Below are 126,197 nucleotides of genomic sequence, written 5' to 3'. Positions count from 1 at the left end.
CAATTCTCAAATTTGCATTTCGTGACTTGAATATTAACCAAGTATTAGTGATATTGTTATAATAAGCGCTAACGCAGACAATTTATTTAAAGCGGCGACGTAATCACTTCCGTTTGTCCCTGTTTGCATCATGTGGAAAAACTACTGAGCATCATGGATGAAACCAGTCACCCTCTGTATACCGTTATCAGTAGCCAGAAGAGCCTGTTAAGTGCTAGGCTAGACTGTTTCATCCTAAGTGCATGACTAATAGACTCAAACTCTTTTGTCCCACACGCCATCAGACTGTACAACTTCTTTCTGGGGGGAGGGAAGTACTAGGATGACAGGTGATGCAAAAAGCTATGTACCCCCATTGTTTATTATTTACTTTTTAAATTATCTCAATTCAGTACACTGCTGCTAGAATTTTATTTTCCTAAGGGAACTCTCCTGAAGGAATCAATAAAGATCTATTTATCTATCTATCTATCTATCATTGAGGGGTCTGCCGTTTACTTGCTTCCCTGCTCCCTGTAAATTGAATGTAGATCATAAATCATGCATCACACCTGGAAGTTAAATGGCTGAGAATGATAAGTTGGTACACTTTGACAGGCATTTAGGCTAAATGGCAATGTATGAACATCTCAGCAGTCAGCATCCCAATGACAGCAGACCTTGCACAGTAAGTGATGTTTAGTGTTTGTTTGCTCTCATAGTGTGCAGTGAGCAGAAATCACTGATGAAGAAAAGTAAATAGCAAACATTGTGATATGTTATTGAAATTAATGCACCGCTTATGCTTGAAATTAGCAAAATACTTAAATGTTATTATAAATGTTCCTGTTACTACATTACATATATATATACTTACATCATGTATATAAAACCCTAATGGAGGTGGTTGAATGTTTTTTTCAGGGATCTATAGGCAGAACTAAAAGGCTCCCGTAGGCTCCATTGTAAACAGACTTTTGATTGAATGTATTTAATACTTAATATTGCCATCCATCCATCCATCATCTTCCGCTTATCCGAGGTTGGGTCGCGGGGGCAACAGCCTAAGCAGGGAAACCCAGACTTCCCTCTCCCCAGCCACTTCGTCTAGCTCTTCCCGGGGGATCCCGAGGCGTTCCCAGGCCAGCCAGGAGACACAGTCTTCCCAACGTGTCCTGGGTCTTCCCCGTGGCCTCCTACCGGTTGGACGTGCCCTAAACACCTCCCTAGGGAGGCTTTCGGGTGGCATCCTGACCAGATGCCCGAACCACCTCATCTGGCTCCTCTCGATGTAAAGGAGCAGCGGCTTTACTTTGAGTCCCTCCCGGATGGCAGAGCTTCTCACCCTATCTCTAAGGGAGAGCCCCGCCACACGGCGGAGGAAACTCATTTCGGCCGCTTGTACCCGTGATCTTATCCTTTCGGTCATGACCCAAAGCTCATGACCATAGGTGAGGATGGGAACGTAGATCGACCGGTAAATTGAGAGCTTAATATTGCATTAAAACCAAAAAATCAATCTACCATGTCATTCATAATGATTATGAGCTATGGTAACACTCCAAGAAAAGTGCAGTTCTCCTGATGTTTCCCATTTTCATACCAATATGGCATTAACGGTATTGTGGTCTCTCGTAGATGTTTTATTTTGTGTATTGACCAAAGGGAACACAGTTTATTAAGTAAAACTCCTTGTGTTTTAAACTTACTTGGCCAATTAATCTGACTCTGAGGAAGAAAAGGATGAGAACAATGTGGCTCATGACTGCAAGGGGACTGTGAAGGAGGTGAAGGAAAGAAATGATAGGAAGGAGATAGATTTTACAAATTTTATTTTTTCAAGTAGTTGTACAAAACCTTTGGCTCTGATTTAACTCTATACTAACTGCCTTGTGATGCCAGTTGTTATGACGATTACAGTGCTAGCTGGTGTTACCCAAAGTAGACCCAGATAATTTCTGTGTTTCGAGTTGTGTTGTTATGGTGGCGATAAGTGACCGTTTAAATGCACACACACTGTCTCCTTACTCAGAGTTGCCTTTTCCTTCGTTAGGTAGAGCTCATATCGAGGTGTTCAAAGCTAAGTCATCTGAAATAATACAACTAAAGCAAGTCAATGTACAATACAGATATAAAAGGTTTTCGTTTATTTTAAATATGTTAAAGTGCAAAAACAAAAAAACAGGAGTGAACCAAACTAAAGTCAACACTGTACTGTAATGTCTTCTAACATTCAAGTTGCCACATTTAGTGTCATCTCTGTTCTCTGCTGGTATGCACACCTTTTTTTAATCAGCATTTTTTGAAAATATTCAAACAAGTAGACATGAACTAAAATCTGTAAGTGGCTTTTGGGGGGAACACGGCAAAGCCGTTCTAAGTAAACTTCCTAATGAAGCGCAGTTTGAGGTAAGCAATGGTGAGGAAGCAGAAAGTCATGACGCCGAGGGCCAAATGGTTCTGCCAGAAGCCCCAATCGGAATAATCCACGCCCTGCTCGCTCAGAAAGTCCTCACCGCTGCAACTGAACACACAGCATCAACCAGCAAGCTGCTTCATTGTGGAATTAATCACACTGACTGAGCCCTCTATCTTGATCGATTCTTACATTGTTCCAGGCGGAATGATGATGCTGCTGTTTAAACCCCGACAGAAGTCCAACCCTTTGAACTCGATCACCTGCAGAGCCTGGGGAGCCAAATAAAGTTAGTTGAGTTGTGACAATGCACTCTTCTCAGGAGACAATACGCCATATTGGGTTCACTAGAAAAAGATGATTTTTAACATTAATTTTAAGCAGGGCCATCGAGTTGGAACAATTACAAAAAGTCCTACTAAATGGCAGGTACTTGCGCAAGGGGCTGCTTTTGAGAAAACAACGTAAGATCCTGGAGAAAGAAATACTTTTCAAGTTGGCTGGGCCACAAAACAATGCTGCATTCAGGCAGAAGGAAGATACAAAATATAAATGTAATACATTTTTTGAGAAGCTTTGTGGAGGTTTCATTCATCACTAATTTGGCTGTATTGTTTTATCTGCAGTGACATGCTTGCTGATGGGTGAAGCAATACATTATGTCTGGGGTGCTTTTAGGTCTAGATGTTTGCAGATCTTGGACATACATATTGCACGTTGGCGGTGGAACTCAAATAAAGCAGTGCGGTCCTGCATCTCCCCCACCAAAGGCAAAGGTAGGCTTTGTTTGCCAACTCTGGTTGTAGTGTGCGCAAAACACTTAGGGACTGATTTACTAAGACACAAACGCTACACAATAAACGGCGTGTGCATTCTATAAAATAGTGTGTACTACTTAATAGCCGTGCTGCGTGTGATCTGTGCAATTGTAAAGTGGTGCAAACCACCTTGTTTAAATGAGGAGTAAGTGGGTATTATACAAGGGCATCACCACAGAGACACTCATTTACTGCACATTCATGTTATTATGCTCCAAAGCATTTTGCTATGTTTTAAAACATGCAGGAGACACACACTAGTTTTAATGGGTATTTTAGAAGCAGTCATGCAGTGCATCTACATTGACACAACTTTTTTTTTCAATCTTTTTTTTCTTTTTTTTTTACAGCTAAAGGTGCGCTCATCGGTAAGAGGCTGCACATAACTCCGCTCAAGTTGCAAAAAATGAAAGTTTTTTTTTTTCATATGAGAAACATTTTAATATATATTCTATGTGGAAAAAACGAACATCATAAAAAAATACTAAGGATGAAAACGTATCAATTGAATTTGTTTTAATCAGCTCAATAAGTCCTCTAGCAGCTATTAAATTATAAAATGATGTTGCTGAATACACATTATGCCTAATATTTTTTGTTTCTGACAGTCTAAAATGTTGACACACACATAGAACGGAGGATTCTCGTTCTTCCATCGTCTTGTCTGTGCAGCGCGAGCACTGATTGTGCTGCCGTTTGTGGAAGTGTCAGTTTCCACGCCCTTCTCACAAGTGCTAAATAAAACGCAAAATAGTGCTCAAATGGTGATGAGTGTTGATAAATTACATTGGGTATGGTAAATAATTATATTTGTATTTTCTCCTCCCAAGTATTGTGGGGCTTTTGATGATCAGCATATATTCTCCATATAAATGAAGACATAGACGCAAAATGGATTGCATGCCTTATTCTGCTCACTTTACAGACACAATCCACTTTGCACACATTTAGTCAATCAGCTTTGGGTGTGCTAGAAAGTTTGCACATTTTTTAGTACACGCAAACTTTTAGTATATCAGGCCCTTTGTGTGCAGTTCCATTTCCTCGTGCACGGCCAGACAGACCTTAAAAAAAAACGAAAAAATAACCTGACTTCTGCCCGCTTGTCAACTTTTTTCTTAACAAGAAAAATCGTCACGTTTTATTCTCGCAAAATCTCGTGATACAAGATACGATAAATACCCTAAATGATAGACTTTTAAATGGTTGGCGCATAGTCTGACTGACTTACACTTAGGCCATAACGCGGTATGCTCAAGTATTTCAACCAAGCCAGCCAGCTGACAATGGAGGGAAGATTGACCAGCAAGCCTGCAAAGATCTAAGAGGACACATTCAAGGTATTGGCAATATTATCAACACATCAAGAATGGAATATATTCTATTAGCAAACCAATAGAGCAAAATAATGCTGAACAAATACAAACAAAATTCTGCTAATGTTAGTGTCACCATCATGAAAACGCAGGTAATGGTCATGAAGATGTTGGCGATGGCCACCACGGTCTGGTCAGCAGAGATGGCCAGGGCCATAGCAGTGCCCGTGTATGACACCAGAGTCACAGTAAACATGAAGAGGAAGAAGGCCTCCGCTGTCGGCTTCAGACCTGCAGGTGAGGAATTATTGGGCTGTTCAATACATTTAATACACTGTATTTTCAAACTTTTTACCGTACAACCAGTTCGGTTGTTGTAATTAAGGTTGCACGATTAATCAACATCGGAGTTTTATTAGTCTGGTATCCTAAAGGCAAGAGGCGCAGGTTTGTCACCGACGTTTGATTGACAGACATGTTCACCAATCAGAATTGTTGAACCTTGCGTATTTTGCTTCCTGTCCAATCAAAAGTGTCTCTCTCTTCAAACAGGGACAAAAACGTCTCACTTTGTGCATTGCTTTCAGTACCTCAGCGTGTTTACTTAACAGTAGAATGAACAGAACACATTTTCAGCCATTCACAATTTTTGTCTCGGGGGGCTGAGGATAAGGCGCCAACTTACATACAGAGGAAGCACAGAGATCCTTGGTACTCGCTAGTGAGAGAAGTGCCGCAAAGTAACACAACCTTACAAGGTTACAAGGAAAAATAAGATTATAAAGCCCAATGTCTGTTTGTGGGAATATTTCAGCTTCAACAAGATGGGCAACAAGAGCCCATCAACACGGAGGAACGAGTGAGAACTCAAAATAGCAATAGTATTTTCAACGGGGAAAAAAATGTACTTGGGTTGTTCAATATTTATTTAGGTAACATTTTTGCTTACAGAAAGTAAAGTCAAATGTTTTTGTTTGTTTATTGGAATCAGAATCATCTTTATTGGCCAAATATGTAACACACAAGGAATTTGAAATGGTACTGTGGTCTTTTTGCTATTCAGGATAACTAAAAGTTATTTTACCTTCAAATTACAGTACAATGAAAAAATTATCTACAGCAGGGGTGTCAAACTCATTTTAGATCGGGGGCCACATGGAGAAAAATCTACTCGTAAGTGGGCCGGAGGGGTAAAATCACGGCACGATAACCTAAAAATAAAGACGACTACAGAGAGTTTTCTTTATTAAAAATAGAACAAGCACAATCTGAAAATGTACAAATTATGTTTTTTTACACTTACATGTTACAGTTAATAGTATTCTGTCTTTATTTGTCGTTGTTTGTACTTTCTGAATAAATTACATGATAATGTTCATCAGTCAACTCATTGGTGTTAATTTTCAATCTATCAAGATAAAAAAATAATATCAAAATCAAATTACAGGATGTTATTTATGTATTTTGCAAATTTTCCTCGACTGGTGCACTAACATATTGTGGTTTATATTGTAGGATAATCTACAAAGATACAAATAATTTATATTGTGACATCTCGTGGACACATTTAGAAGTATTTATTTCATTCAAAAATTCTGGCTCATTTTTATACTTGGCATACTCTTCCGGCGGGTCGGATAAAACCTGTTCGGGGGCCTGATCCGGCCCGCGGGCCGTACGTTGACACCCCTGATCTACAGTAATGACAAATAAGTGCATAACCTTTCAAATGGTTACTTGCATTATAATATGATTGCATTACATTATAACACCATAGTTGTTATTATGTATTTAGTATAAGAGTGTGATCTGCATAAAGCCAAATATTTTTGAAAGTACATTATTGCGAATTGTTCTAATGTGTGGCACCCTGAGACAATATGTTGGTTGACAGTGTAAAAGGCAACATGTCTTTCTTCCCTCGTTATTTTCGCAGTTTTATGCATTTATATGTATAAAATATAAAAATCGCAATCATAATTCAGGACAAAAATCGCAATTAGGTTTTTTTCTAAAAATCATGCAGCACTGGTTGTATGCACGAGCAACACTTTATCTAATCATTGAAACACTTTGAACATACTGAAGGAGAACAATTTTTGGCCCACCGATCATGAAGTAAGCCACGCAGGTGAACACCATGGCGGGTATGGTCCTCAGCGTGAGGATGTCAGACAGGATCTTGGAGAAGAAGTAGACGGACAGCCGGTAGTAGCCACTGATAGACTCATGGCTGCAGAGACAACCGCTTCAGCTTGATGCCCAGCAGAAGAAACAGAAGCGTCCGTTTATATTCATTTATCACCTACATGAAGAGTTTCCTCTCCGCGATGAAAAGCTCGGCTGACGACAGGGAGCTGAAACACTGATTGACCACTATGAAAAAGAGCGCTCCGAATCTGAAAGTATCACATCGATCAGTCTACAATAGAGTGGAATGGTGCACTGAAGTAGAACAACCTGTTCTGGATCCCGCTCTGGTCCTCCTGGACGTTGAAGAAAATGGCTCCTACAACCAGAGCGAGGAACAAAGTAACTGCAAACTAAACAAAGACAACGTCAGTACTTTGGCTGAATTCACTCTAATTGCCTCGCAATTTGTGCTTCACAACTTCTTAGACCAAACACCTCTCACCTGAGCGATGGAAGTTTGCGGGTTGAGCAGAAGATTATGAAACGTCCTCTTGAGAACCCACCAAAACTGCGTCACAAAGCTGGTACTATAGGTGATGGTTCTGGTAGGAGTGTAGCTTCTCGTTGGCTTACCATGGACAATCTTTTCTTGAGGACAAAGAGACCATTTGTATTTTTACTTCTTCATCATGCCTCTGTCACTTCTCTATGCTTACCCAAGTCTGATTTGGTCTGCTTGAAGAAAGACGAGCTTCTGTATTCGTCCACCAGCTTGTCCTCGATTACTTGCCTGGACTTCAGCACTGTATCTGAGTCTGGGAGAAGGAGAAGAAGCAAATCAAATGTGAACCAAGCTCTAAAAACATCTCAGGACACCTTCTCGTTCTACGTTGCTGAGGGCCACTGCAGCGGAGTCTCCATTGATGACATCGAGGAAGAAGTCTGCAGGGTTGTTGTGAGGCTCACAGGTGTACCCTGGGAAATAATGTTTAGACATCAGACCTCACTTGAGGCTACCTGGCTGTGGATAAGAATGGTGTTCTTACAGTACCAATGTCGGAGAAGTAGCCAATAGCTCCCTGTGCTGGTCCATGGTATACCTGAGCAAGTTGTTTAAATGCAAGAGGTTATTAAGGCACATTGTAACACCGTGGTGGCGTGATGCCTTTTAGAAAATGACCTGTTTTCCGTTGACTAGCAGGGTGAGGTTGTCAAAGAGACGGTAGATGGAGTAGCGAGGCTGGTGGATTGACAGGATGATGGTGCGCCCGCTATTGGCCATCCTACAGAAAGGTAAAGAAATAAAAGTGACTTTTTAATGAGTTGTAACAAGAATATGTGTCTCTGGAGCCTGTTTATGAGCACCAACTTTCAGAAAAATCAATTTTGTACAGATGTAAATCAAAAACCAGTTTCTGTTTAAAACCGGTTCCGGGTGTATCAATTCCTTTGAAATTTCTTGCTTTTCTCAAACGATTCCTATGAGCGGGAATGACGTCATTACGCAACCTGCGTAGTGATTTCAGACAGCAACATGGTGTGTAAACACTCAAGTTTGGCTCTATTGTACAAGAAAATATTGCAACAGCGCTACTTGTAATAACTGCAAGGTTGACATTTCATCAAGAGGAGTAGCGTTTTTTGAACGGCACCAATCTCTTCCTAACAAGCAGTCATCTGGTGTAAATGCAAGGTGCTAACACCGCTCATCATGTAAGCGCCAATAGCCTTATTGTCAAAATAAGAATAAAAATAGGAACCGATAATGAACCGCATCGTACAGCAGAACTGAAAGTGCAATCGGCAACCGGAAAAATCTTATCAGTTTCCCACCCCTAATCCCTTGTTTGCTTTACCGCTGGGAGAAGAGGCGCTGAAACGCTCACTTTTGAAGTTGCATCTTTTCATGAATATCATAAAGAAAAAAAAATCATTTCTCAAGGACATGCTACCTAGCTAAATGACTTTCCCATGTAAAGCCAATTCATCCATCCATCCACTTTCTACTACTCATCCCTCTAGGTTACATTGTTAAAAAAAACAGGCTTTGCCACACATCTTAAAACGAACTGTTATATCTACAATTACATATCTGTATCGTTTACTTATATCATTAAAATTGATATGTAATGAACACAAGAAATGAACAAATGTATTAGTAGTCTGCTTCTTACTCTTCCTTTTAGGACAACTCTGTCCACCAATGTAACCTAGTATCCATGTTCGCAATAGACTAAAACCATTACCAGGAGATCTGCCAATTATCAGTCAATCTGCTACAGACGTGGAAGATGAAAGTTTCCTCAGCTGACCGGCTAACCTTGCACAATGGGACTTTTAGAATGTCATTGTAAGCATTGTAGCTCACATAGCCAGAGGCAGACAGGTTATTTTGAGTACCAGGATTTTCTGATCGGTGGACGGCCATTATTTGTCTATTTATTTTTTGTTGCACCTGTATATGATAAGTCTCCCAGTCCGGCCCAGTTTTTACAACTGCAGACACACGAGAGAACCAAAATGTGATAAATGACTGTGCACACTACGTGAGATTTTACAGCAAACCTATTCTAACGTATTTCATACTCTGTCACCCTGAAAAGAATATAAAGGCAAATTACACACTCCATCAGCGTATTGTGGTGCAGTGGTATGTGCTCCTGCTTTCTGAAGCACAGGGTGCCAAATCGATCCAAGCCAGGATTGTGTTAGAAAGCAGGCGAGGGGGACAAATCCCACTGTCACATTGTCATTTTTAATTATTTTGAATTTGTTTTAAGTTAATAGTCTACATCAGACAGTAGTACGCCAAAGAGTCACTTCATTAGAGTGCAGTGTTTTATTTCGCTATATTAGAACACAGTGTTACTGTTCAAACTTTGTGTAACGTTAAAGTTAAAATAATAAATATACTTGTTAAATAAAACATCTGCTTTTGTTTTTAACGAACACTTACTGCTACTGTATGTCAATGTTGGTCATTATGGTGGTACTTTGAGTTTTTTCTGAGGTGGTACCTGGTGAACAAAGTTTGAGAACCACTAGCCTGCATACCATCCATCTATCTATATTTCTACCGCTTGTCTCTCTCGGGATTGCAAGGGTGGCTGGAGCCTATTCCAGCTGCATTCAGGCGGAAGGCGGCAAACATGCCACCTCATTGTGTTTTGCTTAATTTCGTTATTTTGGACTAAAAATACATTATCAAACAATGTATTTATCATGTATTTGTATTACTGCGAAACATGTCAAAAATAAATTCTGGTTTGAATTAAATAGTACAAAAATTGGTGCTTTCTAGTGGGCCAATATGGACCAAAAAGTCCAGGGCCATATGTTTGCCCCAGTCCGCCCCTGCACATACTGTACCTATGTTAGGATAGGATAGGATAGGTCTTTATTGTCATCGCACAAGTACAACAAAACTTTGTTAAGATTGCTAATGTTAGTGTCCTTAATGTGACTGTTTGCGCACCTCTTGAGCAGCATTAGGACAAAGTTGGCCGTGCTGGCGTCCAGCCCTGTGGTGGGCTCATCCAGGAAGAGAACAGATGGGTTGATGATGAGCTCCATACCGATGTTGGTGCGCTTGCGCTCACCGCCAGAGATGCCACGAATCAGCTGGGTGCCCACCTGCATATGCACACATTAGGACAGTCCCTTTTCCTTCTCAGACCTTACCCACCCCGCCTTACCCGGGAGTCTGCCACACGGCCCAGCCCAAGTTCCTGGATCAGTTTGTCCACTTTCTGATCTTTTTCCGCCTGAGAGATGCTGGACGGAAGACGAAGCGCTGCAGAGAAGCTGAAATTCTCTCTGACTGTCAGGGTCCCCATCACAACGTCATCCTGGTAAGAAAGCAAACATTGGTTCCTGTTGCTCGTGGCCTGGAGGACTCCTCAATTTTTCAGAGTCTTTCTGTCAGTTTTCCGCAGTCAAATTCACCTGCACTACGTATCCCGACAGACATTTGAAGTTTGGCGGCTGAAGAGCCCCGTCGATGAGGACTTCACCCGACAATCCCGAAGGGTCTTTCCTGGCAGCCAAAACATCCAAAAATGATGACTTGCCACTTCCGGTTGCTCCCATGATGGCGTTAAGCCCCGGCTTCATGATTCCACTGCAAAGGCAAAAATCATGTTAGATTAAAAAGGTGATAAAGGATGATCAGCATGTGAGTTTCATGAGCTGTAAACAAAAAGAGACATCTGTGTCACATGTTCACTGGCCTTCACCTCCACCTTAGATTGGTCAATGATTACCCACAGTAAGCAGTAAAAAGTCTGAGATATACAAAGTCAGCACGCAAGCATGTACCTGAACTTTGACGGGTGAAGGCATGGATCCATGTGTGTTCAAAAAATTAGAAAATGAGGACTGGTCTTAAAATATGTTTTAGGGCGCTGACATTATGGAAGAAAATTAAAGCTTCTTTTGGACACATTCTGTGAGCTGGTTCAGCGTGTTTATTGCCTTTAGCCCGCTTCATTGTTGTGTGTATGCTGTAAGACACAAAGCACGCTTCCTTCCTGCTGTGTAATGCCTTGATGGAGTCACGTTTGCACCCCAGGCGGACTCAACTATGCATGTTCATTATGCTGCCATTGAAAAAAAAACATACAAAAGTTAGATTTTCGTACTTGAGGTCAATGAGGATGTCTTTGCAGGTGGTCTTCCTCCGGCACAAACATCCTCCTGCTTGCTTAATGTTGTAGTGCACGTTGTGGAAACTGACGGTGGCGCCTTCTCGCTGCAGACCTGCAGACTGGAAAACGCTTTTGTTCCATTTTAATCAAAACAGACTGATTGTGTGACATTGTTGGTACCTGGTCCTTTGAGGTGTCAATCTTAACTGCTTCCATCTTCACTTCTTCATTGAGCATCTACAAAATGCAAAATGTCACCTTTAGTATTACTTTCTAACATGTTACATCAAGATCCACCTTAACAAAATGTAGCTTCAAAAGTACCACCATTTTTAACAACTCTGCTTGCCATAATGGCTCATACTTGTAATCACAGGCGTTGAAGGTGCAAGAGGTGAGTTAAACATTCAATCTTAGAAAAGCATCAATATTTTATTTGAACTAAATTTAAGCAAATTATTTCTATTTTCACAATTATTTTATATATTCTAATAAAATTGAATGTCCTTTTTTTTTAATCTAGATAGTGGGTCTTTTTGGTATCAATCCAAAATAAGTTGGCAGACTTCCTGTTCTGTCTCCCTGTAACGTTTGTCTGATCTTGAATGGGATTGTGCTGAAAATCTTAATTTCCCCTTGGGGATTAATAATGTATTTCTGATTCTGATAGAGGGACAGTATTGCCAATACTTTCGACTTGGACATTTTTCGAGGTCATTGAGTGATTTTTGTTTCCCCCTGTAATTTGTAGACCTCGGTTATAATTAAAACACAAGACAAACGCACACAAATATGTAACAGTTATTTGTCAACATACGACAATGTAAAAATATTAACAAAACATTTCAATTATTTCCATGAGTAAAATGAAGTAAATAATGCAAAATTTAATACAAGCAAAAACAACTGTTTATTTTTTCAAATCATTTGGCTTGTTGCCCCCAAAGCCCAGAGCTTGTTAACAATAAAGAAATACTGTGTGAACAAAGAGACGAGAACTGAACTCTATAAAATATCGACCCAATACTATCCTGGTATCGATTATATTGATATTTGGGTCGACGTAATATACCAATTTGAGAAACAATGCCTAACAAAAGTTTTATGTACAAACCCCGTTTCCATATGAGTTGGGAAATTGTGTTAGGTGTAAATATAAACGGAATACAATGCTTTGCAAATCATTTTCAACCCATATTCAATTGAATGCTCTACAAAGACAAGATATTTGATGTTCAAACTCATAAACTTCATTATTTTTTTGCAGATAATAATTAACTTAGAATTTCATGGCTGCAACACGTGCCGAAGTAGTTGGGAAAGTGCATGTTCACCACTGTGTTACATCACCTTTTCTTTTGACAACACTCAATAAACGGTTGGGAACTGAGGAAACTAATTGTTGAAGCTTTGAAAGGGGAATTCTTTCCTATTCTTGTTTAATGTAGAGCTTCAGTCATTCATCAGTCTGAGTTCTCCGCTGTCGTATTTTACGCTTCATAATGCACCACACATTTTCAATGGGAGACAGGTCTGGACTGCAGGCGGGCCAGGAAAGTACCCACATTCTTTTTTTACGAAGCCACGCTGTTGTAACACTTGTCTTGCTGAAATAAGCAGGGGCGTCCATGATAACGTTGCTTGGATGACGACATATGTTGCTCCAAAACCTATATGGACCTTTCAGCATTAATGGTGCCTTCACAGATGTGTAAGTTACCCATGCCTTGTGCACTAATACACCCCACATACCATCACAGATGCTAGCTTTTGAACTTTGCGCCTATAACAATCCGGATGGTTATTTTCCTCTTTGTTCTGGAGGACACCACGTCCTCTGTTTCCAAATATAATTTGAAATGTGGACTCGTCAAGACCACAGAACCCCTTTCCACTTTGCATCAGTCCATCTAAGGTGAGCTTGGGCCCAGCCAAGCCGGCGGAGTTTCAGGATATTGTTGATAAATGGGTTTGGCTTTGCATAGTTGAGTTTTAACTTGCACTTACAGATGTAGCGACCAACTGTAGTTACTGACAGTGGTTTTATGAAGTGTTCCTGAGCCCATGTGGTGATATCCTATACACAATGATGTCGGTTTTTGATGCAGTACCACCTGAGGGATCAAAAGTCCGTAATATCATCGCTTACGTGCAGTTATTTTCTCCAGATTCTCTGAACTTTTTGATGATTTTACGGACCGTAGATGGTAAAATCACTAAATTCCTTGCAATAGCTCGTTGAGAAATGTTGTTCCAAAACTGTTCGACAATTTGCTTACAAAGTGGTGACCCTCACCCCATCCTTGTTTGTGAATTACTTAGCATTTCATGGAAGCTGCTTTTATCCCCAATCATGGCACCCACCTGTTCCCAATTAGCCTGCACACCTGTGGGATGTTCCATATAAGTGTTTGATGAGCATTCCTCAACTTTATCAGTATTTATTGCCACCTTTCCCAACTTCTTTGTCACGTGTTGCTGGCATCAAATTATAAAGCTAACTATTATTTGCAAAAAAAAAATGTTTATCAGTTTGAACATCAAATATGTTGTATTTGTAGCATATTCAACTGAATATGGGTTGAAAATGATTTGCAAATCATTGTATTCCATTTTTATTTACATCTAACACAATTTCCCAACTCATATGGAAACGGGGATTGTAGTATTACGTTAATCAATCAATATTTTAATAGATATAGGTTTGTGTATTCTGCGATGAGGTGGGGACTTGTCCAGGGTGTACCCCGCTTTCCCCCCGAATGCAGCTGAGATGCAGCGACTCCAAAAGGGACAAGCAGTAGAAAATGGATGGATGTTTGCGTATAATTAAATTAAAACCCTTTTTTTGCATTTGTTGTCTTGCTATTAAGAAAGAAAACTAAAAGAAGGCAACTGCTGAAACTTCTCCGGGTGAGTTTTATTTGTATTTCTTTTAAATTAAACAAGAACAACAACATGGTCGCTACTGCCTAGTTTCTCTTGTTATATTCTTATTTTACTGTTATATTTTTATTCCCACTGTTGCTTTTTATTTTTATTCTTATTTAATTTTTTTCTATTTTGTTTCCATTTATACCCCCATTATTTACTTTTTAAATTGATCTCAACTCTGTACACTGCTGCTGGAATTTTAATTTTCCTGAAGGAATCAAAAAAGTACTATCTATCTAAGAAGAGGAAAGTAGTGTGTTGCAAAACAGTCATTTAAGTGCTGATTTAGCATAATTATACTGAAACAAGTGTTTCCTTCCTGTTCTGACATTTTTGCCTGGACGGCAGACATAAAAATGTAGTTAATGTTTAATATCGTCGTCACTCGTATAAATTTAATTGGTTTTACCTTGACAACAGTTTTGTTTCTTTATTCTCTTTAAAGGTTGAGCGTGTCAACTTTGTCCCAGCGAGATCTGGACACACGTCCAAGTAAGGCTTTCAAAACAATGCTTCTTGACGAGTAATTCGATGAAATGTAAGAAGACGTGTCAGTTTCACGAGTGAGTAATGATGTTAGAAAACAAACACCTACACAGGACTGGATTGAAAACAAATTGAGGGTGCTCTGCCCACTTTAAGCCCATGCTTTCAATTCACTCCCAATGCTGATTCCAACTTTGAGTCTAAACATACATCTATTAGAATTGTAAATACTGAGTTCACTCACCTCTAGAAAACAGGACTTGTGGTTGAAAAGCAGTGCAGGACAGAGAAGGTGTGGGCTGCAAAGCAATGTGGCTCTTTGCAATTGTGACACTTGTTAAGCCCACTTTCATGACTGAAGGTGTGACCCTTGACTTATAAAGATAGGATGTGGCTAAGAATCATTTAAACCGATACAAATATCAGCCTATTGGTGGTAATTATTCTGAAATATTGACCATATACATATTTTTGTTGTTGGGTTTTCATTGTAGTTACTCCGTAAGGTGGAGCCACGTATGCTTTGATGGTGACGTCACAATTTGGAACTTTCACGCGTCGGAAAAAACTTCCTAGCACAATCCAATCCACTTTATTTATATAGCACATTTAAAAAACAATAATGTTTCCAAAGTGCTGCACAGCCATGTTAAAAACAATATTATACTCCACCAATGACTGAATAAAAACAAAAAATAAATAAATATAAAACAATATAAAAATGATTAAAAACAATTTTAAAAGGTAAAATCAATTAAAACAGTAAAAGAATAATAAAAATGTATTTTAAAAAAACACAGAGGACAACAGAGGACAGAGGACCATACAACTCACGTAGTGTTAAAAGCCAAAGAATAAAAGTGGGTCTTAAGACGAGACTTAAAACACTCCACTGTGGAAGCAGTTTGAACATGGAGGGGCAGAGTGTTCCAGAGCTTAGGGCCGACCACAGAGAAGGCCCTGTCTCCCCTGGTCTTAAGTCTGGTCTTGGGCACCACGAACTGGAACTGGCTCTCGGACCTCAGAGCGCGCGCAGGAGTGTAAATTTGGATGAGGTCCGAGATATACTGAGGTGCCAGTCCATGTAAAGATTTAAAAACAAACAGCAATGTTTTATAATCAATTTTAAAACGAACATGGAGCCAGTGCAAACTCTGAAGAATTGGGGTTATATGCTAGCGTTTCCTGGCCTCTGTTAAAAGTCGTGCTGCCGCGTTCTGGACTAACTGCAATCGGGAGAGAGTTTTTTGGCTAATGTCAGCATAAAGTGCATTAGCATTTTAACAATACAGGGGGAAATAACCTTAAAAAGAACATAATTACAAAATGCCTGAACTACTTCAAAACAATAAACCAGAAAAGTAAATTAAAATAGAAAAATCAAAATTAAAACAGTTTAAAAAACGGGTGGCACGCGGTTAGTGCGTGTGCTTCACAATAAGAATTACCGTATTTCCTTGAATTGCCGCAGGGAGTATAGTATGCGCCTGCCTTGAATTACTGCCGGGTCCAACTCGCTTCCCAAAATAATTAGCGCATGCTTAGTATTACCGCTTGGTCAAACTCGTGACGTCACAAGTGACACTTCCCCTGTCATCATTTTCAAAATGGAGGAGGCTGATTTTAATACCGGTAATTTGAAATCGCATAAAGGGAAGAAGATTAAGAGCTATTCAGTAGGGTTTAAGGTCCAAGCTTACATCACACTCAAATTTTTACTGCATACCTTTGGTAAGTGCCGGAGTGAGAAGAGGTTTTAAAATAATTAGCGCATGCTTACTTTTACCGCATGCCTTTGGTAAGCACAGGAGTGAGAAGAGGTTTTAAATTAATTAGCGCCCCGGCGGCAATTCAAGGAAATACGGTAATCTATTTTGGGGTCGTGGTGCTGGTGCCTATCTCAGCTACAATCTGGCCGAAGGCGGTTTACACCCTGGACAAGTCGCTAGCTCATCGCAGGGCCAACACAGATAGACAGACAACATTCACACTCACATTCACACACTAGGGCCAATTTAGTGTTGCCAATCAAATAAGCGGTAGAAATGGATGGGTATTTAGATGACAAATTAAATTGGAAACTGCACATAAATATACTCATGAGAAAGATGGCAAAAAATGTTGCTGTTACATAAAATTAAAAAACTTAACTCAGAAGGCTCTTAACATGTAATATACTTATTTCGTACTCCCACATCTCAATTATTGTGTATAAATCTGAGGTAACAATTACAAATCAACCATCGACACGATGTTCTTACTTCAAAAGAAAGCCATTAAAGAATTGTATATCATGCGGATTATAACCATACCAATGCTCATGTCTATTAAATTAAACCATGAACATACTCAAGACAAAGATGGCAAAAATTATTATGTTACATAAAATTAAAAACTCAATGAATCAAAAGGCACTTAACATTTTATATAATTATTTCATAGACCCACATCTCAATTATTGTGTTGAAAACTGGGGTAACAATTACAAATCAAACCTCAACTCTTATGTTGTTACTTCAAAAGAAAGCCATTCGATTTGTAATTATGCGGATTATGAAATCTGGGGTAACAATTACAAATCAAACATCAACTCCATGTTCTTACTTCAAAGGAAGGACATTAAAGAATTGTAAATCATGCGGATTATTATGACCATATGCTCATGTTTATTAAATTAAAACATAAATATACTCAAGACATAGATGGCAAAAACGATTGCTATGTAAATTATTGTAAATTATGGGGATTATTATGACTATACCAACTCTCTGTTTATGAAATTTAAAACATTAAAACTGCATGACTTTATTGACCTAAACGCTGCCATTGTGACGTACAAAGCTCATAAGCGCATGATGCCTGGGCATGTGCAGGAGATGTTCAAACCCAGGGAGAGTCCCTAGGACCTCAGAGGTTCATCTGTCTTTCAGAACGCAAACATAAGAACTATCTTAAAAAGTAGATGTGTTTGCGTCAGGGGGGTTCATCTTTGGAACAGCTTGGATAATTCTTTAAAATGTACCAGTTCCATTCACATATTAAAAAAAAAAACTTTAAAATCAAAGTCTTAAAAAATATATCACTCTTGAATCAACACCAGTAGTTACTACTGTGATCAATGTTAATTAAAAAACTAAATGTGGGATACCGTGAATGCGTGGGTTCCCTCCGGGTACTCCGGCTTCCTCCCACTTCCAAAGACATGCACCTGGGGATAGGTTGATTGGCAACACTAAAAAATTGGCCCTAGTGTGTGAATGTGAGTGTGAATGTTGTCTGTCTATCTGTGTTGGCCCTGCGATGAGGTGGCGACTTGTCCAGGGTGTACCCCGCCTTCCGCCCGATTGTAGCTGAGATAGGCGCCAGCGCCCCCCGCGACCCTGAATGGGAATAAGCGGCAGAAAATGGGTGGGGTGGGGGGGGGTAAATTGTGGGATATAAATACTAATGGAAGTATAAGTGTTTGTATATAGTATATTATTGGTATAAATGCTTAAGCAACATGTGTACAGGGATATTTCACATGTATTTTACTGTGTATATATTTGAACAGTGTTTATGATGTGTACAAGGTATATTTATGATATGTTGTGTAAAGGAAATTTCATATTTCTATGAAGTTCATCTTGTATTTGAGAGTGTTTATAAGGTAAGGTAAAATATCTGCTCATAATTTAGCCTAAATCCTTTGGTCTGAAAAATTGTCAATTTATAAATGTAAAACTGTTTTGTTTATTTTGTTGACCACTGACTGAAGAAATAATGAATTAAACTAAACTAAACTAAGAAGGCCCTGGGTTTGATCCCCAGGCTCGGGGTCTTTTAGTTTGGAGTTTGCGTGTTCTCCTTGTGACTGCGCGGGTTCCCTGCGGGTATTTCTTCCCACCTTTTGTCAGTGCTTTGTCCGCCAATCAAGTTGGCCATGTGGTTGGAAGTTGGTCAGGATTTTTAGTGTTTTGCCTTCTAGAGCAGGCGTCCCCAAACTATGGTCCGCAGACCGAGTACGGCCTGCCAGCGTCCAAAATCTGGCCTGTGGAAAGTCCCAAGTTAAGAAAAAATATATTTTTTATTTTGTACTTGTTATTTTTTTATTTGTCCTTTCTAGCCCATTCATCAATCCATTTTTTACTGCTTGTTACTCTTGGGGTCTCCTAGCAGCTCAGGCAAATCATATTGTCTAAAAATGCATTTTCGCATTGATAACGTGACGTCAATGGGTGCTATTTCAGTCAATAAGTGCGCGAGGAAAAATCCCAACAGGTGTTATTATGTTGTACAGGGCTTACACACCTCCTCTTTCTGCTGTAAAAATTGTGAATGATCCACTTGACACTCCTGTGGGGAAACTTTGCTTTGATCAAAAAAATAACAGAAAAATCCACAGCTTATTCCAAAATGATTGTGTGTCTGTCTCCTATGTAATTTCCTTATGGAATAATGTTGTAAATGACATCTGTTGGATCAAAACGTGGTCCCTTCCTAACAGGTATTTACTTACCAACAAAGTCAAAGAGATATAATTTAAAATCATCCATCGCTATTACCCTGTAAAGACTGTGATGGTTAGATAGAAGAAGGACATTGATGTTACCTGCACCTTTTGTAACATGCACCCAGAGACTGTTAACCACTTGTTTTGGACTTGTGAAAACACTCGATCACTATGGCAGGGCATCTGTCGCTTCATCCTGGACAATATTTATGACAAATTTGTGCTTTACTTTAAAGATGTGATTTTTGGTTTTACACTGTATGAACAAAAATTTGAAAAGGAATTCTACCTTTGCAACCTCATTAATTTATTGGCTAAGTTTTATATTCATAAATGTAAGTTTCTTAATACCTGTCCTATGTTTTGTGCCTTTAAAAAAGATTTGGAACTTTACATTAAAACGCTCTCTACCTCTAACAACAAAAAAGCTGTGAAAACGATGATGCTGTGTTCCAAACTTAAGTTGTTTGATGAATCTGAATAAGCCTACGGCTTTGCATTTTGTTTATTATATATATATATATATATATATATATATATATATATATATATATATATATATATATATATATATATATATTTTTTTTTTTTTTTTTGTATTCTATTTTTATTATTTTGAACTTACAACCCCCTGGCGCTGTTTTGTACTGTTTTCATAATGTTTTATAATGTTGTATATTGTTGTTTGTCTTACTGTTTGTAATTGTTGAAATTTATAAATAAACTTTTAATAAAATAAAAAATTTTTTAAAAAAAATAAAAAAATATAAAAAGTCAAAAAAAAAAGTGCGCGAGGAAAAAAAAGGCGAAATCGTAGGGGAAACGTAAAAACTTTTCTGAGTGTAGAGTTTTGACTTTTTGCAGTTTGTCTAATCTGCAAAGTGACAGTGACGGTGTTTAAACAGTATGTGTGTGAGCTTGCTGGGCAAAGTGAGAGGAGAAATGCTGGCTATTCTAAACCGTGAATTTGCTGCCCAGCTGTATAAGATGCTACGCCAAACACAGGCAAACCTGTCATCTGTTGGGGCCAGCTTCAAGTTAGCTAACTGTGGAAAGGCGTTTGCTGATGGGGAGTTTGTAAAGGAGTGTTTGAACGCTGTTGCGGAGAAGGTGTGACCGGACAAGAAATATTCTCTGAACGCGGTGAGTCTTTACGCATCTACAATTACAATTACCATATATAAATATACATATAAATATATATTGGTGTTGTCCCGATACCAATATTTTGGTGCCGGTACTAAAATTATTTCGATACATTTCGATACTTTCTAAATAAAGGGGACCACAAAAAATGGCATGATTGGCTTCATCTGAACAAAACAATCTTAGTGTACATTAAACATATGTTTATTATTGCAAGTTGGTCCTTAAATAAAATATTGAACATACTAAACAACTTGTTTTTTATTAGTAGGTAAGCAAACAAAGGCTCCTAATTAGTCTGCTGACCTACGCAGTAACAAATTGTGTCATTTTCCATTTAATTATTTTGTCAAAATTATTAGGGACAAGTGGTAGAAAATGGATTATTAATCTACTTGTTCATTTACTGTTAATATTTGCTTACGTTCTCTTTTAACATGTTCTATCTACACTTCTTTTAAAATGTAATATTCACTTATTCTTCCGTTTTTTTGATACTTTACATTAGTTTTGGATGATACCACAAACTTGGGTATCAATCCGAAACCAAGTTGTTAGAAGTCCTCATGTGTCCTTGGACATATTTCCTGAGTTTGTAAACATAATATAGATTAAATAAAAACAAAAGAAGATGTGATGCCAAAAAATATCGATGTAATTATAGTAGTATCGACTGGATACACTCTTGTACTTGGTATCATCACAGTAGATGTCAAGTGTAGATCCATCCACCCATGGGGTTTGTTTACATTGTGACACCGGTGAGCTACGGTGTGTAGCGAAGCCTGTTTAGCTATTCTTCATCCTGCAAGGATGATACTTGTAAGAAACGTACATCATTTTCTCACCATGGAGGCGAGATATAGTGATTTAGAAGTAAAATAAAATAGATAACTTAGATTTATATCGCGCTTTTCTAGACACTCAAAGCGCTCACAGAGAAGTGGGACTAAACATTCATTCACACCTGGTGGTGGTAAGCTACATCAGTAGCCACAGCTGCCCTGGGGTAGTACCTACAACACTGCTGTCTTTAGCTGCTGTCTCGCTAGCCATGTCTTAATGCAACTCTTCCTGAGGACGTTTCAATGTTATAACTTCGTCTTTATCGTTTGTTTTTAAGCCAATATGCGTCCATTCTCCTTTTTCTGTCCACACACACCACACACATTGTCTGCTTGTAAGTACTCTGTGATTGTGCACTACCGAACATGCTCGTCCGCTCGTATACCAGCAATGACACGACGTGATGAGGACAGGGGAGGTGTTGGACCGGTACTTTTCCGAGGCGGTATAGTACCGAATATGATTATTTAGTATCGCAGTACTATACGAATACCGGTATACCATACAACCCTAATAAATAAATAAATTAAATATAAAAATAATAAAAAATATATATATATTTATATATAGCCCGGCCACATTTTTTAACCCAATTCGGCCCCCGGGTCGAACATTTTTGGGGACCCCTGTTCTAGAGCAAGGTCAAGGTTTATTGCTGTTTTCTCTGATGATCAACTGCTGAATTTAGCTGCCAGTTTGATATGGACAAGTTTAGTTCAGTTCGGTTCAATTTATTCATTTATCTAGCACATTTAAAAACAACCCCAGTTGACCAAAGTGCTGTACAGACATAAGACATTTTTTTAAATACATGCAGTGTCACATTTACATTACAAGGTCAGTCTCCAGAGATCTCTTGCCATTGTAGGAGGGCAGTTTTGCCTTTCCTGGTGTCTGTGGCATTGTCGGCTTGTGTCGCTGTCCACACCGCTTGCCTTTAGAAGGCTTTCTTAAGGGCATCCTCTGCTGCTCCAATTGGCTGTGCTTGTCCTCCTTGACTGCATCTTCAAGCTCACAATCAAGTCCTTTGTCACTCTATTTTGCCACCCTATAATCCTACTTCTGACACTAATCTAACAGTCTTGAGCCAACAAAAGATTGGTGAAAGTTACTTCTGGTGGCTTGGTATGCCAAGATAGGAAAGTATAAAAGAGAATGCTCTTTGTTGCAGTAGCAACAAGAAATAATGACTAAGGAGCTCAAACAAAACAGACTAACTTTAACAGAATATCAACCACATTTATAGTGTCAAGAGGCATGATGGGAACAAAAGTGCCCCCCAGCAAGGTTACATTATTCTCCTGGAAATGAGTCAATAAGTGTTCATGTTGGCATTGCAGAAGTGTCCTAAAGAGTATCAAAGATCAATGTTGTTCAGATACGTAACTAGCAATGAAAGATAGGGGGGCTTTGCCCTTAAATGCAGGGTAGGTTTCTGATATTGGAACATGGATGGTTGCCCAGGTCAGTATCGTCAGGGTGCAACCTAGAAGTTTGACACATAACGGTAATGGAACAATGTTGTCCGTTGTATATGTGGTTCAGTCAGAAGTATTTGATAATACTTGTCAAATATGACAGTTCAGGACTAATTCAATATGAATGTTTCTGAATGACTGAAGGAACTCTCCTGACGGAATAAATAAAGTATTATCTAATCTAATCTAATATACTTGCTGGTTACTTCGTGTTAAAACTACTTTGGTACATGACTTCAAGTGAATACAACCTATACACTGTTCCCTTCTTTGCGGTTCACTTACCATGGTCTCAGTGCACCGCAGATTTTAAAGTACTATTGAGTGCACTGAGATTTGAGTACCCTTCACAAGTTTGCATGTTAAAATGACATAGGTTTTTCGAGTGTATGATCTGTGGAAGTTTAGTTCAGTTCCGTTCAGTTTCAGTTTATTTCGAACATGCATACAATGTAGTGCATCACACGTTTCCAGTTGTTTCATTACAGCAGGTCCGAAAAGGAGTCGGAAGAAGCAGAGCTTATTTAATCCTACCACTTTTCATACCTTAGCAATTTTATCCAATTTCGTTGTTCTCTGTTACAGAACAGTGAACAATTAAACAATAAATAAATAATATACCATAGTAAGCAAACAATATTGAATACACAAATAATCTTTGTCTCAATGAAAAAAAAAGAAAACGGTTCAAGATGTTCATCATAATTCTTGCTCTGTGTAGTTTGAACAGTCTCTTAAACTGAATCATATTAGTGCTGTGTTTGATTTCTTTGGTTAATCCATTCCATCATTTAATTCCACATACTGATATACTAAAGGTTTTAAGTGTTGTACGAGCATACAAATGTTTTTTAAATTAGATTTTCCTCTAGGGTGATATTTCTCCTATTTTGTTGAGAAGAATTGTGGTACGTTCTTGGGTAGCAAGTTATAGTTTGCTTTATACATCATTTTATCTGTTTGCAAATGCGCCAAATTATTGAATTTCAATAATTGTAATTTGATAAATGAAGGGTTTGTGTGTTTTCTGTATCCAATATGATGTATTATTCTAACTGAGCTTTTTTGTAACACAGTTAATGAATGAAGCTCGCATTTATAGTAGTTTCCCCATATTTCCACACAATAACTCAGATATGGTAACATTGTTTGATTGATTGATTGATTGATTGATTGATTGATTGATTGATTGATTGATTGATTGATTGATTTAAACTTTTATTAGTAGATTGCACAGTACAGTACATATTCCGTACAATTGAGCCCTAAATGGTGACACCCGAATAAGTTTTTCAACTTGTTTAAGTCGGGGTCCAAGTTAGTCAATTCATGGTAAGTGAGCAGTAGAGAATACAAAGTGATTTTTGGTCCAGAACATCCACCCATCCATCCATTTTCTACCACTTATTCCCTTTTTGGGGTCGCGGGGGGCGCTGGCGCCTATCTCAGCTACAATCGAGCGGACGGCGGGGTACACCCTGGACAAGTCGCCCCCTCATCGCAGGGCCAAGAACATGTTTAGCTTTATTCATTATTGACATGTTTCTTGCTATTTTATGTTATTCATTTTTTACGTGACATTTCCAATTGATTTTATCATCTATTATTACACCCAAAAATGTGTTTTATTTTACCCTTTCAATATCTACTCTGTCTATTTGTAATGTTGTTTGACTTTTTCTTTGACTGTTACCAAATAGCATTATTTTAGTGAAGTGAAGCCTGGAAGTATCGGAAGTGTGCGTGAGTGAAAGCTGTGTAGCGTGTGTGGTGGGCTTGTAAAGACTTTAAATGCATTTCATATTCATAAAACTCATAAACCAAATAGCGTCCTTACTTCACAGGAATTCACATACTCCGGGTGGGTTTGTAACATAACCCTCACGATAAACTAGGGAACACTGTAGGGAAACATAAAATAAATATATATTTTTACAAGCTGCTGTCAAACGAGTATTTTTATAAACCAGATTAATCACACTTTTAAATTTGGATTAATCATGATTAATTACAAGTTATTACTTGCTTGCATAATTTAAATAAAATTTTTAAAAATGCAATTGTATTGTCACAATGTCATCGAGGTACATTTTATAAGTGTTTTTTACTTGAGTGATGAATGTTTATTTGCTTATCTAAAAGCTTGGGGGTGTATATTTTGAAGCAAAATTTGAGCCCAACAGTCAGAGCCTCTTAACATTTCTTAACGCGTAACATGTCTTCACCTGCACTGCCTTGGTTTTAGCATATTTGATGGATAAAATGTATAAAAGTTTCCCTAATTGTTCTGCATGGGGCCCAGTTTGAAATACGTGGCACTCAGCATCAAGGGTTAGAATTGGGGGTTGGGGATTAAATCGCCAAATGATTCCCGGGCGCGGCCACCATGCTGCTCACTGCTCCCCTGTGGGTATGGGTCAAATGCAGTGGATAATTTCACCGCACTTAGTGTGTGTGACAATCATCGGCACTTTAACTTTAAAACCCCGATCTAATCTGTCTTTTTTTTTTTTTTTGCTCGGGCACTGTAGTCCTCCGTGTACCCTAAAGTGCAGACTGAATAAAACATAGCTGCTGGATTCTGTTGTTGACACCAGCGTGATTTTTTAATGTTTTTAAATAATTCAGCGTGGTGCGGGACGAAGAGGAGGTGGTGATAAAAATGGTGGATGAGTGCTCTCCGAATTTTGAAGTTGTGTTCATGGCGGGTATATTTTGTCTTAAAGATGTGAGGTGAGTGAAACACTGACAAAATAGTTACTACAGATCATTCTTGCTGATAGAATTGATTTGTGTTTTCTGCACTGAACTTTTCCTGGATGGTTCAGTGACATTTTCTCCCAAAAAAGGAAGTGGCTGAAATATTTAGCACCAGTGAAAACGTTTTTATCACACTTCAGTAAACTAACAATTTACATTGCATGCATTTTACTTTTTTTGCACATACACGTTGTGCACTACTACAAGAGTAAGTGGAAGTATAATTTTTTTGTTAGCATGCTTGGCGATCATGATGAGTTCCTTCCATGGATGCCTGAATTCCTGGTCAATCCTGCACCAAAGGAGCTGTGCAGCAGCACCTCAGCGTCCTCCCTACCCTCTTTCTCTTCTTCTTCTTGCTTTTCTGTTTCTTTCTCCAGTTGTGCTTCCTGATAAACCTCCTCAGAGACCGGATATGTTTTGCCTGCTTCTGGATTTTGGACTCAAGGTGGGACTGGATGGCTGTGGACTGAGACTCTAGGTTTACTGAGGCGCCATACACCTCCCACGTCATTCCCTGCTCGTCTTTTGCCACCTCCCGCGGCGTAGCTCCCACTTCCTCTCCCGCTTGCACCCTCACATTCTTCACTTCTTCATCGCCTCCCTTTATGCTGTTCGCATTTCCTTCTTTGAATTGGCTGCACAGCTCAATATCAATCTTACAGACATGCTTTCGAAGAGGCTGCACAGCCGGCACACAACACAGTGACACAGTTGGTGAGGTCAAGCTGTATGATTGACAGCTGGGAGAACCAATCAGGGAGAAGGAGGGAGCTCCTCTTAGCAGGCTTGGACTGGTGGATACCGAGTGCTCCGTCACACGCACCTCCGCCTGGACCCCCACCTCTCTCCTCTCTGATGCCCGAGGACGAGGCATCTCACTGAAGTTTAGCCTCTCTGGATGAGCAGAAGGAGATTGGAAGGGTTGTGACAGTAGGATGTTGACATTATCGTCTCTCAGTTGACCCACTTTGTGCTGAGGTGGCCTCCCATTACTTCCCGGGGACCCCCCAGCCTCAACCAACCACTGCTTGGCGTCCTGTGATGGCACAGTTCCTCCGGCCACTGTCGCCTTCCATTGTCCTTTCTTCAGAGCAACACCCCTTTTCAGTGATGACATGTCCACCATGTCAAAGGTAAGAAGACCTTTAGTCAAGTTTGCCACATATTCAGGCTCTTGTGGGCATTCTCCGTGTGTAGTCACGGCAACACAGGCTCTGGTTTTTGGACTGGAAGCGGCCAGAGGAACTAGATGGAGTGAAACCAAAGCAACAAATTAACTTGGTGAAATTGGTTGTTAAAAGAAAATACTTGTAAGCTCTTACCTGGAGTAGAACATGGACTATTACACCTAGAGGCTAAAACTGGACTGGGCAAGACCATTATAGATGGGGGGCTAGTCGGTTCAGTTTTAAAAGAATCCGAATTGGGTTCCGGACCTGGACTAGATTTTAAACTTGAATTTTCTTTGGCTAACATGTCACAGCTTACACTGTCAGTTTTGCAGTCCAGACTTTTTCTGGATCCACTCTTAGGGTAAACATTGGAACGCATCTTGAAGCTGTAGCCCGTTTTCTGCGCGGAACTTCCCTTTGATCCACAACTGTTTTTCGGTGCCCTTTTTGATTCGAGGCTGACTTTGGGCGCTATTGTGATTTCAGAGTTGAGTGTAAGTTGGAATAGTTTGGGATTATTGTTACCAACAAGGATTGATTGCATCTTCTCCATTTGTGGCTTTGGGTTTACAGAAGTGGATGAAACTGTGTGGCTAGCTGGTTCTGCTTCTTCAATGTCTGGAACAGTTTTACCCAGATGATACCCAGAATCTTCTCTGTGATCTTGAACCATTGGATCTTGCTTCTTAATGCTTTGCATTTTAAGGCTCGGTGTATAATGGCTGGTCGTCCTCACTGGAGTTTCACTTTGGGGTGTGGGCTTTAAGGCGCCTGATGCGTCCACTCTCAATGTTCGTGTTTTGTCCCTCTCTCTGGGGCTGCGAACAAATTTTTGCACTCTGTGTGATTCAGATTCCTTCATGTTCATCAAGGAGACTTTGGGCTTCCGGCCTTCCTGACTTCGCCTTGCTGCAAGTTTCCCATCATCCTTCTGAGAGCGGGGATCGTTCAATGAGGTCACGCTGAGGTTTAGGTTGAAGTTAGGCTCCTCTCCCGTCTGGGCATTAGCATCATTTTGGCCAAGGGAATTCACAAACCCTGCTTGCCCTGTAGTCTGTTGTTGGGATTTAACAATATCCTTCCTGCGCTCGGAGTTGTATGAGGTTTCCATGGTAGCAAACGCTTGACAGTTGTTTTGTTTTAGGGCATGGAAAGCAAAACATGCAAGTTTAATTTGTGCATTAGTTTTATAATTTTAAAACTTAATCAAATTTATTGTATCAAAACTTTTTGGCATAACCTACATTGACATATACATCGTAGGAATACAGTATTACCATTAACAAAACCACATTGATTGTAGTGTTAAGAATAAGTCCTCTTACCACACTTGGATGTCGGCTTCCACTCACGCAATGTGCCGCCTTGCCGATGCCTCCTCACCGACTAAAGACATCGAATCTCCGCCGCCTCACAGGAGGCACGTATGAATAAATAAGAAGGAGGCAAGGCAGACATCTACATGCATTTACCCCTGCCATCTTTTGGGATCCTTAATAAAGACACATAAGCATGTACGTTTCTGTTGTCATTGTTGGGTCTTTGTAGTGTGTGCATTTTCAAATGACATTTTGTTGAGTCGTCTTCTGCTGGTTACTTGGATACTGACTGTCACCGACACCTGAGTGCTGTGTGCATGTTTAGTGCGTGTGTTTGTGCCTGCGTGCGTGCGAGAGACCATTTATGATTCAATGTTTACAATTTTAAATCATATACAGTCGGTTTATGTATTTTTATATATCTTATCTGTATGTTTGTTTAAGTGACTGACCTTTGATGTAATAATTACAAAGCCGTTCTACATGTGGTCTAAACTAGTACAACAGAAACATTTAATGCTGTTTATTCACTTTGAACTGAGTGTTTCAAATTGACTGTACTATAAATGGCCGTGTTGCATATGATCCACTAAGACTGTATGTGCAATAGATAACAAGAGCAAAAGTGGTAAAGACTGTCCTATTTAAATGAGGATTTTGCATGAACTACAATTCTCAGTTCCCTCCACATTCATGTTATCATGGGCCTCCTACCTGTGGCGGTTTGCTCTTTTTTTTTAAATATCAAGTAGATTTGTACTACTTTTTCTGGGAATTTTAAAAACAGTCCTGCAGTGTGGTCATAATGGAACCACTAAACCGCTAAATCACCAAGAATGATTCCCGGGCGAGACCAGTGCTGCTGCTCACTGCTTGCCTCACCTCCGGGGGGTGAACAAGGGAATGGGTCAAATGCAGAGGACAAATATCACCACACCCTGTGTGTGTGTGTGTGTGTGTGTGCGTGTGTGTGTGTGTGTGTGTGTGTGTGTGTGTGTGTGTGTGTGTGTGTGTGTGTGTGTGTGTGTGTGTGTGTGTGTGTGTGTGTGTGTGTGTGTGTGTGTGTGTGTGTGTGTGTGTGTGTGTCAATCATTGGTACTTTAACTTTATTAACCCACTTTTTAATGTCCTAAAGGTGTCACTAATATGTTGGTGCACTAAAATGATACAGACTTAAAAAAAAAAAATAAATAAAAAAGATTGAAAAAGAAGTTGTTTTCATTGCCAGCAAAGACCAGAACACAATAAATAAATTGGTTTTCATCAGCCCCTTACCATGAATTGATTAACGTGGACCCCAACTTAAACAAGTTGAAAAACGTATTCGGGTGTTGCCATTTAGTGGTTAATTGTACGGAATATGTACTGTACTGTGCTATCTACTAATAAAAGTTTCAATCAATCAATTAATCAATCAATCAAAAAAAAAACCTTAAAGGGGAACTGCACTTTTTCGTTCCCAATCATTATGAAAGACGTGACGACGGGGAAAAAATGTTGTAATGTATTCTAAATAGTAAATGAATGCGATGAAAAGTCTGCTTATAATGGAGCCTATGGGAGCCGCTCTATTATGCCTACGAAACCCCTAAAAAGACATCCAAACACCTCTCTTAAGGTTTTATATAGATGTAAGTACATATGTAATGTAGTAACAGTCACATTTATATTTAATATTACTGCAGACTTTATGAGAGCCAACAAACTTAACAAAACATCACTTACTGTACAAGGCCTGCTGTCATTAGGATGCCGTCTGCTAGGAGGTTCAAATATTCCCGCATAGATGAAGAATGACTCATAATCCTCACAAAGAAAAGGAGGGTGAAACCAAGCGTCTTTTTGTGTCACTCTTGCCATTCCCGGGTCTAAATTGGTTGTTGAAGTGTCCCAACTTGTCGGAAGAAGTCCTATCCATGTAAGAGGCATGATTTACTGTATGGTCTAGAATAAAGTTTGAGGAGCAAAAAATCAGCTAATGAGTCGTTCATGTCAACATTGGCACACAAGCTTGTGATCCTGGCGCTGCTATACATTGTCTGTGTGTGTTAGCGCTTATAACAACAATATCACTAATACTTGGTTAATATTCAAGTCACGAAATGTAAATGGAGTATTGTTGGCCGTTTTTGGATGGTTATTTATTAGGTTTTATGGGTGGAATAGAGGAAATCCCATTGACTCCGCAGTAAGCGGACTTTTGTTTAGGTTTGTCTACGAATTAGAATACGTCTATTGTTTATAATTATTTCTGACCGCCCAAATATGTTGACTTAGGATGGAGGATTCCTTGTCTATCATATATCTTTGCAGCACAATCACCTCCTTTATCACAGCCATTTGTGTGTAACTGCAAGTTTGCACATAGACATACTTGCCAACCTTGAGACCTCCGATTTTGGGAGGTGGGGGGTGGAGTGGGGTGGGCGCGTGGTTGGGGGTGGGGCAGGGGCGTGGTTAAGAGGGGAGGAGTATACAGCTAGAATTCACCAAGTCAAGTATTTCATATATATATATATATATATATATATATATATATATATATATATATATATATATATATATATATATATATACATACATATATATATACAGATTTCACATATATATATATATATATATATATATATATATATATATATGAAATCTGCGATGAGATAGCGACTTGTCCAGGGTGTACTGCGCCTTCCGCCCAATTGTAGCTGAGATAGGCACCAGCGCTCCACGCCACCTCAAAGGGAATTAGCGGTAGGAAATGGATGGATGGATATATAAGAAATACTTGACTTTACGTGAATTTTAGTTATATATATATATATATATATATATATATATTTATATATATATATATATATATATATATATATATATATATATATATATATATATATATAAGAAAAATACTTGAATTTTTAGTGTTCATTTATTTACACGTATACACACACATAACACTCATCTACTCATTGTTGAGTTAATGGTTGAATTGTTCATCCTTGTTCTATTCACTGCCACTATTTTTCTAACCATGCTGAACACCCTCTCTGATGATGCATTGCTGGGTGGCACGCACAAAAGTGCTTTAATCAAATGCACTAGAGCAGTGGTTCTCAAATGGAGGTACGCGAACCCCCTGGGGGTACTTGAAGGTATGCCAAGGGGTACGTGAGATTTAAAAAATATATATTCTAAAAATAGCAGCAATTCTAAAATCCTTTATAAATATATTTATTGAATAATACTTCAAGAAAATATGAATGTAAGTTCATAAACTGTGAAAAGAAATGCATCAATGCAATATTCAGGGTTGACAGCTAGAGATTTTTTGGTGGACATGTTCCATAAATATTGATGTTAAAGATTATTTTTTTTTGTGAAGAAATGTTAAGAATTAAGTTCTTGAATCCAGATGGATCTCTATTACAATCCCCAAAGAGGGTAGTTTGAGTTGATGATTACTTCTATGTGTAGAAATCTTTATTTATAATTTAATCACTTGTTTATTTTTCAACAAGTTTTTAGTTGTTTTTTAAATATTTTTTCCAAATAGTTCAATAAAGACCACTACAAATGAGCAATATTTTGCACTGTCATACAATTTAATCAATCCGAAACTGATGACATAGTGCCGTATTTTACTTCTTTATCTCTTTTTTTCAACCAAAAATACTTTGCTCTGATTAGGGGGTACTTCAATCAAAATAATGTTCACAGGGGGTACATCACTGAAAAAAGGTTGAGAAACACTGCACTAGAGTCTGGAATCTTCCATCTCTCCTTAGCATGGCCCAAAACCGGTCAATCTTTGCTTCCTGAGGAAGAGCTTCACTGCCAAGCAATTGGTAGTCCCCTACTTCTTCCCGGAGGCTATCCAGGTCCAATCGCAGCTGCGGCTTGGAACTTACAAGCGTATTTCTTCAACTTACTCGTCTTTGGCGTCGCCATGGCTGTATCTTCCTCGTTCTTCTGCACTCTCTAAAAGCCGTAGATGTTATTGTCACATATGCATGCACAGTAGATGGCAGTATTGTCCTGTTTAAGAGTGTCACAACATTGCTGTTTACAGCAGACGAACTGCATTACGGTTGACGAAAACGTGACTGCTGTTGTTGTGTGTTGTTACCGCACTGGGAGGACGTTAATGAAACTGCTTAACAATAAACCCACATAAGAAACCAAAAACTCGCCCTCGATCATTCTACAGCTATAAAGTCATTGGGCAGGCTCGCTGTTTATATTGTGGCAAAGCGGACGTGAAAACAGGCTGTAGACATGTCACTCAGGTCCGCATGGAGCTGGAGGGGACGTGGCCTCCAGCTCCGCCTGAATTTCGGGAGATTTTCAGTAGAAAATTTTGTCCCGGGAGGTTTTCGGGAGAGGCGCTGAATTTCGGGAGTCTCCCGGAAAATCCGGGAGGGTTGGCATATATGCACATAGATTCCAAACGCGCAATCTGTACAGCAGATATGGGCATCCATCCATCCATTTTTCTACCACTTGTCCCTTTTGGGGTGGCGGTGGGTGCTGGAGCCTATCTCAGCTGCATCCAGGCGGAAGGCGGGGTACACCCTGGAAAAGTCGCCACCTCATCGCAGGGCCAACACAGATAGACAGACAACATTCACATTCACATTATTCTACATCAAAAATACAATTTGCCTGAGTGGCTGGACAGGACATGCTGAATATACAGTAGATGCAAAACAGCGACCACAGAACAGTCTTGGTATTAGTACTCAGTATTGAGAAATCCCATTGTGTGCGCTGAATGATTATATTTGCACATGTTCCGCCCAGTATTGTGGGTATTCAAATAATCAGAATATATTCTGCATCTACATCAGGGGTGTCAAACTCATTTTAGATCGGGGGCCACATGGAGAAAAATCTACTCCCAAGTGGGCCGGACTGGTGAAATCACGGCACGATAACCTAAAAATAAAGACAACTTCAGAATGTTTTCTTTGTTTAAAAATAGAACAAGCCAATTCCGAAAATGTACACATCACAATGTTGTTGGGGGTTTTTAACACACACATGTTGCGGTTACTAGTATTCTATCTTTATTTGTCGTTATTTATAGTTTCTGAATAAATTATCTGATAATGTTTATCAGTCAATTCATTGGTGTTCATCGTCAATCCATAAAGATAAAAAATAATAATATCAAAATTAAAATATAGTATGTTATTTATGTAGTTTGCTATTTTTTCTCAACTGATGTACTAACATCATGTGGTTGATTTTGCACATATGTAGCATCATCTACAAATATACAAATAATTACTATTGTGACATCTAGTGGACACATTTACAACCGCAGTTTCTTTTATTCAAAAATTTTGGCTCATTTTTATACTTAGCAAACTCATTCCACGAGCGGGATGAAACCTGTTCGCGGGCCGTACGTTCGACACCCCTGGTCTATATGAAGACAGGCACTCTAAATGGATTGCGCTCTCTATTTTGCACATTTAAGAGACTCCTGTGCAAGAGCTTAGTAGATCAGCTTTGCGTGCGCTATTTAGTTTGCACGTGTTTTAATACACGCAAACCTTTAGTACATCAAGCCCTGAGTTTGGACAGTGTCACTCTCCTAGCCCACTTCTAAGGGGTCGGCCAATAGGACGCGGCCGCCGAAATACTCCCTGACAACGCCAGCTGACTCTTTATTGTCCTTCAAGGTGTCAGCCAACGCTGCTTATTCGGTCCAGGGATGTGAAAGAAGGCGTCTAGATGTTGACGGAAAGAGACGTTTGAGGAAAACGCCTTCCCTTTCCATCAGCACGTACACGCCGGATCCAAGACTACAACCGCTTGGGAGCAAACATGTGGGAGGAGAACTTTGATACGGAGCAGTAAGTTACCTTTCCAAAACATCTGTGAGTGTTGTGGCACTGAAGGAACAAAACAAACCTGGCTGATAAATTAGCATTAGCTGCCTTGTTTACCCGGTATCTGTCAGTCGAGCCTCAGCTATTTTAGTGGCATTCTAACTGTAAATATCATTCTTGTGACGTGAATATACAGTGTGTGTTTCCTTGTGCCCGCATGTCGACCAGTGAAGTCGGCCAGAAACTGGACTACTCGCCCGTACCGTGGCAAGAGTACTTCGATCAGATGGAGGACGTAAACGTGGGCCAGGCCGACAGCCGAGACATCTTCCGGGTTTACAAAGCGGGACACGAGGGGCCCCTGCTCGTTCTTCTGCATGGGGGAGGACACTCGGCCCTTTCCTGGGCAGTCTTCACTGTGAGTGCTCCCAACAAAGCGTACAAATGAAGACATCAGGCCAGATCTCATGCTTTGCCTTGTTTTCGTGTGTTGCAGACCGCCATCGCCGCCAGAGTGTGCTGCCGGGTGCTTGCCATGGACCTCAGGGGTCACGGTGAGGGAACCAAGCATCCCTTGTTTCATTTTAATAGCAATTACAAAAGAGTTTTTATTGCGGATTTTGTGCTTCATCCAGGTGACACTCTGGTCCGCCAATCAGATGACTTCTCCACTCAAACCATGTCCAGGTAACCATGTCTTGTGTCATCTGGACTATTGTTCTACAGCAATGGTTCCCAAACTTTTGCAGGCTGGCGCCCCCTTGGCTCCCCAGTGAATTCCTAGCGCCCCCCCAACCACCCCCCCACAGACACATATGGAAACAAACATCTCTTTCTTGATATTTGGTATGCTGCAATTTGAAAAGAGAAAGGTTAAACACAAATATGTATTTCACAAATAAAACCCAATTTAGTAAACCAATTTATTTTTTAGCAGTTTTAACTGTTTCAGCAACATAGAATGGTAAATAAACATTCCACCAGTAACCTTCATTGTCTCACACTTAATATTAAAGGGATGGATGTGCTTGGTGCAGGGACATAAGCTTCTCAACATCAGGCTGGAACTCACTATGAAGAAGTCGTAGATCCCCGCGGTCAGTAATTTTCAGTCGGTTTCTTTGCTTGGAAAGAAGCAAGGCGACTGCACTGAAACCCCGTTCTACTAAATATGATGTTGGGAAGGCAATAAAGTACATCTTGACCTTGTTCCACAGCACTTGATTGCAGTCAGAGATTTTTTTTTGTAACCAAAAATCTTGATATGACTTTTTGAACTTTGGCCTTAGCTCAATGTCATTTTGAATATATATATATATCAGTGAATGCACCACCCTAACCAGCTCAACACAACACAACACGGCGCATTCTGGCGAGTCCCCAATTTCATGTTGACTTGAACTCAAGATGATGTTGACCGCCAGAATGCGGTTTTTATTATAAGATACAATTCTGATCATTACAAGCTTGAAATTACAAACCTGAGCTTTTGATTTTGTAGTCCATGCTGTCGGATCTGACTGGGCCAGAGCGGCGTGTGGTAACCGGACCCTGATGCGTCGTCCACTGACTCGTCCTGCTGCACGTGTTGTGTACAAATCGTCTAACAAACGTTCGAACTTCTGACTTCGACTTCGGACTGCCGCCCCCCTACCGCCCCCTTCTTCCTCACCGCCCCCCCAGATCTTTCCACAGCCCCCAGGGGGGCGGTACCGCCCACTTTGGGAACCACTATTCTACAGTCTAGGCGTCTGCTGCAAGTGGTGAGATCAGTAAACTCCAGATTGTCCAGAATAGGGCAGCGAGGCTGGTTCTGGGTTGTTCACTAAGAACCAAGGTGGACCAAATGCATGCTTCTCTTTCCTGGCTAACAGTGCAAAACAGGTTGTCAGGTAATACTATTTTATTGTTCAAATCAGTAACCGGTAGTAAAACTCCTGCTTTTCTCGTGGCCCAAATAGTTCACAGTAGCACTATGCATAATCATAATACCAGGGTGTCTATTGAGGGGCATTTTGTACTCCCTCGTCCCAGGAAGAATGCTGTGCGGAAATCTTTTATTTATAGATCTGTATCGCTCTGGCATAACCTGCCTCAAATTCTCACCAGCATTGAAAGTAAACAGATTTTTAAAAGGAAAGTAATATTTTACCCTATTTTTCGGACTATAATTCCCAGTTTTTTCCATAGTTTGGGTGCGACTTATACTCAGGAGCGACTTATGTGTGAAATTATTACACGTTACCGTAAAATATCAAATTATATTATTTAGCTCATTCACGTAAGAGACTAGACGCATAAGATTTCATGGGATTTAGCGATTAAGAGTGACAAATTGTTTGGTAAACGTATAGCATGTTCTATATGTTATAGTTATTTGAATGACTCTTACCATAATATGTTACGTTAACATACCAGGCACGTTCTTAGTTGGTTATTTATGCATCATATTACGTACACTTATTCAGCCTGTTGTTCACTATTCTTTATTTATTTTAAATTGCCTTTCAAATGTTACATTTCCCCCCAAAAATGCGACTTATATTCCGGTGCGACTTATATATATTTTTTCCCTTCTTTATTATGCATTTTCAGCAGGTGCGACGTATACTCCGAAAAATATGGTAGTTTGCTTGTTGATGATTTTATTTGGTTTTGTATTGTGTAGTTATATTTATGTGGTAATTATTATTCTTTGACTGTAAATTGTTTGCTTGTTTTCTTCTTGATGCTTTTATTTTTTTCTGTATGGTGCAGTTATAATTATATGCTTTTACTTGTAATTGTATTCAGTTTGTGAACCCCACGAAGACTAGTGGTTTGTTGTGGCAACCAGCTAATGGGGATCCTTACTAAAAAAAATTAGAAATAGAAATGTCTTGGATGACAACAACAACGAGGAGTCACGACTTCTCGGGAAATAACGCTAATAATGCTACTCCTCCATTTGCAGCGACATTGCCAACGTGATCAGAGCATGCTACGGCGAGACTCCTCCCCCCATTGTCCTGATTGGCCACGGGGTCGGCGGGGCGATTGCAGTGCACACATCCGGCAATGAGCTGTTGCCAACCATTGTGGGACTGGTGGCCATCGATGTTGTCGAGGGTGAGGAGGGTTTTTTTGTAGTTCTGCTCAGTTTATACTCATTCTTCACCACTCCGATATGGTGATTTCCCAAACGTGGATGGCAGGAAGTGCAATGGAGGCCCTTCACAGCATACAGAATTTCCTGAAAGGAAGACCCAAGTCCTTCAAGTCTATGGACCACGCCATCGAGTGGAGGTGAGCTTTCATCACCACAGTTTAGTATTGTTTAATACTTTGTTATAGCTGCATACAATATGAAAACTGCCCACGTTAGTGTCAAGAGCGGGCAAATCCGGAATCTGGAATCTGCTAGAGTGTCGATGGCTGGTCAAATCAAAAGGTAGGCTGGTGTTGATTGGTCAGTAGAGGTGACTGACTTCATCCACCGTCCCTCCTCTGTGTTAGGTGTGAGGTGGAGGAGACTGACTCTCTGGAGCAGGCCAGCCCAGTTAGCGATGTGGTGGTGGAACGCAACGAGGAGTTCTACGACAAAAGCTATGATAAAGACGACGCCGCCACAGAGTTGAGCCTCAGCAAAGGCCAGGTACGGAAAACACACTCGGGCCTCAATGTGACACACATCCCTTTGTAAACATCCTCACAGCCACCATTTGGCACTGGAAATGACGAGAGAATGTGCACGTTGTGGTATGCCAGAGTGTCTACAGATGGCGCATAGACCTGTCAAAGTCGGAGAAATACTGGGATGGCTGGTTTCGGGGAACGTCCAACCTCTTTTTGTCCTGCAACCTGCCAAAGCTTCTCCTCCTGGCCGGTAAGCACATAATGATATAAATGGGTTGTACTTGTATAGCGCTTTTCTACCTTCAAGGTACTCAAAGCGCTTTGACACTACTTCCACATTTACCCATTCACACACACATTCACACCAAGGGAGCTGCCATGCAAGGCGCCAACCAGCACCCATCAGGAGCAAGGGTGAAGTGTCTTGCTCAGGACACAACGGACGTGACGAGGTTGGTACTAGGTGGGATTTGAACCAGGGACGCTCGGGTTGCGCTCGGCCACTCTACCCACTGCGCCATGCCGTCCCATATCTGTTTTACCTTTTTACCAGCTTGCCTAAAGCTTATATTTAACTCTCATTTGTTGGCAGGAATCGACCGGCTTGACCGTGACCTGACCATAGGCCAGATGCAAGGTAAGCCATGCCCCCTTGTTCACATAGTAGCCATGCATTTTAGGGAAAAGAATGCTAGTTGGAATAGTTGCAAAATTTTTTATACATTGTGTGTGCATCTTTGAATGTGAGGGTGAATGTTGTCTATCTGTGTTGGCCCTGCGATGAGGTGGCGACTTGTCCAGGGTGTACCCCGCCTTCCGCCCGATTGTAGCTGAGATAGGCGCCAGCGCCCCCCGCGACCCCGAAAGGGAATAAGCGGTAGAAAATGGATGGATGGATGGATGTGTATCTTTGCTGAGGTCTCCATGGAGATAGCACCTGGTGCTGCCAGTCAGCGGCGAAGCTGAGATTGACATCCCGGCCGTGTGTGTCTGTGTGTGTGTGTGTGTGTGTGTGTGTGTGTGTGTGTGTGTGTGCGTGTGCGTGCGCGTGTGTGCACGTGTGTGTGTGTGTGTGTTCTTGTATTTATACCCTTCTTGAGGCATCAATAAGGAAAAGTACCTTCCATATGTGGACCAGTGAACAAGTTAGGACATAAATCATGGTCCCAATACAGAAAACCGTTGCATCTAATAGAGAATGACTCATTCGCACCCCTGGTGGTGAAATCTATCAAAATTAGGGTGGTCTTAAAAAGGAGGGATTTTTCAAATTGACTGTGTTTCGGTTTTAAAAGTGCTACCTCTCTGGCCAACATATGAAATAACAAGTGTGTGTAAAAAATTTAAGTGCTCACCTTCTGGCCATTCATGTGTGTAAGCAAATGAAATGCATCCCCTTCGGCCAAAATTGATCAAATAAATATTTATTTAGAGACATACTGTGATAACTTGAAATAAATAACGAAGATTAAAAACCGATTACAAACCAAAATTTTTTTTATCAAAAATTAACTTAAAGCAGTCTTTTTCTCACAATGTGTCAACTTTTTTCTTATAAAATTATTGCAATATTTTCTCGTAAAATTATTACTTTTTTATATAATATGTTTACTTTTTAATGCAACATGGTGACATTTGTCATATAAAATTCAGACTTTTATCACAATATAGCCAGTTATTTTTGGTTGTCCTTGTAAAACAGTGACATTTTTTAAGTGAAACTATGACTTTTGTCATCATTTTGCCAAGTAAAATTCTGATTTTTATTATAATATTGCCAACATTTTTTAAATTTTCTTATAAAATTGTGACTTTTGTCGAGTAAAATCGAGACTCTTTTCATAAATTGCCAAAATGTTGAGCTTTTATTGTAAAATTCCAACTTTTATCATAATATTGCACAAATGTTCAGTTTCTCTTGTAAAGATTTTGACTAGCCTTGAGTAAAATGATGACTTTTATTGTAATACTTCCAAAATTCCAAGTTTTTTTTGTGAAATTGTGAAATTTTTCTTGTGAAATTCCAACTCATTTTTCACAACAAGCTTTTTTTATATTTGTATAGTATGTATAGGCTGCAGCACCCCCCGGGGGCAACACCAAAGGGAATAAGCAGTAGAAAATGGATGGATGGATGGATGATGTAAATACACATCTTTATATATTTAGAAAGGGTGGCATTTTTCGGGTGTCCCAAGAAAGTAACAAATACACACACACACACACACTCACAAATGTGTGTGTGTGGGCGTGGGCGTGTGATAAGATGACAATTACAGTGCGTCTATCTGCCTGCAGGTAAATTCATGATGCAGGTGCTGCCCCCCTGTGGTCATGCAGTGCAAGAAGACAAACCAGATAAAGTAAGAACGCGTCATATTAATTAGTGTTGGTCCAGTTACATCAAATTAAAGTGTGTGTTATTGTGTGCGTGTGTTTGAAGGTTGCTGACGCCGTGGCCTCCTTCCTGTTACGGCACAAGTTTGCAGAGGCCAGAAGAGAAATTAGGTAAAAGTGTAAAACTGCTTCTCATCATACTGTCATTTTGATCTTCAAGCTCACGCAAAAGCCATATTTATTGTTTGTATTGCCTCTACAGCTCAAACTCTTTTACGGAATGAGGTCCACATGTAAGTTATCTTTTGTCATATGTAAAGATGTGATGTTCATATGAAACCAAAGCAATGGGAATAGTGTGTAGATTGTTATAGGGTCAGTGATCAGGTAAATGCACACCTGAGTTAGGGGACTCGACTCCCTGAAATGTCCATCCATCCATTTCCTACCGCTTATTCCCTTTTGGGGTCGCGGGGGGGCGCTGGTGCCTATGTCAGCTACAATCGGGCGGAAGGCGGGGTACACCCTGGACAAGTCGCCCCCTCATCGCAGGGCCAACACAGATAGACAGACAACATTCACACTCACATTCACACACTAGGGCCAATTTAGTGTTGCCAATCAACCTATCCCCAGGTGCATGTCCTTGGAAGTGGGAGGAAGCCGGAGTACCCGGAGGGAACCCACGCATTCACGGGGAGAACATGCAAACTCCACACAGAAAGATCCCGAGCCTGGATTTGAACCCAGGACTGCAGGACCTTTGTATTGTGAGGCAGACGCACTAACCCCTCTGCCACCGTGAAGCCCCTCCCTGAAATGTTTAATTTAAAAATACACCCAGGTAGGATTACCGGGTGTGGAGCCAATAAATGGCATTCATTTCAGTACAATGTTTAATAATAAGTGTTTTTTAATTCTTACAATAAAATAGCATTTGTGTCAAAATATTGGGGTCTTTTTGGGGTAAATTAAAATGTATGAAAGCAAGTAATTTACTGTGATTAATCATAATTAATTCAAATTCAAAAGTGTGATTAACCTGAGTAAAAACACCTTTCAAGTAACTGTCCATCCGCTGTGAAGAACAATTACTTGGGCTGTGTGATTAATTTAGGTTCATACTTTTTACTTTTTTTAAGATTAAACGCTATGCGTTAGCCCTTTTAACTATGACATTACTGTATATAATTAAAATGTTTTACATGCAGTACAGGCTAAATGTTTGGACACACCTCATTTCAATGTGTTTTCTTTCTTTTCATGACTATTTACATTGTAGATTGTCACTGAAGGCATCAAAACGAGGACACCTGTGAAGTGAAAACCATTTCAGGTGACTACCTCTTGAAGCTCATCGAGAGAATGCCAAGAGTGTGCGAAAAAGTAATCAGAGCAAAGGGTGGCTATTTTGAAGAAACTAGAATATAAAACAAGTTTTCAGTTATTTCACCTTTTTTTTGTTAAGCACATGAGTTTATTCATAGTTTTGATGCCTTCAGTGACAATATACAATGTAAATAGTCATTAAAATAAAGAAAACGCATTGATTGAGAAGGTGTGTCCAAACTGTTGGCCTGTACTGTATGTTAATCTGATTAAATGTATTAATGCAACCCATCTTTAGCAGAAAATGATTTAAAATCCCGGAAATGTCTCTGGCAACGCATTTCCGGCAGTTTGTCCAAGTAGCATTGCCATCCTGCTTTATACGCAAATGCAGGTCAAACTGACCGCAGAACCAAAAAAGTAAATATGGAAGATGTCACTCAGCATGTTGGCCCTCTTAATGGGACATTTGAATACCAAGAAAAATATGAGGGAACAGTGGACTGACATTGTGTTATGCACACCCCATCGAAAGGAGTTTTCTTGTCTTTAAAGCACTTTTATCTTGAAATACAACCATAACACAAAATAAGTGACAGGTCAACATCAATGTGAACATCTTTGTTTAAAAGGAAATAGCTTTTGTTCATTAACATGAACATGATGCTATAGGTGTTTAATAAATATGCTACAAGCTTATATTGTATATTCTCATCTTTGTTGAGCCTATTTGCAAATACAAAACTAAACATGATTAATATACATTAAAAATTAATAATCGTGATTAATTGAATTCAATCCACAGCAACCCTGTGATTAATCTGATAAATTGAATTTGTGTTTATCTGGAACATGCATGCATACAACATGATAAATCACAATTTCCAGTTTCTCTGTTCAACATGTTCAAAAAGGAGTAGGAAGAAGCCAAGCTTATTTAATCATACCCATTTTCCTTTACATAGCAGTTGCTAAAACCTTTGTTCACTTCTTGTTCTCAATGTATTCACAATATACTCTAAAAGTAATACTTTTAAAAAATAAATGAGTGAAGTAAGTTATATTTCATACGGTGAGATAAATCAATCAATCAATCAATGTTTATTTATATAGCCCCAAATCACAAATGTCTCAAAGGACTGCACAAATCATTACGACTACAACATCCTCGGAAGAACCCACAAAAGGGCAAGGAAAACTCACACCCAGTGGGCAGGGAGAATTCACATCCAGTGGGACGCCAGTGACAATGCTGACTATGAGAAACCTTGGAGAGGACCTCAGATGTGGGCAACCCCCCCCCCTCTAGGGGACCGAAAGCAATGGATGTCGAGCGGGTCTACCATGATACTGTGAAAGATCAATCCATAGTGGCTCCAACACAGCCGCGAGAGTTCAAAATAAGATTATCTAGAAAATGAATGGATGGACGACATAAATTCAGGATGTTTACCATGGTTCTTCTTCTTTGTACTTTTTAAACACTTGAAGAGTTTCTTGAAGTGGATCATATTAGTGCATTGTTTGATTTCGTTGCTTAATCCATTCCATAATTTAATTCCACATACTGATATACGGACGGTTTTACGTGTTGTACGTGCGTACAAATGTTTTCAAATAAATTTTTAGCTTGCACATTAATATATAGATACGTATAAACATATATTTATTCATACATAAATATGTATTAAAGTATACATTCTCTTTCAGAATAGCAAAAAGAAGATCCTGATCTGATCCACATGCTTCAAACAACACAAACCTCCAATATTGCTCCATTTTTATGGCTGATTTATTGCTGTAGTTCTAAGCTTTTAACAATAAAATTGACAGTTAACGGTCAAGTCTGCTGTATTTGTATTTTTCCGTGTGGTAAAATATGACTTTCATTTCTGTCACACTTGTTCCCTCCCTAATCTCCAACTGAATGAGAAATAATAGAAAACAAGAAAATCTTACAACACAACAGACAGGTTTAATTAAAACACCATTCACAAAAGCAGCAATGACAGTGCATCGTCATTATCACATACTGTTACAGTGCTAAAATAAAATATATAGGGTACACCATTGACTCACCACTGAGATGGTGAAGTGAAAGCTTGCAAGCATTTTTAAGAACTTTGAATTTTAAAGGGAGGGTTTTACAACAGAAAAAAGCAAATGTTGTAGCTCACAGCTCCCCATAAAACAGTTCATTTGACCCAAGTATGTGAGGAAGAACATTTATTTCCTCAAAGCGTAAAATTTAAAGTCTACATTTCACACAACCGATGGTGGTTATTTTTTATTTATTTTAGATGCAATTTCAGTCCAGGACATGTGAAATAATCAACATTTAAAAGAATTCAAACAAGACAGCCAGGCAACACATTTAGCGGGTCACATCTCCGTCCCAGAAATTATCAACCAACCCCCTATCAACAAGGTCCGCTTCAAGCAGTTTAATATTTACAACAAGAACACGTCAGCACCGTGCTGAGGACCAGCATGGCTGTACATTGGGAGAAGGAATGGGGTCAGGCGGGGGTCAGTCAGTCTTGGTTGCTGAGTGTGAGCGTTACAAAAATAAACATTTCTTCTGGTATCAAAATAGATGACAATCTTTATCCGTCTCAGCGGCAGCGCCACAACAGGCTTTCATATTCACACGCCGCCCCTCTGCCGTCTCTTTTTAATGGCGTCACTGTGAATTTTGAGGAAAAGATCTAAAAAGTATTTGCCAGACGGGACAAAATGTGATAAAGGATTAAAAAATTGATTGTCAAGAGACGGGACAAATGTAGGTTGTTTTTAAAAAAGGCAGCATGAGATTATGGTACACTGCTTTATACCTCAGGCAGAATCTATGAGGTCCACATCTTCAGTTTCCTTGTTTCATTTCTTGACATCACCAGCCTTTTTTTTTCTTTTTTTTTTGGTGGGGGGGTCCTGATGACGACCGAGGACGGAGAACCTCTGAAATTGAACGCAATCTGCAACAGTTGTACACACAGGCAGAAAAAAGGGGGAGCTAAAAAGTGAGTTGAATACTGTGAGCTGTAATACTGCCAAGTCAACATAAAAGTTCAGCATATGACATCACTTGGCAGAGTGAACTTAGCCCACAAAATAACTGGAGCTGGATTTTGGAGCACGACAGGGTCTGTGTGGAAAGGCTCAGGTAATAGAACATTCCAGAGAACATTTTCCTTATCAAATGTTTCTTTTAAGATTCAGGAAGTCTAGTGTGAGTCCAGACAAGGCAGGATTAGAGATTTCAGTGACTACAGATACTTTTATCGGACTGGAACATACTGAGAAGAAGAATAACAGATCCAAACTGGGCCAGTTCTTTGGGTGTTTAGGGCCATTACGGTCTAGACTCAAACCATGCATCAGTTTTTGAATACCTCCAGTGCAGACTCCGGTGCTGGTTGGAACCAATCCAAACCGGAACCAGCTTCTGTTCCATGCTGCGATTCTTAGTTTGCTGGGTTTTGGATTTATTGGGGCTCCTTCAAGACTCGTTCCACGGCCGCCTCCTCATCTAAAAGACCAGTTTCCACAGCGATGACCAGGGAAGCCACAGAAGCGCTACTCGCAATCGGCTGGAGCTCACCTGTAGGAGGAAAAGGGTGTCAAGACAAGAGACGTTCCAAACAGAGTTGCATGCTGCAGATACCGATCATCGATGAGTGAGTGAGAAAGACCAATACCTATCATATGTTTATTAACTGTGATAATTTTTCAATCCATTTACTGTTCTTGACAAAACTATCACAATATTTAAACCAGCCCCTTATCCTCTTTTATTACATACAAGTGTGTGAGCAAAACACAATAATTAAACAAAACCAAACATTACTATCTACTACTCATTTAAATCCTTTGGTTTTTGCACTGAAAGTCATCCTGTGTCTAAACAATTATTTATTGAGTTTTCAATCATGAACAAGAACAAAAAATAAAAGTAAAAATAGCAACCTAATATTTCTAGTATTGATCATATACTGCAGGGGTCTGGGACCTTTTTGGCTGAGCGAGCCACAAAAGCCAAATATTTTAAAATGGGTTTCTTTGAGAGCCAAATATTTTTTAACACTGAATACCACTAAATGTGTGCATTTTTAAGTAAGACTAACATTTTATGATATGAGTATGATAAGTCTCTTATTTGTTTTAATAACGTTATTCTGAAGCTTACCAATAAAAATTAAAATACTTCATACCATTAATGAAACTTCTTGAACAGGTGTGGTAGAAAAAGCACGGATGTGATAAAACGCATGAGAACGTTTTATATTTTGAACGTTATTTTTAACACTGTGATTACCAGCGGAATTATTCCTTACCTATCGTGTTAAGCAATGTCAACTAAGATTTATCTGAGAGCCAGATGCAGCCATCAAAAGAGCCACATCTGGCCCCAGAGTAATAGGTTCCCTACCCCTGATATACTGATTTTTTTTTGACTATTAATGGATCAATCAGCCCTCCTCTTACTTGTGTACTGACTGTGACAATGCTGACACACCCGCAGTTTTATCATCCTTTCTCTAGTCAAGACTTTTGTTAATTTACTTGTTAATTTCCTGTTAATAACTGCTTACTTTCTGCTGTAACGCGGTACCATCTCCACTTCTTAAACTTTACCAAGCACTTATTTCTTAGTGTTGTTCACAAGCGAGCACAGCTTAGCTATCAACATGCCTGCTCCTGGCTTGCTCTCGGTGTGTAACATGTTAAGCCTCATCCTCCAGTGTCCTTAAGATACTAAGAGATTCGGTTTTTTGCCATTAAGGAGATGATGATTATTAGATTAGGGGAGCGTCTCCACACTGCGTATGGAGACACACAATGAGCCGCTAGAAGCTTTTCAGTAGGGGGACTAAAAATAGTGGCGTTTGTCAATTACATTTTTACGGAATTGGCCAATACTGATCGGCACACCCCGAGTCGAAACACTTTTAAGCACAAGGAGTAGCTAGTAACACCGATGTTCACCTGTGTGCGTGTCGGTAGTGGCCGTCACAGGACTGTCCCTTAGGGTGTCGGGGTCCTGGTAATCCTGCGGCAGTCCCACCCGTCGCACCCCAGGGTCCAACACCACAGAGGAGCCTCCCTCGCTTAGCGTGCCATCGCTGGACGCCCCAGAAACTACGGCCTCCAGGGCCAAGGCCCCCACTCCACCCATGCCGACACCCGCTACGCCGCCCAGAGCCAGGTCATAGTCCAACGTCAAGTCATCCAGGCAGTCCGCATTCAGCTGTACAAAAGACGAACAGAGGTGCATTAATAAGAAGCAATTACATTCTCGTGCTGCCATACTCACAGCAATGCCGAGCGCCTTCAAGATGTTCATTTTGCACATAGGACACGTGCGATGGTCCAACAGCCACGGGTCCACACAGGTCTTGTGGAACAAATGTCTTCAATGGCGGAGACAAGTGGAGTCAGGCCCAACAACAGGAAGTGGCATACTCAGAGTGCACAGTGTCTACCTGCAGGGCAGGATGCGGACCACGTCGTTGGCCTTGTAACCTTCGATACACACGGCGCAGTTGTCAAAGTCAGCCTCGGTCTCTTGGTCGCCCTTCCTGATGGTCCGCACCTGCAGCTTGCTGATCGCCTTTTTGGCTGCGTCACCAAGGCGACGCTGGAGGAGACAGGAAGTTCTAATTAGGACTGGCCTAAACCAGTGTTTTTCAACCACCGTGTGAGATATTGTTTGATGTCCCGTTGAAAATTATGCAATTTCACCTAATTGGTCGGAAAAATATTTTTTTGCAAACCAATAATTATAATCTGCAAACAATGTGCCGTTGTAGAGTGTCTGTTTTGTCTGGAAATCAGCAGAGTGACCATGTAATACTCTTCTGTACCAGTAGGTGGCAGCATTGCTTTGTAAACTTACTTTGACACAAGAGAATTAATGATGGTGATGGTTTGAAGTCATATCAAACAATTGCATCAGGTATTTGATGAGAACGACTTTCTATTGTCAATCTAGAATATTGATTTTCTTTTTTAACATTTTCCACTGGTGGTGTCTGTCATTTATTGGTTACTCGGGTCACAGGACAATACCGGAACAATACCGGAACACTTGTAAGGAGAACTTAAGGGCGGGGACACAGGATATGATGACATGTGTTGTGTGTTGGACACCTGGAAGTGGAAAAAGTAAGAGCTGGAATAAAGGGCAGAAAAAGACAAGCAATCTTTTGGTGTATTGTTAAGCTTAGATTGCTAATAAGTGAACTAATAAGTGACAAGTTTGGCAAACAAAAATGGCGACGAGGATGGAATAATGTCCCCCTGGATTTTTTTCAATGAAAAGAAATGTGCCTCGGCTCAAAAAAGGTTGAAAAACACTGGCTTAAACAAGCCTTCACTGTTCTGTGTCTGTTTATTTTCTATTTGTCCTACCTGGTTGCGGTCCCGTGCATTTGCGTATCGAAACCTCTGGATGTAGTAGAAGACCAGCCAGGCCAGTGAGATGATCATCAGCACGATGAAGGAGATGGACACGAACACAACCGAAGTCCTGCTCACGTATTTCTGCAGGTTCCTCGTTCCAATGGTGATCGTCATGGTGACTGTTACGTTGCGCTCCAGCAGCGCGACTACTTCTCGACCTTTGAGCTCCGGGATCATGATCGCCACCACTTCGCCTGTGCCTGAGGAGAGGAGAATGGTGAGGCCATAGAGGTGATACGAGGTATTCGCCTCCACACTCATATACATAGGCCTCAGATGTTCAAGTGTCTTGTTTTGGAGGGAGAGGTGCAGTATCTGCAGTAATTACCTGAATTCAAAGTTCTCAAATTACTAGCCAATATAAATTACCTATCCTCAAGCTCGGACAGGATGACTGGGCTCACCCTTAAAGACAGGGTGAGGAGTCAGTTGGGTAGAGCTGCTTCTACACCACATCGAGAGAAGCCAGTTGAGGTGGCTCGAGCATGTCCAAATAGCAAAAGGGGTTCTTGGTAGACCTAGGACACGTCGGAAAGACTTTTGTCTCACAGCTGGCCTAAGAACGTTGAAGTCTTCTACGTGGAACTGAAGGAATTGGCTGGGAAATGGGCTTCCCAATAAGCAGAAGAAAATGGATGAGTAGACGAGACCAGGGGTGTCAATCATACGGCCTGGGGCCGGAGCAGGACCACAAAGAGGTTTTATACAGCCTGGGATATGAGTTTGCTAAGTATAAAAATTAGCCGAAATTTTGGAATGAAAGAAACTGCTGTTCTACATGTGTCCACTAGATGTTGCAATACCAATTATTTGTATCTTTGTAGATGATGCTACATATGTAAAAAAAAAAAAAAATAAACCACATGATGTTAGTGCACCAGTCGAGAAAAATGAGCAAACTACATAAATATCATACTGTAATTTGATTTCGATATTATTTTTTTATCTTGATAGGTTGAAAATTAAGACCAACGAGTTGAATGATGAACATTATCACATTATTCAGAAAGTATAAATAACGACAAATAAAGATAGAATACTAGTAACCGCAACATGTAAGTGTAAAAAAGAAAAAAAAAATTATGATTTGTACATTTTCAGAATGTGCTTGTTCTATTTTTAAAAAAAGAAAACAATCTGAAGTTGTCGTCATTTTTAAGTTATCATGCCGTCATTTTACAAGTCTGGCCCACTTGGGAGTAGACTTTACTCCATGTGGCCCCCGGTATAAAATGAGTTTGACACCCCTGGACTAGACTCTTACAGAGCAGAGACCATCCATCCATCAATTTTTTTTCTACCGCTTGTCCCATTCGGGGTCGCGGGGGGTGCTGGAGCCTATCTCAGCTACATTCGGGCGTAAGGCGAGGAGGTACAACTTGGAAAAATCTCCACCTTATCGCAGGGCCAACACAGATAGACAGACAACATTCAAACAGTAGGGATCATTTAGTGTTGCCAATCAACCTATCCCCAGGTGCATGTCTTTGGAGGTGGGAGGAAGCCGGAGTACTCGGAGGGAACCCATGCAGTCACAGGGAGAACATGCCAACTCGACACAGAAAGATCCCGAGCCCAGGATTGAACCCAGGACTTTCGTATTGTGCGGCAGCACGGTGGAACTGGTGTAGTGAGTGTGCCTCAGAGCAGAGACCCTCAGCAGTAAATTCCTTTAAGACCACTCCTGTATGAACACCTGGATTCCACGCTCCCCATTCCACAACCTACTTTTAGTTACTACTACTGACAGCTTGACTTGTCATCACTTGCCAGGAATTTAAGTCCTTATTTCGGAACCAAAAACCGTAACGCATTAATACTTCTATATTTATGGGACGGCGTCGCGCAGTTGGGAGAGTGGCCCGTGCCAGCAACCTGAGGGTTCGATCCCCATCTTCTACCAACCTAGTCACGTCCGTTGTGTCCTTGAGCAAGACACTTCACCCTTGCTCTTGATGGGTTGTGGTTAGGGCCTTGCATGGCAGCTCCCGCCATCAGTGTGTGTGAATGTGTGTGTGAATGTGTGTGTGAATGGGTGAATGTGGAAATAGTGTTGAAGTGTATTAATCAACTCATGTTCTACATATGGTGAATGCTCATATTCATTTTGGAGAAAGCAAACCTTCAAGTCTGAGTACACAGTGGTATTTCAGTTTGAGCACATGATAAGATAAGGCCCCTTAGTTTAATATTCGCAGGTGAATTGGATCACTTCTTGTAGGAAGGAGGCCCTAATTGGGATTTAGGAATGCAAAACCTGCTCAGTGGCCTTGTGGTAGGACGGGGCGATATATCGATATATAGCGGGTTTGTCTCTGCGATATAGAAAATGACTATATCGTAATACTCGAGTATACATTCTCACCCAGGACTTTTAGCTGCTGGCGTACACTTCAGGCTCTCCTCGTTCTTTGCTGTCTCTCATTCTCACAGACAAGCAGGCGCACATTCTTACATAAGTCACAAACTGTCACGTCACATACACGCCCTCGCACGGCAGAGAGGTAGCGGCATGGCTAACGTTAGCTGCTAACGTAGCCATACGAGAGAAAGATGGTGCGGATCTGTTAACAAATGAAGACTTAATTCCTAATAAAAACAGCAGGGTTTCCATCGTCTGGCGGTGGTTCAGCTTCAAGTGGGAATATGTCGAACAGACAACCGTAATTTGTCAAGTGTGGGGGGGGGAAGCGTTGCTATAAAAAGTAACATTACTGCTAATATGTAGCATCATTTGTAAAGTCACACGCTACAGAATGAAGATAATTTCATAACCTTAGTAACATACCACATAGTGAAGGACGAATACTATTTGATTTCCTATTATGCAGCTCATTTTTATTTGACACTTAAAATGTCTCTGACAATCTTGCAATTTTTGTTTTGGAAATAACTTGAATGTTTGTGCCATTGCTTAATAACTTTAAGAAATACACTTTTGGTCAATTGACTTAGTTGTGATTTCCCTCTCTGCATGAAAGCTTAAAAGTAGCATATATGAATGCAGTATGAAAAAGAATGTTTGAATGTAGACACAGAATCATCATACTGCTGTGATTATATGTATCAAGTGTTCATTCAAGGCCAAGGTAAAATATCGTAATATATATCGTATATCGTGATATGGCCTAAAAATATCGCGATATTAAAAAAAGGCAATATCGCCCAGCCCTACCTTGTGGTTAGGGGGTTCGCCCTGAGATCAGTAGGTTGTGACTTCAAACCCCCGGCCGAGTCATACCTAAGACTATAAAAATGGGACCCATTACCTCCCTGCTTGAAATGCAACATTAAAGGCTGGAATTGGGGGTAAAATCACCGAATGATCACCGGGCGCAGCCACTGCTGCTGCTCACTAGGGGGTGATCAAGGGTGATGGGTCAAAAGCAGAGGATAATTAGTGTGTGTGTGACAATCATTGGTACTCTAACTTTAACAAAATAGCCATATCCTTGAGAGGAAACTACCCGTCTAGTTCAAACCCCAACCTTTAAGTTATGACTTAAAGCAGTTGTTTTCCAAACACTTACACACGAACATCTCCTTTTATGGTCAGGTGGTGCTGTTAAGACTTAGCAAACACCCTGACAAACAAAGAAGGAATATATAAACTGATGGTTTGGCTTCTCCAAGGCAGGAATCCTCAATTTTTGACTTGAGATTCCTCCGGGTACTGCAGACCTGTTTAAATGACGCTCGCTTGTAATATAGCAACTTTTGGTTTGGAGACGGGACATCTATTTTGATCCAGCCACACTCCCGTGTTACCCTTCTGTCCGGACGAGGATGACAAGACCAGAAATACACTACTGTGTCAAAGCGCTTGGAGTACCTTGAAGGGAGAAAAGCGCTATACAAGTATAACCCATTTACCATTTAGCCCAGTGGTTCTTAACCTTGTTGGAGGCAGCGAACCCCACCAGTTTCATATGCGCATTCACCGAACCCTTCTTTAGTGAAAAATAAAATTTTGTTTTTTTTCAAATTCAAAACAAAGTTGATGTTTTTGGTAACACTATAGTATAGGGGAACATATTCTAAGTAACAAAGACTTAATTTAGAGTTATTTGGACATTAGGGGAACATATTCTAAGTAATAAAGACTTACTTTACAGTTATTTGGTTAGGGTCAGGGTTAGAGGGTTATAATAAGGCCATGCCGAAAAAGGCATTAATTAGTACTTAATGACTAGTTAAGAACCAATATGTTACTAATTTGTATGTTAATAAGCAACTAATTAATGGTGAATATGTTTGTAGCTGAGATAGGTGCCAGCGCCCCCCGCGACCCCAAAAGGGAATAAGCGGTAGAAAATGGATGGATGGATGTTCCCCATACTAAAGTGTTACCATATTTTTTTAACTGGTGCACAAAATCAGCCGTGCATGAACATCATCACCTTGTTCAAACAACAAAACTAAGACAGTGCATAAACTCACAACAAATTACACACCTGCAAATCAGTCAGCTGTTGCCGTATCTGTAATATGCCAACAGGGAGAAGTTTGTATTTACACGAAGAGTCGTGTGTGTTTTGATCTCCTCCGAACCCGTGAGGTCGACTCACCGAACCCCTAGGGTTTGATCGTACCCTGGTTAAGAACCACTGATTTAGACTGTATTAGTTTATTTGGTAACACTTTAGTATGGGGAACACATATTCACCATTATTTAGTTGCTTATTAACATGTAAATTACTAACATATTGTCTCTTAATTAGTTATATTAAGTACTTATTATTGCCCCATTCTGCATGGCATTATTATGCAACCAGTAAGCCATTAACTAAGAGTCTTCCCTCATTAACCTCAGAATTATTGCTTATTAACCCTAAACCTAGTATGTTCTCCTAGTGTCCAAATACCTCTAAATTACCTATGTGTTGCTTTAATAAGCAATTAATTAATGGTGAATACGTTCCCTATGCTGATGTGTTACCGTTTATTCTAATTAGACCATGACTCCAAAGTGAGTGGGTTTACCTGGATGAGGCATAGTGATGGTGTCGTTGGCAATAGCCGAGCCCACATTAAAGATGACCACGGCCGAAGCGTTGTGCTCGGCGGCGTGCCGGATCTTGTCCTTGTAGGTGCAGTTGCCCCGCGCGATCAGAGCCACCCAGGCCCCGGCGTGGGCCGGTGCCGGAAACGGCGTGCTGGGGTCGCAGGCCTGGCGGTCGTGCGGGGCGGCGGGCAGGACCACCACCCCCTTGGCGTCGCGCTTGGGCGAGTGCTCTCCGTAGCGGCCGCACTCGGTCTTGTCGGTGCGGACCGCCTTGGTGGCGGGCTCCACGTAAGTTATGTTGACGAAGGCCGTGTACCATTCCTCCCGCTCGGCCACGGTGAAGTCGAGACACAGTAGGTGGACGAAGCAGAAGGACAGCAGCCACGTTGAGAGGGCCAAGCTGCGACAGGCCGCCACCACGGAGCACGGAGCCATGACTGGACTTAAAACTCCTATTCCACCATGGCAACCAGTCGTCCTTCTTTATGGCAGCTCCCCCTTTTTCGCGCTTGGACGTGCAAGGCGCCTTCAGCCGCTCCCCTGCAGCAGGCTACGTATCCCCAGTCGCTGGCTAGCCGTCTCCATCTCCGGGCGAACTAAAATATCCGCGGGTTAAACACGAACACTGACAGGGAAGAAAAACACGGCGGCAGGCGAATTAGACTTCCCCCCAAAAACAGCACCAGTCGGGAATGAAGAGCTGGGCGGCGGCTGTTCGTTAATATTGTTAAATAGTAAACGCCATTTGAGCTGCTTTGTTTTGACTGGGCCTGGGCGTTCCAGTATAAAGCGACAGCTCGTAAGGAAAGCTATTTCCGGTTATGTGCTTAAAGCGTAGCGACTACAACTAAAACCATCGATATTATAGCTACCAACTTGTGATGGCTTATTTACCATATATATATATATATATATATATGTATATATATATATATATATATATATATATATATATATATATATATATATATATATATATATATGTATATATATGTATATGTATAGATATATATATATATATATATACATATATATGCATGGTCTAGTATCAGTTTATCCCTTAAAATAGGCTTTCCAAACACAAAAACGACCGAGGTATTCTTTTATTTTGAAATACATATCATGTGTACGTCCGGTCTGAGTTTGTCTTCCTCAGTTCCGCATCAAGTAGCTGTGTGGTGCAGCATTACCAAGGTGCACCACCAAGCGGCCTGGCATAAAAAGTAAAATCATTTAACCTGGCATAAAAAAAAAAAACCTGATTTCTATATTTCAACAATTGTTCTTTATACAAGATGGCGAGTCAGCAGGTTCGAACTCATGAGTACAGCTGCAATCGGCATTATAGCTGCAAAGTGGAGTTTGCATCTTAATATACATGTACATATTTAGTTCAGTTGTTTCTCTTTACATTGGCACTTTAAACACAAAAACAATAATTGTATTCATTTATTTTGAAGTATACATCTTGCACACACGCACACACACATACATATATATATATATATATATATATATATATATATATATATATATAATACATTAATACATATACAAATCCCAAAATCAGTGAAGTTGGCACCTCGTGTAAATAGTAATTAAAAACAGAATACAATAATTTGCCAATGCTTTTCAACCTATATTCAATTAAATGGACAGCAAAGACAAGATGCTTAATATTCGAACTGGTAAACTTTGTTATTTTTTGCAAATATTGGCTCATTTAGAATTTGATGCCTGCAACCTGTTTCAAAAAAGCTGGAACAAGTGGCAAAAAAGAATTAGAAAGTTGCGGAATGCTCATCAAACACTTATTTGTAACATCCCACAGGTGAGCAGGCTTATTCGGAACAGGTGGGTGCCAAGATTGGGTATTAAAGCAGACCCCATGAAATGCTCAGTCACAATAATAATAATATATTTTATTTGTAAAAAAAGCACTTCACGTTTAGCAAACAACCTCAAAGTGCCACAGTGTAAAAAAAAATGTTTTTTTTAATTGTAATAATAATAATAGTTAAAAGATAATAAAAACAAATAAAATATAAAACTAGAAACAGCCCAATAGCTAGAACCAGCATGCATGTCTATAAAAAGGCTTTTTATAAAATATGTTTTTTTAAGCCTTTTTTAAAAGCATCCACAGTCTGATGTGCCCTCAGGTGGTCAGGGAGAGCGTTTCACAGACTGGTAGCAGCGGAGCAGAAATCCCGGTCTACCATTGTTCGTAGCTTTGTCCGTGGAAGTTGGAGTAGGTTAGCCTGTATGGAGCGGAGGTGTCGTGTGGAGGATTTGGGGGTGAGCAGTTCTTTGTGGTAGGTAGGTCTTTATTGTCATTGCATCAAGTACAACAAAACTTTGTTTTCAGCACAAGAGGGGGGTATTTCCATAGAGACACTGGTGAGTTAATAGGGAGATTTTGAATACAATCCTGTGTGGAACAGGAAGCCAGTGAAGGGATTTGAGAGTTGGTGTGATGTGATCATGTTTCCGCACTCTCATCAGGATCCTCGCAGCACTATTTTGTATGTACTGCAGCTTCTGAATGTTCTTGCTGGGAATCCTGACAAGAAGTGCGTTGCAGTAGTCGAGCCTGGAGGAGACAAAGGCGTGGACGAGCCTCTCGGCATCAGAGAAAGTGAGTGAGGGGCAGAGTTTCGCAATGTTCCTGAGGTGGTAGAAGGAGGTCTTGCACAGTTGTTTGATTTGAGCCTCAAAGGTCAGGTGAGGGTCCATTTTAACACCCAGATTAGTGACTGAGGATGAGAGGTGAATGTTGTGGCCAGAGAAGGTGATGCTGGTGATGGTGTACGACTGAGTCTGATGTTGGGTGCCGACTAGAATGGGTTCAGTTTTGGAGCTGTTTGGTTGAAGAAAATTGTCTTTCATCCACGCCTTAATCTCCTCCAGGCAGTTGGTGAGTGTGGATGATGGCAGGGCTGCAGAGGGGGTTGGGCTTGTTTTCAGGTAGAGTTGAGTGTCATCAGCATAGCAGTGGAATGATACTCCGTGCTGGCTGATGACACGGCCAAGAAGGAGCATGTAGAGTGTGAAAAGGGTAGGGCCGAAGATTGATCTTTGAGGGACACCACAGGTGACAGGGAGTGGGTCCGATTTTGCCTCTCCTAGAGAGGCGAACTCTGTCCTATTGGTGAGGTAGGACGTGATTCACGTCCTACCGTCATTCACAAACAAGGATGGGACGAGGGTCACCACTTTGTGAACAAGTGCGGGAGCAAATTGTCAAACAGTTTAGGAACAGCATTTCTCAATGAGCTATTGCACGGAATTGAGGGATTTCACCATCTACGGTCGGTAATATCGAAATGTTCAGAAAATCTGGAGAAATCACTGCACGTAAGCGGGAAGGCCGAAAAGCAACATTGAATGTCCGTGACCTTCGATCTCTCAGGCGATACTTTATCAAAAAGTGACATCAGTGTGTAAAGGATATCAACACATGGGTTCAGGAACACTTCAGAAAACCACTGTCAGTGACTACAGTTTGTCGCTACATCTGTAAGTGCAAGTTAAAAATCTACTATGCAAAGCGAAAGCCATTTATCCACAACATCCAGAAACGCCGCCGCCTTCGCTGGGCCTGAGCTCATCTAAGATGGACTGATGCAAAGTGGAAAAGTCTTCTGTGGTCAGGAGAGTGCACATTTCAAATTGTTTTTAGAAACTCTAGATGTTGTGTCCTCCGAGCCAAAGAGTAAAATAACCATCCAGACTGTTATAGACGCAAAGTTCAAAAGCCAGCATCTGTGATAGTATGCGGGTGTATTAGTGCCCTTGGCATGGGTAACTTACACATCTGTGAAGGCACCATTAATGCTAAAAGGTACATACAGGTTTTGGAGAAACATATGTTGCCTCCTAAGAAATGTCTTTTTCATGGACACCCCTGCTTATTTCAGCAAGACAATGCCAAGCCACATTCTGCACGTGTTACAAAAGTGTGGCTTCGTAGTGAAAGATAGTGTGGGTACTAGACTGGCCTGCCTGTTGTCCGGACCTGTCTCCCATTGAAAATGTGTGGCGCATTATGAAGCGTAAAATACGACAACAGAGACCCCAGACTGTTGAACAACTTAAGCTGTACATCAAGCAAGAATGGGAAATGATCCCACCTGAAAAGCTTAAAAAAAAATGGTCTCCTGAGTTATCATAGGTTTATTGAGTGTTGTTAAAAGGAAATGCCATGTAACATGTGTGGCTGCCATTAAATTCTAAGTTAATAATTATTTGCAAAAAAACATTTTTGTTTCTTAGTTCAAACATTCAATATCTGGCCTTTCAATCGAATATAAGTTGAAAATGATTAGTTATGTATTGTATTCTGTTTTTATTTACGCTTTACACAATGTGCCAACTTCACTGGTTTTGAGTTTTGTAAATACACACACATAAATGTATATATACATATACATATACATAATTATGTATATATATATATATATATATATATATATATATATAAGTATATATATACTGTGTATATATATGTATAAATATATACATATATACACATAAATAGATTTATATAAATCATATTATATAGAATAAAAAAAATAATTTATTTTAACATGATTGCTACAATTTAGCAGTTTATCTTAATATGCAATATGCCTTTTTCTAAACAGTTTAACTCTTTGTTTTGACAAAAACAAAATTACACGATTCATTATTCAACGTTATGCACAAAACAAAACAAAAACATAAGATGTGTACTATCCATAGCTGCCATCTGGAGGTCTGTAAAGTTTTGGGAAGGTAAGGAGCTGGACACGGCTGAAGGCAAACTTCCTACTTCCGATGTTTTTCTGAACGTTCTCCATTCGGCAGCCCTCCCTGCACACAAACAGTCATCTCCTTTTTACGTTTTATCATCAACTGTTTAGTAGGGCTGATCATAGATTGTCATGCTTTTTTTTGTCTTTCACAGCCTGTGTGGCTCTACTCATACTTGGCCACTAGCACAAGCAGGCTGAGAATGAGCCAGAGAACCAGAAGGTGAGAAGTCACCAACAGGAAAGCCACAGGATACAAGTGTGGTCTTGTGCCTTTTGGGGCAAAACACCGCGGGAAGTTGGACTTCTGTTGGTCCGATGGCTTCTCCCCAGACTCTAACCCAATCAGTGTTAGACCCGATTTGGCATAACAGCCCAACATCTGCCCCCAGGACAGACGACACCTGCAGGTGTGTGTTGACGAGTGTACCAAAAGAATGGTTTGAGAAAGAATGAAGAGGAAATTGAGAAAGAATGGAAGTAATGGGAAACATTTTTGGATCAAATGAAGAAGTCAGTCATCAAGCTCATGCAGGAGGAACCGTAGAGATTTGTACCTCCTCATTTGGTCCAGCGCAGTGCAAAAGTGGTGTTGGCTGAGAGCATGTTTGTCCCTGAGCAGCATGCACTGCTCCAGTGTCACTGACATTGCCGTGCGGTCCTTGGCGCTCTTACAGCTGGTTAGACGCACCCCGCTCACTTGACGACAGACCTTGACAGATAGAGAGTCTATAATCTCCTTCCCAAACTCAAACTGATGCACTTAATTACCGAGGCAGCCAGCCAAAGCACCTCCACATTTTTCCTCCTCTGAGCTTCCACGCTCCGACTCAAAGATCCTAACAGGTCCCACAGAGATTGCACACCAGCTGGAAAGTAAGAGAGTGTTTTAATCGTAAAAATAGCCATTCCTGGTTGGGTGTGTGGGGTTAAAAGGTGGGATTGTGGACCGACCAAAGTCAGGAAGGTGATCTCTCAGCGTGTTACAGTAAACGTTCAGTTGCTCGCAGCTCTGCTGATTCAGCCTTTCCTGCAGGGAGTTGTTGCCAAACCTCTCAGCCACAGTCTGCTGCTGGTTGATGCCAATGTTGAAGAGAACAGGGTGAATGGGAATCAAACATCCTGCTCTCAGCTCACCGGGCAGTGTCATGAAGGCTGACGTAGGCAGTGGGACGATGACAACAATGGAACCCCTGAAAAGACACCCAGAAGCCACTTTATTAGACATGATGTGATGGCTGTTGGCGTGATCACAGGATGCACGGAAGGTAAACAAAGTGCAAGCAGAAGGTACTTTTATTATAAGGTACCAGGCAGAGTAAAAGTAACTGAGGTCTATAGCAACAGAACACTGAACCAGATATTGAAGGAAGGAACAAGGTGGAACTAAGGAGGGAACAAGGTGGAACTAAATAGAACTAATTAACATGAGGTAAGACAATGAATACAAAATACATAGATAAAAATATCAAACAGGAAATACTACCAAAACAAGAGGACAGAACAGGAAAATAATACCAAACACAGGAAAATAGAGAACAAAGTCTTAACTGTTATGTGGGATCATGACACTGGGTAAGGGTGTGCAAACGCTGAAGGTCACACTGATGAGGCCATCAGTAACACATCAGCAGCAGATCAAAAACAAGCTCCTAAAGCCCCCAAACTGAACACCCTCAATGCCATGGCTGCGCCTAAAAATGTCTTACAATGTTCCTCTGAGGGTCGGCTGAAGGTCTTCGGGTTGTTCCGTTTTTGCTTCAGTTAGGGAAAATGTGACTCCCCCCAGGTCGGCCACCCCCACCATCATATCCTCCAGCATCCCCACTTCATCACCTGATACACACAGCACACACATAAGGACGTTGTGACTGTGTACTGTACGCATATGCATTTCTACCATAAGTGCTGAGCAGGCCTTCAAACTGAACCAGGATTCCGACAGCATGAAGCTGCTGCAGGAACTTTGAATCTCCCAGACCGTTGTAGAGCCTCAACAGGAAACCGCATGTGGTCGCTGAGAGCTGAAAGACAGGTAAGTGTAATCTGTGACCGGACATATTTTTTAATTACATCTTTAAAAGTATGTGGATATTCAACTAAATTGTTTTGAGGGCCACATTTCCAGAAAGCTAAAAACCAGGGGGCTGGACTTTTCCCTTCAGTATTGGTTTTATTTCGTATATTCCAAAGAGCCAGCGTTCGCTACAGTTGACATTTGATTTTGGTCTAAATATTGTGTCACAGTTAGAGCATTCTGTTGTTTTTAAGGACCTTCTGCAAAAAAGCTGGTCAAAAATAGCACTCTAAATAGTTGTTTTTAAGAATGTAGGTCTCTCACAAGTTTTATAACTGAACTTGCCGGCCACCAGTTGAAAAGTTCAAATAATGAAAAGGAGAGGACCTAAAATGGAACTTTGAAGATCACTACTGGTACAACTACAGAAGTTGAACAAATGACTATAACTGCATCTGAAGTAAACAAAGCCTTATTTACATGAATCACGTTACAAAAACATGTGAAACTGCCAAAAAGAACAGGACTTGAATGTGTGGCTTGAGGAACACCTCTGTTATGAAAAATACAAGTTTGGACCCCAGTTTTCTATGTTTGCTGGCAAGGTTAAAACGTCAATGCAAGGATCTGCCAATGTGTTTACAGTTGTCCAACGTCCTCTTCAGGAGCACTGTTGTCTTTTTAGGAATTTCCTGCAAAAATGTTTGTTCCCCAAATTATGAACTGAATTCAGGGGCCGGTATTATGTCATTCCCGGGTCATTCCTGCTAGTTGAATGGCACAGCCATTCTCCCTCCCTTTTGAATGAAGCGGTGCTCAAAAAAACTTAATTTTTGAAGTATGTCTTTGAATGTTCTCATTCATCCAGGTCTTTGTCATCTCAGGGCATTCAATCGATCACAACTGGACTGCTTGGTTTGACAGATCTAGTCCCTGTCGACCAATCTAAGTCTATGAGCATGAAATGATGAAGTCTACACAGATGAGCAGCGAAACGTCTTCCAAGACAAGACAAGCAGTCCAGTTCCAATCGATTGAATTTCCTTAGTTTTGAAGTTGTGGGTTTTTATGACCTGATGAAGGACAAACTTTCCGCATGGACATGATATATCCTGACCTGCCCCGTGTATGTGCCCACTACTCTACAGAAGACAGATTAGACAAAACAGGCATCATTATACACATCATAAAATAAAGCATTACGTTAGGGGTGTCAAACACATTTTAAATCGGGGGCCACATGGAGAAATATCTACTACCAAGTGGGCCGGACTGGTAAAATCATGGGACGATAACTTAAGAATAAAGACAACTTCAGATAGTTTTTCTTTGTTTAAAAATAGAACAAGCACATCCTGAAATTGTACAAATCATAATGTTGTTCGGGGTTTTTTACACTTACATCATGCGGTTAATAGTATTTTATCTTTATTTGTTGTTAAATAAATTATGTGATAATGTTCATCAGTCAACTCATTGGTGTTAATTTTCAATGTATCAAGATAAAAAAAAAATATCAAAATCAAATTGCAGTATGTTATTTATGTAGTTTGATCATTTTGCTCGACTGGTGCACCAACATAATGTGGTTTATTTTGTACATATGTAGCATCATCTACAAGGATACAAAGAATTACTATTGCAACATCGAGTGGACACATTTACAACAGCATTGTCTTTCATTAAAAAATTTCAGGTTGATTTTTATACTTAGCAATCTCATCCCGCGGGCAGGATAAAACCTGTTTGCGGGCCTGATTCGGCCCTCGGGCTGTACGTTTGACACCCCTGCCTTACCCTCTGCTAACTATCCCTCAGTCAGCTACATACATGTGAGGTGTACATTTAATTATATTGTTTTTTTCCTCAGTGTTGTTTATATGTGACACATGTTAGCAAGGTAGCTCATCGGTGCTAACGTTTGACTCGTTCCTCACTCCCCAATGTCACATTGTTGTGTCTCACCGCCTGGCTGAAGACGGCGTGTCGTCTTAGAGTAAGATTGGCGGCGCCGTTCACGACGGTAGCAGAGGCCGCCGCCTGCAAGACCACAAAGGTCATGGCAGCCTGAGCCCTCTGGACCGCCTCACGTACGCAATCCCTGAGAGTGATCACCAGAGGGAGCAGCTGCTCCTGCCAACAGCCTGGGGGGCGGACAAGGTCATGAGTGTATAAAAGTGCACATACAGAGTTGGTAGTAAACATACCACAGTCGTTTGGATTGCCGTCTTGCTGCACATGGAGTCGGTCCACCATGACGATGATGCAGCTCAGGCTGTTTGTGACGTTTGCCCACACTCTGTCCTGTGCACACAACATAAGTTCACACATGGCGGAGATATGTAACACTAGCCCAGTCCAACTTGCCCACTCCTCGTCATGTTGCTGGTCGTCAGGTGAAGCGTCACGGAGGCCGCCGTCTTTGTCGTGACAGCGTTTGTGTTGAATGTCACCCAACGAGCTTCTCACAAGCTCGTCTTTAAGAGCGTGAACAAACTTTTCCGTCTGAAGAAAAAGGAAGCGCCGCCACGGGAGATTGTCAATCGGGGTAAAGGGTTGTCGGGGAGATATCATGAATTGATTAACGTGGACTCCGACTTAAACAAGTTGAAAAACTTATTCTGGCGTTACCATTTAGTGGTCAATTGTAATGAATATTTACTGAACTGTGCAATCTACTAACAAAAGTTTCAATCAATCAATCAAACCGCTCACCTGTCGGGCTAAGTCGTCTGCAGCCCGCTGCAGCCGGGGACCGCTGCGCTCCAGAGAGACGGACAGCAGCTCCTCAGCGAGGCCGAAGAGGAGCGGCTGCAGCTGAGCCAGGCTAACCAACACCGCCTGGGCCCTGGAGCTCTCCTCCTGGGAGTACTGGGAGTAGCACACGTAGCTGTAGGGTGACCATGTTAAGTAATTACCACACCACTACTCACAACTTAATGGACAATTTTAGTATTGTTTCTGTTTTATTTGAAGTAAATGGAACAAAAAGTACTAATTTTCCTGCTTTAAGGTAGTGACGCTCACCTGTGCATGTGGTCAGCGTGCTTGGCCAGCAGCCTCCTTAGACCGCCATGTTTGAAGGCCTGGTAGTGGTCGGCCGGAGCACCAAAGGTGATCACATGGTACCACACACCTAGAAAGGGACACCCACTTCTGTCAATCTCATGAGAATCTTATTTCTTATTCTTTTAACAGATAGATCACCTGGGCTGTCCTGACAGGTGACTTCCATCCGCTGAGCATGCAGGTTGGTGGGGACAAACTGAAGGTGCTTTTCCCACTTGGAGCCACTCGACTTAAAGCAGGACAATCCTGTTTGAATGAAAAATATTATAAATGCAATACATAATATAGTGTAACATTCAACATACAAATATTGTTTTGAAAACAATATGGTTTTTATTTATAAAGAAAACAAAATAATGACTGTAAATGAATGTTTGGTGGTGGTCTGAGAGGCTGTTGGTGTATGTTGTCTGCCAGATTTCCGTTAGTCGACCACAGGGCAGCTGTGACAACAAATAACTTACAACTATTTAAATACAGAGAATTAATAATAGCTTCTCAATGTAACACCAGAAAAAAGCACTGTATAAATCGGATCCATTATTATTATTATTAATTGTATTCTTTGTTTATTATCCCTCACAATTTTGGGGCACTTTCACTTTAAATGCTAAAAGTTCCGCCCACAATTTATGAATAAAAACAAAACAGTCACAGACAACCCATACGGATACAACATTTTCAACATCAATGGCATTATTTGAAATAACGGAAGAGATTACCAATGTAGTAGATAGCAAATAATGTGCTGCTGCATTGTTCATGGATCTAACAAACAGATTGACACAATCAATCATAGCATCTTAACAAACAAATTAGAAAGGTATGGAATTGGTCTTGAAATGGGTTAGAAGCTAGTTAACCAACAGGAAGCAATATGTGAAGATAAGCGAACACATGTTGACAGAGCTGAAAATATCTTTTGGCGTACCTTAAGGATCAATACTGGGACTAAAATTGTTCAATCTCTATAGATACATTATTGGTAAATTTACAAAGTTGGTATTATTTGCAGATGACACAACTGTGTTTTGTTCAGGAGAGAACAGACAAAAGCTTATACAAATAATGACAAAAGAAATGAATAAATTAAAAAGATTGTTTGACAAAAACAGACTATCATTGAATCGCAGTAAAACTGAAATAATGTTATTCTGTAAAAGTAGAAGGGAAAGTCAAACACAAATACAAATAGACAAACTAGACATTGAAAGGGTAAAACAAAACACACTTTGGGTGTAAAAATAGATGATAATAATGAACTGGAAATCTCATGTTAAACATATACAACATACAGTAAATTAGCAAGAAACACGTCAATGAATAAAGCAAAATATGTTCTTGACCAAAAATCACTTCATTTACTCTACTGCTCGCATGGAAAATAAGTGTTACCATATCTGAGTTATTGTGTAGAAATATGGGGAAACAACTACAAACGTGCGCTTCACGGTGTTACAAAAAGGTCAACTAGAATAATACATAATGATTGATATGGAGAACATACAAACCCTTTATTTACTGAATCGCAAATATTGAAATTCAACGACTTGGTGCATTTACAAACAGCTAAAATGATGTACAAAGCAAACTATAACCTGCCACCCAAGAATGTCCAACAATTTTTCAAACAAAGCACTAATATGATTCAGTTTGAGAGACCGTTCAAACTGCAAGTGTTCACAAAGTACAAAGAAGAACAATTATGATAAACATCTTGAACCTTTTAAAAACATGAGATAATGAATATTTATGTATTGAATTTGTGTTTATTTATATAGGGTATACTTATTTATTATTCATTCACTGTTCTGTCACAGCAAACAAAGAAATGGGATAAAACTGCTATGATACTGTGAGGAGGCGTGGCCTGCAGCCCTGCAGTGAGGCGGCGTAGATAGGCGACAGGTGCGTAGATAGCCCACCTGGGCGCAGTTGTCTTATCACCTGTCACTTTATAAAAGGGCAGCAGCCGAGAAGGACGAGGTTGGTGAAGTGGGAGTTGATGAGAGAGAGAGAACCGAGAACAAACCCGAGCACAAGTGAAAGCGAGAGTGAGACGGAGACGCGGAAGGCTGAAAAGCGACCAAAAGAGTGAGGCAGGCAGAAGAGCCGGGGTGTGTCCGTTCTCCCTTTTGTCTGCACACCTTGTGTGGTTGTGGGTGCGCCGTGGTTGTGCGCTACCGATCCTGCTTCCCTCTTCTTCCGCTAGGCTTTCCTGCTCTTCTTCTTCTTCTCGTTTTCTCAGCCCGTCTTCGTCCTTTTTCACCTTTTCTTCATTCCTCCTTTTTTCTTCTTTTTCTATTTCTTGTTCTATTCTTCTTCTTCTTCTTCTTCTTTTTCTTCTTCTTTGTTCCTTTTTCTTTCTTCTCTCCTCTTTCTTCTTCTTTTTGTTAGATTTTCAGCACACACCTCTTCCGGTCGCTTTTCAGCTTTTTTGCGTCTCCGTCTCCGTCTCGGTTTCGCTCGTGCTCGGGTTCCTTCTCGGGTTCTCTCTCTCATCAACTCCAACTTCACCAACCTCGTCCTTCTCTGCCGTTTTGTAGAGTGACAGATGATCAGACAACTGCGCCCAGGGGGGCCATGTACGCATCTGTCGCCAATCCCGCCTCGCTGCAGGGCTGCAGGCCACGCCTCCTCACAGATACAAAAAGGAGTGGGCTTAAACAAGCTCTGCTTTTTCTTGCTCCTTTTTGGACGTGCTGTAATGAAACAACTGGTAATATGAGATGCATTACATGGCATGTTCGAAATTAACTGAAAATCAAGTGAACAACCGCCAACACTTGATGAATGCTGGATGAAGAAGACACTCTAGGGCGCATGTTGTGAGCAGGAAGTAAAACGTGCTACTCACCTGAAAGTGTGTGCAGCTTTTCAAGCGCCTCTTCGTAGGAGCCAATCAGGTAGCTGCAGTGGCTGAGGACATCACATCGGAGGCCATCCCAGTGGGGTGAAAGGTCGCTATGCTTCTCCACTTCCTGCCGACTGAGACGGAGAGGTCCAGTTAGATGTGTAAATATGTACACGTCAAAATATGTTGACAACATGCGTGTACATGTTAGTGAACTGGCTCGTGAGCATCCTCAGTAGCTGTTTGGGTAAAGAGAAGGACAAAAGCGTTTCGGACATTTGCTCCTGGACCAGCAGCCATCTGTCGTCCTCCGTCTGAAAGCGGTACACCTTACACACCTGCGCACACAACACTGAACCCACACACAGAAGTAAGAAAGGCGTCGCCACGATGATGATGATGCTAAATGCTCACCTGCTCTCACGAGTGGGCTGCAGCGGTGCATGCGGCTATGCAGAAGCTCACACAGGGTTGGGCTCTGAAGAGAGGAAATGTAAGCCAGGTCCAAACTAACCAGGACTCCAATTATACCTCTTCTGCAGAAGAAGAAGTGTCTTCCTCCGCGTGTGGCTGGGACATGTGCACCTCCCTGATGTTGACTTCATCGGTCATGCTGGGCATGGACAACACAACATGCACAGTTTGGTTTTTGGACACTTACAACGTCAAAGTACATGTTAGAATTCCTCTTTCCCTCATTGAACCGCAACTCCCCAAAGCTGGAAGCACTTGTGCAGCCCCAGACCGTTCCACTAGACTGTAGACATAACAAGATTATCCATCAAATTACTTGTGTTGCTAACTATTTAACCAAAAGTTCAGCGGGTCTTAAATCTATACCGCTAAACATTTCACGGCCCGGGTACATGCCAATGCGCATTAGTCAATGAGCCCCGCGGAGCGCACCTCGGGACACGCCCACGGCCGCTCATCTCCTGCACGTGTCACTGCGGCGGCAGCAAGCAGCTGCTTTCTATCAGCACTTAACGCACCTGGCGCTAATGAGAGGTCCTGCCTTCATAAGCCAGCTCAACCTGCTATCCGGTGCCAGAACGTAACCATCTGTTCGCGTACAATAAGCCACGTCAAGCTCTACGCGCATTTTTCTCTCTCTGTGTTTTCTTTCCCGTGTTGATTGTCTTGTGTCCTCTTTGTCGCTCCAATCTGCGGATCTCTGTTCCCGCGTTGATGAGCTGTGTGTCTCGTCATTCTTTGTTCCTCTGCATCCTGGACTGCCTCTTGGATCTCGACCCCCCGCTTAGACACGGACCTCCTACGCCCCGCTATAGCCCCCGACTTCCTGCTTGTTTCACGGATTTTTGAGCCTGCCCTGTCCCCTTTTGGACTTGCCTCTCACTCAACATTTACGGTAACACTCAACAGTTAATTCATACACTCTCTTGGATTTTACATTGTTTATTATTATTATTGTTTGTTATATATATATATATATATATGTATGAAATAAATCATACAGCCAAACTATGCCCCCTTGTGTCTGTGCCGTCCACTCCTCCCACACGCAACAATAAAAGCTGCACATGGACTACTTTAAAGTATATCCAAGTCAGGTGTCCACACTATTGTCCCTTGATGACATATATTGTAAATGTTACTTGCCTAAGGCTCAGTGAGATGCGAGGCTTCTTTGAGGACCTGAGCAGATCTGGCAGGGAGAAACCAAAGAAGCTCCTCTAAGCGGCAGACAAGAGGCAACAGGTCATGTGACGTCATCATCATTCAATAAAATCGGACCTCCTAATTGACCATTGGTTACAACAAACAATACATGTGTCTGTGGGAAGGACATTAAGCCAAAGGAAGCGGCATCCTCCCTACCTGGCCACCAGAGCCGATCCCCACCTCTGGGTCCAAACACTTCACCATCATGGCTCGTCGCATTATTTCCCAGCAGCAATATAAAGCTTCCTCTCGTGTCTACTTCCCGTTAACTTCCTGACACAAACTGGCTGGAAAACACGCTTTTTTAAACAAAACATTATCAGCTTCCAACTCTTCCAGTTTGCTGCCCCTTTTTGCAAGACTCACAGTTTCCAATTGTCTATATTCCCTGTTTTGAGATGTAAAGTTTGTCAAACTAAACAAAAAGATGGGAATTAATCCAACACAGCATTCCATTTAAACTTCCTAGTCTTCTGATCTCCTTAGAAATGACACACACATAGAACAAAATGTCTCTGCTGGTCGAGCATCATCCTCTTCTGTTATCATCATCATCATGGCCGACAGGATTAAAGGGCCATGGTAAATGTGCAGATTAAAAGGCTGGAGCTCTTGGTTGGGCAAATTGCAGAATTGCAAGGAAACGGAAATTGAATGTGTATTTGTGTACGTGTGTATCAGATTAACTGAGTTCAGAGAGAATTCAAATGTGTGTGTTGCAAAGCCACCATTACCCACACAATAATCTTCTTAGCATGCACAATTTACACACAAACTGCAGCGGCATGAGTTGTCGCCTCTTGCTCAGTAATACAGCGACTTCTCTGCTCTTAACGGGATCGCCACGGAAAGAAGCCACATTGTCATTGGATCTGTTGAGGAAACACACACAAGTCATAGTCTATCTGTGTGTTTCCTATCTAGGCAACACAGTGCTTCCTGGATGTGTGTGTGTGTGCGTGTGTGTGTGTGTTTGTGTGTGAGTGTGTGTGTGTGTGTGTGCGTGTGTGTGTGTGTGTGTGTGTGTGTGTGTGTGTGTACTTGTATATCTACTCTTCTTGAGACATCAACAACAAAAACTACCTTCCATATAAGGACTTGTGAACAAGTTAGGACATAAATCATGGTCCCAATACGGAAAACCATTGCATCTAATAGAAAATGTCTCATTTGCACCCCTGGTGGTGAAATCCATCAAAATAAGGGCGTTCCCAAAAAGGAGAGATTTTTCAAATGGACTGTGTGTCGATTTCAAAAGTGCTACCCCTCTGGCCAACATATGAAATAACAAGTGTGTGTAAAAATTTGAAGTGCTCCCCCTCTGGCTAACATATGTAATAACAAGTGTGTGTAAGAAATTGAAACGCGCCCCTTAAGGCCAAAATTAATTTTAAAAAATAAAATACATACGTAAATATAGAGACATACTGTAATAACTTGAAGTAAATAATGAATAATAAAAACAAATTACAAAAAAATAAAAGCAGTCTTTTTCTCACAATGCGTTGACTTTTTTTTATAAAAATGGGAACAATTTCTCATAATTTTTCTGTTTCTGTATTATTGCAATATTTTTTCGTAAAATTATTACTTTTTTATGTAAAATGATTACTTTTTTATGCAAAATGGTGATATTTGTCATATAAAATTCGGACTTATATCACAATACTAACATTTTTTTTGTTGTTCTTGTAAAATAGTGACATTTTTTTCGTAAAATTATGACTTTTGTCATCAGAATCAGAACCAGAAATACTCTTCTAATCCCTGGGGGAAATTATTATTATTATTATTTTTGTCATAATTTTGCCAAGTAAAATTCTGACTATTATAATAATATTGCCAACATTTTCAAATTTTCTTGTAAAATTGTGATTTTTTTTTTTTCAAAAAATTACCAAGATTTTCTATTTTTCTTGTAAAATTTAAACTGTTATTGGGTGAAATTCCAACTTTTCTCATAATATTGCACACATTTTCAAGGTTTTTCTTGTAAAATTTGACTTGCATTGAGTAAAATTATGACTTTTATAATACAGCCCAAGTTTTTCTTGTGATATTCACAACCAGCGTCTTTATATTTGCATAGTATGTCTATAATATTAATGTTTTAAATACAAATCTATATATATTTACCTTTACATTATATACATTTTTTGGAAGTCTCAACAAGGCAATAAATACAAGAATGTGTGTGTGTGTGTGCGTGCGTGCGTCCGTGCGTGTGTGTGTGTGTGGGGTGGACTTTGGAAAGCGCCAAGAAGATGTCAGTGTGCGTGCGCACCAAAGGTACAAAGGTGCACCACAGACACTTTGGCGCCATCTTGTGGTTGTACTATAACATAACATCAACACGAAGTCTAAATTACGACAGCACAGTGTGAAGGTTAAGCACATTGTGTGCAATAAAGTGGTGTTAGTTATTTTAAAAACAAACATCTACGTTAAATGATGAAACATATATCGTTTGTTTTTTTTAGTTTTTTCGGTACAAATGTCACTCAGATCCGTACGTAGATATGAATAGGTAGACGGAATACGCCCCACTTTAGCCGCCTGCATTGAGGCAAAGTGTCAAGAAATGAACAAGTTATGATTGTTTTCAATGTACAGTCCATTCCTTTACATGGGGAACTTGGCCCCGACCGAGGTAGCCGCCACGTAGGCACATAGCAAGCACAATTGCGACAGCCCGCTGATGTATCTAGTCTTCTGCATACCTGATTATCTATGGAGCCGTTGTTGTCACCGCCTTTACGGCTAACACGGTGATTGAAAAGAAGCACCTACAGGAAGACAAGGTAGGGGAACACTTCCGGGTGCGTTTGAGATTTTCTTTGCTTTAAACTTCACTTTTATATGGGAGTTTTAAACATGTCACTTTAAACGAAGAATGTCCCAAAGAGGAATTTTTTTCTTGAACTTTACATATTAGGGTAAGTGTTGATTGTGTTTACCTGAGACGATAGAGAATGTTGTACTTCCTACTAAACTTTAAACTATAACGATAATCTAGCTACTATTTTATTAAGTAAGGGTGGTATTTCATTATAAACACTTTGTTCATTATTGCTTTTTAATTAAATGTAAACACATTCTGTTTGGAGACCCACCTTAGGAGTAAGCAGAGGTTTGTCTGACGTCCATTAAACAGAAGTCTAATGTATTGTCGAATTTGAAATGTTTAAAGAAAGTACGTATTTCCGAATGCAAATTTTAGTTTTGAAGCCGCCCGATTAACTTAGTTGTAAATATAAGATGATACTTTGACTTTTTACTTTGGCCTCGACTGGAGACTATGACTACATTGTTTTACTGTCTTATCTATCATGTGACCTTTCATCGGCTTGCACTTGTATTTTATGTGAAGTATTATCTTACTAAATAAAAGTGAACTTGGCACAGAGTCTCTATGATGTGCTGAAATTAAAACGTGACTCATTCATTGGTGTCTTCACTTTGCAACGATGCGGTGATGATGGGCGCACTACCGTGTGTAACCACCAGGTGGCGACACATCGCGGCAAAGAGCTAAAGCCCAAGATGGCTGTAGGCAACCAACCTATATCTTCTCACCATTGTTTTTTTTTGTTTTTTTTAAACAAACCCACGTTTTTTCCTGACTCCTCGTTCTCTTTAGATTGCAATGGAAACCCTCGACACCCATTTTCTCAAAAAGTATCTGAATTTATCTTTTGAAAATGTACACTGTTTGATTATATATCTTGAAGACGATCATTACTGCTATTTTTTTCCAGACACGGTCGAAAATAAACTTCATAAATATTATTTACAATATTAGGTACAACTTGCCATGTAAGACAAAAAAATAATAGTAAAAAATATTAACTTTGCAACATTTACAGGTCAAAATATCTAAACAAATATCATACATTTTCTCATTTATTTTCAGCTGTTTAAATGTACGCTTGTAAATTAGGATGAGTTTCATTCCAATCAAATCAAATCCACTATATTTATGTAGCACATTTAAACAACAAAAATGTTTACAAAGTGCTGCACAAAAATATTTAAAAGAAGAATTCAAATACTATCCTTAGATCCACCAATGACTGAATAAAAACTAAATAAATACATATAAAACAATATAAAAATAAATGTATAACCATTTTAAAGGGTGAAACCAATTAAAACAATAAATAGAAATACAAATTTAAAAACACACGGGACCACACAAGTTACGTAATGTTAAAAGCCAGGAGAATAGATAAATTCCAGTGCAGTACACTACTTTTTCACCTGTGTGCTAATAAGAAAATGTGATTAAAAATAGCTACTGCTTTCAAACTCATGCATTAACTTGGACAACAAGTCAATTTAATGTTATTACTACCAGATTACTTTTCTTTCTAAAGGAAAAAAAATGTTCATATTCACCATAAGCATGCCTTAAAACTTTCGATTCCAGTCGAGGAAAGAAAGAAAACTTTTTTCTGTCTGCAGTTACCGTTGTGAATTGCAGTATCAGGGCTCCGTCCACATTGTTACTGTGGTCATGCACAGAATTCATTTACAGCATAGTCAGAGTTGAATTAGGTCATTTAGATCTGTTTTTCGGTAGTTAAAAAACATTTTAGTTTCCAATCTTAGAGTAAGTCAACTCAGAGTTTAGGATTGACTCACAGTTAGTTGAACCTTGAATCTGGTCTTTTTCTCTGCAGCTTTTTCACAGGAGAAGAGGAGCATGATGATGACGGAGGTGATAGAGCCAACACCAGGTGTCGTCGGCATAATAGAGGAGAAGATGGAGAATGTAAATGTTTTTTTAAAATTTTTTTTACAATATTTTTTTTGTGTGTGTGTGCTACCTGCCTAAAACTGCCTGTTTAAATGTGAACATATCCTGTGACCCTCGCATGTCTGCCTGTCTCTTTGAGTCACCTAAAAGACCGAAGCCACCTACCCCCAGGTCTAATCACTTTTGACCTTACCCTTTACAACAAGGAGTCATCGTCAGCCCTTTTGATCCAGATTCTGATTGGCTTCTGAAAAGCTGTGGTTTCCATGGCAATGCGTGCCGCACTTCTGAAACCCTTACTGCCAGTTACTGCTGTTATGCTGCATTTAAAGCCTGTAGAAAATCTAACACTGTAGTTTCTTTTTGTGTTTTTACAGGAAGTAAACAGCCACTGTGACCACACCACCAGTAATGACATCACTTCCTGTATGGACAAAGCCACCACAAAAGTCACAATGGAAACAGAACAGAGCTGTGGTAAACTAGTTGTATGATTGAACAATTAATTTGGTTTGTTAAAAATACAATAATATGCACTTTTTTCCCAAGATGTGTTGTAAAGCCTTTTTATATAATGAGTGTATCCATGTGGCAGGTTCATCTAACAAGGAGCAGGTCAGAGGCAGTATTGTGTTCTCGGGAGAAGGACACTTTTAAGGCAGAGATGCAATTATTAACTGGTTTTAACCCTGATTTTATACATCACTGTTATTGGGTTTCAGTCCTCCTCACTCGCTATAAACTAGTGCTTCTCAAATATTTTCTGTTACGCCCCCACAAGGACTGTGACTATAAATAGTATAATTTGTCTATAAAATTGTTGTAATTATATTTAATAATAATAATAATAATAGATTTTATTTGTAAAAAACACTTTACATTGAGCAAACAACCTCAAAGTGCTACAGTGTATTAAGAAAAATATAATATTAATAATAATAATAATAAAAATAAAAACTAGAACAGCCTAACAGCTAGAACTAGTATGCATATATCTATAAAAAGGCATTTTTTTTAAAGAAGGGTTTTGCATAACATTGTAACTCTTCCCTTGTCACCCACTGTGGTTACAGTGAAACCAAGTGCTACATACACTTCTTTATATTCTGGTATGGCAAAAAAAAAAAGCATGTTTTGCCGCACTATTTGAGAAGGACTGCTATAATCCAACATTATGCTGGTACGTTATTTTCAGTACACCCTGCACCTATCGGGAGACGTGCTAGTATTCTACATGAGCTTAAAATGGCAGCAGGACAATGCAGCAAACTTTTCCCTTTCAAAAAAAAAAAAAAGCTGAAATTAGTGTGGGAACATTTTAAGTACTCGAACGTTTCGGGTACTTAAAATGACCAGGAAGTCATTGTAGACGACGGATTACACATTTGCAAAATTTGGCGGAAGAAAGTTGCGGCAAAATGGTCCAATACGTCCATTATGGTGCAGCTTTACGCGCTAATGTAAAGGGAAGATATAATAACCGAGTTAAACGATGTTAGTGGCGAGTTACTTCATGAATAATTAAGTTAAATATAAAGTTGTCACTTACAATCAGTGTGAATCAGTTCAGTGTAAACAAAAATCAACAGGTACTCCTTATAAGGGATTCTTCATTCAGTGACCATTTAATGTTGGATTGCTTCTTCCTGTCTGTTTTGAAAAAACTATAGGCATTAGAAGTTCATATAGCAAGTGTTAAACACTAACATACCATTAGGAGCATGTAGAATAACAGGGCTATACCACGGGACCTACATATTTGCATTCTGGATATTATTAACACAGCATAAACTATACGATTAAACATTAAGAAATAGGCATGAAAGACAGTTGATGAAAATAATACAAGTTTATTACCCGCATGAGTAACATTTTAAAGTTGATCTTATCCCAGATTTTGATTGGATGAGTAATGGCAGCAAAACGCCGCAGTCAAGACGATTTCCGTTTTCATTCAAGTCGTCGTGTCGGTCTCCACTCCCATGGAGTTGCCGTTCTGCATATATGCAGAGTTTCTATTTTTGCCAGTCACCGCAACACAGCAGCTCAATTTAGTTCAAATCTGCTTGAATTGGACAGGAAGTCATGCACAAACAGAAAATACATTTACTTTCAGAATAAAAAACTGTTTTTAAGGGGATCGTATATAAACTTTGAAATGTCCTAATTGGACAGACCTGGAGTCAACTTATTAATGGTTTTTAGATGTAATTTCGCTTCTTTGACACAAATACTGATTCTGTAAATCCAGTACAGGTATATTCCGTCACGTGACTTTCGAACGGAAGTAAACAAAGTAGTGGACCACCAAACCAACGTGGCTAGTGTGCAGAAAACAGTGCGAACTATCTGAGTATGCAAAGGGCTTAGATCTTACCATTAAAAGCAGATACAAGCAAATAATCAAACTATGCAAAGGAATAGATCCCTATACTCTCTAAAAAAATAAGATTAAAAAAAAGATTGGTCGAGTGATCCTAAGGATTCTTCGTCGGTCGCGTACAAAGACATGTCGAACTATCTTGTGCTCCAGACATCATTCTACACAACTAAACCGATGAAAGGTTGGAAAAGTTTGAAGGTCTACAAGTTCTTTGTGTGTCTGAGTCAAGGAAATTTGTATCAAGACTCTCCCGGATAAATATGCATTATTTTTGCCCTTGGAAGATTGCATTTCATGATTGAAATTTGCGTCGACAGCTATGTTTGTTGCCTTTTTGTTTGTCAAGCAAACTTTTAACAAAGTGATCACTGGAAACTTTTGCGTTCTTCGACTGAGCTCCCTTTGTCTGGAGTGTGTGACACTGTTCTCGTCGTTTTTCCTAAAATCTTTCACTCTTTCGCCCTTCTTGATTACCTCTTGAGGAACTCTGAAGAAACTTTTATCATTTTCGCATGTTGAATGATTATAACAGCCTAAAACAACGCAGGCATAGGGCATTTTTCTTTGGGAAAGGCAAAATGCTGCCCAGAACGTTATGAAAGACGCTCGCTGGCCCATCACTTTGAATCTCACATATTTTATGAGCCGTACGTGACGTCAGGTGAACACAACCTGTAGGGATATGTGGTCCTGTGTCAAATACCAACCGGGGAAGCAGATGTGTGTGTGTAGAACGCTTGCCAGGGGTGATGTTACTATTGTAACAAAAATAAAGTTGTCGTTCTGCAAGGTAAAAACTGTCGTCTTTTCCGGCATAGCTCGGTTGGTAGAGTGGCCGTGCCAGCAACTTGAGGGTTGCAGGTTCGATTCCCGCTTGTACCATCCTAGTTACTGCCGTTGTGTCCTTGGGCAAGACACTTTACCCACCTGCTCCCAGTGCCACCCACACTGGTTTAAATGTAACTTAGATATTGGGTGTCACTATGTAAAGCGCTTTGAGTCACTTGAGAAAAGCGCTATATAAATGTAATGCACTTCACTTCACTTCACTTCACATAAGTTAAATCATGTCAGTGCCGTCATAGACGCCTGCCTGTGAGTACAGATGAACGGTAGCGCTCAAGACGTTCGACGGTGTTGCCGTTCAGCCGCCGTTACGTAAATATCTCAAATGGCATGACCGAGTTTATTTGCTTCTGCTCCTCTGGAAGGACGGAATGAACTATTTGTGGTTTGCTTTACTGCAACTCTCCTTAGCACGTCATTGCAGGCGAATTTGCGAGATCTCGTACAATTCTGCGCTGTTTCGCTGCACAGCAGAACGGCAGGACGGCAGATGGCGGCAACGTTTAACTGCCATAACACATCCAGTGGAAATTCGGGTTTAGTCTCATATTAATTATACAATGATTAATTTATTGTGGGTAACACCTTTGTGTGTTTATGTATTATTTGGTACTGTTGTTATAATGTAACTATTTGATAATAGATAACATCAAAATCTCGAAGGAATGTCTGTAATTCTCTACATTTTTGTTGTGAAATTAATCATTGCATGATAATGGTGATACATTGACTTTTACTCAGACTGTAATTGCAACATACAGGGAATTTCAAAGAGAATAATCCTAAATTTTCACTCAATATTTCAAAAATGAAAAACAATAGAATACCTAGCTTGAACACATGTGTTGTACATAACTTTAAGTATTTATGTCATGCTTTACCTGGCTCAGTATGGCCACCACCAAATTCTGTTCTAAAAGCACGCTGCACCGTGACAATGGCATTTTTATTTTTTTTTTCAAACTTAAGCACACAAAACGCCTTCTGTTGAGAAGTTGCCATTTTGACAGTAAATAAAGACATGGGGGCAGCACAGTGAAAGAGAGGTTAGTGCGTCTGCCTCACAATACGAAGGTCCTGAGTTGTCCTGGGTTCAATCCCGGGCTCGGGATCTTTCTGTGTGGAGTTTGCATGTTCTCCCCATGACTGCGTGGGTTCCCTCCGGGTATTCCGGTTTCCTCCCACCTCCAAAGACATGCACCTGGGGATAGGTTGATTGGCAACACTAAATTGGCCCTAGTGTGTGAATGTTGTCTGTCTATCTATGTTGGCCCTGCGATGAGGTGGCGACTCGTCCAGGGTTTACCCCGCCTTCCGCCCGATTGTAGCTGAGATAGGCACCAGCGCCCTCTGCGACCCCAAAGGGAATAAGCGGTAGAAAATGAATGAATGGATGGATGGATAAACACGTGGTCTTCTTACAATTAAATGGCGATGAACGATTTACATGACCACACCAGTGAAATTGTAACACAATAAAACGTGAATAACTCCTGTATCAAAAGACTATGGATTCAGTCTATTACAGGGGTGTCAAACTAATTTTAGCTCAGGGGCCGCATGGAGGAAAGTCTATTCCCACGTGGGCCATAATGATAAAACATGGCATGATAACTTAAAAATAAAGACAACTTCAGGTTGTTTTCTTTGTTTTACTTTGGCCAAAAATACAACAAGCACATTATGAAAACGTACAAATCACAAATAATCCTCGGGACAAAACACTTCAAGTTTGTCGAAAATTCTGAGGAAATTGGTGCAGCTTCAAAAACACAATTAAAACACAAAGCCAGGATTAAACTTTAAATCACAGTCTTTCTGGGATTGAAAAAAAAATACAGCATGTAAACTCTTCTAGGTGTCAAATACCTCCTTTGTCATGTCCACGTATCAATCCAGTGCTAACTCAACAAACCGTAAGAAACGGAGGTAAAAACTATTCAAAAGGGTTAAGTTCACTTTTCTCGTGTTTGACAGAGACATTTTGGGGCAACAAGGGTGCCAAATAACGACATGTTTGAAGCATCAGACATAAAACGGCAAGTTTTAAGTTTCATGTGTGTCAAGGAGGAGGAGCCTCAGTCCCCCTTTACTGTGTACCTCTTGCTTGGCCCCGTTTTAAACTGTTTGCTTGCCTAACAGAATTGTTATTGTGACATCCAGTGGACACATTTAAAACAGCAGTTTCCTTATTTGAAAAAAAAAAGCAGCTCATTTTAATACTAGGCAAACTCATCACGCGGGCCGGAAAATACCTTTTCGGGGCCGTTTGTTTGACACCCCTGGTCTATTACAATGCTTTGGAACTGAATAAATGCGTGATGATTTTGGTGTATTCTTTTTTAATCACTCTGTATAATCGTTGCATCCCATTAATTTCTAGGGACACACTTTACCGATAGAACATCATCAAAAAGTCAGTTTTACAATGTGAATAATGGCATCATCATGACCTCACAGCAAATCCGGAGGAGAGCACAAGTGTGGTTGTCTACAGCAACAACAGGAACTCGGCCAGTGAAAAGCTGCAGATGGTCCGCAGGTGGAGCATCAACACCTATAAGGTCAGGCCCCTTTCTTAAGAAGTGGATAATCAATGAGTCACATGACATGATCAATAAGTATCCTTGTCCGCAGTGCACCAGGCAGGCTCTGTCGGAGAAACTGGGCCGAGGATCTCACACTGTGGACCTGGGCCTGAATCCCCGCTTGGAGCTGCTCAAAGACGACCGTCAGCGCTACAATCACGTCACCCAGCTGGCGCAGACTCTGGCCAGTCAGCTGGCTCAGCTCACCACCACCCAGAAGACGTTGGGGAACGCATTCGCTGAACTGAGCCTCAAAACGCCCTCACTACATGTGAGTCCAATCGCTGACGGGATGAGGCAAACGTCTGTCGACAAATGTTGTTCTACGATTCTGCTGTCAGGTGGAGTTTGGCATCAATGCAGAGGCTCAGAAGTTCCTGTCCAAAGACGGCGAGACTCTGGTGGCCGCTTTCAACTCCTTCACATCCAACATGAATACGCTGGTCAACAAGACCATCGAGGACACCATGAGAAATGCCAAGCAGTACGAGGCCATCAGGTAGGTGGAGCTCTTCATAGTCACTTCCTGTTACCTATCTTGGATGTGATAATGTTTGCTGTATGAGCATGAATTATGAAAGTTAATTGTGTGAATGCTCCAAATCATTCACACACATGGTTTCTACACCAAAATTCATCTATTTATTATTCAACGTATTATTATTCTTCTTCAGGTTTTGACGCGCTCTACCTTCCACACTGTTCAGCCTAGTCGGGAATTGCGGGCTTTCCCTTGACAAATTCCAAAAATTCCCGCATATCCCAGAAATCCAGATTTTCCGGGACATTTTTCCCATTCAAAATAAATTGGCCATTTTTCCACATTTTTCAACCGATTCAAACCATTCCACCTTCAACACATTCCACTCATCCTGGAAATTTAAAGTACTTTTTTCCCAAGTTCCAAAAAATTCCAAGATTTTTTCATAATTCCTGGTTTTCCAAAGCCCTATTTCCACCTTTTTTTCTGGCGACTACTCCCACACTTTTCAACCCACTTCAACCGTTTTACCGTCAAAACATTCCTCTTAAGTCGCACAACAAACTAAGTTGTTTTTTGAACTAGAAAAATTCCCGGTTTTCCCAAAATTCCAGAAATTCCGTAATACAATTTGTCAATTCAACATGTTGCTACTTCAACATTTCTCAACGGATTTTGCCAATTCCATAACCATTGGTATGGACCATTCAAGTTTTTTAACATTTTCAAAATAATTTCCGCTTCTCCCAAAATTGCCCAATTTTTTGTAAATGTTCCATTGAAATCAATGGGACATTTTTCAAAGTTCCACAACTCACACATTTTTTATCTGATTCAATCATCTGTTCCAACTTCAAATTATTTAGCCTGTTCAGGAATTGTGTACTCTACTTCCACAATTCTAAAAAAATTCCAGCATTTCAGGTAAACTTCCGCATTGGAGCATTTACATGCAATTCCTTCTGGAATTCGCTCATCTAGTTGTGATATGACATAGTATTTCACACCCTCACAGAGATGTTTTGTACTTGTTATAGGTAACTAAAAATCTTTTTTTTTCCCACCCACAGGATCCAGTATGACGCGCACCGGGTAGACCTCGAGGAGCTCAACCTTGGCCCACGTGACACCTCAACCCTTCCCAAACTGGAAAAGGCCCAGAAGGACTTCCAGAGCCAGAGGGAGCGCTACGAGCAGATCAGGGACGACCTGACCGTCAAGCTTAAGCTGCTGGATGAAAACAAGGTAAAGCGTCGGCCTTATTGGAATTGAATCGGATTCAAAGGCAACAAAGTGTGTTTTACGTGCGCAGGTGAAAGTGTTGCACAACAACTTGTGGCTGCTCCACAGCGCCGTGGCTGCTCACGCTTCGTTGTGTGACAAATTCCTGCAGCAAAACATACAGCAGGCCAGCGAGAGTCTCGCCAACCCCAGCGTGGACGCCCCCTCCTGGCTGGAGGAGTCCTGACACGCTGCTTGGAGCGGTTGATCCGCAGTTAGTTGGGTAGGATGTAATGTTTATTTATAGCTGACTGAATTTACAGTACCTGTTGTGGAAACTTCTGCCAAAGTAATTGAGAAAATGGAAGATATGTTGATTTTGTTGTCATCACGGTACCAGAGTGAAGTGTGTTACCGTATAGGGTCTAATTATAGCCACTGTGCCTTTTTTTTACCCAAAGTGCAAAAGGATGGGGTGTTAATTGGAAGCAGGCGATGGAGGGAAAGGCTGCTTGAAAACTACTTTTATACGTAACAAGTTTGTTTTTGTACATTAAAAAATTATTTGGAGTGCATGAGAAAGGGAAATGTTGCTCTGTTAGACCACAAGGTCATTTCATGATCAAGTATATTGATTGCACTTTACAGCAGCAACGGAAGCCATTTTGTGGAAGCGGTGAGGAGAGAACTGCTAAGTTAGCATTAATAGCACTGATGAGTTCATTAAAAAGTGTGCAACAGAATACTTTCACACTGACATTTGAAAGCACATGCAGAGATAGATAAAGCTGTTGGATTCTGACCACAAATAATACTTGAAAAGAAGCAAGTACCCTGCGATGAAGTGGCGACTTGTCCAGGGTGTATACCGCCTTCCGCCCGAATGCAGCTGAGATAGGCTCCGCCATCCCCTGCGATCCAAAAGGGACAAGTGTTATAAAATGGATGGATCGAAGAAGCAAGCACCATTTTGTGGAGTTGATATTAAAAAAAATACAGTAAAAAGTAGCCTACAGCCACTGCTGTTAATGCCAATATTACTTTATTTATTTATTTTTTAACCTATTTAAATATTGATTGGGGTTACTTGCTTTTTTAGCCCACACACCCGGTGACTATTGGGAGACTTGCCGTTTAATTTGACAGCAGCATTTAGGGTGTGTGAATACTATTAATTATAATTAATTATATAAGTTCTATGGGATCACATGGTCATTATATTGTGTTCTTCTGCTTTTAAATGAACTTGATTTGTGCCTCCCCTCACTCCTTGAAGCGTTACAGAGGTCTCCAACACATATGTCTTCATTGGCAAGAGGCAATAAACCATCTTTGTGTGCAATAATGTCCCCATGAAATATAGTTTAAGGGAACTAATCTAACATTCCAACTTTAAATTATGACCAAAACAATTATGTTCTTCTTTTCCTTTTTTTTTTTTTTTTTTTTACTGGACAAATTGTTTTACTTCTTTGTGTTTGTTGTTTCCCATTTTACACTGCTGCCAAGAGAACATGCTTTGTGTTTTAATGCCATATTTGACTTTTGAAGGATTTCTTACTGTAAAAGTATGTTTAATGTTTAAAAGACTGAACGTCCTTTACTGTTAAACATTTAGGAGGTTTAGTGAAGTCCTCGCAGGCTGGCTGCTCTTTAACTATTTGAATGTGTCTTTACGGGAGGTGATGAAATGGAGTTTGCTGTTGTTGGTATATTTTAAAATTAAAGAAACCATGGTAGAATAAACAGACAAACATTATTTGTGTGTTGCCCTGCACCTTTGTACGCATTGAGTACATCTGAAGGCGTGAACACCAAATTTTAATGTGTTTGTGTCTTTGCTTTTGGCCCTTTCCAAACAAAAGCGATTACTTGCCAGGCAACACAACCCACAGACACACACGCATACACAACTTATTTGTCTTGTTGGTGCATGTCCCAGTGGACCAGACTGGAGACCAGCCAATTAAAGATACATTCTGCACACAATTGTTGAAAGCTTGTATAAATCTTGGCAAGATGAACATGTCATGTAAAAGTACAGAAAGTGTGCTTGAGTTTGTAGTTGCAGGCTGTGGGTGGGGCTCGCCCCAGTCTTATCTTCCCCCCCACACACACATTTTTCAAGAGTTAATTTGGTAAACCAGTTTTACATATGTTGTACAGTAAGTGTGTGTGTGCGTGCTCTACCTGAGCGATCACGCATGCGCAGTAGTGCCAGTCGTGCTGCTGGCCTGTGAGCTGCGAAGATGCACTAAAAAGCTACTGAGTCCTCTACGTTTTTGCAGAGGAATTGGTCCCCTTTTTCTTCGGAGTTCTGCGTGAAGCGTGTCACGCCCGTGGATCCAGTCGCAGTGGTGAGTTGCGTTCCTTTCACCGCATGTTCTTGTCCGTGTGAGTTCTTTAGAGGCGGCTTCCTCCTTTTTTTTAGCGCGTTTCAGCGGAGCCGCATTGAGTTGTCTTGGCGGACTTAACAGGCGGCTGAACGCGGACACCAGACTGCGTTCACATTTGGACGTTTTTTTTAACTCGCTAATTAATGTGCGTCCAATAACATTCACGTAAGTGTACACTACACGGGCTATAACCCCTCTAAACATCGACTACGTTATCCGACAATTTTCTGCAAATAATGAGTGAGCTGCATATGAGTCGAGAGGTGTGTACTTGTTCTGTTATTAATGCTGTTGTCACGTTTGTTGTTTTTCTTGGGTATACTAATATATTTTTAAGTGCAAATTATCATCAGTCATAATAATTTTCATCGATACAATTGCATTGGAAATGTGTCTTTTTTAAAAACTGACATTTGTATCTATTTAATGCTGCATATGTTTGTTTTAATGCATAACGTTTTCCGGTTTGAAAAATGCAATAAAAAAAATTAAATAAAACAATGTAGGGCCACCTCACTGTGTTCACCTCTGACCTGTTTCGAGATTGACATGTTATGTTAGACCACGGGTGTCAAACTCGTTTTAATTGAGTGAAGTGAAGTGAATTATATTTATTTAGCGCTTTTCTTTGGGGATTCAAAGTACCGTATTTCCTTGAACTGCCGCCAGGCATGTAATATGCACCTGCTTAGAATTACTGCCGGGTCAAACTCGCTCCCCAAATTTATTAGCGCATGCTTACTTTTACCGCCGGGTCAAATTTGTGACATCACAAGTGACACTTCCCCTGTCATCTTTTTCAAAATGGTGAAGGAGTTTTTTTTTATGCTTTTACTATGTGTAAACCAGGGGTCTTGTTCCACAGCCGTACAGATCACACTGATGGTTGTGATATAAAACAACTTTAACACTATTACTAATATGCGCCACACTCTGTGAACCCACACCAAACAAGAATGACAAACACATTTCGGGAGAACATCGGCTCTGTAACACATTATAAATGCAACATAACACTTACCCAGAATGCCATGCATCCATGACTCTTGGCTATATTATACACCCCGCAAGCACCAAACCCCGCCCCCCTCTCCGTGCGTCGGTTGAGGTGGGCGGGGTTGGGGGTGCGTGTATAATATAGCCAAGAGTCATGGATGCATGGCATTTTGGGTAATTTTTATGTTGCGTTTATAATGTGTTACAGAGCGATGTTCTCCAGAAATGTGTTTGGTGTGGGTTTACAGAGTGTGGCACATTTTAGTAAGAGTGTTCAAGTTGTTTATATCAGTGGTCCCCAACTACCGGGCCGCAGAATAATTTTTTATTCATTTTTATTTAAAAAGATATATATTTTATTTGATTTTTTTATTTTTATTAAATCAACATAAAAAACACAATATACACTTACAATTAGTGCACCAACCACAAAAACCTCCCTTTTTCATGACAAAAATGTCCCTTTTTCATAACAAAGAAAAAAAAAAATGATTCCATCCATTTTCTACCTCTTGTCCCTATAATTTTAAAAATTAAAAGATTAAAGTACCAATGATTGCCACACACAAACTAGGAGGGGTGAAATTATCCTATGCATTTGACCCATCACCCCTGATCACCTCCTGGTAGGTGAGGGGAGCAGTGAGCAGCAGCAGTGGCCACGCCCAGGAATCATTTTTGTGATTTAAGCCCAATTCCAACCCTTGATGCTGAGTGCCAAGCAGGGAGGTAATGAATCCCATTTTTATTGTCTTTGGTATGACTCGGCCGGAGTTTGAACTCACGACCTCAGGGCGGACACTCTAACCACAAGTCCACTGAGTTTTTTAGGTCCACTAAAAAGATCTGTAGATTTTACAGCAAAAAAAAACTAACAGCTCCGTTGTCAACATTTTACCGTTAAATTTGCAATGTTTCTTGTTACAGTATATATATGGAAAACCGTAGCACTGTACTATGAGTTGTTGTTCTTAACGGCGTATTACTGTAAATGGAAAAAACGTACCACTGTTTTGTTTTTAGTTAAAGTAAAAATTTTGCGACTGACCTACCATTTTTATTTACCATAAAAAATGTTTTACAGTGCACAATTTGATGGATAACTTTCTTTAAAATCATGAACCTAGCCAATATTTAAGTACTGTACTTATTTTGATTTTAACAAAAGTGAAATGTTTCGGAAGTAATATTAGAACAAGTTTAAAATGAATTACATTTCTGGCAGAACATATTCTTCTGTCAAAATAGAAAGTTGAATGCATTTAGTCAGAAAGGACACAAATTAGTCCCAGGCTTTTGCAGGGCACTTAAAACCATGTGGTGGGCCCGATCTGGCCCTCTGGGCCTCGAGTTTGACACCTGTGAGTTCAACAATTGTCTGCCCATACACTAACTTGTTATGTGCTTTTTATTTCATTCACAAAATCTGGTGTCCACATGAAAAATAAATAGTGGTACTGTAAAAGGCCATGTTCTGGAAAGAGACGTCTGTCCTTGTTGCCATGGTAACCGCAGAGACAAGCCAGAATCCAGACTCAAAAGGCCAGCTGTGTCACAACGCATTTCATCGTAAAATTCTTGGGTTTGGTGTTGTTGCTTTTACTGTTGTTGGAGTTTTACCACTGTTGCCATGTCGACAGCTTCAAACATTCTATCTCCGCAAATGTACTGGCTTGCCTGCTTTATATAACAGTGATTATGACAACAATAATGATAGTAAAATGTTTAGAGAAGTCTCCTGCACCCCGCCTGCCGCCGACTTCTCCTTTTTCAGCGCTTCCTCTGCCACCTTACAGGTGTGATGCTGGGAATTGGTGTTGATAATATTAACAGCTGCTCGCCCCGATGTGTTGCTTTTAACACACTGTCACATGTTTTTTCTTTTTAGGAGTGGGGTGGGGTGGGGGGGTTACTTAAAGATTACTAGCTAATTATATACCAGAAGTGGGACCCTTCTTTTTCAACACCTAAACCAGGGGTGTCAAACGTACGGCCGAGGGCCGCGAGATGAGTTTGCTAAGTCGAAAAATCAACCTGAATTTTTTTAATGAAAGGGACAGCTGTTCTAAATGTGTCCACTGGATGTTGCACAAGTAATTCTTTGTAGATAATGCTACATATGTACAAAATAAACCACATGATGTTAGTGCGTCAGTCGAGGAAAACATAATAGGGATGTGGGAAAAAATCGATTCGAATACAAATCGAATCGTTTACATTGTGCGATTCAGAATCGATTCTCATTTTTTAAAAAGCGATTTTTTAATTTATAATTTTTTAAATTTTTAAATTTTTTATTTTTTTTAATCAATCCAACAAACCACTACACAGCAATACCATAACAATGCAATCCAATTCCAAAACCAAACCTGACCCTGCAACACTCAGAACTGCAATAAACAGAGCAATTGAGAGAAGACACAAACATGACACAGAACAAACCAAAAGTAATGAAACAAGAATGAATATTATCAACAACAATATCAATATTAGTTATAATTTCAGCATAGCAGTGATTAAAAATCCCTCAATGACATTATCATTAGACATTTATAAAAATAATAAAAAAGAACAATAGTGTCACAGTGGCTTACACTTGCATTGCATCTCATACGCTTGACAACACACCGTGTCCAATATTTTCACAAAGATAAAATAAGTCATATTTTTGGTTCGTTTAATAGTTAAAACAAATTTACATTATTGCAATCAGTTGATAAAACATTGTCCTTTACAATTATAAAAGTTTTTTTTTTAAATCTACTCTGCTTGCATGTCAGCAGACTGGGGTAGATCCTGCTGAAATCCTATGTATTGAATGAATACAGAATCGTTTTGAATCGAGAATCGTATCGAATCGGAAAAAAATCGATATATTATCGAGTCGTGACACCAAGAATCGATATTGAATCGAATCGTGGGACACCCAAAGATTCACAGCCCTAATAAATAATCCTGTAATTTGATTTTGATATAATTTTTTTAATCTTGATGGATTGAAAATGAACACCAATGAGTTGACTGATGAACATTATCACATAGTTTATTCAGAAAGTGTAAATAACGACAAATAAAGATAGAATGCGATTAACCGGCACATTTACGTTTAAAAAAAATACCAACAACGTTATGATTTGTACATTTTCAGAATTGTGCTTGTTCTATTTTTAAACAAAGAAAACAATCGGAAGTTGTCTTTATTTTTAAGTTATCGTGCCGGGATTTTACCATTCTGGCCCACTTGGGAGTAGATTTTTCTCCATGTGGCCCCCGATCTAAAATGAGTTTGACACCCCTGTCCTAAACAAATGCGGACAAAAAAGTGAACATTAGTAGATACCGATACTTTGTTGATCCCAAAGGAAATTCAAGTGCACCCAGCCCAACTTTGTTCTGATCAGAATATTATATGCTACTGATTCCAATACCAATCCTCCACGTGTGAATTTGTTCCGATCAGAGTTAAATGCTGCCGATCCCTGCCCTGCTGGCTCCCTGGACCTCTTTCAGAGATTTGTGAAAATGGAAAAAGATGAAAAAATATACATGTTTTTTGTTTTAATATGGTTCCTGTAGGAGAACAAACATGACACAAACCTTTCCAATTGTTAGAAACCCCACTGTTTAATATAAACATACTTCACTGACGAGTATTTGACGAGCACCGCTTCAGCGATCCTTGAACTCATCATAATTTGTTTGCATGCACAACTTTTTCTGAAGCTGCCACAGAAAAACGTGTTTCACGCCGTTCCCTTTTGTCTTGTTTTTCCACCAAATGTTTTATGCTGTGCGTGAATGCACAAAGGTGAGCTTAGTTGATATTATTGACTTGTTATGGCGTACTAATCAGGCATATTTGGTCAGTGCATGACTGCAAGATAATTGATGCTATTTAAGTTAGCTGTATGTACATATTGCATCATTATGCCTCGTTTGTAGGTATATTTGATCATGTCAAATATACGTCTCATGACACACATTCTGTATGTAATATTGGCAGCATTTCTCATAGTTTTTTGTGTGCCATGTTGTCCCAGACCACAGCAAAGGTTGTAATAAATTCTTTAGAAGAAGACAGCCTGCCATTTCCTTTATCTTAGACACACAAATCTATACCTTTGGCCATTGTAAGCCAGTAATTTCCACGAGTTATCTCATTCTGTGAGAAGCCTCCATATTACTAGTGATTTCCAATGTTGCAAAAATGTGTAGAATAAAAATTAAAATACAACATTTCTGTCTAAAAAGATTTGCATCAGCCTTTGGGGCTGACTGAACTCGCTGAGTTACATCGATATCAATACCGGTCACATGCTTCAACAGTAAAATGTCCAATTTATTTATGGTGAGTGCCATTGACAGTTAAACTATATCAAGACAATATTTAAACTAGTTTTTTGTTTCTCGATTATCACGTTTTGTTTGCATGAAACAAAATCAATAGAAGACAAACTAAGCAAAAGCAAAAACTATATTTATTACTCACTGAAATCCTTTTTGCCATCAAAGTATTCCTGCGTCCAAGGAATGAAGGGTTGGAATTGGGGGGGTATATCACCAAAATGATTACCGGGCGTGGCCACCGCTGGTGCTCACTACTCCCCTCACCACCGAGGGGGTGATCAAGCGTGATGGGTCAAATGCAGAGGATAATTTCACCACACCTACTGTGTGTGTGACAATCATTGGTACTTTAACTTTAAACATTAACAAAAATATAAAAATAAAATATTTTGAGAGAATAAAAATATCTATTTGATCACACTAGTATCAATCATATCAATCAATCAAAGTTTACTTATATAGCCCTTAATCACGATTGTCTCAAAGGGCTTCATAAGCCACAACGAAATCCTCGGCTCAGATCCCACATCAGGGCAAGAAAAAACTCAACGCAATGGGATAGAATGACAACCCTCGAAGGGGACCGCAGATGTTTGATCCACACTGCAAGTTAATTTATTTATATATATATATATATATACATATATATAAGGGCTGGGCAATATATCGATATATAGCGGGTTTGTCTCTGCGATATAGAAAATGACTATATCGTAATACTCGAGTATACGTTCTCATGCAGGACTTTTAGCTGCTGGCGTACACTTCAGGTTCTCCTCGTTCTTTCCTGTCTCTCCTTCTCGCAGACAAGCAGGCGCACATTCTTACAGACGTCACAAACTGTAACGTCACATACACGCCCTCGCAGAGCAGAGAGGATAGCGGCGTGGCAAACGTTAGCTGCTAACGTAGCCATACGAAAGAAAGATGGTGCGGATCTGGTAACAAAGGAAGGAATACTTAATTCCCAATAAAAACAGCAGGGTTTCCATCGTCTGGCGGTGGTTCGGCTTCAAGTGGGAATATGTCGAACAGACAACCGTAATTTGTCAAGTGTGGGGGGAAAAATCGTTGCTATAAAAAGTAGCATTACTGCTAATATGTAGCATCATTTGTAAAGTCACTCGCTAGAGAATGAAGACAATTTCATAACCTTAGTAACATACCACATAGTGAAGGACAAATACTATTTGATTTCCTATTATGCAGCTCATTTTAATTTGACACTTAAAATGTCTCTGACAATCTTGCGATTTATGTTTTGTAAATTACTTGAATTTTTGTGCCATTGCTTATTAACTTTAATAAATACACTTTTGGTCAATTGACTTAGTTGTGATTTCCCTCTCTGCATGAAAGTTTAAAAAGTAGCATATATTAATGCAGTATGAAGAAGAATGTTTTAATGTGGGGCAAAAAGTGGGGCAAAAAGTATTTAGTCAACCACCGATTGTGCAAGTTCTCCCACTTAAAATGATGACAGAGGTCTGTAATTTTCATCATAGGTACACTTCAACTGTGGGAGACAGAATGTGAAAAAAAATCCTGGAATTCACATTGTAGGAATTTTAAATAATTTATTTGTAAATTATGGTGGAAAATAAGTATTTGGTCAACCATTCAAAGCTCTCACTGATGGAAGGAGGTTTTGTCTCAAAATTTCACGATAATTGCCCCCATTCATTCTTTCCTTAACACGGATCAATCGTCCTGTCCCCTTAGCAGAAAACAGTAGGTATTGTGTTCTTGGGATGCAACTCGGTATTCTTCTTCCTCCAAACACGACAAGTTGAGTTTATACCAAAATGGATACATGGATGATACAGCAGAAGATTGGGAGAATGTCATGTGGTCAGATGAAACCAAAATAGAACTTTTTGGTATGAACTCAACTCAACAAAGATGAGTATTTAGGATTCATAACCCTTTTTTTTTCAACCTGAATGTATGGAGGAAGAACTGCTGCTTCTAGAAGCTAGCACAAAGAAGAGGGTGAAACGCTGGAGCAGACGGAAGCTGATAGAGTGAGGTGAGAGCGATTCCAAGCTGCAAATGTGGAGTTTGGAGATAAGCTATCTCGACATAAATGGATTTCTTACCCAAAATAACCAGAAAAACTTCCAAATGAACAACTGTCCATCGAGTGAGTCACACTTAATATTGATCATGATACACGCAACACGTCATGTGTGTTACAGCACATACGCTCTCTGACTAGCTGTGTAAAAACAAAGCATGAAGTAAAACTTTACAGATACCGTAACATGATTTTTCATGTTTTTCAGTCAGTACAAACTGGTGTCTTATCGCAGTGTTGTGCATTACTATCTCAAAACATGTTTTGTGTTGTTGTAGAAGCTATCTTAGCTCTTGCCGTAGTTAGCTTTTACAGCTAATACCGAAGCATGCCTGTGTTAATACGTTAAAAAAAAGAGTTACTCTGTGTTCGCTCTTACAACAACAAACAATCCGATTTTTACTGTTAGAACACAAGAAAATATTGTCTCTGTCATAATAATCTTGAACAATAGGCAAAATTCCAAAAAAGTGTAGTTCCCCTTTAAAAAACATTATCCGGCAATGGTGATTACATACTTTTTCATTAAAATTGGCTGATACTGCTCAGTGGCTGGTCGAGCAGCACATCCTTAAATAATTAGACCATATGGTGGTGCGTTTAATTCACTCCAATATGTTAAATTGACTTGAAATTTCCCACACAGCTCAATGTACTGAACTTTAGTGTGTTTTGTCAAATCCCCCCAACAATTGATTAAAAAAAACATGGCCAACTTAAAGCAAAATTTTATAGCTAGGGTTGTCCCAAATCAACTTTTTCACTTTCGATATGATACCTATAATCGATATTGATGTTAATCTGATACGATTTAATTAGCAATCAAAGTGCATAATTTTTACCTTTTTTTGTGGAATTTAAAAAAAGGTTTTATCAAGTAAAATTAGTCAAACAAAAACAATGGTAGGTAAGAAAAACACCAACCTTATGGTATAAAAGTACATACATTCATTATTTTGTAGTGTGGAATGTTGGAAAATGTTTAATTAAGTGAAATTACTCCGAGAACAATGGTAGGTATTGAGAACACTAAACTTTTCTAATGTATAGTGCGGAGACGTTTGTTACTAGATACTGAAAAATGTGATGCTCTGCTCTGAGTCCAAAGCCGAGGCCTTAAGGTCAGCTTCCAAAGGGACGGTTAATATTTACACAAAATATTAATCTTGCCCAGTCTGCTTTCTGTACTGAAGCAACAACGGACTGGAATACGCTAGCCACACAACTGGAAAAAGATTACAAATCACAATAGTCTTCATTTTCTTGCAAAAGATTGGTTGTTGAGCAACCAATGTTGCCCACATTGACCCATAGATAGTCTTTTAATGCAACATACAGTATGCAGCGTGGTGAGTTTGGCAATGGAAGACTAGTATTTTACCTGAGAATCATTGGACTGTTTTTAAATGATAAATGGGTTGTACTTGTATAGCGCTTTTCTACCTTCAAGGTACTCAAAGCGCTTTGACACTACTTCCACATTTACCCATTCACACACACATTTACACACTGATGGAGGGAGCTGCCATGCAAGGCGCTAACCAGCACCCTTCAGGAGCAAGGGTGAAGTGTCTTGCTCAGGACACAATGGACGGGACGAGGTTGGTACTAGGTGGGGATTGAACCAGGGAGCCTCGGGTTGCGCACGGCCACTCTTCCACTGCACCACGCCACCCGTTTTTGGTTTATCTTTTAAATGTATGCATTAATTTACTCACTGAATAAATTATAGGTTTTGTGCTTGTTTTATTAACCGTAAATCGGTGCAAATTTTAAAGTGTGTTTTATTTATTTATTTGTGTATTTTTTTATTTATATTCTAACCCTAATCTCAGTTATTTATTTATGCAATGTATGTTTTATTTAATTTTATGTTATTTTATTTTATGAATCGCAGGCCTCTTTCAACAGGCACTTTATGACTTATACTTTCCGTTAAATGCATTTGTGAATGAACACTTCTATAGATCTTCTTTTGAATACGGGTGGATTGCGAGAGGTGGTGTGTATATACTGTATGATAGGGCTCATGAGTAATGTGCTTGTTGTATATGTTGCTGTTTTTTGTGGTATATCTTTTCTATGTGAGTAGATGCCATTTTATAAGTCGTCCTTTTATTGTTTGTGGTGGTTGTGTCATTTGTTTTCAGCCATTTATACTGCATGTGAAATGGTGTCAAATTAAGGACTACAGGTGGAAATTGGCTGTTGGCAAAATCGCGTGCACCTATTGGTTCCTTGTGAGTAATAATAAAATAATAAATGACTAATAAAAAAAATAAATACACTTTAACGTTGAGTCCTCATTAAGAATGAAGAAAACAAAAACGAAAGAAACATAGTTCAACTTACAACAGAGTAACATAATAACATTGATTTTAGTCTGCAACAAAAAAGAAAAGTGTATCAAATTTTTGGACCGATGAACCATTTGATACTGACAAATAAATGTAACTTAATTCAATAAAATATAATACATTTAAATGTATCAGCAATATTAACATTGGAGTACAATATGTAAAACACTTAGACCTACAAAACTAAAATGTTAAGTACGGCGGGGGAAGGAGAAGACACCACGGCAGAGATCAGTTCAATAGGTTTAATAAACTGGCTGCTGATGAAGTGGTGGGGTGTGTATGCTACTAAACATGAATGGTGCAAGACGATGTGTAGAATTAACATTGTAAATGTTACCAGTGGTTGTTGTAAGTGCGTGTTGGGTGAATCCTTCGTCAGACCAAAGGGGCTAGGCGAAAAGGCAGTCCGTGGGCAAGCAAGAGGTCGGGGGCTTGAGAGAAGTAACAAGGTCCGTGTCCAAGCAGGGGTCGAGGATCGAGGGAGGCAGTCCAGAATCCAGAAGGAAGTCTAGGCACACAGCTTGATCACGAGACACTGGGGGAAAAAACTGCGGGGAACACAAAGTACATAAGACACGGACACAGGCAAGTACGCAGGAGGGAAGCCAGAGAAAGGATGCTTACTATGAAGAGTGAACTACGTTCCGACACTGGATCTTCCGGTCTGCTGGTGTTTAAGATGTCTGTCTTCATTAGTATCAGGTGCGCCGATTAGTGATTGCCTGCAGCTTCGCAGGCGCGTGGCCGCGATGCATGCAGAGCAAGCAAGGGCGTGTCCCAGTGCACTTCTAGCGGAGGTGCCGGCAGAGCTTACAGCAGAAGACACGCGGGATTGCACATGTGCCGTGACAAAAAATGAATCAAACAATTTGTGTTGATTTTTTATTTTTTTTTAATCAAATGAGGAAGTCAGTTTTGGTGACTACAAAGTGCAGATTTTGTGGTGCACATCTTTTCTAAGCAGGGTTTGCAGGATTATACTGAATGATACTGATAACATCTTCTCCGGGGTCACACTTGCCCTACCTGGCATCGCATTATTTGAGAAGAACTGAATCAAGGTCACTTGTGCACTAGCTCCTTGTAGCCTGTGGAGTATAGCCTGCCATGTTTACCTTCTGTAAATGACTACGATGGAGCAAAAGATCAACCTTATGTGCTAATTGGAGGACATTTAGATGTTAACTCGCTATCCAGCTTTGCTCAAGTAGAAACTCTGCGGGACTTTTGCAACGGAGCTTGTATCGGAGATTTGAGATGCAAGCCGATATCATCCGATACTTGTTCTTTTGCTGACATTAGACCGATATGAGGGCCACGCCCTAGTCCAGGGGTCAGCAACCTGCGGCTCTCGAGCAGCATGTGGCTCTTTAGTGCCGCCCTAGTGGCTCGCTGGAGTATAATTAAAAAAGGATTGAAAATGGACAAAGATGGGAGTAAAATTATTTTTTGGTTTTAGTATAGTTTTTTGTTAGAGGACAAACGTGACACAAACCTTCCCTATTGTTTGAAAGCCCCCTGATTAATATGTTTGTGTGTATGCTTCACTGATGAGAGTATTTGGTGAACATCGTTTTGTCCAATTGATTTCTGTGGTTCTTGAACTCACTATTGTGTGGACTGTGACACAACAGTTTGTTTACATGTAAAATCTTCCACTAGTTCTTTGTCTCATTTTGTCCACCAAAAGTTTCATGATGTGCGTGAATGCACAATGGTGCGCTTTGTTGATGTTATTGCCTTGTTGGGGTGATAATCAGGCTATTTAGGCTAGCTGTATGTACATATTGCATCATTATGCCTCAATTGTAGGTATATTTGAGCTCATTTAATATCCTTTACTTGTATCCTCTTTGTATATAATTTAGTTTTGCATGTCTCATGACACATTATATGTATGCAATATTGGCTGCATTTCATATAGTTGTTTGTGTGCAATGGTGTTCCAGACCACAGCAAACATTACCGAGCTTGCCAAAGATTGTAATAAATGTATTAAAAGAAGACAGCTTGCTGTTTCCTTTAACTTGGACACACACATCTTCACCTTTGGCCATTAAAAGCCAGTAATTTCCAGGAGTTATCTCACCTTCTGAGTAGCCTGTGATTTACTAACGGTTTCTAATGTTGTAAAAATGTGTAGAATAAATATTACATTTCAACATTTCTGTCAACAAAGATTTGCTTCTGCCTGCGACACAATCATTTTGATAGAATGCTGTTATAGCTAATATAGACACTTACGTTATGTGTTGCTTTCATTATAAGACATATACACGGCTTTTCATTTTTTGTGGCTCCGGACTGATTAGTTTTTTGTATTTTTGGTCCAATACGGCTCTTTCGACGTTTTGGGTTGGCGACCCCTGCCCAAGTTTTAGCAACCCATCAATTAAGTGACCATAAGTCATATACCGTTTGCCCAATGCTGATAAACCTTTGAGGATATTCTTAATGACACATATGCTACAAAGACTCCCTTGAAGTAATGGGACAGGACAATGTAGCATTATAATGGTATCAAATAACTATTTAGCTTGTTTGCACGTGACACTTCCACATGATGTTTTTCATCTGGCCGCCGTGAGTCATCTGTCATTTGTGTGTCTTCAAGGTGTGTGTTTGTGTGTATGTTCAAGAGAGAGAGCGAGAGAGAGAGAGAGAGGTCAGATGAATTTGTAGTGTCAATATTTGCCCGTTCCCAAAAGAGTTGTGCGAGTGCAGAATTGAAAAGCAGAAGTGAGGTATCACGTTGAGTCGTTCCAGCGCGGTGTTAGGTTCCCGCCGTGAATGTAAGGAGTGGACGGCCTGTTCTGACGGCCCACAGAACAATCCTGTTTAACAAGCTCTAAACGTGCTCATTGAACGCCCCTTCCTTTTCCAAGAGACTCCACTTGCGTCAGACCTCACGTGTAGACCACCATCAGGACCTCCACAGGGTCCACTACTGTGTCAGCGTTAACTTTCGGAATGTGGAGCAAAGGATGATAATGAGGTCAGCAGAGAGGCGCTGACAAGAGTACACAACAGTTGTGCGCTCACACAACACTAAAGGTTCGTCATGGGTAGATTTGGATTATTTATCCTAATGGAAATACATCAATATAGATTTTGTAGCCTTGTTTTATGGCTTACACCAACATGTTGCTGTACAAATACATGATTGCATTGGAGGCCCCGTCTATTTTTACGATGATGTCATCTGGTCGTCAAGTTGTCTGCTGTCACTTTCATTTACTCTGACAACCAATCAGGAAGAGACCATTGTGTTGCTCACAAATGCACATCGGCCCTGATTTTTGTTGTCGGCCAAATAAACAAACCGTCATTGTTTACCACTCGCTCTGTTACCATGGCGATTGGAAACACGCGGGTCGGTCGCCATGGCAGCAGGTGGCAACACCAGCGCTGGCATCTATAGAACCCACACGCTTTTCCTGCCTCTTTAATGGCCCGTATACAAAAAGCCAATTGGCAATTGTGAAAATCAAGCCTATTTGTAGTTTTTCATAATATGGTTTATAACATGGGTGCCCAAACTTTTTGATTCGGGGGCCTTAAATGGGGTGAAAAAAATGTGGCCGGGGGCCAGGCTGTGTATATGTATGTACATTGCTTTCGGTCCCAATGGAGGGAGGGGGGGTTGCCCACATAAGCGGTCCTCTCCAAGGTTTCTCATGGTCATTACTGTCACTGTCACTGACGTCCCACTGGGGTGAGTTTTCCTTGCCCTTATGTGGGCTCTACCGAGGATGTCTTTTGGGGTTTGTGCAGCCCTTTGAGACACTTGTAATTCAGGGCTATATAAATAAACATTGATATATATATATATATATATATATATATATATATATATATATATATATATATATATATTTATATGTAGGTGTGGGAAAAAATCACAAGACTACTTCATCTCTACAGAACTGTTTCATGAGGGGTTCCCTCAATCATCAGGAGATTTTTTTTTCCCACACCTACATATTGCGCTCTACCACGGTATCGAGCACTATTCTCTGGATAATACAATCAAGACATATATATATATATATATATATATATATATATATATATACATATATATATATATTAGTATAAGGAACGCTCCTGAAGGAATCAATAAAGTACTATCTATCTATCTATCTATCCGTCTATTTTTTTTCTAAATACATATATACAGTGGGGCAAAAAAGTATTTAGTCAGCCACCGATTGTGCAAGTTCTCCCACTTAAAATGATGACAGGTCTGTAATTTTCATCATAGGTACACTTCAACTATGAGAGACTGTATGTGAAAAAAAAAATCCAGGAATTCACATCATAGGAATTTTAAAGAATTTATTCGTAGATTATGGTGGAAAATAAGTATTTGATCAACCATTCAAAGCTCTCACTGATGGAAGGAGGTTTTGGCTCAAAATCTCACGATACATGGTCCCATTTATTCTTTCCTTAACACGGATCAATCGTCCTGTCCCCTTAGCAGAAAAACAGCCCCAGAGCATGATGTTTCCACCCCCATGCTTCACAGTAGGTATTGTGTTCTTGGGATGCAACTCAGTATTCTTCTTCCTCCAAACACGACGAGTTGAGTTTATACCAAAAAGTTCTATTTTTGTTTCATCTGACCACATGACATTCTCCCAATCCTCTGCTGTATCATCCACGTGCTCTCTGGCAAACTTCAGACGGGCCTGGACATGCACTGGCCTAAGCAGGGGGACACGTCTGGCACTGCGAGATTTGATTCCCTGTCGGCGTAGTGTGTTACTGATGGTAACCTTTGTTACTTTGGTCCCAGCTCTCTGCAGGTCATTCAGCAGGTCCCCCCTGTGGTTCTGGGATTTTTGCTCACCGTTCTCATGATCATTTTTACCCCACGGGATGAGATCTTGTGTGGAGCCCCAGGTCGAGGGAAATTATCAGTGGTCTTGTATGTCTTCCATTTTCTGATAATTGCTCCCACAGTTGATTTGTTTCACACCAAGCTGCTTGCCTATTGTAGATTCACTCTTCCCAGTCTGGTGCAAGTCTACAATTCTTTTCCTGGTGTCCTTCGACAGCTCTTTGGTCTTGGTCATAGTGGCGTTTGGAGTGTGACTGTTTGAGGCTGTGGACAGGTGTTTTTTTATACAGATAACGAGTTCAAACAAGTGCCATTAATACAGGTAACGAGTGGAGGACAGAAGAGCTTCTTAAATAAGTTACAGGTCTGTGAGAGCCAGAGATCTTCCTTGTTTGAAGTGACCAAATACTTATTTTCCACCATAATTTACAAATAAATTATTTAAAATTCCTATAATGTGAATTCCTGGATTTTTTTCACATTCTGTCTCTCACAGTTAAAGTGTACGTATGATGAAAATGACTGACCTCTGTCATCATTTTAAGTGGGAGAACTTGCACAATCGGTGGCTGACTAAATACAGTTTTGCCCCACTATATATATATATATATATATATTTATATATATATTTATATATATATATATATATACATGGGAAAATGCATTTTTAGAAAGTATGATTTGGCTAGGAGACACAGAGAGTAACAAGTGGTAAAAAAATGGATTAAAAAAAAATATATATATATATATATATATATATTTTTTTTGACTTGGTACTTTCTGCAGGCCGGACTTTGGACGCTGGCGAGCCGGATCCGGCCGTAGTTTGGGGACCCCTGGTTTATAGCTTTCCAAGTGTTGGGGCATTGAGCTCAAAATCATAAAATTAAAACTATCTTTTTAAGGAGATCATTCAACCACCCGGTGTTTGAATGATGCTTGAATGTGATTGGACGCTGCACCTGCCTGATCAAACACATACAGTACACACTCGTCTTCAATTCATCCGCTGGAAATGTACTTCTTTTTTTGACACGATTTCCGTCACAATGGGGCGTGTGTGTGAGTGTGTGTGTTAATGATTTATCAGAGGAACAATGGGACATTTTGAAGAAGTGGATATTTCATTTATTGTACACAGAAAAGAGAAAAGATGGCTGATTCAGTGTGTTCTTGCTCACGCATGGCTGGGAGTGTTAGTGGTGTGGAAGGTGGAAGGGTGTAAATGATGTAAGGAGGATGAAAAAAGATGTTTGCATGTGCTAACAAAACAAGCCAGGCGGGTTTCAGGGGGCGCATGCACGTACACACTCACGTGCACGCTCTAAGGTAAATTGTACACTTTTGTGTAAGCTTGCAAACTACGTAAGTCAATGTGGCTCACACACACACACACACACACTGACAGTGAGAGTATTTTCTGTCTAGTAAATAAATATGTTCTTATTCAAACTTTGACCTTGTAGTTCAACTGGAACGGATTTAATGAAAATGTTAAAAAAAACGAAATGAATTGACTTTCATTGAAGGGCAGCAAAGCATGATGGAAAGTGGAGTTTCATGTTTTTTATTCTTTGCTGTATTCCACCCAGACGGTGGGATGTGCCATGAGCTGTCATCACTTTCCTGTCAGCTCCTACATGTAATTTCGTCATGTCTGCCCATCACCTCTGTGTCTTGGTCGCCCCGCCTCTCACACCACTCTCGTCCATTCGGCTACTGGGATGCACGTGATGGACAGCGCCTCGCCGGCCAATGACAGCAAGGCACTCTCTTTCCTGGAGGACAGAACTATCATGGAGGGACCACCACCGCCGCCGCCGCCTCCACCGCCACTACCGCCGCCACCTCCTCCTCCCCCGTTGCTCCCCACACCAGGAGACCCCACAGGAGGCCTGAGGAGCAAGAAGAGGGTGAGAAGCTTCTTCTGGAAAACCATCCCAGAGGAGCAGGTATGGATTTGTATGTGGTAGAGTTGAACACAACATATACAGTATCTTACTGTTTGTATTAGAGTACATCTTGTCAAAGGACAAATTTAACATGGATATACTTTAGATTAGTCAATGTACAGTTTGTGTAGCAATATAGATTTACTAGCCACTGAAAATAAGTCCAAGCACATCCATTGTTGTCTAATTAACCGGCATTACAAATGAGTAGCTAGAAAATTGTGTCTTGTCTATAGACCCCAGCACAGTGGTGGTAGCATCATGGTCTTGGGTTGCATGAATGCTGTAAAGCTGCGGTTCATTAACTGCGTATTCACCAGCCCCAAAAATGTGCAAAACCTAAATATTTCAATAAGAAACTGGTAATGGAAACACACATATTTCGAAAAAGCTCTCAAACAATGATGAGATGGTTTTTGAGACGTTTTGATATTTACGTTTTTTGCAAAATATGCCGGAAACAATTTTTTCACATTTAGAGGTCACCTAAACACCGAACTGGCGGTGCGACCATGCAAGACAACTAGGTCAGACGGGTCGTCTTGGTCTCGGTCAGCCGGGTGAAAGCGAGGCGGCACCAGGCCGTCTCTCAGGTCCCTTTCCTATCAGAGAGGCCTACTCGCAGGCTGTGGGAGACCCACATGCCTGAACAAGTGTCAAGTGGGCCGTAAAGACGTTGCCTTTAAACGATCACCCACTGGCTTCGTCATCTACTGACATCACGGCAACAGCGCTGGCTGCTATATCTTCCTCAAAGTTGAGTTTCGCGGGATGAAATTTTACGAGAATTACAGCTCATGACGCAAAACACCCTTGAACGGAAACACCTACTAGTCGCAAATGTACTTTATCAGAATTTTTGAAATATCGTTATTTGGCGAAAAACTGCGATGGAAACGCTGTAGTTGACATTAGGATTACGTGATAAGGACAATAAAAATTATAACATTTGGGCTGGTGACAGAGCTTTTAATACAATCTTTACAATGCATGTTGATGACACATTCTAGCTGTGTCCGGAACATTTGACAAAGACGAGAATGGACGCGTCCTCACAGCAATGTAGCATTCTCCCTAGCGGCTAACGTCCCTCCAGAGTGCAACGCTGCTTCTAAGTCAGCAATCCTCAGCACCATGATAGCTAAGCATGCTACACTACACACCATATGAGGATATGCTAACCGCTGAGCTAGAGCTCTTGAATGTGAATATATGTGAGGGGATAGAGACAAATATTGACAGTAATGATACCAAACACAGTATCAGTATATAGTCTATGCCAGTTAGAAGATGGATGTTTTTTTATTATCACACAATCTTATGGTTTTTTTTTTGTTGTTGTTTTTTTGCAAACTTAGGAAATAAGACCCTGGAAACAGGAGAGTCTTAGAGGCAAAAACCAAAGGATTTACATCAAAGCCAGTAGTAGGAAGTAATTCAAATATATAATCATTATTGTTATACGGCCATCCTGTGTTTTTGTCTATTTATAATTGTGATCAAAAATGTAATCATCCAATGGTCTTGAAAATGTTAAATATCAGCATCAAGTATGATATGACCCTGTAACAACTTTTTTTAGTATCACCCAAAAATAATGTAAAGCAGCCATTCTACAAAAGAATCAGTGCATATTACATTTTAACAGAAAATTAGATTTAAAAAAAACAAAGTAAGCAACTATTGACAGTAAATGAGCAAGTAGATTAAGAATTGTTTTGAGGAATACAACTGGAAATGATGCAACATGTTACCGCATACATCAGCCGCTAAATTAGGAGCCTTTCAACCTGTTTTGAAATAGTTCTAATAAAAATAGACATACCAAATAATATATTGTGATATATATATTGTTAGCGCACGAGGCTGCAAAATACATCGAGTTGTGGATTTCAGGCCATATTGTCCATCCCTAATTGACAAGTACCATGACATTAAGAAGTTAGAAACTAGGTCGCATGGCAGTTTTTTTAAATAGTAAGGAAGCAAAGCACACCTCCGAGATAGTCAAGTGCCTGGCTGAGGAAGCTAAAAGTGGAGAAAATGGAGTGTCCAAGTATGTTTCCTCTACACCTGAACACAATGAAACATATGTGGTGTATTCTCAAGTGTCTCTCCGCACAAGTCCATGTCCAAGAGGATCAAGGCAGTGCTGGATAACAATGGCGCTTACACTGTGATCCTTGTTCCCCAGCTCCCCAGTAGTGACAGCACTCATGCACCCCCAAACCATGACACCACCACCACTATGCTTGACTGTAGGCCAGACACAATGAACTTGCTTGCATGGCCAGATATTCAAACAACACAAAACAGTAGTACCTCAACCTACGCACTTAATTGGTTCTGTGACAGAGCTCTTAACTCAAAACACTTAGTAATAATCGTCTCCCTCAGAAACAAAAATGTTATTAAATTTTGATTGGTGCCTGGGCCCCCCGCCCCTCCTCCAAAACAGCACACTTACCCTTAAACATGCCTTTTAAAAAGCAAAACACACTTTTAGATAAGAAATATTATATAAAAACAATACAACACAATGTAGAACAATCAAGTACAGTATTGCCTAAAGCAGGGGTGTCCACAGTTTTTCAGCAGACGAGCTACTTTTCAAATGACCAAGTCGAGATGATCTCATCTTCAAATGTGTGTGAATATATACAGTACGGCCCAAAAGTTTGGACACATCTATTAATTCAATTTGTTTTTGTTATTTTCATGACTATTTACATTGTAGATTGTCACTGAAGGCATCAAAACTATGAATGATCACATGTGGAGTTATCTACTTAACAAAAAAAAGGTAAAATCATTGAAAACATGTTTTATCTTGTAGCTTCTTCAAAATAGCCATCCTTTGCTCTGATTACTGCTTTGCACACTCTTGGCATTCTCTCAATTGTAGATTGTTACTGAAGGCATCAAAACTATGAATGAACACATGTGGCGTTATGTACTTAATAAAAAAATATGAAATAATTGAAAACATGTTTTATATTCTAGTTTCTTAAAAATAGCCACCCTTTTCTCTGATTACTGCTTTGAACACTCTTGGCATTCTCTCAGTGAGCTTCAAGCACACCTGTGAAGTGAAAGCCATTTCAGGTGACAGCCTCTTGAAGCTCGTCTTTTAATAAAAAATACAAGGATGTGTAACACAAAAAGAATCCCTTCTTTCATGAAGACGAGAATATAAGTTGGCGTATTACCTGATTCTGATGACTTGCATTGATTGCAATCAAGACAGGAATCAAAGTCGGGCTGATAACTTCTACATTTTCGTTCTGTCCAATACCACATGAAAGTGGTTGGTTTTTGGCATCGTATTTGTCCAGCTCCCATACTCGTATCCTTGACAAGAAATACATTGAAGGCAAACTCCGTAGCTTGCCAGCTTGTGTGCGCTAGCTGTCTGAGGCTCTTATTTTGTTAGCGCAGGCAGGATGGAGCCGCACTTTTATTGTGAAGACAGGAACTGCGTGGTTGGTCTTTGGGTTTTTGATGGCAGGTACGGCGTGAGAGTCTATTTATCGCCTTCCTGATAGTGTTTATCCTTTCACACTGAGGTTGCTGCAGCCAGCGTCATCTCACAAGATCCTTGGGTGCCTTTAATGTCAATCAAGTGACGAAAGTGACGTTATAGTGAAGATTGATGATCACTAATTTTGAGGTCTATTTGTTAAAGGCCAATCGACCAGTAGCTCGCGATCGACGTGATGGGCCCCCCCGGTCTAAAGTAATGTAGTAATAAGGTCTCCTGATGGCCACACTATGGACTGGACTCTCACTATTATGTAAGATTCACTATGGACCGGACTCTCACTATTATGTTAGACCCACTCGACGTCCATTGCATCCGGTCTCCACTAGAGGGGCGGGTCATCCACAGCTGCAGTCCTCTCCAAGGTTTCTCATAGTCATTCACATTGACATTCCACTGGGTTGTGAGTTTTTCCTTGCCCTTATGTGGGATCTGAACCAAGGATGTTGTTGTGGCATGTGCAACCCTTTGAGACACTTGTGATTTAGAGCTATATAAATATTGATTGATTGATTGATTGATTGATTGATTGATTGATTGATTGATTGATTGATTGATTGGTATGTCCTTCCAGTTGCTTTTCCGTCAAACACACCATTAGCAGCTTCTCCATATTTTAATGTATAAATGCCTGCTGTTTATATCCTTATATTATTTTACATCACGGGTAGGGAACCTATGGCTCTCGAGCCAGATGTGGCTCTCTTGATGACTGCATCTGGCTCTCGGATGAATCTTAGCTGACATTGCTTAACACGATAAGTAATGAATAATTCCGCTGGTAATTCATCCATCCATCCATTTTCTACCACTTGTCCCGTTCGGGTCGTGGGGGGTGCTGGAGCCTATCTCAGCTGCATTCACAGTGTTAAAAATAACATTCAAAATATAAAACATTCTCATGCATTTTAATCCATTCATCCGTTATCTAGAAGTTGCATTCATGGTAAGAAGTCCATCCATCCATCATCTTCCGCTTATCCGAGGTCGGGTCGCGGGGGCAACAGCCTAAGCAGGGAAACCCAGACTTCCCTCTCCTCAGCCACTTCGTCTAGCTCTTCCCGGGGGATCCCGAGGCGTTCCCAGGCCAGCCGGGAGACATAGTCTTCCCAACGTGTCCTGGGTCTTCCCCGTGGCCTCCTACCGGTTGGACGTGCCCTAAACACCTCCCTAGGGAGGCGTTCGGGTGGCATCCTGACCAGATGCCCGAACCACCTCATCTGGCTCCTCTCGATGTGAAGGAGCAGCGGCTTTACTTTGAGTCCCTCCCGGATGGCAGAGCTTCTCACCCTATCTCTAAGGGAGAGCCCCGCCACCCGGCGGAGGAAACTCATTTCGGCCGCTTGTACCCGTGATATTATCCTTTCGGTCATGACCCAAAGCTCATGACCATAGGTGAGGATGGGAACGTAGATCGACCGGTAAATTGAGAGCTTTGCCTTCCGGCTCAGCTCCTTCTTCACCACAACAGATCGGTACAACGTCCGCATTACTGAAGACGCCGCACCGATCCGCCTGTCGATCTCACGATCCACTCTTCCCTCACTCGTGAACAAGACTCCTAGGTACTTGAACTCCTCCACTTGGGGCAGGGTCTCCTCCCCAACCCGGAGATGGCATTCCACCCTTTTCCGGGCGAGAACCATGGACTCGGACTTGGAGGTGCTGATTCTCATTCCGGTCGCTTACAGTAGTATTTTATTTATTATCGGTTAGCTTCAGAATAACAATGTTATCAAAAAGAACAAGAGACTTATTATACTCTAAAAATGTTGGTCTTACTGAAAAATGCACGCATTTAGTTGTATTCAGTGTTAAAAAATATTATATGGCTCTCACGGAAATACATTTTAAAATATTTGGCTTTCGGGGCTCTCTCAGCCAAAAAGGTTCCCAACCCCTGTTTTACATCCTTGGCTTGCATTTGGCTCATTTTGCTTCAGTGTGGTGCAAACCAGCAGTGATACGTTTGAATTGCTTCACCAAGTTGGCGAGACTCCCTCTCATGTTTTTAATTATTTATTTAGTTATTTAAATGAATATTGTCTGTTTTTCTTCCTAGCACTGTCCCTCGCACTTGCTTTGGTTGGAACAACAAAGCTATGTCCATCTTTCGCTATAAGCTAATGCTAGCGAGTAATTCAAGATGTTTTGGGCGGATCTTCGCTTCTACAACGGCTAGGAAGCTTATAAGTCGAATTTAACTTAAAGCGGAACACTCAAAACGCTCTTAAGTGTGAAGTACCAATGAGGTATAATGTTTGCTCATTTTAAGGGGATAGTACATATGTATTGCTATAAAAGCTGTACACCGACTACTGTAAAGTATAGACAAGATACACTATATTGCAAAAAGTATTTGGCCACCCATCCAAATGATCAGAATCAGGTGTTCTAATCACTTGGCCCGGCCACAGGTGTATAAAATGAAGCACTTAGGCATGGTGACTGTTTCTACAAACATTTGTGAAAGAATGGGCTGCTCTCAGGAGCGCAGTGATTTCCAGCGTGTAACTGTCATAGGATGCCACCTGTCTAATTAATCCAGTCATGAAGTTTCCTCGCTCCTAAATATTCCAAAGTCAACGGTCGGCTTTACTATAAGAAAATGGAAGAGTTTGGGAACAACAGCAACTCAGCCACAAAGTGGTAGGCCACGTAAACTGACAGAGAGGGGTCAGCGGATACTGAAGCGCATAGTGCAAAGAGTTGCTACAGAGCTCCAAACTTCATGTGACTTTTCAATTAGCCCACGTGCAGTATGCAAAGGGCTTCATGGAGTGGGTTTCCATGGCCGAGCAGCTGCATCTAACCCATACATCACCAAGTCCATTGATTGTGCAGAGCATCAGATGCAGTTGTGTAAAGCACTGGACTGTAGAGCAGTGGAGACGCGTTCTCTGCAGTGATGAATCACGCTTTTCCATCTGGCAATCTGATGGACGAGTCTGGGGTTGGAGGTTGCCAGGAGAACGGTACTTTTCGGACTGCATTGTGCCGAGTGTTAAATTTGGTGGTGAAGGATTTACGGTGTTTAGTTGTTTTTCAGGAGTTGGGTTTGACCCCTTAATTTCAGTGAAAGGAAATTTTAATGCTCCAGAATACCAAAACATTTTGGACAATTCCATGCTCCCAACCTTGTGGGAACAGTTTGGAGCGGGCCCCTTCCTCTTCCAACATGACTGTGCGCCAGTGTACAAAGCAAGGTTTGTAAAGACATGGATGACAGAATCTGGTGTGGATGAACTTGACTGGCCTGCACAGAGTCCTGACCTTAACCCGATAGAACACCTTCGGGATGAATTAGAAACGGAGACTGAGAGCCAGGCCTTCTCGACCAACATCAGTGTGTGACCTCACCTTCCTATAAACACACTCCACAACCTTGTGGACAGTCTTCCCAGAAGAGTTGAAGCTGTAATAGCTGCACAAGGTGGACCGACATCATATTGAACCCTATGGGTTAGGAATGGGATGGCACTTCAAGTTCATATTATGTGAATCAAAGCAGGTGGCCAAATACTTTTGCCAATATAGTGTACATGAGAAGATGTATTAAAATGGTAGCTGTGATGTGAGGGGTGTTGTCTTGCCATATACTGTGAGGTGTCTAACTTCCTGGCAGGTAAGGGGACGCACCAACCTTTGGACCCAGGGGCGGGTGCAGCAGCAGTACGAGATCGATGCCCAAACGGTGGAGGAGCTGTTTGGCCAATTGAACACTAAGACCGTGCCCACCAGGGGAGGGAGGGTCCGCAGCTCACTACGAGAGACGAAAGATGTGGTAAGGTGACGCCTGATGACGATGATGATGTGTAAGGGGAATGTGACCACCTGTCGCCCTGCAGGTCTCCATCATGGACTCCAAGAGGGGCATGAACGTGGCCATCTTCCTCAAGCAGTTCAAGAGGTGACACACTTTTATGATGGTGTGGCGTGTGCGCGACTGCTCACCCTCATTGCCAAGGTGTTGTGGGTGAAACACACGCGACCATGCTGGTGTCATGATGGCGTGAAGTCGTGCACAGGGTCTGGCATGACGAGTGTGTTTGTGTTTGCGATGTTCAGAGCGTGTTTACTTAACACGGTGACACATGGCGGTGTGAACGTGATGCTCTCATGGGAATACTAACATAGCATTGATGCGCTTCCTGTTAATTCCTCATTATGATCATGTTTCAGGTCCAATCAGGCCATCGTTGACGACATCCACCATGGCAACAGTGAGCCGTATGGGGCGGAGCGTCTGAGAGAGCTGCTTAAGCTGCTGCCCGAGACGGATGAGGTGACACGCTTTCACACTGACAAACTTGTAACGGTTAAGGATCTGGAGTGTGTGAGAAAATGGGAAGGAAAGCTTTCATTAGTAATATTGCACAACAAAACCAATGTTGTAAGTAAGGAATAAATCACTCAATCAGCGTTAAAAGCGCCAATAAGTTAATTGTGGTTTTTTTTGTCCTCTCCAGCTACCAAGGCAAATCATATTGTTGATGTGAAGTGTGGAATACTTCTCTTGTTGCCTTATTTGTGTTTGACTTTATTGAATGGATTTAGATTAATGTTTGGCTCAGCCGGACCGCAGCAGGAGGGGACATAGAGAGGAAAAAAGGAAGACAGAGGGGGAAATTGCAGGGATTAGAGGGGAATAAGACAACAACAGTTACAATAACAATCACAACAATAACAGAACAACATCAGCAAATATGATATTTACCAATATGATAAGAAAATTGATAGCAAAGAAGCAGTTAGTGAAGTAAATATTATGCTCTAATGCTGAAGTTGAACTGAAATGCTGTGAGATTGTAGTATGAATGTAAGAATAGTTTTAATGTTGGAATAGTTTAAATGTTGAAGGGTTTAAATTTTCAGGAAAACCGGAATTTGTTTTGTAACTTAGGAAAATTTCCCATTCATTTCAATGGGAATTTTAGGAGAAGAGAACATTTTTTTGAAAATGCTAAAAAAAAAAAAAAGGAAATGTTCTGAAAGAGTTGGTGTTGGAATTGTTCAAATCAGTCGAGAAATGTTTAAGTAGTAACATATTGAATTGAGAAATGGTGTTACGGAATTTTGAGAAAACCAGCAACGTTCCGAGTTCAAAAAAAAAACTTAGTTTGTTGTCCTATTTAAGATGAATATTTTGGCAGTGGAACAGTTGAAATGTGTTGAAAAATGTTGAAGGAGTAGTCGCTAGAAAAAAGGGTGGAAATGGGGTTTTGAAAAGTGTCTTTGAACTCGGAAAAAAGGTAGTTTGGATTTCCAGGATGGTGGAATGTGTTGAAGGTGGAATGGTTTGAAGAGGTTGAATATTTTGGAAATGGTGGAAGTTTGAAAAAGGGCCAATTCATTTTGAATGGGAAAAATGTCTCGGAAAACCAGGAATTGTGGGAATTTTTGGAATTTGTCAAGGGAAAACCCGTGATTCCCGAATAGGCTGAACAGTTTGAAGTTGGAACGGTTTGAATCGGGTTAAAAATGAGGAAGGTAGAGCGCCCCAAAATCGGAGGCGCCTTGGAGAATTAACACAATAACAAAGAAATGACAATGAACATTAATTATTGCACTACAAATGGAGCAAAAAAATACTACTAAAATAACACTACTGATAATGAATAAATACAATAATTACCTCTATTATCAACAATACAATTGTTTCAAATGCAACAATACATTTATGTAATGATAACTTGAAATACAAAAGAAAGGAGATAAATATAGGGTGAGAAAGATAAGCGAAATGTGTTAGTTAAGATCATTGTGAACAACATCACGACATGACTTTCACACCACTGGCAACCTTTTAAAAGCACCCTTGTGCTAATGGTGCCCGCATCTTTTCTCTTTGCCAAGGTGGAGAAAATGACTGCATACCACAGTGACATCTCCAAGCTCTCATTTGCCGACGCCTTTGTGTACCTGCTGATTCAACTCCCCAGGTGAACTGCTGATCCAACTTTCTTTTGAGAGCGAGACGCACAGTCCACAGAGTCAGGACATTTCTGTGTGGAGTTGAAATGATGTGTGATTTTTCTCCGGGTACTCCGGCTTCCTCCCACTTTCCAATAATATTCATCTTAGGTCAATTGAAGACTCTAAATTGTCCATGGGTATGAATGTGAGTGTGTATGATTGTCTATGTGTGCCCTGCAAATTGGCTGGGGACCAGTTTAAGGTGACCACGCCTCTCGCCCAAAGTCAGTTGGAATAGGCTGCAGCTAACCCGCCAACCTAATTATGATAAGCGGTTTAAAAAATGGACGGATGGAAAATAACCAGTAGAGCAAAAATAATGAATAAAATAATATAGGACTGTCAAAAATAAGGAGTTAACTCATGGTAAATGGTAAATGGGTTGTTCTTGTATAGCGCTTTTCTAGCCCTTTTTAAGGAGCCCAAAGCGCTTAAACAGTATTTTCACATTCGCCCATTCACACACACATTCACACACTCATGTAATCAACAAAAACTATTGCATTAATCATATACGAAGATTAATCAACTGTTCATATTCCTTTACCCTAACTGTAGATGGTTAGCTGAAATGCGGCATGGGTTGTTATACGGTCAGTGATCAGGTCAATCTATATGTCAGTGCAAAGATTAGTGAGGAGATTCCAACTGGTGTGCTCACTGGCAAATTCCACTGCCAAACAAACTTGAGGTAAAACTGTTTTGAACAAGTAAATATTGAGTATTCAAGTAAAACATTATAAAAAATGTTCCTGGATGACCTTCTCACAATAAAATTGCATTTGTGTCTATATACTGGACTGTTTTTTAAGTTGATGTAAATTATACAGGCGATCAATCGTAATTATTCTAAAAAAAATAAAAAAAACGTATACATACATACATACACACATAATAACAAAGACAATAAAATAGTCCTAAGAGCCTATGATAAATTGAGACATAAAAAAGCGGCTCAAGAGTTCTAAAGTAAACCACAATAAAAACAGACGATTGAATCAATATAAAAAAGTAGGCTTAAACCAAATCAGATACTACATAGGAAAGAAAAACATCAAAAACGTAAAAAGTCAATCCCTTCAGAAATTTGCGATATGGCGATTGCTCCAATTCACGCAAATTCAACCAAGTTATGCACGGCCTCAACATTTTGTCCAAAACCCGCAACTTGGCTGCACATTTTTGCAAATAAACATGATTTCCGGCAAAAAAAACATGTACGTCAACTCTCTCATCAGAAAGTATGTTATTTTCATGTAAAAAAAATATGAACTCTTTATTGCTCAAACGGCACATATGTAACACCTATTTCCTGTTCCTGTATGCAGCAATAAGTCTTCTTGGTAATGTAGCATATACAACATTTACACTTCCACTTTTACATGTATTTATCCATCCATCCCTTTATCTTGTTCCGCTTATCCGAGGTCATGTCGTGGGGGCAGCAGCCTAAGCAGGGAAGCCCAGACTTCCCTCTTCCCAGCCACTTTGTCCAGCTCTTCCCGGGGGATCCCGAAGCGTTCCCAGGCCAGTTGGGAGATGTAGTCTTCCCAACCTGTCCTGGGTCTTCCCCGTGGCCTCCTACCGGTCGGAGGTGCCATAAACACCTCCCTAGGGAGGCATTCGGGTGGCATCCTGACCAGATGCCCGAACCACCTCATCTGGCTCCTCTCGATGTGTACATGTATTTATATACTTATTTAATCTTTAATTATCCAGGGTAAAACAAATGACAACAGATTTTGCTCATTTGCAAACAACAAACAACTTGGGCTGAGTATGTGCTTTTCCTGCCAACTAGTGTCTACTCTTAAATTATTGCAATACAAAACAAATAAAACATCAATACAATATTTGTTTTTCCATCCTGTGCTTTTTGAGGTAGAGGTTACAAGGAATACTTAAAACATTGATGACAAATTCATAAACTCACAACATTCAATAATGGAAAAAATAAGTCTTAAGGGGGCGTTTGTACTTCTTTGTGTGTATTTGGGGTCTTCTTAAGTCCATTTTTTTTAAATCAAACCATGGAGACATAGCGAAGAAGTTTATAAAACAATCTTGCCTTTTTCCAAACTTGTTCCAAAGGAGCCGTTTGGAATTTAAGACTTCAGTGATGTATTTTGCCCCAGTTACATCAGCAGATACCTTCATATATGGTAGAGATTTACCCAAAGAGCTTTGCATGAGTCCGCCATCTTTATTCAGTTGTAGTCCGACGTTGTAGTCAATAAGATCCTTCTTTTTCCTCTAGCCTCTTCTTGGGGAGCAGACTGGCTCAAACATGCACATGCATCCTTCGCTGTCAACATTTGTAATATAAAGTAGCGTATGGTTTTAACTTATATCTGCCAGTAGACTCGATATGGAAGTGCTAAAAATTACAACATGGCTGACGGAGAGAAGATGCTGTTGAAGTGGAGGCACGTAAATAAGACGGCGCATCCCAGAGAGACGGTCAGAAAGCGGTTTGAAGATGGTCTGTAAAACCAAATCTTTGCAAAATTTTGACCAAAGATCCACCATTACATGTAATGTAGACCAGTGGTCCTCGACCACCGGGCCTCGATTGGTACAGGGCCGCAGAAGAATTTTTAATATTTTTTTTTTTTTTTTTTTTTTTATGAATTCAACATAAAAAACACAAGATACACTTACAGTTAATGCACCAACCCAAAAAAACTCCCTTTTTCATGACAAGAAAATAAATAAATAAATAAACTACAAATAATCAAGCGTTGACCGGTCCACAGCTACAAAAAGGTTGGGGACCACTGATGTAGGCGAGACCACAAGGAAGGGTTTAAATCATTGTATGACCCTTTCAAAACGATTGCAGATTTCAGAAAAAGCTGCTGCCAATTTAGGCAAAAGCCTGCAAAATCTGGCCGAAGAAAAAGAGATGTTTTTAAAGAAGAGATTTAAAAACATTCAATGAAGAGGCTCAATGTATATTTTGGTTATTGAAATTTTGTTTCGTGAAAATGGAATTAAAATTCAAAAAGCAATTAGTTTATCTGAATTTCATTTTAAAATACGAAACAATGAGTGTCAAAGTGGATTGAAAAGCAATAACTGGATCTCTAAAAATAATTTCATTTTCATTTTAGATTTATTTATTTTAAAATGTATATATTTTATATACTATCTCTCTATATATGTACACTATATTATATTTCATTTAAATTATTTTAATTTTTGCTACAAGAATTCTATAAAACAAAATTTGAATGTAATAAATGATTTTTTTGACACGAAAAGGAAAAATGCTTTACTTTATATTTTATGTATTTCAAAATAAAATTCAAATAAACCAATAATTTCTTAGTTTTAATTTCATGATAAGAAAATAAAATGACCAAAGAGGCTTTTCTCATATTCAAACGCAAATCATTCCACAAACAAACAAAACCCCGATCACCTCTGAGCTTACAAGTCTTGTCTTTGGAACATTGCAGAGAAACTGTTTCTGATTCTAAAAACAAATAGGTCATTTGAAAAATAAATAAAAAGAGATTCTAAAATGGGGCAAATGTCCTCATGAGTCTGTCTCTTTTCTATACTTGTAGTTACAAGGCACGCATCGAGGCCATGTTGTTGAAGGAGGAGTTTCCCAGTTCATGCGAGGCCCTGAGGGCTGACGTCGGCGCACTTCGCTCGGCAACGAAAGGTGACGCATCTGCATGATCGTCACGTCTTCCCAACATATTCACACACCCTTGCTATTCTTATCCACCTGTGAACTAAACCTGCAACATGCTCCATCTTGCCCCCTCCAGAGGTGCTGGGCTGCCAGGAACTGCACGCCGTTCTCCACCTGGTGCTGCAGGCAGGGAACATCCTGAACGCCGTGAGTGCGAGCGTGCGTGAGATGAAGAAGTGCTGGCGTGCTCAAGTCCAAATGTCTTTCAGGGGAGCTTTGCTGGCAACGCGGCGGGCTTCAAGCTCTCGTCCCTCTTGTCTCTGGCCGACACCAAAGCCAACAAACCAGGGATGAATCTGTTGCACTTTGTGGCTCTGGTTAGTAACAACAACAAAACACGCTGGAAGCTGTGACTAATTCGAGCTAATCTTGGCAGGAAGCTAAGAAAAAAGACGAGAAGCTGTTGGACTTCCCGTTGAAGTTGCATCACGTTCGGGCTGCGTCCAGGTGAGAAACGGTATCCTCTTGTGGGTCTTTAAAACTGCTTTAGTAAGGGACTTGTACGGTGCAGGATCTCCTTGGAGACGCTGGACAACGAACTGCAGTGGCTGACGTCCCGCACGCGCGCAGTGGAGGAGAGCGTCCAGAAGGACATGGAGCTCCTGCAGCAGCTGGACAGCTTCCTGCAGGTATAGTGTCCATCCCATTCATCCATTTTCTACTGATTGTCCCTTCCGGGTTCGCGGGGGGACGCCAGAGCCTATCTCAGCTGCATTCTGGCGGAAGGCGAGGTACACCCTGGACAAGTCGCCACCTCATCACAGCAGGTGTTGTCTCAGTAATTCTCAAACTGTGGTACCACTAATGGTATGCAGGCTCCATCTAGTGGTACACCAAAGGATGCCTTGATTAAAGTACAGTGTTTTATTTTTCTAATGTTTAAACATAGTGTTACTGGTCAAATTGTGTGCAATGTTAAAGTGGCCAAATCTTTTTAAACAAAACCTATGCCTTGTTTTTGTTTTTGTTTTTTTTCCAGAGTATTTCTACTGTCAGTTTTCTTAATACAAACATATACACATGTAATAAAATAGAAAAATAAATAAATCAAATAAAAACAAAAAATAATGGATGAAGATGTTTTTTACACACATAACATGTAAAAAACAAAATACATACAAAGAAGCTAAACATATCACTTGAATGTCCACTTTCATCAATCACATCAATTATGCCAAAACATATACGTCTTAGGGGGGTTGACTACCGTTCCAGGTATTCCAAGATAGGTCTCCACACATTCCGAAATTTATGTAAGTTACCAGATATGTCATATCTCAGTTTTTGAATGTGGAGGATTCCCACCAGCTCCCTCAACCAGGCATCAAACTTCGGTGGTGAGTCAGATTTCCACACTCTCAAAATGCATCTCTTTGCTATGACCATACCATAGGCCACCACTGTGCTAACATTCCGAACCAGTGTTAGAAATGCCAAGAAAAGCAGTTTCAGGGTCCGGATCCAGATTTACTTTAAGTATATGAGAATACCATCTGAAAATCGAACTCCAGAAATCTTGAATCTCAGGGCATAGCCAAAATTGGTGTGCAAGTGTCCTATGCCTTGTTTTTAATGAATACTTTGGCCTTCTACGCTACTGAATCTAAATGTTGGTCATTATGGTGGTACTTGGAGAGCCAAGTGTTTTCTATGGTGGCACTTTGTGAAAGAAGTTTGACAACCAATGTTGTAGATCCTTTGTGTCAAGTTAAAGTTGAAGTACCAATGATTGTCACACACACACTAAGTGTGGTGAAATTTGTCCTCTGCATTCGACCCATCCCTCTTGTTCCACCCCCTGGGAGGTGAGGGGAGCAGTGGGCAGTAGTGGTGCCGCGCCCTGGATCCATTTTTGGTGATTTAACCCCCAATTCCAACCCTTGATTGCTGAGTGCCAAGCAGGGAGGTAATGGGTCCCATTTCTTTAGTCTTTGGTAGGACTTTGCAACCTACCGATCTCAGGGCGGACACTCTAACAACTAGGCCACTGAGTAGGTCAACTCACCGTGTCACATGTTTGTTTGTTTTTTGTGTTACTTTGTCACATTAGCATGCAGCGGCGTCGCTGTGCTCGCTACGCGACGACAGGCAGCTGTTAAATCAGGAGGTCGGGGACTTGACCGAGTTCTTCTGCGAGGACAACCAGACCTTTCGCCTGGACGACTGCTTAAGCGTCCTGCAGAGTTTCTGCTGCAAGTTCACAGATGCCGTCAAGGTACGCCTGCAAAAGAGTGTTAGCTTTAGGTGAGTCTTTATTTCTGTTTAATATTTGATGGCTGTAGGACAACAAAGAGCGAGAAGCGAAGGAAGCGGCTCGTCGCAGTCGGTTACAGGTGTCAGAGGAGCTTAAGAGACATTCCTGGGCTGGTGGCGAGGAGGTAGCGGCACACAAACATACACAAACATCTGAGCCAGGGAAAGAAACGATTGTCTTGTGGGTGTTGCAGGTGGTCGGAGCCATCGGCGTGCACTGCAGCAGCGAGACGGACCTTTCGGCGGCCATATTGCCCGACGACAAGGCTAGCATGCTCTTGGAGCTCCTCTCGCCAAAGTCCTGCTCACTGTCCAGCAGCTTGTGTTCTCCTCGGACACGCACAGGGAGCTTGCGGCGATCCCGACACTCGTCATCCACCTCACCCTCGCTTGCCATCGACCGGGAATTGACGACACTCGGATTGGCAACCGTAAACCACCAGAAGCCTACCGGCTCAGACTCCGCCCCTCACACGCCACCCATGACAGAAACCCACCCTCTTCGCCGTACAACAACAAAGCACGCCGCAAACCTCAACGATCATCCGACACGTGACAGCCAAGAGGACGCCATCTCCGACTTGAACAATAACGGGAAAAATGACCTCAGTTCGGCCTTTGCCGCCAAGGCGTCACTTTCGGAACCTAGCGAGCGCCGAATATCTTCAGCGGTTGGCGATGACAACGTCAGCACGGCTAACAATAACATGGCTGTGCTTTTAGAGAAGCGCTCGCTGGTTCCTGAACTGAAGGGCTTCAACGAGGTCGCCGCCAAGGCTGCCCGCTGGGCAGAAGACATGTCACACAGCAGCGCTTGTCTCCACGGCGACCAGGAGGACGTCGCCATCACAGATGTGCAGGAGGATGGCGACGAAAAGGTTGTCGTGTGGTGCGTGACAGGCGTCTGCAAGGCGGCAAGCGAGCAAATAGTCAAGCCCGCCTCCTCAGCCCTGGCCAATCACAAACCCTCTAAACCAAAGCATTCAACCAATAGTAAACCAGAACCCATCAAGAGCCAACCAGTGCCTTCCTCACTACTCGGCGTCGCCCCCGTAACTCCTCCCACGACATCCGATTTCGCTACTCGGCCAGAAGCGGCTGGTCGAGAGGCAACATCGCAAAGGTCCACCAATTACAATGCTGCACGGTCGACAGGTGACAATCGCAAGAAGGCGGCGTCTTGTCACGTGAACAGAGAAGCGGCGCCCACTAAGAGCCTCATCACTACCTCCAAAACTAGGGTCAAACCCAAACAGGTGCGCACCCTCAACAGCACGGAGACCCAGAACATGAGGAGGGTGGTTCCTATCTCCAGGACCAATAGAGGAATGCCATCCCCTCAAAAGCCCCTTGGAGAGAAGCCCTCCACTGCCCCCTCATCCCGACGCTCCAGCCTCTTCAAGGAGTCAAAGGAACAAAAACTTCCAGGTGTTCGGAATCAGGACTTGCAGAGGAAGACGCCAGTCCGAAAGCCGGAGGAAAAAATGTGCCGCTCCACTTTGCGGGCCCTCGGGGGCGGGGCCAGTCTGAGTGCTCCTTCCACACCTCTACATAAAGGCACCCACCCTTCATCAAGCCCCAGTTTCACTCGAAGCACAGCTTCTTCGTCTATTAGGAGGACACATGCCGCCCTTCCTCAACCCAATGTCCCTAAATCTGCCCCTTTGTCTGGCGCCTCCTCCTTCACCAGAACGACTTTCCTCGGAGTCACCAAGACCACCTCCAGACCTACAGGTCACCCTGACCCCTCCTCCTCCTCATCGTCTTCCTCCTCCTCGTTGCTGAAGAAGACTGAGAGCAGCAGTACACCCCGAGACTCTCTCTCGCCCCCTAAAGGCCACAAGCGGATTAGCAGCAGCAGCTCCTCCATCAAGGAGTCTGCAAAGCCCAGCAAGCCCGGCTGGAGGTAGCACATTTTCTTCTGTTGGACTGAATTTAAAATAGAGCACAGTCCAGCTGTGTGTAACTTTAATTGAAAAAATAACATGCTGCTATATTTTCATGTGGCTTTTCTGGGAAAAGAAAAAAATATTCTTTGTTTGTATTTAAAAAGTGACACCATAAAAGCGCCTTGTTTTTTTTTTGTGACTGATGTCTGACATGACTTTACCGACATGTTCTTAAATATTATTATAGTGGCGTAACTTTCACTAAAGATCATGTAGTTCTGGTTATAAATGTCTCAGGGGAATTACTGGATCGCCTTTTTTAATGATAAAAAAAGGTACTTTAATGCTTACATACTTGTATGATAAATATGGACTTGAACCACTAAATCAGGGGTGTCCAAACTGCATGCATGAAAATTAAAAGGGAGAGGCACTTTGATACGTTTTGTGCCTTAAAAATACTAAAAACATCACTATCCTGGCTTTGTTTTGACAAAGTGACAAAGCAAATTGGTGTCATATCTATTAACAAAAGCATTCTAAAAATAATACTACAATATTATATAGTTCATTAATCGTTTATTTATTGTATTTTAGAGTATGCCGAGGGGCAATTCTTTAAAAAGGTTGCCGGCCAAAAATGGACTTTGGACACCCCTGCACTAAGTTGTAGCCAACCTGTGCGTATCTTTATCTGTTTATGTATGTTTTCTATTTAAATGATTGCAATATGTATATAGATGTTAAAAATAGAAATAAAGTCTCAGTCTCATGACACATGTATTTTGTATGTTTTCCTCGAAACATTAGTGAATAGAGACGGGCGCAGTACTTAAATACATTTCAATGTAGCTTAGCTACTTTTAGACCCATGAAACTCGGTAGTTTACTTCCAAGCTACAAAAAAGAAAAAAGAATGCGAATCCGGGCCAAAAAAATAGGGAGAAAATACAATGACCTGGATAAATGAGAACATCCATACATACGGAGAAAATCCATAATGATTGGTTGCTGTTCGTATATGAGTCACAATTAGCTAAGATTAGGGCGAAACATTATGGACTGGCCTAGCACAGGCAAGATAAGACGGGTCATCCATACTAGCGAGCAAAATCCAAACAGTCACGCACTCATGTCACATGACGATGAGGGAATCAGAGACAGGGGGACGCTTCAAGCTGACCACTCAAAAAAAAATAGAAACATACTTGAAAATGGTGGAGGGGTTCTCTCCCGGAGATTACATTTTTTCCTTAAGTGATGAAGATGACGTGCAGGAATCCCAGGAAAATTGTGTGTCCTTGGCAATATTAAGACAAAAATATGGGTTTAGAGAAAAAAAATCCCCAAAACCTTAGTTTTTAGTTGTTTACTCTGTAAACCAAAATCATAACTGCTCTCTTCATCTAAGATAAATTTAGGAACACACATTAAGGTGAGTTGAGTTCATGAGAAGTTTTACTGAACATAACCATTACCAACTGTTCCCAAACAACATACAGGTCATTATTTTTTGTGTTTACTGTAGGGCAGAGAAAATTGATAACATTGTAGGTGTGGGCCAAAGAAAAGGCAAACTGAAATAAATACATACAGTGGGGAGTGGGAACTCCTCGAGGTAGTTGTAGGGTGTCCCCAGCTAAATGACAGATAGTTAATAGTAAGTATACATCTCTCATTTCTCAGTTACATTCATCCATCTATTTTCTACTGTGTCCCTCTTGGGGTTGGGGTGTGTGGGGCTGGAGCCTATCCAGGCTGCATTCGGGCGGAAGTCGGGGTACACCCTGGACAAATCACCACCTCATCGCATTGATAGACAGATAGACAGACATTAACGTTGACATGTGGGCCCATAGATAGAAATGTCGTTAAATGTAGCTTTGATGTAGCAAGCTTCTTTTGCCGTGTCGCTTGTAGTGTAGTTTGCTACAATTCTCCAGGGATAGCTTCCCTTATAGCTTAGCTACATTTAATCGACAGTAATTTGTGGCTTAGTTTAATATATTTTCCAAGTAGCTTGCCCATCTTTGGGTGGGCGATACCACGCATCTTGGTGTCAACCTAAAACCAAGTAATCCTTTTTACTTGAGCTTTTTTCAAGGTCATTGAATCATTTGTTTGTTTTTTCTTTGTTGTTTATGATTATAATCATAATGAAACAACAACAAAATCTAAGCTAAATTTTTGTGAACAATTTTACAATTTCCACAACATTTAGTAAAACAAAATAAAGTATGTAAGTATACATCCTTCCATCCACTTGTTCTTCTACTTCTTCATTTTATGGCGGGTCGCAACCAACGTTATAGGCGCATACCGCCGCCTACTGTACTGGAGTGTGTATCCTCAGGGTGAGTAGTTAGGTCACAGACCATGTTGGTACATATCAAATATGTATTTACACAAAACCACACATAACAAAATAATAAAAAAATAAACATACATAACGATAATAACATTGAATAAATACAAAAAATATACTTAAAGTAGGGCTTCGCGGTGGCAGAGGGGTTAGTGCGTCTGCCTCACAATAAGGTCCTGAGTAGTCCTGGGTTCAATCCCAGGTTTGGGATCTTCCTGTGTGGAGTTTGCATGTTCTCCCCGTGATTGCGTGGGTTCCCTCCAGGTACTCCGGCTTCCTCCCACCTCCAAAGACAAGCACCTGGGGATAGGTTGATTGGCAACACTAAAAATTGGCTCTACTGTGTGAATTTGAGTGTGAATGTTGTCTGTCTATCTGTGTTGGCCCTTCGATGAGGTGGCGACTTGTCCAGGGTCCACCCCGCCTTCCGCCCGACTGTAGCTGAGACCGCCCGACCCCAAAGCGGTATGGATACTTAAAGCATTAAACCTGTCATCTTAAGACTGATTGATTGATTGATTGATTGATTGATTGATTGATTGATTGATTGATTGATTGATTGCTTATCCATTACAGCCTAGCTCCATTCTATCCATCCATTTTTCTACCTGATGTCCCTTTAATATCAACAAAATGGAAAAAGTATTCCTTTAAATACATGCAATTTTTTGCGCAAAATAAAAAAGATAGTTTTTAGGCTTTGTAATATTTGAGCAGCACCTAAAAAAAACTAGAAGGGAACACAAATTATCGATATAATCACGCTAGAATTGGGTCATTACTACCAATTTACCTATAGGCATGGATAATATGGATACTTTCATCAATTCGTCTAATATAAGTACCTTATCAAATTGATTGATTGATTGATTGATTGAAACCTGTATTAGTAGATTGCACAGTACAGTACATATTCCGTACAATTGACCACTAAATGGTAACACCCGAATAAGTTATTTAACTTGTTTTAGTCGGGGTCCACGTTAATCAATTCATGGTAGAAATATGACATGAAAAATATCAGAGCACTCCGGTCACATAGAAGAGCTTTGTTTAGACTTGTTTTCGTTTATACAATAAAAATGTAGTTAATTGCTATCAACATTTTAAAAAAGAAAAATAGTACATGCATGTCGTTCTGTGTGACGTCATCAAATCGAGATGATTACGCATGTGCAAGCAGATAATTAAATTCCATAATCCAGATGCAGAACATATGTCCACCTTAAAAGTCCGCAAAGTGTCTGCAAAAGATTATTTAATTATGAAGAATGACACACAGCAGCAACTTGGGGAAATCAATACGCATTTGCTAGTTTGACATGTTTCAGCGCAGTAATCTGTATTTTTTTTTTTTTTTAGCTAAAGTGAGCTAAGCTAAATGTGCGGTTCGTCTTGTCAGAATGCTTCATTGGTCCTCATGTGAAGCACTTGAAGAAAGCTGGAGGGAGAACTTCCCCATAGGATGGCACCTGAAGACTTCATGGAGAGGAGATGGGAGGAAGAGGAGGCTGGTGTGATGAATGGACATACACCCATCAGCTCCTCACCTCTCCTCTCTGTCCCATGGAGGAGGAGGAGAAGCAGCCAAGGAGAAAGGGGAGACCTATCGTTACCCCTGAGGATGAGTCTTGTCCCTCGGAGCCCTGGATGAGGATGAGGAAGGCAGTAAAGAGTGAGCAGGGGAAGTGATATCACCATCGCTTAACCAAGAGATCCAGGTAGGGCCTTCAGCTTTTGCTTTCTAGTGCAGTTCAACTGTCATATCAGTGTTTAACACATAACTTTAGTCAACACTAATTTGCATAGTTTGCCTTGGTAATCATTTAATTTCTCTAGCCCCCGGATGAGAAGAGTTTATATGCATACAAACGGAAAAATAATATAAACAATGGCTGCACATGCACTTCTTTCTACACAATATGTGTCAATTAAACTCAAGTCTTAAAGGCCTACTGAAATGAGATTTTCTTATTTAAACGGGAATGGCAGGTCCATTCTATGTGTCGTACTTGATCATTTCGCGATATTGCCATATTTTTGCTGAAAAGATTTAGTAGAGAACATCGACGATAAAGTTTGCAACTTTTGGTCGCTAAAAGAAAAGCTCTGCCTTTACCGGAAGTATGTGCGCGTGACGTCACGAGTTGCAGTGCTCCACACATCTTCACAGTGTTTTTAATGGGAGCCACCAGCAGGAAGAGAAATTCGGACCGAGAAAGCGACAATTTCCCCATTAATTTGAGCGAGGATGAAAGATTCGTTAATTAGGATATTGAGAGTGAAGGACTAGAAAAAAAAAGAAAAAAAAGCGACAGCTCCAGGCGGCGGCAGTGTGAGCATTTCAGATGTAATTAGACAAATTTACTAGGATAGTTCTGGAAGATCCCTTATCTGCTTATTGTATTAATAGTGTTTTAGTGAGATTTTAAAGATTGTAAAGACATACCTCAAGGTCGGATGGCTGCGGTGAACACAAAGTGTCTCAGAGAGAAGCCAAGGAGACAAGCTCACAGCTTCCTTTTAAACAGCTGCTGCAGGACGACGAATAATCCACTGATTTCTCTGGTAAGATATATATCACAATTTCCCCATCCAAAAACATGCTGGTTGACGAAGAGAAAAATGGTCGCTTGACCGCTCCGCTTCACAACAAACAAAGAAACATCGGCTGTGTCTCGGTGCTAAAGACAGCTGCAATCCACCGCTTTCCACCAACAGCATTGTTTATTAAATGAACAAATTGCAAAAGATTCAGCAACACAGATGTCCAAAATACTGTGTAATTATGCGGTTAAAGCAAACGACTTTTAGCCACAAGTGGTGCAGCTGCTAATATTTCCTGACAGTCCGTGACGTCATGCGTATGCGTCATCATTCCGCGACATTTTCAACAAGAAACTCACGGGAAATTTAAAATTGCTATTTAGTAAACTAAAAAGGCTGTATTGGCATGTTGCAATGTTAATATGTCATCATTGATATATAAACTATCAGACTGCCTGGTCGGTAGTAGTGGGTTTCTGTAGGCCTTTAACTCAGTATGTGTAGGTTAGCCATAATAGCTAACTCTTTTAGCAGTTGCTATTTACCAAATATAGACTATAATAATATTGGAACATCTATAAAACATTACACACTTAGAGGACATTGCTGGTATAAGAATGTATCTTAAGTGTTAGAAAACAGCAATGACTTCTATATCATTAGATAGTTACTCATTGTAAGAATCTATTAAAAAAAGGCAAAAGCGTTGACCAAAGTTTTAGTGTAAAAGGTTTCAAAAGAAGAGTCACCACATAAACGTGCATGAAGCCGATAATTCTGAACTAGGGTTGTACAGTGTACCAGTATTAGTATAGTACCGCGATACTAATGAATCATAATCGGTTCTATACCGCCTCTGAAAAGGAGCCTTTGTTTGCATACTAACTACTACAAACCCCGTTTCCATATGAGTTGGGAATTTGTGTTGGATGTAAATATAAACGGAATACAATGATTTGCAAATCCTTTTCAACCCATATTCAGTTGAATATGCTACAAAGACAAGATATTTGCTGTTCAAACTCATGAACTTGATTTTTTTTGCAAATAATAATTAACTTAGAATTTCATGGCTGCAACATGTGCCAAAGTAGTTGGGAAAGGGTATGTTAACCACTGTGTTACATCACCTTTTCTTTTAACAACACTCAATAAACGTTTGGGAACTGAGGAAACTAATTGTTGAAGCTTTGAAAGTGGAATTTTTTCCCATTCTTGTTTTATGTAGAGCTTCAGTCGTTCAATAGTCCGGGTTCTCCGCTGTCGTATTTTACGCTTCATAATGCGCCACACATTTTCCATGGGAGACAGGTCTGGACTGCAGGTGGTCCAGGAAAGTACCTGCACTCTTTTACTACGAAACCACTCTGTTGTAACACGTGGCTTGGCATTGTTTTGCTTAAATAAGCAGAGACGTCCATGATAACGTTGCTTGGATGAATACATATGTTGCTCCAACACCTGTATGGACCATTCAGCATTAATGGTGCCTTCACAGATGTGTAAGTTACCCATGCCTTGGACACTAATACACCCCCATACCATCACAGATGCTGGCTTTTGAACTATGCGCCTAAAAAAATCTGGATGGTTATTTTCCTCGTTATTTTCCGGAGGACACCACGTCCATAATTTCCAAATATAATTTGAAATGTCGACTCGTCAGACCACAGGAAACTTTTCCACTTTGCATCAGTCCATCTTAGATGAGCTCGGGCCCAGAGAAGCTGGCGGTGTTCCTCGGTGTTGTTAGTAAATGGGTTTTGCTTTGCATAGCAGAGTTTTAACTTGCACTTACAGATGTAGCGACCAACTGTAGTTACTGACAGTGGTTTTATGAAGTGTTCCTGAGCCCATGTGGTGATATCCTTTACACACGGATGTCGGTTTTTGATGCAGTACCGCCTGAGGGATCAAAGGTCCGTAATATCATCGCTTACGTGCAGTGATTTCTCCAGATTCTCTGAACCTTTTAATGATTTTACGGACCGTAGATGGTAAAATCCCTAAATTCCTTGCAATAGCTCGTTGAGAAATGTTGTTCTAAAACTGTTCGACAATTTGCTTACAAATCCATGTTTGTGAATTACTTAGCACTCCATGGAAGCTGTTTTTATACCCAATCATGGCACCCACCCCTTCCCAATTAGCTTGCACACCTGTGGGATGTTCAAAATAAGTGTTTAATGAGCATTCCTCAACTGTATCAGTATTTATTGCCACATTTCCCAACGTCTTTGTCACGTGTTGCTGGCATCAAATTCTAAAGTTAATGAGGATTTCCCCCCCCCAAAAAAGTGTATCTGTTTGAACATCAAATATATTGTCTTTGTAGCATATTCAACTGAATATGGGTTGAAAATGATTTGAAAATCATTGTATTCTGTTTATATTTACATCTAACACAATTTCCCAACTCATATGGAAATGGGGTTTGTAAAAGACAAGTTGTCTTGTATGTTCACTAATTTATTTAAAGGCAAACGTGCAATAAGAAACATATGTTTGATGAACCGTAAGATTTTTTGTTAAAATAAAGCCAATAATGCATTTTTTGTGGTCCGCTTTATTTAGAAAACTACTAAAAAGTATTGAAATAATTTTGGTAACGGTACCAAAATATTGGTATCGGGGCAACACTATTCTGACCACTGTGCTATCTCTATTTCTGGAAGTTGAAATTCATCTGTGATATAGAGGATCTTTGACCAGTGTTTTTGCAATAGGTCCTTAAAACCAATATATTACTCCTGTCATATTGAGAATGTTTGCTTTTTGGGGGTCAAAGTAGTTGAACATGTGTTGTTGGCGCCCTCTAGTGTGCAGACGTGTAGAGGTGCTTGCGAACGCATAACCATCCAGGGGTAGATGTTGCCATGTTTCCATTTGGCAGACAAGCCCACAGTGCTTTAGTGTGGCCTTAGAAAATTACATGTTAGTCATTACATCACACATCATTAAGGTGTTCATTTGTTTTTACATACACACAAATGATTGCATTGACATATTTGAATAACAATGATAAGAATAATAGTTACAACTCCAAAATAAATTAATAATATCAACATCAACAAATAACAGCCACAACATAACAATGAATATAGTTTGAGTTTATTTCAAACATGCATACAATTACAACATGACACATCACAATTTCCAGTTTCTCTTTTCAAAATGTTCGAAAAGGAGTAGGAAGAAGCAGCGCTTATTTAATCCTACCCTTTTTCCATTACATAGCAATTACTAATACTTTTGTTCATTTCCTATTATCAATTTGTTTACAATATACTTAATGAATAATAAACAGTGAAGTAAGTTGTATTTCAAACAATGAGATGAACTACGTTATCATTCATTTCAAAATGTTTATCATGGTTCTTCTTCTTCTTGTTACTTTGTAACATTTAGTGTTGTACATACATGCTTTAAGTTATATTCATCCTTTTGTTGATAAAAATTGTTGTACATTCTTGGGTAGCACGTTATAGTTTACTTTTTGTAAAATGTTGGCAGTTTTGCAAATTCACTATGCTGTGGAATTGTGATATTTTGGATTCAATAAAGAAAGGGTTAGATGATCAGCAGCACCGGAGCACCGCAGGGAACGGTGCTGGCCCCTCTTCTCTTCACCCTGTACACCGCTGACTTCTGCTACAACTCAGAGCTGTGTCACATTCAGAAGTACGTGGATGACACAGCCATCGTCAGGTGCATCGGGGATGGCAGAAAGGAGGAATTTCGGAGCCTGGTGAGGGACTTTGCTGTCTGGTGCCACAGGAACCTCTTGCAGCTCAATCCATCAAAGACCGAGGAGCTGTCTGGTGCCACAGGAACCTCTTGCAGCTCAATCCATCAAAGACCAAGGAGCTGGTCGTTGACTTTGAGAGGTAGAGTCCAAGGTCATAACCTATTGTGATCGAGGGAGTCGAGGTACAGAACGTGGACTCATTCAAGTACCTCAGGGTGTTTGTGGACAATAAGCTGGATTGGACTGTTAACACGGACCACTTGTACAGGAAAGGACAGAGCAGGCTATTCTTGCTGAGGAGGCTGCGGTTCTTCAACATTTGTAAATAATTCTTGTGGATGTACTACCAGTCTGTGGTTGCCAGTGTTATACATCGTAGTGTGCTGGGGGGGCAGTACATCTAAGAAGGACAGCTCCAGACTGGAGAAACTGATCAGGCGGGCCGGTTCTACGATCGGAATAAAACTGGACTCACTAGTGACGGTGGCATAGCAGAGGACTGTGAAAAAATTAGTGAGCATCCTAGATGATGCCAGTCACCCTCTGCATACCGTTATCAGTAGCCAGAGGAACCTGTTCAGTGCAAGACTGCTTCATCCCAAGTGCAGGACTAATAGGCTCAAAAACTCCTTTGTCCCACACACCATTAGACTGTACAACTCCTCTCTGGGGGTTAGGGGGTACTACACTGTTAGCCCGGATTTCATTTCTACTCAAAGCAATCAATTACAACATACATAGAAATTTAAGTTTGATTGCATTACTATAAAATGTAAGTACATTCTACTAATTATAAGTATAGTATACTTACATTTGATTGTAATGCCATGAATGAATAACTTTAAGTTAAATGAGAATAGAATTTTTAAATTTTGGTCATGTGTACGACTCTTGAATTCCCGCCACAACAGAATTTGAATCTCGTGATTAGTGCTGCATTCACGTGATTTAGGAAGTTCACGATCATGGTTGCTACAAAAAATATGTTTTAAAATGTAATACTCAGAACATTTAAACAATACATGGGTAGCTGTTTCCTGTTATGATTCATGTTGTTATCAACTATGAAGAAAGAGTTTGAAGCTTTATTTTATTAATTTTATTTCAGACTTATTAGTACTCTACATTCCCTAAAATCAATAAAATAATGATTTGTTATCAGGGTTTATGTAAATAAATGTTTTTTTATCACTATTCTAGGTCACTCTACATGGACAGCAATGTACTGTAATACCATATTACACATGACATGTGAGCAAAATAAATGTATTTGGGTTAGGGTTGGGTTAACCCTAACCCTGTATTTGGTGAGTGAGCGACACGTTTTATTTTGTGGTGGCTATCGATTTAAAGTTAGCATTACCTCCTAGCACTGTAAGAGCAGTGAAAAACGTTTCCATTAGCTAAAAGGTCATGTTAATTCTAGACACATTTTGGCTGCAGAACAGTGTAGCAAACATGTTAACAATAACCAGTTAAACGGACATTTCTTCTCCTGGACAAATATGGCTTTAGTGGCTGTTTGTGAGCAGTGAAAACGCAGTTTAAACCAGTAATACTTATATTTTCACTAGTTGGAGACCTGTTGGCTTGGACTGTGAAAGCTGTGTTTTAGCTAACGTTAGCTAACAGCACACGTGTCACATTTTATCTCTAGTGGCGGTGAGCAGTGGTGAAACCTTTTTTTATGCTGAACAAATTTCAGCTACAGTGGCTGTGAGCAGTGAAAAAGACGTTTTTTGTCACTTTGTTTTTCCCAAACCAGTTGAACAGTCGTTTTTCATCTGCTGCACACATTTCAGCTCCAGAAACTTAGCTGTGGGCAATTGAAAAAGTTGTTTAAACAGACATTTAAAAGTCCTTTTATTTAGCATTAAACATTTTTGTTCTTACCACATTAATTTGATATTTTTTGTTTATTTTCTCACTCTAGATTATTGTCATTAATTGTTAGTAAACAACTGGTTAAATGTTAACTATA

The 126,197-nt window shown here is 40.4% G+C and overlaps 7 protein-coding genes across 36 annotated transcripts; 3 read left to right on the top strand and 4 right to left on the bottom strand.

Moving 5' to 3' along the window:
* Positions 1-1,794: 1,794 nt before the first annotated feature.
* abcg2a (ATP-binding cassette, sub-family G (WHITE), member 2a) lies at positions 1,795-15,208 on the bottom strand. Of its 5 annotated transcripts, none has more exons than XM_061913382.1 (18): positions 14,973-15,208; positions 11,489-11,545; positions 11,303-11,437; positions 10,608-10,782; positions 10,358-10,510; positions 10,138-10,295; positions 7,843-7,945; positions 7,714-7,762; positions 7,539-7,637; positions 7,379-7,477; positions 7,165-7,310; positions 6,987-7,072; positions 6,839-6,928; positions 6,638-6,762; positions 4,666-4,820; positions 4,445-4,534; positions 2,588-2,667; positions 1,795-2,503 (listed from the first exon to the last, which is right to left on the bottom strand). In XM_061913382.1, exons 4-18 carry the CDS (start codon positions 10,773-10,775, stop codon positions 2,356-2,358), a joined length of 1,749 nt encoding a protein of 582 aa, XP_061769366.1. In that variant the 5' UTR covers positions 10,776-10,782; positions 11,303-11,437; positions 11,489-11,545; positions 14,973-15,208; the 3' UTR covers positions 1,795-2,355. The 5 variants fall into 5 exon arrangements, with proteins under 5 accessions (XP_061769366.1, XP_061769363.1, XP_061769367.1 ...); XM_061913379.1 differs by having other exon boundaries at positions 11,303-11,427; XM_061913383.1 differs by having other exon boundaries at positions 11,303-11,420.
* A 5,037-nt stretch (positions 15,209-20,245) lies between these two features.
* Positions 20,246-42,893, top strand: LOC133560635 (protein phosphatase methylesterase 1-like). 3 transcript variants are annotated; one of them, XM_061913390.1, is made up of 15 exons: positions 26,119-26,586; positions 33,626-33,799; positions 34,004-34,193; positions 34,272-34,329; positions 34,411-34,462; positions 36,729-36,883; positions 36,970-37,060; positions 37,140-37,205; positions 37,271-37,409; positions 37,523-37,640; positions 37,983-38,027; positions 39,689-39,753; positions 39,834-39,898; positions 39,990-40,020; positions 42,767-42,893. In XM_061913390.1, the coding sequence occupies exons 2-14, from the start codon at positions 33,771-33,773 to the stop codon at positions 40,009-40,011; spliced, it is 1,095 nt and encodes a 364-aa protein (XP_061769374.1). In that variant the 5' UTR covers positions 26,119-26,586; positions 33,626-33,770; the 3' UTR covers positions 40,012-40,020; positions 42,767-42,893. The 3 variants fall into 3 exon arrangements, with proteins under 3 accessions (XP_061769373.1, XP_061769371.1, XP_061769374.1); XM_061913389.1 differs by lacking the exon at positions 26,119-26,586 and adding an exon at positions 20,246-20,363 and having other exon boundaries at positions 34,272-34,462; XM_061913387.1 differs by having other exon boundaries at positions 26,118-26,586; positions 34,272-34,462.
* On the bottom strand, positions 22,055-28,275 carry gprin3a (GPRIN family member 3a). Of its 2 annotated transcripts, XM_061913384.1 has the most exons (3): positions 27,951-28,275; positions 26,776-27,747; positions 22,055-26,698 (listed from the first exon to the last, which is right to left on the bottom strand). In XM_061913384.1, the coding sequence occupies exons 2-3, from the start codon at positions 27,734-27,736 to the stop codon at positions 25,737-25,739; spliced, it is 1,923 nt and encodes a 640-aa protein (XP_061769368.1). In that variant the 5' UTR covers positions 27,737-27,747; positions 27,951-28,275; the 3' UTR covers positions 22,055-25,736. The 2 variants fall into 2 exon arrangements, with proteins under 2 accessions (XP_061769368.1, XP_061769369.1); XM_061913385.1 differs by having other exon boundaries at positions 26,776-28,275.
* Positions 42,894-43,011: 118 nt separating the features above from the next.
* rnf150b (ring finger protein 150b) lies at positions 43,012-53,336 on the bottom strand. 2 transcript variants are annotated; one of them, XR_009808497.1, is made up of 7 exons: positions 52,502-53,336; positions 47,468-47,718; positions 46,540-46,694; positions 46,371-46,467; positions 46,043-46,304; positions 43,891-44,657; positions 43,012-43,764 (listed from the first exon to the last, which is right to left on the bottom strand). XR_009808497.1 is itself a non-coding variant. In XM_061913386.1 (6 exons), the coding sequence occupies exons 1-6, from the start codon at positions 52,956-52,958 to the stop codon at positions 44,542-44,544; spliced, it is 1,338 nt and encodes a 445-aa protein (XP_061769370.1). In that variant the 5' UTR covers positions 52,959-53,336; the 3' UTR covers positions 43,012-44,541. The 2 variants fall into 2 exon arrangements, 1 of the variants encoding a protein (XP_061769370.1); XM_061913386.1 differs by having other exon boundaries at positions 43,012-44,657.
* A 3,348-nt stretch (positions 53,337-56,684) lies between these two features.
* LOC133560629 (type II inositol 3,4-bisphosphate 4-phosphatase-like) lies at positions 56,685-81,861 on the bottom strand. 20 transcript variants are annotated; one of them, XM_061913362.1, is made up of 19 exons: positions 81,408-81,861; positions 80,051-80,128; positions 71,584-71,621; positions 67,674-67,811; positions 65,788-65,869; positions 65,671-65,734; positions 65,461-65,608; positions 65,260-65,390; positions 62,541-62,648; positions 62,361-62,469; positions 62,049-62,223; positions 61,701-61,838; positions 61,299-61,637; positions 59,217-59,340; positions 59,026-59,152; positions 58,271-58,509; positions 58,088-58,185; positions 57,874-58,028; positions 56,685-57,720 (listed from the first exon to the last, which is right to left on the bottom strand). In XM_061913362.1, the coding sequence occupies exons 4-19, from the start codon at positions 67,724-67,726 to the stop codon at positions 57,483-57,485; spliced, it is 2,328 nt and encodes a 775-aa protein (XP_061769346.1). In that variant the 5' UTR covers positions 67,727-67,811; positions 71,584-71,621; positions 80,051-80,128; positions 81,408-81,861; the 3' UTR covers positions 56,685-57,482. The 20 variants fall into 20 exon arrangements, 19 of the variants coding, with proteins under 19 accessions (XP_061769346.1, XP_061769341.1, XP_061769343.1 ...); XM_061913357.1 differs by lacking the exon at positions 67,674-67,811 and having other exon boundaries at positions 71,596-71,621; XM_061913359.1 differs by lacking the exons at positions 80,051-80,128; positions 81,408-81,861 and adding an exon at positions 71,769-72,087.
* LOC133560630 (arfaptin-1-like) lies at positions 69,577-80,976 on the top strand. 3 transcript variants are annotated; one of them, XM_061913377.1, is made up of 8 exons: positions 69,577-69,740; positions 71,622-71,713; positions 72,076-72,175; positions 77,388-77,491; positions 77,565-77,786; positions 77,857-78,014; positions 79,067-79,241; positions 79,309-80,976. In XM_061913377.1, exons 2-8 carry the CDS (start codon positions 71,645-71,647, stop codon positions 79,462-79,464), a joined length of 984 nt encoding a protein of 327 aa, XP_061769361.1. In that variant the 5' UTR covers positions 69,577-69,740; positions 71,622-71,644; the 3' UTR covers positions 79,465-80,976. The 3 variants fall into 3 exon arrangements, with proteins under 3 accessions (XP_061769361.1, XP_061769362.1, XP_061769360.1); XM_061913378.1 differs by having other exon boundaries at positions 69,701-69,758; XM_061913376.1 differs by having other exon boundaries at positions 69,716-69,875.
* On the top strand, positions 81,116-116,331 carry LOC133560628 (FH2 domain-containing protein 1-like). The gene is made up of 14 exons (XM_061913353.1): positions 81,116-81,574; positions 97,832-98,191; positions 105,358-105,516; positions 105,581-105,642; positions 105,915-106,017; positions 107,589-107,674; positions 111,281-111,381; positions 111,491-111,561; positions 111,624-111,731; positions 111,791-111,861; positions 111,926-112,043; positions 113,465-113,629; positions 113,697-113,792; positions 113,862-116,331. Exons 2-14 carry the CDS (start codon positions 97,964-97,966, stop codon positions 115,575-115,577), a joined length of 3,084 nt encoding a protein of 1,027 aa, XP_061769337.1. The 5' UTR covers positions 81,116-81,574; positions 97,832-97,963; the 3' UTR covers positions 115,578-116,331.
* The last annotated feature ends 9,866 nt before the right edge of the window (positions 116,332-126,197 follow it).

Source organism: Nerophis ophidion, linkage group LG10, assembly GCF_033978795.1.
Source record: "Nerophis ophidion isolate RoL-2023_Sa linkage group LG10, RoL_Noph_v1.0, whole genome shotgun sequence".
Classification (NCBI taxonomy): Eukaryota; Metazoa; Chordata; class Actinopteri; order Syngnathiformes; family Syngnathidae; genus Nerophis; species Nerophis ophidion.
The sequence above is the reverse complement of the archived record's forward strand: the minus strand, read 5'-3'. Positions and strand labels throughout refer to the sequence as shown.

Bases quoted from the DNA above. Each gene is read 5' to 3' on its own strand.
- gprin3a (XM_061913385.1), bottom strand. From the start codon at position 27,736: ATGGAAACCTCATACAACTCCGAGCGCAGGAAGGATATTGTTAAATCC. The intron at 26,699-26,775 runs GTAAGAGCTTAC...CACTCCATCTAG, and splicing joins TAGTCCATGTTCTACTCCAG to TTCCTCTGGCCGCTTCCAGT.
- LOC133560635 (XM_061913389.1), top strand. From the start codon at position 33,771: ATGTGGGAGGAGAACTTTGATACGGAGCA. The intron at 37,206-37,270 runs GTAGGCTGGTGT...CCTCTGTGTTAG, and splicing joins ATGGCTGGTCAAATCAAAAG to GTGTGAGGTGGAGGAGACTG. The intron at 37,641-37,982 runs GTAAGCACATAA...ATTTGTTGGCAG, and splicing joins AAAGCTTCTCCTCCTGGCCG to GAATCGACCGGCTTGACCGT.
- LOC133560628 (XM_061913353.1), top strand. From the start codon at position 97,964: ATGCACGTGATGGACAGCGCCTCGCCGGCCAATGACAGCAAGGCACTC. The intron at 105,643-105,914 runs GTGACACACTTT...ATCATGTTTCAG, and splicing joins TTCCTCAAGCAGTTCAAGAG to GTCCAATCAGGCCATCGTTG. The intron at 113,793-113,861 runs GTAGCGGCACAC...TGGGTGTTGCAG, and splicing joins CCTGGGCTGGTGGCGAGGAG to GTGGTCGGAGCCATCGGCGT.
- abcg2a (XM_061913379.1), bottom strand. From the start codon at position 11,545: ATGCTCAATGAAGAAGTGAAGATGGAAGCAGTTAAGATTGACACCTCA. The intron at 7,946-10,137 runs GTGCGCAAACAG...ACCTTTCTGTAG, and splicing joins GTCCTAATGCTGCTCAAGAG to GATGGCCAATAGCGGGCGCA. The intron at 6,929-6,986 runs GTTCTACTTCAG...TGATACTTTCAG, and splicing joins AGCGGGATCCAGAACAGGTT to ATTCGGAGCGCTCTTTTTCA.
- LOC133560629 (XM_061913355.1), bottom strand. From the start codon at position 71,911: ATGACTCCTTGTTGTAAAGG. The intron at 62,649-65,259 runs GTGAGTAGCACG...TCATTCAAACAG, and splicing joins AAAGCTGCACACACTTTCAG to GATTGTCCTGCTTTAAGTCG. The intron at 59,341-61,298 runs GTGAGACACAAC...CCTGTCTTTCAG, and splicing joins ACGCCGTCTTCAGCCAGGCG to CTCTCAGCGACCACATGCGG.
- LOC133560630 (XM_061913377.1), top strand. From the start codon at position 71,645: ATGATGATGACGGAGGTGATAGAGCCAACACCAGGTGTCGTCGGCATA. The intron at 71,714-72,075 runs GTAAATGTTTTT...GTGTTTTTACAG, and splicing joins TAGAGGAGAAGATGGAGAAT to GAAGTAAACAGCCACTGTGA. The intron at 72,176-77,387 runs GTAAACTAGTTG...ATGACCTCACAG, and splicing joins GGAAACAGAACAGAGCTGTG to CAAATCCGGAGGAGAGCACA.
- rnf150b (XM_061913386.1), bottom strand. From the start codon at position 52,958: ATGGCTCCGTGCTCCGTGGTGGCGGCCTGTCGCAGCTTGGCCCTCTCA. The intron at 47,719-52,501 runs GTAAACCCACTC...TCCTCTCCTCAG, and splicing joins CATCACTATGCCTCATCCAG to GCACAGGCGAAGTGGTGGCG. The intron at 46,468-46,539 runs GTAGACACTGTG...CCGCCATTGAAG, and splicing joins GTCCGCATCCTGCCCTGCAG to ACATTTGTTCCACAAGACCT.